This window comes from Alligator mississippiensis, chromosome 1, assembly GCF_030867095.1.
Source record: "Alligator mississippiensis isolate rAllMis1 chromosome 1, rAllMis1, whole genome shotgun sequence".
NCBI lineage: Eukaryota > Metazoa > Chordata > Crocodylia > Alligatoridae > Alligator > Alligator mississippiensis.
The window spans coordinates 184594900-184739078 of NC_081824.1; the positions used below are offsets into that span (position 1 = coordinate 184594900).

The window sequence follows — 144179 nt, forward strand, 5'->3', positions numbered from 1 at the left end:
GTTTCAATGAGCATCTAAGGGCATCCCAGGTAAAAATGAAGAGCAAAGGGGTAGTTTTTAGTTTATGTTAGGCATTGGAGATAGTCAGAAGCCCCAGAAATCTGCTTGTGAGGACAGGACAGAAGTTACTGAAGTTTCCACAGGTGGGAGCTACAGTGCCTATCTAGTGCTTGCTAACATTCCTCTTCAAGCAACCAAGACTTGTACAAGTGCTTCACAATATAAACATGGGATGGTTGTCATGATGTACACTAGGCCTATGCAAAGCAGCTATTATTCACTTTAGATTTGGCCAATTCAGGGGACAGTGATTCGATTCGGTGATTCAAATCACTTTCCCAAATTGATTCAGCCGAATCCGATTCAGAGATTTGGCACTGCCGAATCGGCAGAATCTCCTAAACATACAGGCCCCATCCCCTGCCCACTCTTCCATCCCTGTCAATGGCTGCCCCACCCAGCCCCAGCTCCTGGCTCTTAAAAAAAAAAAAAAGCCCCAAACTTACCAGCGCCTGCCAGGTGTGAGGTGATCCTCGCTGCCCCCCACTGCTCCATGCTGCATGGAGTGCTCAGCCATGAGCCCCCAGAAGCCCCAACGGCTGCTGAAGCAGCCAGTAAGTGAGGGCTTGTTAACATTTTTTTAATGAACTGGGAGCTGGGGCTGGGTGGGGCAGCCATGCGGGGGGTGCTGGTAGAGCAAGCGGGGGATGGGGGCTTGTGACAGAGTCCCTCATGCAGCATGGGACAGTAGAGGGCAGTGGGGATTGCCCCCCTGCCTGGCAGCAGTCAGTGAGTGGGGGCTTTATTCTTAAAGAGCCAGGAGCTGGGGCCAGGCAGGGCGGGGGGCTGGAAGAGCGGGTGGGGGCAGGAGGTGCTCAGAGGGGCTGGGGGAGCAGGCAGGGGATGGTGCCTGGCGGGGGTCCCCCCATGGTCCCATCCCCACTCCTCCAACACCTCCTCCTTCACCAACTACTTACCAGCATGGAGTCCAGATCCAGCTCCCTGCAGCAGCGAGTGGAGACTGCCCAAATCTCCAAAGCTCTCTGAATCTTTTCCAAATTGATTTGGAGAGCTTTGAATCAATTTTGACCTTTTTACTGGTCTCCTGATTCAATTCAGATTCAGAGATTCGGCTGCCGAATTGGGCTGAATCTCCTCCGAATTGAATCAGCATCCAAAGCTTCACACAGCCCTAATGTACGCATGATGAAAATGTCATTTGTATGGTTTAATGTCATCACACATTTCACATGCACCAGTTTTGAGGGTTTTAGATGAGTTTACATCATTGCAAACTAAATTACAACCAGATGTAGGATAGTTTTCAGTGATACATTGCAGCTGTCAGCTCACCCTCCAGCTGTGGGAGAGGTGGGCAGGCTCTGCAGGAAAAAAAGGATTGGGCCCATTGCCGCTTCTGCTTTCAGCAGGAGCCTGCTGAAAGCAGAAGCGGTGAGGGGCTCGGCCCTTTTTTTTCCTGGTGGAGCCTACCCACCTCCTGTAGCTGGGGGGGTGAGTTGCCAGCAGGCTGAGTGGCCCCTGAGTTGCAGGAGGCTCTGGTCCTTCCCTCCATGGTGGTGGTGCCCCCCAGGGCCATCTAGGCAGGCTGCTAGCAGGCCAGTTGTTGCCCCAGCTCAGAGGCAGCACCCAGCCCTATCCAACTGTTTGATGCCCTGCAACCTCTGCTGCTGCTTGGAGGGTTACCTGTAGCAGTGCTACATGTCCCTTCCCCCCCACTGCTAAGGAGGACATTGCTGCCAGCATCAACACTTTCCTTGGCATGTGAGAGGCCCTTGCCCACCCAGCTGTGGGGCCATGGGTTGCTCAATAAATTTTGAACTGTGTCCTGCCTGTCTGCATGCTGGGGTGGGGGGGGAGGGAGGAACCTGGGTCCAGGGGAGTGTGGGCAAGCCAGACAGGGAGCAGGGACAGGGTTTAGGGCCAGGGGCAGGGGTGAAGACTGGGAGGAGGAGGCATCCTCTACCAGTGTGGGACTTACCACGTGTGTGGGGCTAGTGAGGCTGGCAGCTTGGTGCAGTCCTCCCTGTCATTGAGGGTGACTGGCTGCAGCCGGTGTCCATAGCCTGTGGTGCATGGCAGGCTGGTGCCTGGCCAGGGCCCCCTCCCCAACTGGGGAGGTGGCACTGCTAGTGGAAGGCAGTGGCATGGCCGTCTGCTCCTGGTGCCAGGATCTGGGCTGCACCAAGGGCAAGGCAGCCACTGGACAGGGCTCCCTGACCTGCCAGTGGATGCAGCAACCAGGGAGGAGTGTGGGGTGGGGCACTGCAGGCCTGAGGGCCCCTCCTCCGGTGATATGTCGTCGGGGGTGTCAGGGCAGGGCAGGGGCTCAGGCAGACCACTCCTACTGATGGCACTGGCAGGGGTGGGGCCTGGCTCCCAAGGCTCAAAAATGCGTGTCAGCTCCCACATAAAGGTCATGGACTTTTGGGCATGACCGGACTGATAATTGAAGTTAGTCATGGCCATCCCCTGTCCCCGCAAGGCCTCAACCTTTATGCGGCACTGCTGTTCTGACCAAGAGTGCCCTCGCTCTGGTGCTGACAGGGCCTCATAAATGTAGGCATTCAAGTGCCCACCCCATGCAAACTGCCTCTACATATCAGCACTGTCCCAGAGTGCCATGAGGTTGCATACCTCCTACTGGGTCTAGCTGGAAGCCAGGGCAGTTGGCACGGGTGTGCACATGCAGGTGGGGCCGGGGTCGACAGGAAGGAGGACAACGACATTCTTGTCCTGTGCTGGCTCTCTGGGCTCCTGCACAGCTGCCCCTGCGTGGCTGGCCCTGGACGGCTGCCAGCAGTGCCCAGCACAAGGACACAGCCAGGGACTGAGAGCCGCACAGCAGAGGCATTTCACCACAGGGCCTGCAAGCACAGGCATGAGCAGTAGCAAGGACCAGGTGCTGGCCCTGCTGCCAGAGACACCAGCCAGCAGCCCGGGGCGGGGATCTAAGGGCTGGGGAAGGGGTGCAGGAAGTTGTAGCCTTCTGCAATACTCACCTGTGGCCGAACAGCAGCTCTGGAGGGGGACAGACCAGACAGAGACAGTCTGTGGCCTCTGCAGGAAGCACATGGGGCCTGCTGGGTTCCTGCACAGAAGAACAGTTTTGTCCAAGCTACTGGTATGTGTGCTCCAGGGCACAAAATGGCTTTCATAGCCTGCAGTGAGGCACTTCCAGAAAGCAGCCCAGCCAGGGGGGAGGAGAGGCAGTCAGCCAGGAGCCCGGGGGCTGGGCTCAGGCTGGCTCCCTAGTGGCTGGCCAGACCCAGCACTAAATTTAGTGCTGAGACATGTCTACATGTGTGTTACTGCACATAAACTAATTGCAACTAAATTTGATACCTGAATTTGCAGGCATCAAATTTAGGCACAATTAGCCTAAGTTAATGCGCAGTAAGGGCATGCACATGTAGACGCGCACTTGTAATGCACATTGACTTAGGCTAATAAGCATTAACACGTCTCATGTAGATGTGCCGAATGTGTGCCAGACTTCTGTTCTGTTGTGGGCATAGACTGGTTTACGATCACTCATACCATAAAAGTGTAATGTCTGAACCTGGCTTTTAACTATAGCAGTATAGTTAATGCAGTACAAATAGTGTGTGGCTAGACGAGAGAGATGCATGGGGTGGGAAACCTGCATTGTTTTTACTAGCAAGTAGTCTATGTGTAACTAGGAGGCTTTATTGTCCAATGCCCTCGGTCTAACAATTCCCACAAGCATTACATGTACTTTAATTGAACTCCCTCACCAAGCAAAACTCAGTAGCACACATGATGATTCCAGTCTGATTCATAACCTGGTGCCTTCCATACTGACTGGTACCAAAGTGAGCAGTACCCTATCATATTACTAGGAAGCCATCTGGGTCTTGGCTCCTTGGCAGAATCAGTAGCTGAAGTCTTCATCATTTATCTAATTGTAGATTAGCATGCATATGGTATTTAAAAAAAATGTTTTTCCTACTACCACAAACTGAGCAATCTAGCTGTCATATAAAAGTGGAACTGTGCAAGATCCCCTATCTGCTATGCAAGTTGACCCCAGCTGAATGCAAAAATCAATCTTATTTGTCATTCTCTGTTTATTTACCCAGGGGGCCTAAAATATCATATAGCCAGATTTTGGCAAATCTGAGCATTTGTACTTTTTAGTCTCCCACGACATAAAACTATAACAAATGCATTGGGTCTGCAGTGACCTTTCCTAGCTCTCCTGTTAGAATTGTTTTTTGGTCAATTTATCCTTGGGTTGATGGGAACTGATATGCTAGACAATGGATGCTATCGTGCAATTTTGTAACTGCACTTGTAAATCTGTTTTAAAAACAGGAATCCTTAGCAAATGCATAAGCTTATTTCTTTTGTTGCTCTATTTTAATTCAGAATAATGCTGACTCTACTACTGACTGTCAGAACAAGCAGACCGTAATTTAACAGAAGTGAGATTATTATATGCTTATTTCCTGAAACAATGAGTTAGAAATATTTTTCCTTTGCCACACTAAATAGTCATAGAAATACTGTAAGACACAATAGCAAGTCTAAGTAATGGATTTGAAAGAGAAGGTGTAATTGCAAGATTAAACTGTGCAGGGTTAGAACAAACTCTGTATTATCAACTATTATTCCAGGGGTAAGACAAATTTATTTTGTTTCTGCAGTATCAAAAATATTTCAGAAAACTAGCTAATTTCTGCTACCTAGCCAGCACAGAGGTCCACACAAGTTTTCTTGAGGTTGAGGCTTGAGGTTCAGAAAATGATTGAGTCAAGGGCAGAAATATAACACTAAGTACCTTTTCAATAAGAGCAGAAAAGTGATTTATTTTCATATAGTAATCAGGAAATATTCAGCACCAGGTGTTGATCCTATGAACTGTCACAAGAAAATTTGAAACATTAGGTGGCTGGTCCATCCATGTCCCACAGCTAAGCTCCTCTGACACGGCAAGCATTCCTTTGTCCTCCCTTCTTATTCCTTTATTTTTTGTCCTTAGGTAACTCACATCATGACCAAGAATCTTCCATATGTGCCTTTGTACCTATTGCCTTCTGTCTTCATCTTTGTGGCATCTCATCCTGGATTTCCTACCACCCACTTACATTCAGTAGGATTTAAAAAAGCAAACATTCCTCATCTTTGCTTCTAATGCCTTCCTTTACCCCTAAAGCACTATCAGTAATTCTGCAATATTCTCCATCAAGCAGATGTGTAAAATCTATACCAGAACAGACTTCTTTTTCCTACATCTAGAGTTCTGCCAAATTCTGACAATATATTTAAAACCTGTTCCTTTCTGTTTATCTTTATTGCTATAAACTTAGTTCATGTCTCAGTTCTCTTTCGCTTTGACTAATGTCAGCTCCTTCTATGCCTGCTTTTATGACTTCATTCCTATTATTAATGTTAATTACTTGAATTATAATAATTCCCACAGCACCTGTTGTGCTAGATGTTCACAGATAATGAAAAGTCAACCCCTACCCCAAGGATCATACACGTACAGTCCATGATTAGGGCAGCAGACATCAGACAGGGACACAAAACAGGTGGGAAAGAGCATGAGGTAACAGTAGGATGATTAGATTCTGCTTAACATGTAAGAAGCAATGTTCAAAGCACACAACTACTGAGCTAAAGCTGAATGAAACAAAGTACTTCTTAGAAGGCATCTGCTACTGTGTAGTATCAGCATGACTTTAGTAGTAAATGTAATAACAGGTACATTCTGCTACAGAAATAAAATCCTTATTCCAAAGATCTTTTGACCAAAAAAGCACCTGGGAGGTGAAAACCATGGTACTATACCAATCCCTGGAGAGATCCAGTCTCTCCCACACACATCTTACACTGTCAACAGATATCCAAGAAGTACACATCACAGAGGCACCACCCTTTTATATATTTCTTTTTGCTGCCTGGGGAGAAACTGATACCACAATGAGGTCCCCCCCATCATGAATGAAAGGTATTGAAATGGCCCCACTTCCAAAACACATACACTGGCAGTTCCACATGACATCACAGGATAGATTCAAGATGGATTTCAAGTTAATGTGAACCACTGGTTAATTTCAGTGGTGGAGGTATCTAGCAACTCTAAGGCCTTGCCTCCTGGACATTAAAAATGTTTACCTTTTCAGGCAATTACTTAACTTTCTCAACAGAAAAAATGACCTCATTGTAGGCAGTAATGTGTATTAGGTGATCTATATGTAGGTTACAAAAATATAGTTAAAAAGGTAGAAGCATGGCAGGATTGAAATGTTTGCCATGTGGCCATGACCAAGATGTAGCATTATTAATGTTACCTTTGAAAAAGCATTTCATCCAAGGAACTGCCAGTGTCTTGACAACCAAGTAACTGTGCCTCACTCACAACACCTTGGTGGAGTGAGCACAATAGTACCCAAAGTTACAGAGAAATCAGTGTAATGGAGCAATCAAGAAACTTGATCAAAGGTCCAAACAGAATGAGTGAGAAAAGGAAACCAAGAGACCTGACAAGTTTTTTGCTGTTCTCCTTAAGGCATGCTCTTTCTACCCTTATCAAGCACCCAGACAAATACCTAGGTACTAGGGCTGTGCAAAGCTTCAGGTGGTGATTTGATTCGGAGGAGATTTGGCCCAATTCGGTGGCTGAATATCCAAATCCAAATGGAATAAGGGGACCAATAAAAGGTTCAAATTGATTCAAAGCTCTCCAAATCTTCGGAAAAGATTTGGAGAGCTTCAATGATTTGGACAGTCCCTGGTGACTGCAGCAGGGAGCTGCAGCCGGTCTCAGAGCCAGTAAGCAGGGGCTGGGGGAGCGGGGGGATGGAGGAGGGGAGAGGGGACCTGCCCACTCCCCCAGCCCCACCCCGCCATGGCTGCCCCATCCACCCCAGTTCCCAGTGCTTTAAAAAAAAGCCCCACTCACTGGGTGCTGCCGGGCGGGTGGGCGATTCCCACTGCACCTCACTGCCCCAATCTGCATGGGGGGCTCTACCATGAGCCCCCCAACCTCTCCCCTCACCCCCCCAGGCCCCCCATGTCTGCCTCGCCCACCCCAGCTCCGGCTCCTTAAGAAAAAAAACTCCAAAAAATCCCAGTACTCACTGCTCCTACAGTGGCCTTGGGGCTTCAGAGGGCTCACGCACAGCTCCCCACATGGCATGGAGCAGTGGGGGCAGTGGGGATCGCCCCCCCCCACTGGGCAAGAACAGTGAGTGCAGGGTTTTTGTTTTTCTTAAAGGGCCACACCTTGGCTGGGCAGGACAGCCATGGGGGGCCTGGGAGAGTGGAGGGGGGTTGAGGGTCTTGTGCAGAGCCCCCTACACAGCGTGGGGCAGTGAGGATCGCCCCCCACCAGCCCGGCAGCACCCGGTGAGGCAGGGCTTTTTTTTTCAAAGTGCTGGGAGCTGAGGTGGGCAGGGCAGCCATTGCCAGGCTGGGAGAGTGAGTAGGGGATACGCCTGGCTGATTTGGCCGAATCTATTTGGGATAGTGATTTGAATCACCGGATTGAACCACTGTCCCCTGAATTGGTCGAATCTGAAAAGAATACTAGCTGCTTTGCACAGGGCTAGTAGGTACTGCCTGCCCACTACTTACACCTCTGGTCCATATTGTCTCTCCAACTCCCCCAACTATTTCATGGTGATGTTAAATCATGTGGAAGATGTGGCCTTGTGAAATCAACATATAAGTGATGTGACTGTGAAGGAAAAAATGTCCACACTGAACCTTTTAGACTTTGTCTGAGGGGTAGGACCTGAGGCTTTAAGCATTTCAACTCATCCCTGCAACTTCTTGTAAGTAGTATTTGTTTATGAACTGCATTAAAATCTAGCAAGATGAGTGCAGGTGTAATCACCTTTTTGTCTCTGGCCAGGGAGTGCTCATCCAGCAGGGCAACAAGTTCTGTCCCACAGTGGGCTAATGGGGTCCTGGATTTGCAGGAGGCAAGAGTCAGTTTGCAGGACATTATCTTTGGCCAACAGCGGAGGATAATTACTACTTCTAAATTATCCTTTTTGTGTTGCATGAAGCAAAATGCACAGAACAGGAACCTGTGAGGACTCAGAACCAGAGGCTCATTGTGAGCTCAGAGTGGTGGAATAAGCCTCTCCCATGGGGTGATTTGACTTCTGCTTCTTCTTGTCCATTCCACAACAAGCCACCTTCCTCTGTTATCTTTATTGAAATCTCAGATTGTGCAGGTGGGAAAAAAAATGCAAACTTTTGAAGGTAACTAGTCATGCTAGCTATACATATATCTAGATTTTGGGTGGGGCTGAAAAGATACAGTAAATGCCAGAGTGAATGAAATTACATACACAACTCTTGTGTCCCCCTTCCCTGCCTACTAGAATTACACCCTATAACTTATCTCCTTAAAATATTAAAACAACAAAGAAAATGGAAATGAGATCTTCAAGGGAACACCAAGTTCAGCTTTCTGAAAGAATGTGCTCAGTTGTCCTTATAAATCATTAATACATTTGCAGCAAATTCATAAACCAGTGTGTTTAAGGCACTGAAATAACGGACACTACTGTTTTGGCCCAAGTTACCAGTTTTACATCAGGGACTTATTTTCTAGTTTTTTCCTCTAAATTGCCATAATCAGGTGCTGCAACAGAATCTAAAATGAATGGCATGCACAATAAATGTGCTCCCTCACTGAGATCATGCAAGCACTATAAAATGTAAAAGAAAACAGTGGAAGGCATTGAAGTGGTTCAGAGTGCAACCTTTCATAAACCAAGAAGAGAAGAACAACTGAAAAATGAAACTTGTTGGTTGTATCAGCTCTCTGCTAGCTAAGTAACAGGGCATATGCATGGGTATCTTAGGATGACATATGTGGAATTTGAGAAGACCTACTTGAGATGAAATAAATTCGCTTAACCATCTTGGATGTTCCAGTCTTAATATTTTCAGTTTTCTGCATCCAGAAGATTGATGCTTATGCAAGAAGAACTGTAGAAGTAAGTGGATACTGGACACTGATCCATGTCATATGGCCAGGGATAGGAAATACATTTCTGCATCTTCCCAGCACTTCTGTATGGGTTTTCTAAAATGCAGAACCTAGAAATTTTTAAAATAAAAAGCGGTGTGTGCACTTTTGCTAGAGGAAAACTTCTAGAAAGATAACAGTGGGATTCTATATCAATTATTGGCTCTCACCATTCTCTGTTGGATGCAGATAGTTCCCTGCTAGAAACTGATCTTTTAAAGTGTCACTGCCAAGGTCTGAATATTGCCAGACATCAAAATTCTATAATCAGAGTTTAGCTGATGCATTTTGATGGTGACCAGCAAAGTACAAGACAATTCCAAGCTGATTCCTGAAGCTGGATTGATGATATCAGTGGTATTTATTTATTTTGGTCCTTGAAGTAAGAGGAGGAAGCAAATAAGCTGTAAAGGTAGGGAAAAAAATCTAAGGCACAGAGACCCTGGGAGACCTGGCTTTGGTTCTAACTAATCTTCATGTGTGGCCTTGGGCATAGCATGGAATCTTTCTGTGTCTTAGCCAGGGATAATACTTCTCTCTCTCTTTTTTTTTGTCTTATCTATTTAGCTTGTAAACATTTCAGGGCAGGAGGTGTCTCTTATATGTGCTTGTCCCATGCCAACACAATGAAACCACATTTTGGTTGCAGCTTCTAGGCATTCATACAATACAAATAATAAATAATAGTAAAAGCCAATTTTGCATATTCCTTTTTTTTTACAGTTGCACTCTAGCTGAAGTAAATAGAGAAATAGCCAAAACATAAAAAGAATGTTTAAAGTACTCTTTTACTTTCATTTTTTCCCCCTGTAATCCAGTACATAAATACATTTTGAAGCATGGAATTTTTTTGATCCATCTCACAGACACTTAATTCAGAGCATTTGATTTTGAAATGCAATGTTATATACACCGAGTAACTGAAAACTTAGGAAACATGAAGTAATACCTCTTTGATTTGGAAAATGTGACTAACTTTGAAACCTTAGATGCACATGAAGAAATACTTGAGTCATGTTCTCTTTGCTTTGCTATGAAAATATAACTTACAATGTTACCCTTCTTATGCTTTTGAAGAAAAATGTATTTTATTTTAGATTGCTAAACTTTTGCATTACCTGCATATGTGTGTGTTTGCACATGTGTGAGTGAGTTCCCGCCATTTATATTTCTCAGAGGATTACTTTGCAAATGAACCAGACACAGTAGAAATTTCTATTGCTCTTTCCCTTATTACAGAGGAGACTTGCCATTAAAATAAGCTTGGACCCCCTTTCTCTTAGTCGGTCATTTTCTTTCTTCTGCAACCTAAAAGGTGCAATGTGTCTCTTGCATCTTTTTTTAAAATGTTACGTCAACTATAATCCTAGTTAAATAAGCTCATTGTGGTCCAGTGGTTTCACACTAATCTTGGACTTGGTAGACCTAGTTGTCATTCCCGTCTCTACCACAGACTTTCGGTATATGATTTCAGGCAAGCTATTTGGGTTATGTGTCTACAAGGCAGAGTTTTCCCAGATTCTTACCTTGGCTTTAATCTTTAACCTGTTTTATTGTTTATACAGAAGATGACAGCCACTGTAGAGTAGATATGCATTAGGCCTGACCTAGCTTATGGGACTGAGAGGAGTGTGAGTTAAGAGCCAGGGTTCAGCTTTAACCTGGGCCAGAACCTAGACAAGAACACAAGCAAAATTACTTGAATGCTAACAGTCTGCCAGCATACTCCCATGTCTTTCTTGCTGTTTCCACAAAGGATAGAAAAGTTAGTCTGCAATTGACACAATTAAATAAGAAAGACGCTTAAAGCATCTCAGCTCTAAGAACCACATTATACGTCCCTCTCCCTCACACAAAGTAAAATCCAAAGACAGTGTGGACATGGTAATATGGGCAAGGCTTGCAGTAGAGACTTTCATAACTGGATGACTAAACCAATGTTCAACCATGGGGTTCAGTCATGGGTTAGCTGTGCAGTCTACACATTGACTTTGTTTTTCTGTGTCTCAGTTTCCTATCTCCCTTATATCACAGGGTTATTTTGAAGATAAATACATTTTAGAATGGTAATGAAGAAATCATACCTAGTCCCAACATTTTCTATTGTATACCAAGAAATTCATAAAGCATAGAACTGGAAGGATGACATTTTCAGGAGGCTGCAAAAATTGCAAGTTCAAGTATAAAAGATGAAATTCACCATAGTGTAGAGGACCAGGCTTAAGCAACTCTAAGACCAAGTACAGACACTACACATAAACTCATGTAAGTGAACAGAAAGTTGTCTATAGCCATAACAGAACAGAAGGTTGAGGCACACAGACTGGTTTAAAAATGGCTGAACTCAGTCTAAGATAGACCTAGATCAATGAGGTATCAGACTTAATCAGTTTAGGTTAGACTGGTCTATCCAACTTCTGTACCAGATCCGCTATTGATGTTAGGTTGGTGTCTGCTGGCATCTCAGGCACCTTTGTGGTCTCCCTGCTAGCCCTCGGCTCACAGGGAAAAACACCAGTTCTCACTAAGTACTTGGCTGCTTTAGGCTATCATAGATCAGAGCCAGCACAGATGCAGGCAGGCACTGGCAGTGGGGGAGGGGGAGGGAGGCTCACACCAGGCAGTGGGGTCAAGGGCACTTTGCAGAAGGACAGATCAGGACCCTTCAGGCTTGGCACCAGCAACAGCCAAGGGGCCCAATCCTTCCTTCTACGAAGTGCCCAGGCCACCCCTGATTACCTGCTGGGCACATGCCCCCAACCCCATGTTGTCACCATAGACCCTTCTCTGCGACTAGCTCAAGGTTTCCAGGAGAGGTCCAGAGCCAATCACCATGGTACATCCAGCAGCCCGGTTGGGGGTGGCAGCGGGCAACACGTGCAATGGTGAACCACTCTGGGGCTTTCCTGGAAGCCTAGGGCTGGGCACATGGTGACAGCAGGTCATTGGGACTGTGTGCCTGGCAGCCAGTCATAGCTGGCCCCCAGTCAGCTGCACTCAGCTGCCCTCGGCAGTCTCTGGCATGCTGGGAGACATGTGGGTGCTCCCCCAACCTGCTAGTCTGGCCAGTGCAGGTAGCCTGATTGCCCCCCGCCATCCAAGAGCAAATGTATTATTTTATTGAGTAACTGCCCAATGAAATACCAGGCATTCTAATAAAGGTGACTCCGTGTCTGTCTGTCACCCTCTAATCGCTATTATCAGCAACTTATTCTGCAATTAGCTCTGGTGACTTCAGTAAGGTAGGAGTAGAGTAAATATTTATTCAGTAAGATATAGGTGGGAGAATCTGCTAAGTCTGAAATTTCACCAGTGAGGAAAAAGACAAAGCCATTGTCTTCTGTTATGAAAACTAGGACACAACTTAGATATATGTGGCTGTAATAATAATAAAAGCTTTGCATCTTCAGAGGAATTTACATGCTAGGAACTAACACAGAGAAGCAAAGCAATTTAAGCCTAGAGGAAGCTAGTGTCAGGGTTCAGATGAGCAGCCAAGGTGACCCTGACTCTGAAGGCAGGATCACTAGACCACAATCTATTTTGTTATGCCCCTGAATCCCTTGAGTACCCGTGAGTACTTAGATGTACAACATTATGAAACAGTTAAGACTGAGTGGTATTGCATCTTTGCCCTAAGGAGCAAAGTAGCTAAACAGATCATTTACAATGAAGTCATTTACAGAATGGCTATAAATAAACCACATGTTGATCTTTGTCTTCCTGCATCCTGTGCCAGTACGAAAAATGACTCCAGGAATGCTTCCAGAACAAGCCCTGTCCACTTGCTGACTTCTAGCGGCCTTTGCTTTAACATCCATTTCAAGTCAAAATTACTACTGGGTGGAATCTTGCAGCCTATTGCACAAAATGAACAACTGTATTGATGTTCTGTTTCTCATGACTTGGGAAAAGAAGAAAAGGGTTACAGAGATTATGTTCTCTCTTTAGTTAATACCTTTGCCACCTCTTAAGAAAGTGTCCCTGCCTCCTCTCTGTTAGTTGGCATGGGTAGAGTTTGGAAGAATGCTTAAACTGTGGAGTACAAAGCAATGGAATCCCTCACCATTTTATGGGTTTCACAAGTGCCATAATGGAGTGAGCTCCAGGCTCATTTGCTGTAAATTTCTCCCATATTTAGTAATGCTATAACCTCTCCTAGGCCAGCATTACATTTCCATCTCCCAACTCCTCCGACTAATGCTTTGTCTGAGTGTCGCCTTTGGTAAATCTATTGATTGAACAAGACTAGTCAATAGGAAAAAGTCCAATGGCAACACAGGAAGTCAGGAAACACTGAGCGGATCCAGCAAAAATTACTGGAGGGAAAATTAAATGCCTGTAAGGAAAGTGTTGTAATTTAGTTTTATTCCAGGTCTAAAAGTGGAAAAACTTAAAGCTTCATTCTGTATTACAGCGGCGCCGTTCAGGGTCTGCCAATGTTTCCATTATGAACAGCAATTTCAGGGGTTTATAATGCAGCCATAAAAATTTGCTTTGGGATGAAACTTGAAATAAAAGCTCTCCGCCCAAAATCTAATATCCCTCTCCCTTTCCTTTTCTGGCAGATGGGGGGACTGACTTTATTTATTTATAAGCCAAGAGAGTGAAAAACATAAATACCAAGTGTTCGTTTTGTGCACAAACACAAAAGGGAGGATTTGGGGGTTACAGTCGTTCACAAACTAAATACGAGTCAACAAGTTGCCATTGCAGAAAGGCAAATCACGTTCTGGAATATATTAATAGGAGTGTCTTATGTAAGACTTGGGAGGTAATTATTCTAGGCACTGGAAAAGTCCGGTTTTGGGCACCACACTTTAAGGAGGATGCTGACAAACTGGAGAGAGTCCAGAGGGAAAGCGAGAAAGTTTATAAGAACTGTATAGAAGAGGGCAACAGCAGGAGGGTATGGAGCCATCACTGGAGATTTTTAAGAATGGATTAAACAAGCATCTGTCTGGGATAATCCATTTACATTTGATCCTGCGTCAGAGCACAGGGATGAACTAAATGATCTCCCAGGGTCTCTTTTAGCTCTAAGATTTCTAAGGTTCTGTGAATTAATCACTCAATTAATTAATTAGTTTTATAGATTTTATAGATTTCATAGACATTTGGGCTGGAAGGGACCCCAGAGGATCATCGAGTCCAGCCCCCTGCCCAGGGGCAGGAAGTCAGCAGGGATTATAGGATCCCAGCAAGATAAACATCCAAATGTCTCTTGAAGGTGTTCACAGTGGGTGCTTGAACCACCTCTGGCAGCAGTCTATTCCAAACCTTGGGGGCTCGGACAGTAAAGAAGTTCTTCCTTATGTCCAGCCTGAAACGGTCGCAGAGCAGTTTGTGACCGTTTGACCTTGTCGTCCCTTGGGGCGCTCTGGTGAACAGATGTTCCCCCAGGTCCTGGTGAACACCCCTGATAAACTTATAGGTGGTCACCAGATCGCCTTTGAACCTGTGCTTTTCCAGGCCGAAGAGTCCCATAGCGCTCAGCCTCTCGTCATAAGGTCTATTTTCCTGCCCTCTGATCATGTGCGTGGCTCTCCTCTGCACTCTCTCAAGCTTCTCCACATCCTTTTTGAATTATGGAGCCCAAAACTGGACACTACTCTAGCTGCTGCCTCACAAAGGCTGAGTACAACAGGAGAATGACGTCCTGGGATTTGCTTGAGAAGCATCTATGGATGCAAGCCAGTGTTTTGCTTGCTTTTCCAGCTGCAGCATCACAATGAAGGCTCATGTTCATCTTGTGGTCAATCATAACCCCCAAATCCCTATTATCCGTGGTGCTACCCAGCGTAGCACTGCCAAGCCTATAAGCATGCTGCAGGTTTTTCCTCCCAAAGTGGAGAACCTTGCATTTTTCGGTGTTAAACACCATCAGGTTCTCGTCTGCCCATTTCATGAGCCTGTCAAGATCTGCCTGGATCAGCCTCCTGTCTTCAGGTGTGGATGCTGTGCAAAAGTTTGATGTCATCGGCAAGCTTGGCCAGCCCATTTCTGATACCAATGTCCACATCATTAATGAAGATATTAAAAAGTAAAGGCCTTAGGACAGAGCCCTGAGGGACCCCACTGGTCACAGGGCACCACAATGATTGACTTCTGTCAACCACCACCTTCTGGATCCTGCTGTGGAGCCAATTCCCCAGCCAGCGGATTGTGGTGAGTTTGAGGCCACAGTTAGCCAGTTCTGCCAAGAGGTGATCATAGGATACCAGATCGAAGTCTTTTTTAAAGTCAAGATATATGACATCAATCTCTTCTCCCTTGTCCAGGTGATAGGTCACCTGGTCGTAAAAGGAAATGAGATTGGTCAAGCAAGACCTACCTGAAACAAACCCGTGCTGGGTATCCCTCAGGATATTGCCATCAGCTAGCCTATATAGGATGGCCTCTTTGATAATCTTTTCCAAGACCTTCCCCAGGATAGAGGTCAGGCTGATGGGTCTGTAGTTTGCTGGATCCACTTTCCTCCCTTTCTTGAAGATAGAAATCATCGGGCACTTTGCCAGAGCGCCAGGAGTTCTCAAAGATCCATGCCAGGGGCTGAGCTATGATGCCTGCCAGCTCTTTAAGTACCCTTGGGTGTAAACCATCAGGGCCAGCTGACTTGAAGGTATCCAGACTGTCAAGGTGTTCCTTCACAAGGTCAGCTTTGATGGACGGTAAGGAATCTCCCTCACCTGGGCATCCCTGTCCCGTAGCGGGCAGGGGCGTCCCATGGGACTGGTGAAAAACTGACACAAAGTACCCATTTAGCAAGTTTGTTTTTTCCTGGGCATCAGTTGTCAGTTGTCTCATCTGGTTTAGCAGGGGTCCAATGTTGCTCTTGCTTTTTCTCCAGCTCCCCACATATCTAAAAAAGAACTTTTTATTGTCCTTGATATTTGTAGCTAGCTGGAGTTCCATCACAGCCTTGGCTTTCCTGGTTTGCTCTCTGCAGGTCCAGACCAGAGCAGAGTATTGCTTCTTGGTGGTGAATCCCGTCCTCCATCCTTTGTAGGTCTTCCTTGTAAGACGCAGGAGGTCTGCCACTTCCCTGGAGAGCCAAGGGGGCTGCTGTGCCCTTTTGCTACCTTTCCTACCTTTCCTCTGAGACGGGATGGACTTTGCTTGTGCATCCAGGATTTCTCCCTCAAGGAGCAACCACTCGTCCTGAATTCCCCTCCCCTTTGGATTGTGGCCCTTTAGGGCCTCACCAACAAGCCTCCTGAGCTTGTCAAAGTCCGCTTTCCTGAAGTTGAGGACTACTGTATTGCTGACTGACTTGCCAGCTTTATGGCAGATGATGAAGGTGATCAGCTCATGGTCACTGTCACCCACTTCCCTTCAATCATTAGGTCACTGATTAGGTTGTCCCCGGTTGCTAGAACCAGGTCGAGCAGCGCTTTACCTCTTGTCGGTCCGTAGACTTCCTGTGTCAGATAGAGGTCATCCACGCACAAAAGAAAGCTTTGCGCCCACTGAGATAACTTAATTAACTATGATGCTTAACATTGATTGTAGTTATTTTTAAAAGCAAACATTACATCAGATTGACTGTGTCCAATGATCTATTACATTTAATACCCTATTTAAGAGCCTGCTTCTCTTTCACCTGCCTAATATACTATCAGAGCTGTGGTCAGTGAAAGTGTCAATGCTGGACTCCAGCCTTGATAATATAGCAGGCAGAGGTGTGAGTGGTGAGGCATTCTCCCTGTAAAGTCTTCAGGATCCTAAAATGCTGTCCTGCCCTTCAGCCAAAATAGCTGGGATCAGCTAATTTTCTAGGTATTATGCAGAGGGCCCATTTGTTTTACGGGGCTTTTGAATTGCAGTGTAGGAAAGGAAAGATAATCCTATGTGTGCCTGTACATCAGGAAAGAAGGGTTAATACTTGATTATTAGCTTCTTGGTAGAAGGGTGAGCTTTTTGGTAATCTTGAATAAGCATGGAGCCATGACTGTGTATAGGTATCTTTCATTATTTTAAATCCAAAGAAAATATTAAAAATTAGGAGAACCAGAACCTTGTCTTACTGTTAAACTTCCTTTGCTATGCACCACTCTGACAATACAAAAGGGATATAACTGGCTTTTTAATAACCAGAGCTCACAGCAGTTTTATATAACCAAAGCAGAACAATGGAACTGGAATTGACTTTAAGTTGGACCCCAAAATATTTTCCTGCTTCTTGTAAAATAATTTCTATATTCTATCCTTTCACCTTTATTCCTACAGTTAATATCTTCACCAGTGCCACTGGTGAGCTCTTGCTTTGATTCCCTCAAGCTGTTTTCAAACTAATTCTCAAACATGTTCAAAATGCTGCTCTAAATACAGCAGCCATCCTCTTTGGCTTGGATGATGATACATTTGTAATCAAATTCCTTAACAACTTCTATTACCTTTCTAAATACAGATTAGAATATTTGGCCCAAACTGTTTCTAGAGACTCTCTTATCCATAAAGCATCAACAGCTTACTTAGCATGATTTCTGATTGCTCATGACTACATTACTTGGTGACAGGCATCTTTATGTTGGATAATCAATTTGCAGTTTGTGATGAAAGGCAAAATTCCAATTTAATTAAATTATGCTGGCAACCTCAATATGAAAACATAAAAAAGAAATACTGCTGGACCTAAGCTACCAGGAGTTGGACAGATTCTGATACCATTGTTTGGGGTCTGAAAACACCATTGATCCACATGAAATTCCCATAGGTCAATAGAAATGCTGCAGAGTACAGCACTCCTCAACATGAATCAGATCATCAGAATTCAACCAACTGGTGGATTGTTGAAAATTAGAAAAACTTTCAACAATCTAGTTTGTGCTTCTGGTATTGTCAACTGATCGTTCAAAAATCCTGATTTAGACTCCGCACAGATCAAGAGTGTCTTAATCTCATGGGTTTTTTTTTGTTTGCTTTAAGAATACATTTTTTGCCTTTCTATTTGCTTTGTAGCTTCTGTGTCTGTAGGGGCTGTTTTCTCAGACTCTTTTCGCACTTAATAAACAAAGGGAATGGATTCAATGTTGCTGTGGGAGGGTTCAAAACAGAGATGCTGACTTTTTTTTTCCTCTGCAGGTTGCTTTGTGGCCATGGTGTGTGAGAGGGGTCAGGGTGGTGTTAATATGGACCCTTTTAGGAAACTGGGTTTATGTTAATACAAAAGCATAGATATATATAGAGAGAGAACCATTCCAGTCCTAGATTTTTTTTAGGTTGGGGGTCCTTACATCACTGCCTAATTTTCACATAGCTTATTCCAGAATAGAACGAGGTTAATCGCCTGGCAGGCATTACAGTTAAAATGCAATTAACCTGTTAATCACACCATAAATAGTAAACCTGTCACATGTTCAAAAAATTGATGGCACAACAAAATGTGAAACCAGCCACAAAGTTTTCCATGAAAAATGTGTTAAGATTTTTGTGGCTAGTTTCCATTGTACCTTCAATTAAACGTGGCAGTGTAACCACAGACAGCTCAAGACTCTGGTGAAGTCTGGGAGCTGGGAGTGACAATCAGGTCTGGGACTGCACAGGAGTCTGGAATTGGCCCCAGTGTGATCCCAGGGCTGGGACCTACAATTGTCAGTCCCAGCTCTGGAAACATGCAGGAGTCTGGGACTAGCTCTGGTGTGTTCCTGGAGCTGGGACTAAAAAACCCAGCTAATTGCTGGTTGTGGCCCCAGGACTGATTAGGTTCAGCAGGGCTGCAGGCACCCAGTTTTCAACTTGCCACTGGCAAGTAATAATGGTGCCACTGGGATCTAGTCCCTGATTCCAAAACCATGTGTCCTGATGTACATGTGGACCACTTGCCAAGGGTTATAGGGTTGGAAGGAATCTCAAGTGTCTTCTAGTCCAACTCCTCTCAATGAAATTATTACTTGAATGTGTAAGAGGAAATGATATTGGATTTTTCACAAGTTGTTTTGCTGCATACCTGTCTGCATGATTTGCTTTGTAGAGTCTAAACTCTTTAAGACAAGGACTGTCTTCTATTCGATATTTATTCAATGAATAGCACATGGGAGTCCTATGCTTGGCTCAGGCCTTTCTGTGATACTGAACTATAGTAAATAAATTGTAACAGCTAAGTGTTGTAACCTTTAGATTCTCAGAGGAAGGGGGCTTGAAGAAAAAAAGTTGATACATACCATATTTACTAGCATACTATATACAACTTTCCCCCAAAAATCAACCCTCCAAAATTGGGGTGCACATCTTAAGCAGGGAAGCTGATTTATGTGCTGAAATTGAAACATACTGACACGGTGATATTGCTCTATAAGGAACTGCAATGGCTGTCCTACGTGTCCTTTTCTCCATGGCATTGAGGGAGAGGGGGAGTACAGTCTTCATTTCACAGTTAACTTAAATCCTCTCGTAGCCACTGCTTAACTGGTAGTAGCTTTTTGCTGGTAAGTATTGTCTATGCAGTCAGAATCCCCTGTGATTAGTTCTTTTTCTTCTTTCTGCCTTTCCAAAACAAAAGAAGCATCTTATCTGGGGGCATGTAGTATATGAGAAAATAACAGGGGTTGTCTGAATGTGTATATTTCTATATACTAGCTATATGCATGTGTGTATATATATACATATACACATATAACGCTCATAAAAAAATTGTTGTTTTCATGGCAACATTTAAATGATGCAATGATAAAAGAAAAAAGTATTTTTATAGTAGGTGAGTTTTTTGGACATTTTTGACTGAATTATTTTAACCTTCTGCTAAAATGGTTACAAAAAAAATGCATCTCCAATTTTAGAGATGACATTTTGAGTTAGTTTTACATTTCTGTGCGGCTCTTTCATGGGATACCAGGAGAGACAAAAAACATTATGCTATTTCTTACGTGCATCTTTAGAACTTAAAAATTTGATTGGTGGACTTACGGAAACTAATGTTATTTCTTTTCATTACTTTTTTTTTTTTTTTTTTAGAATTACTTTGTTTAAAATTAACTTTCAATTTCACATTATTCTCTTAAATATTGAGATTCATATTAAAATAATTCTAAATGATTAACTTAAAATTAATCTTCCATGAGAAGAATATAAAATGTATGTGATGTCTTTAAAATAAAATATAATAGATTTCCTTCCTCAAGTCAAACCAATGTCTTCATGTGGACAATGAGAACAATACTTATGGTCCCTGTTGAAGGCTTATGCTTTTCCAAGTTTCCTTTTGCCCTTCTAAATCATTTTGCCTCCCTATTTCTAAGCTATAGATCTCTGGATTTTGCCTCTAACTTGATATTTACAGTCTTCAAGTGTTCTAGTTAATCATCCTCATGGTACTATAGAGAGGCATAACTTGAAATTTTGGCACTCTGGGCAGCATGGGTGGCAGGAAGGAAGCAAGCATTTACCTCCCCATACAGGGACTGCCACAATTTTGCCAGCAGTGCAGGCTGCTGTTAAGTGCCTGAAAATGGGCTGTGGTAGCAATGGTGGCAGAATGGGCAAGTTCACCTCTCCTTGCCTCTTGCCCTTACTCCCCTCCCCCAAGATTATGCTACTGGTTCTGTATCACTTTTGTCCCTGAAAATCCTATTTCACAAGCACTGATTATTTCCTTGGGCATCTATCATCTGGCTCATGATTTTCTTTGTTAAAAATGTTTCTCTAAAAAAGTATCATGAGGCAATAGTGTACCTAAGGTGGAACAACTGAGGAGCAAGCCCTGGCTGTGGACTCTCAGGGTGGAAGGTGCAAAAATAGATGTTGCGCTGCCACCACCCTAGACACAGAACTGCCCAATTATAACTTTTCCATAGGGTCTCTAATGGTTAGGACACAGGACCCCACATTTATATTTCATCCAAAAGGCTAGCATTTCCCCCAGGCCCTTAGCATTAAGTTGAGACCCTGACTTAGTGGTGCCTCACACTGAAATACCAGATCCATATCACCTCAAACTTCGGAGAAGCTCAGTTCCAGATCTAGTCTTTGTAATTCTAGTGCAGCACTGCTCAATACTGACTCAGAAGATAAGATTATAACCTACTGAACAACCAACGCTAGGTGTTCCTGGGAAGTTCCACATTCATGGGGAGACATAGCTGCTTTGCATCCAATATTGTATCCAGGGTTGGAGAACCTTTGCAGCTACTGCAATCCCCTCAAAGGGTGTCTGTTGGCTTGTTGCTCTGCTCCGCTCTGTCCTTACCTCTGCATTGACTTCATACAATATAAATTCTCCAACTTTGTGCACTGCTGTGGAAGATGCTCAGCACAATACACCTGAACATATAGGACAGGTAAGCCTTGTAAATACTGTCCCAAGATCACTGCAGAAGTACATCAGGCTCAAGTGCTCAGAGGAACATTGGGGATTTCCCTAACGAAGATGAATATCCTTGTACATGAGAGACTAGTTTGGCTGCATAAGAGGAAAATATTTATTTTCCAGTGAGAAAAGAGGTACAGCATTTCAGTTTCAGAACATATTCTACTTTTAGCTAACTGATTATCAAGAGAAATAACAAATGGAAGCAGTAGTATTATAATACCACTCAAACTGCTAATAAATCAGGAGGCCAATAATGTAATAATTTTAATTAGACAAGGAGCACAATAACACCCTTGAAATGCGCAACCTGAAACATCTTACTGCTGTTATGAAATGTAATGGGTACAAAGAAAACAAGGACTTAGACCTCTGTATTTAAAGAAATGGGCATTGTAACATCAACAGCAAGTCAGAAGGCTGCTGTTGTGTCAAACAGCCTAAAACGACTACCTAATTTTGATTATATCTGATTATGACCCAGTGAAGAATATTGCTGAGCTAATTCATTGGGAATTGTATTAACTGTAACGTGCAGTAACCTCTTCCTGGCGGTCACCCACTCATAATTAGGGACCTACCTAATTCACAGAGACTGCCTCCATATTTCAGTCCCAGCGCAGCATCCAGTGCCATTTTCATGGGGAAGCATGATGAGTCCTCCATGCCTCTGATTGGCTGAGAGGCCCCAAAAGTCCTGTCCCTCTCCGGAGGTTGGCAGATGGCCACCTGTCATTGTCTGAGGAGGGGCAAGACTTCCAGGACCCCTCAGTCAATCACAAGCATGGAGGGACCCTCCTGCCCCACCCTGGCGATTGACAGATGGTCACCTGTCAATCTCCAGGGAGTGGTGGGACTTCTGAGACCCCTCAGCCAATCAAAGGCTTGTGTGGGGGGGGGCTGCTGCACTCCACCACAAAAATCCCCCCCCCCCCCCCCCCCCCCGGTCCCCCTCTCCCTTCCCCCATGCTTCAGGATGCCAGGGCTTTCTGCCTCTGTTTGCAGCTTCTTTCTGCAAGAAGAAAAAAATCAAGATTTTTATTTTCTTGATGAGCAATATAGAAGGCAACTTTAGAGCAAAGTTTTTCAGCTAAACAAATTTTCCCAATCTAGTCTCTTGATCTGCTTGCCAAATTAATTTTGAGTATGCGGTTTGGGGTTCACATTTAGTGCCTCACTATCAGACAATATGATGAGATTTGCTCAGGCATTACCTACTTACGCTATTCTGAGTATTTTGGTGTGTAGAAATGTAGGCATTCAATTTGGATATATGATTTGGCACATAGGTTTAGGGGATACTTTTTGAGAAGTAGCCTAGGAAGTAAAAAATGCAATGACAACAATTTACATAAAAAGGAACGAACACTTGAAGATGTGATTTAAATCTTTGTAAGTCTATATTGGCCCACTGGCTTCCAGGAAGCAGGGGTATCGGGAGGAGGTTATAAAGGAATGTGATGCTTGATGTTACAGTATCCTATTAAATATGTTTAGTTAAATATATAACTGTTGGAAGTTACTGTCCCCACATTCTAACCGCATGAAAGAAGTATGCAACTTGTCAGACCTGCTTGAAAAATGGGAAGCATTTTATGGAAAAAAAAAAAGAAAAATTTAAAAAGAATGATTTGTGTATTTCTTTCACATTGGGAAAAGGAAAAACATTTTCTGTTTCTGACCCCACCATCCTCTCCTTTCCCCTTCTTCTTTTTGCTTATTTTCATGAGAAAAATGGAAAGAAAAAAGGTATAGTATGTTTTTAGAGAAGGCAGAAGATGGGAGAGTACCAAAATCTTTTTCATTTTTGGATGAAAACTGTTGAGAAAATAAAAAAGCTCATTTGCAAATTTCTTTAACTAGCTAGAAATTTTTCCATCAAGTGTTTTGATGTGAAGTTCTCAAGCAACTCTATTTGTCCTGTTTCAAAACCTTAAACAATAAGGGCAGCCAGCCTAAAAGTGTGGTATGGAATTTAATCCATGCTGGGGGATGATTTCAACAAAGCCACAAGGGGAAAGTATTTAAAGATGCATATATTTGTTTGGCATGAAACCGAGTTCTATTATATGACACTGTTATTCAGCCACACAACAAATTTACTTACTGTGCTTTCACAAGAGGACTAATTTCTTTGATAGGAATATTGCTGATGTTTGTATTGGTTTCCTGTAACGAAAACTGTGTTTTCTGAACCATGAACAAAAGCATAGTGGTAGCTTTGCAGTGACTTAACCAAGAGAGCATGGGCAGTACTTCAGAATGGGAATTTACATGACATACATGTTGCTTGCTCAATATCGTGTTTGTCCAATGTAGGAAGGAGCTGCAGTTAGAAAAGTATATGACCTGTTATATAGGCAGGGCAAAACCTATTATACATATTGACAAAGGATAGTGTTCTTGGGGCCAATGAAACTTCCAACAGCTCTATCCTTTAAGAAAGCTAAGGAAGTTGTGCATAATAGAGTATGATGTGTGCCCTTTTCAGTTCTTGTGACACTGCAAAAAGCACTATAGTCAGTCACTTAATGTTCTGACTGAGCTACAAAGCACCACATTTAAAATACGATAGAGAAGGACCTTTATATAACAGACAAAAAAAGTCACATGCCACAGCCTATCTGGCCAAGAAAGCTGCCAAAATACTTTCACGCCTACAAATAAACTGGTGACCAAATTGGACTATAAAAAAAAAAGAGCAGATCTTGAGGATTTCACTTAATTCTATGTGGTCTGGCATTAATCAATCAGTAAAATATACTTCCTTGATGGAGAAAGTGCTATTGTTCCAAGAAAGTCACCTTCAATGTTTCAAATGTTTACATTTTTGCTTAGAGAAGCATCTTTTTTAAAAACACATTTGAGAAAGAGCCAAGGATGATTTAATGATGCACTTACTGAAACCTCTGCAAATTGTCTTTTTTTGTCAGCCTTCTGTATACAAAATGTGTTTTGGCATTTGTAATCTTGTTACCAGCACAGTCTTTTCTTTTCATCAAGACAGTTTTGACTTCTGGTTGTGAGTCATGCTAAATTATACGGACAAACGGAAGCAGAGACTGCATTATTTCCAAAAAATATGCCAACAGTATTAAAAGAACTGACAGCCCATTCCTCTTCTGTTGGTCAGGTTCATTGCCACTAGAATTATTTCAAATAAATGGGTAGTATGGCCATCCATACCGTTATTGTATGCATACAGATATTCTATACTTCTGGACACAAAGACCCTCAACCAGTACAGCAAAATCACTGGAGTTTCTAAAAGTAGGTGGGATGGATTGGACTTCAGAAAGCCATGTATAGCAGAGAGATGACCTATGGCATGTAAAGTGTGGGTTCATAAAGTTACCCAACATGGCTATGCAAGAGGGGCTTTTTAATAGTAGCTACTTCTGTGTGAGACTGGGCATATCTACGGGAGATGTTACTACACAGTAGTTGTATAAGCAAGCACTAAATAAATGTGCAGTAACCAGAGTTATTGCATAGTAGCGCCAGTGAATGCCTTTTGAGTGACGGTGCTGCACGGGAGCGTCACACTGTTAGTGCTGTGCTATTATTCAGTTACTGCATGCAATCTCATATAGATGCGCCCACTGTTTCCTGTTTCCTCACCCAGAAATGCAGGGAACCATCTCAGAGAAGCATCTCCAGCCCATGGGATACAATAATGGATGTAGAATGCTCTGGTCCCTTTGGGTGAGAAAGGTGGTTTCTTCCTTCAATCACAGAGAGTCCCCAGTATTTACCATATTTAGGTCTTGATCCCTGTGTCTATTGAATTAAATGGAAAACTCGCATTAATTTCACTGGTGCAAAATTAAAGTCCTACAGAGGCTAGGTACAGTGGGCAGCATTTGAAGTAGTAGAAGCCTGATTGACATGGCTATAAATCAGGTACGATTCTACTGAAGTAACAATATGAGTATAAAATCCAAGTGAGGCTCACGATCAGCCTCAGACAATACACCTTTTTAGATTGTTTTTGTATTTACTTCATAAAGGGAAGAAAAGTTCTTAGAAAGTGATCAAGCTATCCGACCATACTTTTTGCAACTATTAACCCATTTGACTAAGGCCCTACCTACATAAGAAACTTTACCAGAAATCACCAAGGCAGCTACCCCAGTCAGTCAGTGGGACTCTTGATCTTGACTGAAGCCACTGGGGGCTTTCCTCTTGTTGAAGTTCAAAACATGCTTAAGCACTTGACTGAAAATGTCCCTTGCATGAATTCACAATCAGACCTAGGTTTACTGCAATGTCAGCTGAGTAGTAGGTTTCAACTCAGTGGGCTGGTTTATCTATGTCATGAATTCATGTGTAGCAGAATCAGTGGGAATCTTTTAACATGCAACTTCCAACTGTTCACATGGCTTATACCAGAAGAGAAATATGCAAGGCTCATGCGGATGTATTAAACTTATGTTGTGACAATTATGTCTTTTTATTGCTAGTCCATTCAAATGATAAACTAATATGCAGTAGACTAGTAGACTACCAGTACACACTTCACTAAAGAATAAACTAAGGTATACCAGTAGTCAAGTAATTGCCCTATGGCCATTGATCGTTAGATTATTATGCCACACTCTTGCATTACCTTTCAAATAATACTGTATTTACTTGAATCCAAGGAAAACGTTTTTCCCCCCCAGTCAGAATGGGGGTGGGCAGGGAGTTGGGGGTGGGCTGCAGGAGGGAGCAGGCATGGGGGGCAAGAGGTAGGGGGGATGGGCTGCAGGAGGGAACAGGGGATGGGGGAGGCAGGGAGTGATAGAGCAGGCACAGGCACAGAGGGGCAAGTGGCAGGGGGGCAAATGGCAGGCATGAGGGGACAGGCACAAACATGGGGGGGACAACAGCAGGGGAGCAAAGGGTAGGGGTCTGGCCCCTGGCTTCCTACAACTGTTCTCTATACCACAGCAGTTTAAGACAACCTTCAACTAATTAGATTCTATGCATGGACAATTATAATACATTTATCATTTTCCAGGTATAGAATCTAATTATGGGAAATTATCTTAAATTAGAAGTCATTTTGTATTTGGGTAAATTACAGTAAACACTTTTAAGAGTATACAATTTATCCTCCTATCACAAAATATAATCTATACTAAAGTAGTAGAAAAATCACAATCATACATCTTTACTCTATGTTGACTCTCGTCACTGAATTTTTATTTCATCTCATTTTACCTGAGCTCTTTTGCTCTGCAGTCCCATTCCTGTTTCCAGAATCCAGCTTCTAGAACCTAGAACACTATAAATGTATAGCCTCAAACCAAGAACACCATAAATTTATAGCCCTAATTTATGTTTATTTCTCACTAATCGGTCTTCTCACAAATTAAGGTGCTTATAACAAATAGCAACCAATTTAGGATTTTCAAAGAACCCTATAATGCACAAAGGCTACATCCACAAAGGGATTTGTGTATCTCATTCTCTTAGAAAATGGTTCTCACACATTTTCCTAGCAGGACTCATTTGTAAAGATCAATGGCCAGTCCTGACCCACTGCCCCCAGCCCCCTTGCGTGTGGGGGGCAGTGTGTGGAGTATGGGGTTGGGGGTGCCAAGCAGCCCCTTGCAGGCTGGAACTCTGCCAGCCTGCAAGGGAAAGGACACGGTTTCCCACATTTCTCTCCTTTAAAGGAGAATCTGTTTTTAAAGTCTGGTCGCAACCGTTTGATATATTTTTGTGACCCACTTTTGAGTCATGATCCATGGGTTGAGAAAAACTGCTCTTACATACCTAGACTCTCTAACACAAAAGAAGATTTAGGCATCTCACTCTTTTTTGGAACTTCTTTGGAGTGCCTCTATCCATGCAGGGGCCTCAGTGGGATTACCATCATATTCTTCTCTAGTAGTTCAATGGTTAGAGCACTCCTCCGGAATCAATAACCCCCTTATCCAGAAGTTATTGAAACCCAAATCTCCCTCCTTAAAGGAGAGAGTCCTATTCACCAGGTTTATATACTATTATGAAGTGGGGAGCCCTTAATCCTTCTTTCTGAAGAGAACATTGCTTCACAGACTAATGGTCAGGGAAGTGACTAGGTAGAAGAAAGACAAACGGTGTGTCCCAGAAATGGGAATGTGCATTCCCTAAGGACAACTAGCAGCAGCACATATTTGTGCTGCTAGTTGCCCTGCTGCTAGTTGTCCCCAGGGAACGCCTCTGCATGCACACTCTGGTGTGTGGCAAGTTGGCCTGGGTGGGGTAGGAGAGCCTGGAGCCAGCACCTGGGCTTGTCCTTGGGGGACTCCCAGGGCTCCAGCAGCAACAATCCAAGAGCATGGAGCCTGGCCAGCAGCTGGAGCTTGGCTCTGGCTGGCCAGGCTCTGGTTTCGGGCAGCACACATTGCCATCAGGTAGGCCACCCCCCCTTTTTTCTGGTGTGGGTTTTTTTAACACTGGGATCTCCATTTGTCCAAAAAAACCCCACCACACTGCTAATTAGCTACATGTACAGCTACTGTGCAGTTTGCACCACCAGCATGTACAGCATGTTCACTTTGAAGCACTGCAAACTCCACGTGCTCACTCATGGGGACATGCCCAAAGAGTCCAGTCCCTACTCTAATGCTTACTTTTTAATAAATTATTTACAGTCACTGGGATGGGGACTGGAGTGAGATCTCTCCCTTCCAGGTTGAAGAGGGAATGGACCCTAGATCTCCCACATCATGGTTTCTAAGAGTTTAGTTATTGTGAACTACTGCATAAGTCCTAAGGGACTGCCTTCTCCAGTGGTAATGTGTAGGGGGTGCACGGAGATCAGCCATGGGGAGACAACCCCCTGGCTGGTGAGATTGGCTGTGGGGGAACCCCCCCCCTCGGTCAGTGAGATCAGCCATGGGGGGACCCCCTCCCCTGGTTGCTGACTGGTTGCTGTGGGGGCACATGCCACCCCCTGAGTAAGGTGGCACCAGTCATCCCTGGCCTTCTCCCTCATGCCACATCATGATCCCCAAGGTCAGCCAAGAGCAACCTCATTCAAGTACCATTAGTGCACCAAGACCGCTTGGTAAAATCTTGTGAGAGGTTGTTCTCAGCAGTTGCTCCTTAGCTCTGGAGCTCCATCTGAGGTTTACCAGAGCCTGAACCCAGACACCTTTAAGAAATTCAATAAAATCTTTCGATTTGGGCATGTAAACAAAAGTAGGCAGGGATGTTATGGGGTTTTCATTTTCATGCTGATACTCTAGCTTTTTACACTGTTTTGCTCTCCTGTTCCTGTTTTGTAATTTATTCTGTTCTCTTCTGCCCTGGGCCTTTGTGGGGAGGGTCAGCATAGAAATCAAATGAGTGTGGGGCACCATCATCACCAGTCTTTTTGACAAAAATGGTGGCTGTCTCCAGTTCTTGTGCAGGGCCTAATCCTACTGCTGTACATTACACATGCTTTGCAGATGCTTTATTCAATCAAGCCTCTTGGGGAGATAAGTGGAGGAATTCCCAGTTTCTGGATCCTGTTTGAATGTAGACATGAACTAAAAGCCAAAATACTCAGCTGTGTCAAGACTTAAGTGTTTCTGGGCATGTGCACAAGTGGAAATTTAGGCATCTGGGAAACTTTAAGATAAAAAACTGAGGTGCCTTATGGATTTTAGGTACCTTGAGTGTTAGGCAGCAGCTGAGAGTGGGTTTCTAAGAATATAGCAAATCCCACGTTTGGCTCATAGGTCTATATTTTGGATATAGTCCTTGGTGACAAAGTCCTGTTTTTCACCACTGGGCTTTGCTGCATCACCAACTTCTCCCTGCCCTCCATTAACTACTACAATGTGCTGACATGCCCTGTGCCACTGATAAATGTAACTCGTGTGTGTAATGGTTCTTAGGTAGGGAGCTGTCTCAAACAGAGACATTGTCATGCAGTCACTTCATGCACTCCAGAGTCTCAATCCCTTGACCTGTCAGAAAAGCCCAGCACCTCAGGACAACATGCAATTATCTGGCATTGATTTCCAAACTGTAAGTAAGAGGAAGTCACTGGATGCATAGTTGCTATAGAAAATGTCTGTGGATGGACAGCTGGCAGTGGGACCCATGTCCCACTTTGGTATCCAGATGACTGTAGCCCTAACCAAAGAGCAGGTCTCTTCTGTTCTTGTTGATCCATCTCTTAATAGTTTTGCTTCTAACATATTCCACATTCATCCTTTACCATCTGGATTTCATTTTTGTTTATGCAAGTTATATATATATATTCACCCACTTGGCTCCCTTCATCTGTAGAGACTTGTTAAATGGTTTTAAAGATGAATTAATAGAAAAATCTTGGGTGTTACTATTTAACAGTGGGAAAAATTAATTGAAGTACAGGATTTGTCATTTGAATATTCAAACTATGTTATCAATCATTTTTGGCTTGCCAATTTGAGCAGATAATTTCAGCCTTGTTTATGTTTGTTCTCTGGCACTGCATGTGCAGGAATGTCAATGTTTCAGAAAGTGCTGCAGTTCATGGTACTAATTTACTCACAAATTCCACACCTCTTTCAAAATACAAATTTTAAATGGACGAGATTAAAAGCAAAGCAAAAAGCACAAAACACTAGTGCCTTGTTTCCAAGTAGCACAGAAACACATTTATTGAGTCCAGGAGAATTCAAGACTAATTTCAACTAATTTTCTTTTTCTCAGTAAATTATGTTCATGACCAAAATAAGACCAAACTCCATTGGGTATTATGAATTAGAACAGGTCACTCTCTTCCATTTTTTTATTTATATTTTTCAAATAGTTTTAAAGTTCAGGAGTTAAGTGACGACCTCTAGGACTGCAGAGAACCTATATTACCTACTGTTTAAGTGCATCTTGTCCGCTTCAGTGACTGACCAATACAGAGGATAACATTTTACTACTGTTTACCAGCTAACCATGTTACAGCTCTAGCTCAGGTGATAAAGGCCTGTGACTGGAACGGAAGGGTCAGCATTTTCTCCACTGCATTTTACCCATGGTGCTGGGTCTTTAAATAATACTCTCTCCCTCTGCTCCTGCAGGAGGAAATACTTGAAATAAAAATTATGTATAAGCAAGTCTGTGTAAAGCAATAAAATCTCAAGCTTCTAATTAACAGGGCTGTGAGAAGCTTCGGGTGGTGATTCAATTTGGAGGAGATTCAGTCTGATGCGGTGTCCAAATCTCTGAATCTGAATCGAATCAGGGGACCAATTAAAAGGTCTGAATCAATTCAACGCTTTCCGAATCTTCAGAAGATTCAGAGAGCTTTGATGATTTGGGTAGTCTCCAGTGGCTGCAGCAGGGAGCTGCAGCCAACTCTGAGCTGGTAAGTACTAGGGACTGGCCTGGGCTGGGCACACATGGGGGGTAGGGGGAGCGAAGGGGGGAGTCAGGGGGGCTCATGTAGAGCCCACCACACAGCATGGGGCAGTGGGGATCACCCCCCATCCATGGCACATGGCAGCAGCAGAATGTGGAGTTAATAAACCTGAGCACCATCCAAAAGGGCCAACCTCCCAGCCACAGCAGATGATATAAAGCTACCAGGGTTATTGCTGCAAATATGGTTGCCAAACAGCAGCTGGAAATCCAAGATAACCCTCATATTTCAAATGCTAGTAACTAAAGACAGCTGTGGGACCTCCATCAAGGGAAGTAATTCTACCTCTGTGATCTTCTCTGGCTGCTTCCTACAACCAACCATCAGCACCTCAGTCTTGGCCGTGCTGAGAATCAGCCACTTGGTGTCACACAGGCTGAGCCATCCTCTCTTAAGTTGGTGGCCTTGAACACATCACTTGTACTCTCTATACTTCAAGTCTAATCAGCTACAAACTGAAACATTTTTACATTCTATAGAGATTTTTCTCAATTTTTTTAATGTTCACATTTTCAAAATCAGTGGATAGACTTTTAGGCTAAGTACAGACAGTCAAAAAGCCCAAGGCTGAATTGGTCCAGTCTTTGCAGGTTAGTCTAAGCTGTAGAAATTAAACTGAGAAACAACTGGACAGACATTCAGTTTTGATTCAGGAAATGCAGCCACATGCCTGCAGTGACTCAGACTGGAAGTTGGGGGGCACTAGAGCCTGGCTTTATGGCACGTAGCCAGCATGGGTTGTCTGTTCTCTTCCTCTTCCTGCTGCTCTCGAGGTTTCTGGGATTTTCAGTCCAGAATTACAGCAGCAGGGTTGCTCATTACTTCCTCTTTCTGTTTCCAGGTGCCTCTGGGATTTGTAGTCCACAGTCACAGCCAGCAGTAAGTTTAGCAGGGCAGATGGGCAGCTACGTCCTTGGGGGAAGGGAAGGGAAGTTTAACCCCACTCCCTGGCCCCTGACCCCAGCTGGAGTTTGCCTGGGGGTGGGCAGTTCCTGTCTCCCCCACAACCCTTCTGTGCTGGAGCAAACAGCCCAGCCCAGCCCAGGGCTGCAAAGCATGTTCGGGTGCTGGGGACTATGAATTAACTTGAACAAGGAAGAGGTCTGGGACAGAAGTTTCATAAACCAGTTTGACCCAAGTCAGTTAAGTCCAATACTACATTCAACCAGATTTATCTTCAACCAGTTTCAGACATTTTGAAGCTGGTTTATGTACACTGAGTTTCTGTTTTGTTACAGGTTTAAACCAGTTTCTGATTACTTAAACTGGTTTATGTATAACTTCTGCCCCTGGCCTTAGGGTATATATTGTGATTATCAGAGCAACATGTACACGTGGTATAACTTACATGTATTTCAAGAGTTGGAAAAATATTTGCTTACTTCACAGCTGTGAGGAAGATTAAAGAGTAGAGATGATCACATATCCTGTATCCAGGCTACATCTATAATAAGATGAAATTCAGATCTGATCTGACCTTCACATCTGGTCCTTGACTCTTCAAAGGGGACCAAATAGAACTCCAGATCCATTATGTTTTTACAGAGAGATCCAAAGGATTCTGTTGAGATTATGAAGCATGGTTTCAATTCCTTTCTGATCTCATTACAAAGCCATAATGCCAGCATAGTCTGCAATCTTTCCCTGTCTCGTGGCACCTGTTGCCAGAATGAGTTACCACCAAATGCTTGTGCTTAACGTACTCCCATGCTAGAAACTTTAATAAGAGCAGAAAATGGTACACAAACAAAACATGATGACCATTATTACAATGTTAAGACTTTACTTGTCACAGGTTGTAATTATGGTTCCACTAAGGCAATGTTAGCTCAGCTGCTTCAGAGCACACCTGTTTCAATTTAATTTGTGATAATTAGAAAGCCTTGGGCGGCAGGGAGAACGTTTTTCAGTTCCTATTTCAAACAGCAGTTTTCATGTGCCATTTAAAGTCCTGTTTTTCAGAACAGACTGCTGACTTGCTAATGCTAGTGAAATGAAATAAAGTAAAATATTTTTAGCAGCAGGAAGTTGTTACTTGCTACTGCCAATTACATGCCTTGTAGCTGAACAGCAACACTTTTGCTCCCCTTCCACTTACTCTTCAGGGTAGGTAAAAGTCGGCTTACAGCTCAGTGCACAAGAGTAGGAAGAAAACTCTCGGCCCTATGTAGCTGGCTGATATTACTGAAGTCATAGCCAATACTGGCAACATTTTGCTCCATGACAGAATGAACAGCAGTGTCCTATATCTGCTCTTCAGCAAAGAGGGAAGAAGAGATTAAGCAAGAGACTTGGATGTATTGACTTTGGCAACATATGAATACTTTATCATGTCAGTAAAATAACTGAATTTGGGGAGGGAAAAGTGGGTCAGAGGACAAGGAAAGCAAAAAAACTGACAGAAATAGAGACATTTATACTATAAGTTAATTTATCAAATGGACACAGCATTGAATCATCCACCATAAAGTAATGGGGACATGAGATTTCTTTAAATCAGAGTCATCATTTACAACTCTTTTAAATGTACACAGAGGAGTCAAGTGTCCTTATCTTCTAGTTTAAAATACTATCCTTCAGGCTCCAAAATAAAACTCTTGGCAAAAATAAGCCTCTACAGGCACTCTGCTCAAAGAATGATATCCTCAAAAACAGGATATCTTACAATCATCATGAAACCTTTAACATTATTCTATACACTAAAGATCACATATGGTTTTAGCAGCTCATTCCGAGCTAGACCCTGAAATATCATCATAACAACAGTACATAACAACAAGCATGAAAGTGCTGAGGCCAAAGCACCTAATTATAACTTTTTAAATATAAAAAATTAAACACCATCAATATTTAATTTTGTGGGGGTGACACACAATGTGGTTTGCACACATATTCAGTTCTACACAGGAAGAGTCCTGCTGTCAGTGCATGAAATTAAAAAGTGTTTAAATCTTGGCAGGAATAGGGACACATTTTTTACCTAAAATGTAAGTTGCCATATTGCATACTGCTACATTTATACCCCATACTGCTATTTTTATACATTAAAAAAAATCCTTTTATAGATTTTTCCATCTTAGGAAAATAGGGCTAGGTGGAATCTCATGAGGTCATGTAGTCCAGCCTCCTGCTCAAGGCAAGGATCATCCCTAGCTAACCTATCGCTGACATTTTCCAGGGATGAGGTTCCATATGTCTAGGAAGGCTGTCCCAAAGCTTACCCACTCTCAGAGTGAGAGAATTCTTCTGATTTCTAACCTAAATTTCCTCTGCTGCATTTTGAAACCATTGTACCTAGTCCTGTCCTCTCCAGCCATAGAGAAACATTTAGCCTCTCTATAATCGCCCTTCAGGTATTTGAAGAGTCTTATCAAATCCTCCCATCAATACTCTTTTCTTCAGACTAAACAATCCTAGTTCTTTCAGACTTTTCTCGTAAGCCTTGTGTGATAGGGGCAAGCTTGGGGCCGAGTCTCAAGTTGGCCCGCCCGCCTGTCTACATAGAGCAGTCTGCCCAGTTTCTCCTGCCACAACTTTACTATTACAATAAACTGGTGGTAAATGTGGGAGGCTGCCCATTACATGCCTGGATGCCAGGGGCACTGTCTACAGCTCCATACCTTCCCTACACCATGGCCCATATGTCACAGATAGCATCCAAGATGTTCTCATACTGCCAGCCTCAAGTCAGACCAAACCTAGTCCTCCGCCAGACCCTACACACACACACTCATACCACCTCCCTCTCACTGGAGCCTCTTGCACTTCGCGCCCCCTTCACAGGGTCTCTTGCTCGCTGCACCATACTGCGCCCCCTCCACTCTGCCTTGCTTACTCCTGGAGTGACCCTTCTGGCCATCAGGCTTATCTGAATCACACCTTGGCTGGCAACATGCCGTCTTTTGGGCCTTTCCCACAACCCTCACCTGGGTAGTGCCAGCCAATTCACCAAATGGAGGGCCAAATTTGCCCTAGCCCTTCACTGGACTTCTTATACACAACACTGTGATCTTGTGGGGGTTGGCCTGTGTGCTGCCCTTCTGGCAGTCCTTCAGTCATACTTAGCATACCCCCTGGGGCTGCCCTTCAGACCATCCCTTCAGACCTACTCAACCCTGTATTATGCCCAGTTGTTCAGGTTGTGAAGATGCACCCTACTCTGGGTGGGCCCACCTACACCCCTGCTCTCTCAGGGCCACACAACTACCCCCTCTCTGAGGCCACACAACTGCCTAATCTCTGGGGCATCCAGGGTCTTGCGACCCCTGCAGGCTCAGGTGGTTGCACCCATGCCTACCCCCACTCCTCCCTCTTAGTAACCCACTCGAGGGTTGGGGCTGGGGTTTAGGTGCCCTGACCCACCTTACACCAGGGAGGTTCACGGTCCTGGTATGGAAGTGGGGCTGCCATGCCACTGGCTGTCCCACCAGGCCTCTCTATCCTGGCAGGGTACAGTTTCAGGTCACATCCAGGACCAGTGAGGCCTCCTCTGTACCCATAGCTTCACCTTACCTCCAAGGTGTTCCATGACACAAGGGAGCTGGATGTTGCTGCTCCCTTGGCTGCAAGCAGCTAACTGCTGACTCTGCCTGGCTGGCCTTTGTTTGACAATGACTGCCCTCATCAGGCACCTGCTGGCTGCCTGCCTCAGTCCTTAAAGTGGCAGGCACCAAAGGTACACTGCCACACCTTGCTTCCCAGGCCCCTAATCATTGTCGTCTCTGTCTTCCAGGCTCTTTCCAAGCACCAGGCCAGATACAATGGCTCTATAGGCCAGATCTGGCTATGAGCTGTAGGTTCAGTACCACTGGTCCAAACCATTAATGAAGATGTTAAACAATACTGGAACCAAGACAGACCCCTGGGGAACCTCATTTGATGACTACTCATCCAACGGGATGATCTAACCAGTGGTGTATCCATCTTACAGAAATTCCAGCTAGTTTGCTTTTTCTCAGCTTATTAATGAGAATGTTGTGAGAGACCATGTCAAAAGCCTTTCTCAAGTCAAGGTATATCACATCTGCTGCTTCCACTCCCCTTTCACCCACATCCACCCAGAGCCTGTTACCTTATCATAGAAGAACAGGCTGGCCAGGCATGACTTGCTCTTGATGAATCCATGCTGGCTGTTCCTGATCACCAGGGATCCAAGTTTTCTGTTTGCCATGGGAAAATGCAGAAAAACATAGATTTTCACTTTTAAAGGAAAAAAATGCAGAATTTCTCCTTTAAGGGAGAAAAACATAGGAAAATGCAAGTTTCCTCTTGCAGGCCAGCAGAGTTTTAGCCTGCTATGGGCTGAAGGGAGCAGGAGGCTGATCAGGCAGGGGGCACCATGTGTATATGTGCACACACATTCACGTGGCAGCCAGGCAGCCTGGACAGCAGCTCTGACAGCTCCCTGCAGGTAAGTCTGGGGGGATGGAAGAATTGAGGCCCCCATAGTAAGGGAGGGAAGGATTGGTAGGGCTGGGGTTGGGAGTGCTACCCAGCTGGGGTGGTGCCTGGGTCTGGGGCAGGAATGTGCAGCTGTAGGGCCCAGGAAGGGAGTGGGGTGGAGCCACAGGCAGTGCATCTGGGGGGTGGCAGTGGGGCAGGCTCCCCACTACAGTGCACAATCCTTGGGGGGCAGATCATATGGGGCATATGCCCCCCAGACTTGTGCACAGGGAGGGGGCAGATAGGGGCTGGCGGCTGCAGGCTTAGGTCTCCCCACCCAGCTGCCCTTTACCCCAGGGCCTTTGTGGCCCAGTGGTGGGAGGACCTGGTGCAGCAAGACAGAGCAGGGTGGGGAGAATTGGTGCTGCTTCCAGGAGCTCCATGCTGCCATGACAAGGCCTCCCCTGCTCTCCTGGCAGCAGCATGTGTGTTGGCACAGAACTGTGCCTCCCCTTGGTGCTGGGCTGGCAGGGGACTCCTGGCAGTAGCACCAAGCCTCCCCTCCCTGCCCTGCTTTGCTCTCCTGCACTGGGTCTCTCCCGTTAGGCTGCGGAGGTCCTCAGGGGGAGGACAGCATGGTAGGGAGTCCAAAGCCCACAGTTGCCAGCTTGCATCTGCCCACACCACAGGCTCCACTCCAACCATGCCACCTGCAGGGGTTGAGGGAGCTGGGCTGTGCTTCACATTGGTTGCAGCAGCTTCTGCCTTCCAAAGGTGGCAGCTGGGGATCAAGTGCTGCTGGAGGCAGCAGGGGGCTGTTGAAATGGGTCCCTGGCCCTGTATCCTTGGTAGCTGGAATTTCCCTCTGGCAGGGCTAGAGGGGGCAGGGGGCTGTGGGTGGGGAATGAGGGGGCACTAACAGGGCCAGGGAGCTGCAGGTCAGGAGGGGCACCAGCAGGGCTGGGGTGGCTGGGGGTCAGGAGTGAGGAACACAAGAGCCAGGGGGATGTGGGTTGGGAGTGAGGGGCACCAGCAGGGCCAGGTGGCAGTGGGTCAGGAGTGAAGGGCACTGGCAGGGGGCTGTGGGCTTGGAGTGAAGGGTACCAGCAGAGCCAGGGGGCTGTGGCTTGGGAGTGAGGGGCAATGGCATGGGCAGGGCACCAGCATGATCAGGGCTGCTCAGCACCACAGAGCAGGAAGGGGTGGGGGGGAGCCACAGCTGGACCTGAATCCTGGTGAGCAAAGGGGCAGAGGGAGCTCTGATTTTCCATGATAAAAAAACAAAATCAAACACCAAAATATATAAGTATTTAGAATTTATTTTATTATAATGATTGAGGCACTGGTAGGCTTCCAAATTGTTTTAAAATTGTAAATATATCAATAAAATATTGTGTTCAACTGATACCTATATATATATAGTGGTGCTTCATGTCAACCATGGAAAAATGCAGACTTTAGGGGTTTTAATCAGAGAATTTGCCATTTTTATCAGAGAATGTGCAATTTTTAAACAGAGAAAACCAGGATCCTTGCTGATCACTTTGCTCACCTCCAGGTGCTTTGCAATATTCCACAGGTTCTTTTTTAGGTGCTTCAAAATAGTTTTCTTGAGGCCCTGCTCCATTTTTCCAGATGTCAAGGTCAGACTTGCAGGTCTGCAATTCCTCAGATCCTCCTTCTTCCCTTTCTTAAAGATAGGTACTATATTTGGCCCTTTTCCAATCATCCACAACCTCAGCAGATTTCCAGTTCTAAGAAAATATAGCCAATGGCACTGAAATTAGTTCAGCTAATTCCTTCACTACCCTAGGGCAGCGGTTCCTAATCTCTGGTAAGCGTACCACTAGTGGTACACAGACAACTGTCAGTGGTGCGCATTAACAGCTTTATTATAATTACTTTATATGACAAATATTTGCTGGTGGTACTTAAGGTTGAACTGAAAAGTTTTCTGGTAGCACTTAAGGTTGTATTGTTTTGAATTGGTGGTGCGCAATCTGTCAGAGTTTGGGAACTGCTGTCCTAGGGTATATCCCAACCGATCGTGCATACTTGAAAGCATCTAGCTACACTAAGCAACTTCTATCCACCAACTCAGGCTGTTGGTCTCCTTTCCTAAAATATAAGAACACAGAACCAAAAAGGATCAAGTATATTTAAGGGATACATATTAACATGATGAAGATGGGATATTTCAAAAATTATTTCAATACAGTTAACATTTTCCACATAATATTGTCTTCCATATTTTTAGTATTGATAATATATACAAGATTAATAATTTAACATCAAGCTGCTCAGGATGTATGGACCCTGGGAATATACCAGGGTTCATATACAGCTGTATTTATAACTAGGAAATATGAGTTGGTCCGACTGAATGTAGCCTTAAAAAGAAAAAAGAAAAAAAAGATGATGCAAAGTGTATCTTCATTTATTTGTTTTCATTATCTCCTCAGGCAATTTTTTTAAGATCCAAGTTCTCAGTTCTTCCAGCTCATCTTTCTTTAATTCATGATAAAGATTTGGAAAACTGAGAAATGAGGCTGTTACTCCCAATGATTTTAATGTTTTGTTGGTCTCTTCACCCCACGAGTAGAGCACTAATTCATCAACAGTTCCATGGCACTGAAATAACTCAGGAAGAATACTTTCATTTTTGCATAAAGCCTGGAGAAGGAAGCAAAAGATACAGATTTTTAGAACAAGCAAACAATTAGCAGAACAATTGCACATGAAATGCCAATGTACTAAAATGATAAATAGCAAAGTTTACATACAAGGCCTGGTCCTGCTTCAAGTAACATCAAAAGTCATGCTGACTCAAGTGACAGCAGGATAGAGTCTATGACTATTATAATTTACCAGGTATTTTTAAAAAAGGTCTGTCATAAGGTTTGTCCTCCAGGCCCTTAATCATGCTGGTGGCCTTTCTCTGGACCCTTTCAAGATTCTCCACACCTTTTTTGAAGTGCAGCACCCAGACCAGATACAGTACTCCAGCTGGGGTCTCACCAGCACCAAGTAGAGAGGAAGTATCACTTTCTCACCTGTGCCTGTGACACATTGGCTAATGAATTCCAGTATGCTATTAGCTCTATTGACTACACCGTTGCACTAAAGCTGTGAGAGCACCCTGGGATGTCTCAGAAGTGCACCCAGGCCATGTCTAAGGTAAGGGCATTTCACACCTTTATTCCCTGAGATTTTGCTTATTAATGTTCTCAAATCAGGGCATATCCTGTGAATTAGGGACCCACTAGTGCTAATTCCACCCAGTCAGGAATATTCTGTGCTTTGTTATGCCATAATTACTGGACCTTTTTTTTTTTAAGATGGAATTTATAGTCAGTCTAAAAAGTATTTGGGGGCGGGGGAGGGGAACAGCCAGAGGAAAGCATGCCACACACTCACCTGGTAAACAAGAGATGTCTTATTGAGAAAACTGGAAAGAGCAAAGACTCCAGCCACATCTTGATGGTACCTATAGGCTAGATGCATTGCCATGCAACCCCCCATTGAAAAACCACCTAGAACACGAGCAAAAAAAGGGTTGCATTTAGCTGCATTTTGCTAATCTAGCGTGTGGTTTGATTTTTGGCTTTAGCTTTTTAAAAGATATTTGCATTATCATTGTGTGTGTAACAAGAATAAAATGCGAACACATACATACATACACTACGCACACACACCAATTACATCCCTAAAGCAAAGTGAGGTTCTATTCAAGAATCTGGACAGTTTGAAAACCGCTTACAATTCATTTTTGGGAGAAGATGGGAAATAAAACCACAACTCTACTATTTTATTCAACAGTTTGACAGCTGTTCGGACACTGTAACTGCACGCCCTCCAGATAATGTCAAGAATTCCATGATGGGGATAAGTCAGCAGTAGTCTCTGGTGATTTGTTTTCTACTTTAGAACAATCAAGCACCTAACATATGCAGCCAAGCAATACTCCCTGATCACTACATCATGCACCCGATCTCCTGACTTTGCACAGGTATAAGAGAGGTGTAAAAGAGGCAAGCTGCTTTACTGATGTACCACATCCCTGTTGTAACGACATCCCTACCTCTGAAGAGTGAGAGAACCAAATGTTTTCTGTGCCCACTTAATCCTTAGTCTGTCTTTTGAGAAGGATAAATAGGTCTCATTTTTATTTTTTAAAATTTGATGAATATGCTGCCTTACCCAATGAAATCTCATGGCTGCTTACAGTAAGAGAACAGAATAGCTTATAAAAAGCCTCCTGCACCCCAGTCCAGAAACACCCTTTGCCATCCACCCCAGCACTTGTCCCCCTAAATCCCCTACCATCCCTTCCCTTCTGTCCCCTAATTTCCCCTCTTGTGCACTGTCCCCATCCCCTCCCCACAGTAGCATGTACTAAGGGGAAGGGATGGGAGTTTCTTTCTGTCACTTGGTGCAGGGCATGCCTGAAGCCCTTTTTACACTGTGGACAGTGCTATGACCCCCTCCCTGTGTTGCTGCACTTGTGCCAGGCCAGGAGAGAGGGGTGGCCAAAGCTCTTCCTACATTTGGGGCAGCCGTGCAGCTTTTCCCTGCATTCGCCTGATGGAAAGGAATGAGTCTTTGGAGCCTTCCTCTGCTAAGGAGTCCTGGGTGTCCTCCACATCAAAGGAATCCCTGTCACTCCTGCTACTAAGCAGTTCTAAGCTAAGGGTGAGGGGAACTGTCACAATTCTTTTGGGGACAGCCCTTCAGACCATGAGCTTTCTCTAGGGTCATCACCACAGACCTAGACCTCTACCTCCTCTTCCTGGATGCAGCAGATCAACCCTGGTGTGGGACCCGAGTTAAAAAAAAAGTTGTGTGTGGCAACCTGTAAGTGAGCTACACTTGTTGGTTAGGAACAGGATTTTAGACTAGTGGTGTACAACCTTCTGGCCCCATGGGCCAGATAAATAACACAAGGCTGATCTGTGGGTTCAATCCTATGGGCAGGTTTGATCTGTGGGCCTGATCCAGGATGGGGCTGGCATGCAGGATGAGTCCACAAGTGCAATTTGGTGGGTTGGCCTGGCCCCACATGGAAGCCATGGCAATTAACACTACTATGACTCCCTTTACCACCAACTTTCTGGATCTGTGGGGAGCTCCATGGCCTGGATTCAGCCTGCAAGCCAGGTTCCTATTCATTGTCCTCCTTTGCATCCACCAATATTCATTTAGAGATGCCAGAGGAAACATTCAACTATTCTGTTCAACAATACAGCTATCCATTAATTTGTCTACTCTGTTTGAACCTGTATATGCTACCTGCTTCTACCATTTCCTGTGGCAATGAATCCCACAAGTTAACTAGATATAGGATAAAGTACTTTCTCTGTTAGGTTTAAAACTGCCTCCTACTAATTGCAGTGGGTGCCCTCTAGTTCTGGTATTCTGGGGATCTGGGGTTCACTAGCTCCCTGCCCATGTGGTCCACACCCTTTATGATTTTTTAGAACTCTATCATGTGTTCCTCCCACCCTTCTCCTCTTCCAACTGTAGAGTCCCAGCCTTTTGAGCCCCTCCTGTTCTATGCCTCTTATCATTTTGGTTGTCCTTCCTAGAAATCTCATCCAGGGCAGGTGGAAGCTGACAGATGGTGGTTAGAACTACCGATGTTTAATTAGATTAGTATTAGCATGCACTCAGGGTATTGTTACATTACAGTTAGGACATGCTAAACTTAGGTGGCATTCAAGTTAGAACATTGTCCAAGCAGTTGCATGTTAAGGGTTAATACCCCCTCTGATCTGTACTGCTCAGACTTGCCAATGGAGGGCTGGAAGCAGGGATGTGGCTAGAAGCCACCAAGCTCATAGTTCTCCAGTAGCACCCTCCATCCCCTGGCACTCAACCTCACTGTTCCCTCCTCCCCCGCCTCTTGGGATCACCCTCAGCTTCTTATTTGAAGGCTGGCCTCAGCCCAGCAAGTGACTTCAGAGGTTGGTGGCATTCCCCCTCCCTGTCTACTCCCCTTGGAGCAGGATCAGAGGTTGGCTCGCCCCTGAGACAGCACCAGCACCCACAGATCAGCTGGGAACTGAGAGTGAGCCCCAAGGCCTGGGAGTGAGAGGGGAGTCCTGGGGGCAGGGATGAGCCCAGAATGGGAGCAGAAGTGAAGGGGATGCGACTCTGAGCACACAGATGGTAAGGGGGGAAAGTCGTACCATTAGGACTCTCCTGGCTGCTGGCTCTCCTACTGTCATTCCAGACCAGGAAGGCATCCAGGACTGCTCCAAACTCATATTGGCCCCTTGGAGCAGTCTAATGTTACTGCAACATGACTTGCCCAAGTCAAGATAGAGAGAATCCTCACTGTAAGAGGGTTCTCTCTTAAGAACTCTCTTAGAACCCATCTTTTCCTATCTTAATGTATGAACACTCCCATCTTAAGAGCCCTGACTTGGGAAAGGTAACATGTAACAACACTCTTAGCAGAAATGCCCTTGGCTTGCACTGAGCAGTTAACTGATGCTAAGTAAGACGTTCTCACACTAAGGAGAGGGAAGGAAAGAGGGACAGAGGAAATACAGTACCATTTAATTTTGGCACAGTATTGTGTTTGATTTCATTTCCAATGACTTTGGAGACTTAAAAGTTGGAATGGCTGTTTAGTCAGGACTGTATGCTGTTTACTGAACCGATCCATTACCACTCCACTAGAAGGAGAAAGCATAGGTAGGCAAAGCATGAGGATTTTAACAGGAATCCACAGAATCTGTGCTACCTCAGAAAAGTCAGATGCTGGCAAGAAGAAAGAAATGGCTAATACACCATAAATGAACAAATATGGGGAAGCTTTAGCTTCAGTTTAAAAATGCACTAAGATCTCATCCCACCTGAGACCCGTGAGCATAATGTCAATGCAGATACTGTTTTGTCCTTTCCCAGTACCAAGTTTCCCTTGATGCATATATCTGTGTATCAAACACAATGATATAATGCAGGGACCAAACCTATAGTTCACAGAGGTGGGGCTTTGGCAACATTCAGAAATGGGGAGCTTCAATCACATTTAACAGTGGGGGAGGCAGAGGGCAGGGAGGTTTTTGTGCTGAAAGTGGTGACTCCCAGTGCATGCCCACCTCTGATCTGAGCTTAGTCATTGCAGCCTGCAGCCTGAAAAGGTTGCCAACCACTGATATAGTGCAAAGGCATTACAGAAAATTCACAAGAAGATTAAAGAGAATCCCACGATTTTAAAATACAGCTTCACAGTAGGAGACGGGGGGGAGGGGGGGAAAGAGTCCCCCCTGGGAATTCACTATAATGTTACAATTACGTAAAATTTGCACAGGAAGATGCCTTTGGTCAAAATATGCTTTATTCTCAATAACGAGATACAACCTCTCTTTCATTCCTCCTGACAATTGTGAATGATACTATTACCAAGTCATAAAAAGTGTTTTATTTTCCAAGAGATTATTTTATGTTTACACACACACAGGTATAAATACTCACGTCATACACATGCATACATATTGCCTATATATAATGTTAAGCACATTTTTCTGCGTTTTAAACATTTTTAAATAGGTGTGCATTGAAAACTCATTACTAGTTTGTAAATGATTTAATCTAACATGTTGCACCTGGCTAGTCACAATCTGGCAATGTTATCTGCAATTACTCACAAGCAGTCTTTGACAATGTAGTCACTTTCTGTGTATAAGAAAATTAGGTAATGGTACTTTCATGTGGCTCATACTACTATGAGAAAATGTAATACAAACAGCTAGTTCCCTGAACTGGGTTTTCAGGAGAAAACCTGCAATTTATCATTTGATACCACAATAGCTTCTGGATAAATTCTGTATAGAAAATGCTGCACAAGCTGTGATTTAAATGAGTATTTATAGCTGGAGGCAAAGTAGTATGATTACAAAAAGACAGTATTTCAATCTAAATTTGACATAATACAAAAGACATGTTCAATGAAGGAATTTTTAAAAGGGCTCAAAATATTAAAATGAAGCAAAGACAAAATGTACACAGTAACATTACAAAAAGAAAACTCTATTGCATAAAACATATACAAAATGCATAGGATAAGTACACACTAGCTTACTTACCAATGAACTCAATATAAGGAATAACAGTATGGAATATGTAATACTTCTGGCAATAACTACCATATTCTGTTTTGATATTCATCAAGATGAGGTTTAAAGGGATGCTTTAATTTTAGATATATGGAAAGTAAAGAGACTTTACTCAAGACTGCTGATGCCCCTAACCTCTATCCCCTCATATACCCACTAATTATAATGGCTACCATTGAAAAAAATAGCACTTACCAGTAGATTCCACAAAGTAATCTGAAAGTACTACCATTTTTTCTTTACACTTTCAACTAGAGGTATCTGCAGTTAATGCTTAAGAGCTAGTAAATGTTTGCCTTCTAATGGCTTCTGCTGTATGTCAAGAACATTGATCAAACAGCACTATACTCCCCTGTGCCCCTGATAAAGCTAAGTACTTAACCATATGCCCTAACTTTAAGCATGCTGGTAATCCCACTAAATCAGTAGGATACTCACAAGCTTAAATCCAGGTGTATGGGCCCCAAATCAGCTCGGCTTTTTTCTTCAAAGTTAGTATCAGACTGGCGCTAAGACACAGTTGACAGCCCAGAGGTTGCAAGCTCGAGGCCATAGCAGAAGGGCTCATGGCATGGACTGTGAGATTCCAATGAATCTGAATTCTGCTAAATACTTTGTCTCACAAGGACATGAAAAATGAAAGCACTGGACTATCACTTTAATGGAGCTAAAACCTGTTTCTGTGATAGTTCTGTCATTCATGTGCATCGTCACTGAAGATTAGCAGCTGGCAGTGAAAAAGAATATCAGGCTATGACAATAATATGAACTTGCAGGACTCAATGGCATAAATTGCTCATCATCAACATAGTCAGATGAGACTTCAACTGGCTTCAGTTAGAACATTTAACATCCTCACTGTCAAAATAAAGAATCTGAACTTAGGTTGATCTTGACATGTGTGGCAACCACATTAAAAGCATGAGATTTAACCCAGGCTGAGGTACATATAAGGTAACTCCCTACCATGGGGTGCACTCTTCACAAATATTTTATTCCCTCCTGATGAAGATAAGCATTCTGAAAACAGCTGCCATGTTTCTGTGGCAGGTAAAGAAATTCCTGCATGTACAGTTTATAGAGGGCTTTCAGGTTCTTCATAATAAAATGTTTATATAAAAGTAAGATCCAGGCTTAATTCCACTTAAACCTATTGATTTCAACAATGTTACTCCCAATTTAAATGCCTGTGAAATGTGAACTGGGTGCATTATGTGTAGCAAAATCTGTCACTTCAGCTGTACATTCATATCCAAGAATCTATACATTTGCTTACTATCATGTTTCAGCTGTATTAATTTATTTGCATTATTCATAACCTACTATTTTTCACTCAAACAATGTTTGGTCTCAGAAAGAATGGTTAGTTTTGTTATTCGGAACAAAGGACTCTTTATCTAACACTTCTCTTAGAGGTGCCTTGAACACAGGCCAGAATGCTGGCAACCCCTATTGTATTTGATCTCCCGCTCCTCACTTTGAAATGTTCAGTTTTCTGGGTTTTACTACATGCAGGTGTAAATACCTCTTTCTCCAACATGCAGACTACACAATGGAAGACCCCAAATTTTCTCTCTCTGATGCTTTTCTGCTTTACAGAATCAGAGACTGAAAAATGTTCTACTAAATCACTGATTTACAGTAGAGTGGAGCTGAAATCATCATTTTAAGGAAGTGAGGTGAATTTGTAAGACCGTTACATATTACACACACACACAATAAACATACACACACACTAACCAGGAATATAAATAATAACCAGGAATATTGACAACTTGGTGGGAACTCATGGAAGACAGACTGACTACTGAGGAATGATTTTAAATCTGAATATATACTGAACATATTTACACTCTCTCTAGATATAATGCATACTAAATAATTAGGGTCTTATATAGATATATAAGTAAGAATATTTTATACACACACACACACACAAGACCCTTAATCATTTAGCATACATTTGAGAGAGAGAGAGAGAGAGAGAGAGAGAGAGAAATATGTTCAGTATATATTCAGATTTAAAATCATTCCTCAGTGGTCAGTCTGTCTTCCATGAATTCCCACCAATTTGTATATATATAGAAAGACTATTAATCATTTAGTGTACATTTTATATATACACACACACACACACACACACACACACACAATGATTAAGGGTCTTACTTACTTATAGATATCCATATCCAATTTGTCAATATTCCTGGTTATGAAGTGACCAGAAATTAACATAAAATTCTGCATGTAGTCACACTAGCATAAAATGACAAGAAAAGTACCTCTGGGTTCCAAAATACGTTTCAACACACACAGTCATAAACTGTTTCCCCATTTTACACTTGTAATGAATTATATACTTGGATCTAATTTACTGTTTGTTTTTCCATAGTTAATCTCCTTTTAAAAAGGTCTGTCCATCTTTCTGCCCTCTCATAGGACCCATATGATTTCTGTTTGTTAAATGGCACTGTAAGACCAACATTTCCAAATACATGATCTTCAAAGAGATTTAATATGTTCTTTATTTCCTTCTTTCAAATTAATAGAAATAAAATATTAAATATTTCAGTGCATAAATTTTAATACTAAAGAAGATTGATATTAATGGAATAACACCTATTTATATTAAATTCTCCTTATATAAAAAACTCCTTGCTTGTTATGCCTCCTTTTGAAATATTTACCTTTTTTTTAAATTTGAGCGAGTCACCCAGGGCATATATCTGCCTTATCTTTTGTAAAGCAGAATTACATACTACCACTGCACAGGAGAACACAGAAATGTACCATTTTTATACACTACAGTTCCTTTTACTCAGTTTGCTGTTCAGTAATTTCTTAATATCTTTACAAGAATAAAGGCAACTTCCTTTTAGTAACCAGCCACTTTCTCTTCTTACAAATCTGGAACATGAATAAATTTGCTGTCCAGGTTTCTCTCCAGATAAAGCATTCAGGCTATATGACATCTATTCAGGAATGGCTAAGAAGTATAAGTTTTGAATTTTTATTTTAAAAGTGATGGGTTTTGTCATTGTATTATTTCACAGGGGAACTCAGAAGTTTTGCCACATTTTCCCTTGATAGTAAAAAATTTTTGTAAAGTAGTATCATTTTTAAAAGACCCTGGCAGGAAAGCAGATTAACTGAATCAAGCCAGAAACATCAATCCAGCTATTACCTAGACATCATCCTTATAAGTTAGGATTTAACCTGTTTTTGTAAGCATTTTTGAGGATGAGAGTCCTGCTCTGAGGTAATTCAGTGATCTGTCAGATACCTGAAAAATATAGGTGACCATTCCTGTAAGACAGTCACAGACCTCTGTATCTATTTACTTCAGTGAGGCTCCATAGCAGGGTAAGGATCTGCTTTCACTGATCAGCTGTCCACACTTGTAAATTTGGTTAAACTGAATATAAGGACTAGCCTACACTAAGACAAGTTTGCTGGCATTAGCTAGTCCAGGGATGGGCAATTATTTCTGGCGGAGGGACGCTTACCCAGTTTTCGCAGGCTATCGAGGGCTGCATGGGTAGCGCCCCCCCCCCCCCCCCGACAGGTGCCCCGTCCCCTGGTCACCATCTTGGGACCCGTGCTCCCGCTGGCTCCCCGGCCACTCACACCCAGTGCCCCCCAGTCCTGCGGTACAGGCGGGGGGCAGTGCACAGACCTGACCCCCTGCTTGCTGGCAGGGAGAAGCTGGTGTTGAGCCTGGGGAAAAGTGGCCCCTTGCCTGCCCCATGGCTGGCGCTCCCTGCTGCAGGCACTCGCAGCCCACACGGGGCTGTCTGGAGGAGGCACAGGCAGCCCCACGTGGGCTGCAAGCGGCTACAGTGCAGGGTACCGGCCACAGGGAGGGGGAAGGGTTGCTTTTCCACACGCTCAGCACCAGCTCGTAACCCACCCCGCTGCAAGCCTGGGCCCTGTGCCGGCTCCAGGTTTGCCCATCAGCAGCTGCGGCCCCCCCCACTTGCCACGCCGGGCAGTGTTGGCTAGTGCTGCCTGCCCGGATCGTGTGCTGGGCAGCCCAGAGGCGGTGGTTGCAAACACTGCCCAGCACAGCAAGCAGTGGGGGGTCGCAGCTGCTGTCACCATGCGCAGCCCCAACAGGAGAGGCTGGAGCCGGCGCAGGGCCCAGGCTGGCAGTGGGGCCGGGTTACAAGGTGGTGCTGGGTGTGTATGTGTGGGGGGGAAGCGGCCCCTCCCCACCCCATGCCCCGGGCTGCAGCCGCTTGCAACCCGCCTGGGGCTGCCTGTGCCTGCTTCTGACAGCCTCGTGTGGGCTGTGAGCAGTTGCAGCAGGGAGAGCCGGCCACGAGGCAGGGGAGGGGCCGCTTTCCTCCGCGCCGGGAAGGAGCAGGGAAGGAGCCCAGGGAGAAGCAGCTCCTCCCCCGCCCCGTGGCCGATGCTTCCTGCTGCAGCTGCTTGCAGCCCACACAGGGCTGCGACCGGCTGCAGCATGGGGTGCTGGCCACAGGGTGGGCGAGGGGCCACTTTCCCCCCCCATGCTCCTTCCCTGCCCGGGGTCTCCCCCTGCCCTTCTCCCTCCCCCCGCCCCTTACCTGCAGTTCTGGCGTGGGGCAGCCACATGGTCCCAGGCCAGAAGTCCCGGCTGGGGCATCCAGTTGGGGGGGCAGGGGCCCTGCTGTTGTGGGAGCCTGCCAGGCTTCCCGTGGGTCCTACTGCCCTTGGTTCCTGTCGCATAATTAGGGGGCAGCAGGGCAGGCCCTATAAGGAGAGGCTAGGGACCTGAACCTGTTTAGCCTCCACAAGAGAAGGCTGAGAGGGGATCAAGTGGCATTCTATAAACTTACCAGGGGGGACCAGAGGGGATTGCGTGAGACCCTGTTCCCCCGAGCACCTCTCGGAGTAAGAAGGAACAATGGCCACAAGTTGATTGAGAATAGATTCAGGGTAGACATCAGGAGGCACTACTTCACAGTCAGGGCGGCCAGGGTCTGGAACCAGCTTCCAAGGAAAGTGGTGCTGACTCCTACCTTAGGGGTCTTTAAAAGGAGGCTTGATAACTACCTAGCTGGGGTCATTTGAGCTTAACCTTAGTAGGCGTCATGAGAGCCCTGTATTCATTCCTGCCCAAGGCAGGGGGTCGGACTAGATGATCTGCTCAGGTCCCCTCCGACCCTACTTCTACGAATCTATGAATCAATGAGGAACCAAGGGCAGATAAATATTAATTTTTTACATTTTTAGGGGCCCCATGGGCCAGATGGAATGGCCTTGCAGGCCAGATGCGGCCTGTGGGCCGTATTTTCCCCACCTCTGAGCTAAACTGATACATTTCTTAGGGTACAGGTAGCTCATGTGAACAAAAAACAGATCCTTTTTATTGTAGTTTGCCTGTTGCTCAAAGAACACAAACTATGCCAGCACAAATAGTTTATAACCGCATCAGTGCTAAGGCTTTGGGAAGGAGAAAAATAAAATCACCTTCAAATCCACATTACTTGGACAGGCTATCAGCATAGGCCTGGCATAACACACAGCAACTGCCTGAGAACACCCAAGATTTTTCTCATGGCAATGTTGAATAACCAAACAATTTTCCCAAGGCAAGCTTTTTGAGAGAGCAGATTTAAAAATATATCTCTCTGATAAAATTTATTTTCACCTCTCTTCCATGTGGGGGAACCAAGGTCTTTCATAAAAGCTACAAATAGTAGAGATTATCTTCACCTAAATCTATAATCCCTTGATAACATTAAAATAAAAGTAAATAATTGTAAGCGTTTATTGAAATAACTACAATTTTTAAATCAGAAGAAATAGGAAATAAACCAACTGTATGCAATTCTTTCTGCTTGTTTAAAAGCTAATACTTTTAACAACAAAAGATAAGTATACAAATAATGTTGCATGGCAATTTAAGGAGGACCAAAATGACCTTTTCCAATCCTAAAGTGAACAAGTGTATGAGTTTCTCTTCAAATAGAAATTAGCAGCCATTTCCACTCCCTGTTGGATGATTTATGAATGCAGCAGGTAAATCCAGTTGGAAGGAGGAAAAATTGAATGGGTAGGAGAATTTACTCATGTAAATGCACAAAAACCTCCCTTGCCCTAAAGTGAAAGTAAAAGAATTATTTAAATAAAACTGGGTTGAAAAGCCTCGAAACCTAAATCAACATTTCATTGCAACTGTGGGAAAAATCTAATGGAACTGATGTAAGGCACACATTCTCATGAATAATCTGAATAAACCATGATGCCACATGATGGGTGCTCCACAAAGAAAGATCTTGTGCAGCAACTTAAAACCCTGAATTTATCCCTTGAGAGTTCAGTAGTAAATCTCCTTCTGTAAAAAAAAAAAATAATTTTCACCATTCTAACACATACAGAAGATTCAAGATTAGAGAAAGGACAGCAAAATCTTGGAGGCCAGAGGCAAAATACCATGGCTGTAGGTGAAACAATTTGTCCAGCATGTTTAAATTATTTATTGTTGATTTTTCATCTTCCAGTATTTGTAATACCTTCCTTTTCTGGAAGGTCAAATGCCAAGATATTTCCTCCTCATTCTATCTCCACACATACTGAGAGAGATGAATATGCCAATAAGCAAAAGAAATGCAGTGCTTTCATGTTACTTCCACCATGGTTCGGTAGCTATGTAAGAAGACTAGCAATAAACAAAAGTGGTTGTGTGCCTTGTGTTATTGTTATAGTACAAGGGGTCAGGAATCATGTGTGTGGTTTTTGGCACATGGTCAAGTCTACAGGGCTGTTATTGAAAGTTTATTTTCACTGGCTGCTTATACAAGTGACTACAGGTGGCAAAGACCAACATGCTTGGATCAGCATTTCTCTGGTGTACAAAAAGTGACCTGTAAAACTATGAAAGAAGCAGTAAATCTGAAAGGGAAAAAAAAGCCAGCCTTTATTAAAATATCCAAAACAACAAACGTGAACATTAGAGAAAGCTTTAAAAAATAGTATTTCCATTAGGATCTTCTGAAATCCAAGGCTTAAAAATGTTGATCTTAAACATGTTTGGAGATTCTCATATAACTAGGGCTATTTCACAGTTATACTACACTAGCAAATTGCCTATCAAGAACAGTGGCAGAGACAGAGTGCCGCCATGACGGCAGGGATGGGGGGGGGGGAGGTAGGGGGGCAGTGAGGGCAGTGCCGTGACGCCACCACCCTGCGCCGTGGCCACCTCCAAGGAGCAGGGCTGGGGGGAGGTGGGGAGCTGGCCTTGGCCCCCCACTCCGTCCCTGTTGCCATGGTGGCATTCCATCCCCACCATCATTATCCCCCTCCCCCCGGCTCTATTTCCTCTGTCCCTGCCATCATGGCCCCACTGTCATTCTTGACAGGCAATTTGCTCTGCACACAGCACTAACTGGAGCCACGCCCTACTGGGAGCTATGCCCCCCCAACAGCGTTATGGACAGACAGACACACAGACAGACGGACTAAGCCCTTTATATATATAGATTCTAAATATTCTAAGATTTGAACAGTCTTTGAATATACTAAGAAATACTGAATTTCTCTATTGTTATAAGCATCCAAATGTACTGCCAAAATATACTGACTTTTAATCATGTGGTACTGAGGCACGCAGTACCAAAATTTGAATTGCATGATCATCCTTTTTTATCCCTAAATATCAGTAGAGTCTTCTGACAGGAATTATTTTAAACAATTTTTTTAGCTTGTAAGACCAATAAGAAAGCAAGCCAACAAGAACATCTGGCAAGAAAATGACTTATTTTTTTTCCAGTTCTAGGTGGTATTTTTTTTTTTTTTTTACACAATAATTGATTAATTTCTCTTTTTTGATTATGAAAGTATTACTTTATGATACTCTTTTGAACTAGAAAAAGCTTATTAAAAGCTCATTAACTTATAAGGCTCCTCTACATGCCTAGGGAACAACTTTTTTTTTTTTTTTAATTAAGCCATAAGGATGGGTATTGGGAATGCTTACTGCCATCTATATGTTCACAGAATTCCCAAAGAAGTAGTAGTGATGGATTGAGGTGTATCAAGCAGAAATGTAACATGCTTTTGAAAACAGATAACATCAAGGAGGCTAATATTCTGATTTATGGTAAAGTGTGATAGGTAAGGAGTGGGAGTATGTAATCCTCTAACCACAGAGAAGCTGGATGCTTTTTCTAAAGTGATCAGCAATAAAATGGTTAACAACAGTGACCTTCGAACAGCCATCATTAGATAGGTATGATGTTGAAATGAGTAGTGCACAATGCAATTCTTTTGGAATAACTGATGCCCCTGTACTCACAAATCCCAAGCCCGTGGAAATAAGGAAAGTTAACTGCTAGAAAGCCCTGGTGGAGTCTGCATTCTTAGAGAGCCTGCTCTTACTTCTGCTAGCTTCCCACTCATCCTCCTTTGGGCACTGCTCCAAGAGACTGTTCTCCTTCCCATTCCAAGCACCTGTTAGCAAACACCCACCTTCCTGCCCAACATGTAGCCAACCCTCTCCTAACCATCTCTAGCCTTTGTCATTTTGAAATTTCCACCTGACAGTCCACCTGATCTCCCAGCCTTCCATCCCATCACCCTAATTTACCCTTCACAACAAATCAACTCCCAGACAAAAATGGACGCTCCCTCAACCCTGTCTTCAAAAACAAAATGTTTCTCTGATCCCTTGACATCTGAGTTCCAACAATCTGAATTTCACCGCATCTTCAATTAATACTTGTCCATCCATCCAGTTTGTCTGATACTTTCAGTTTATCAAAATCTGGGGCGTTTATTAGATTTATATGCCACCCTATCCAAAATGCTCATATCTGCTTCACTGCATCTTTCATAATCCTTCACCACTTTAGTTATCTAATCCCTACATTCCACTCAATTCTTTCTTCATAGGCAAATGCTCCAATGTATTGTTACTCTGGCTCACTGTGACCTTTCAATTTTCTGCAACTGCATTGCTTACAGGAAATCTGGGGAAGACTATATTCCACACCTGTTACTGTGACTGTGCTTTTTTCAAATCCCTTTTCAAAAAGCAACCTCCACAGCCCTTCTTGTAGCCTAAAACTCACAAATTCACTGCCAATTCACCACCTGATTCCCTCCTGATGCAGGGAGAGCAGTGGATGTGATATACCTTGACTGAAGCAAGCCTTTTGATACCGTCTCCCACATTCTGGCAAGCAAGCTAAGAAAGTCTGGGTTGGATGAATGGACTGTAAGGTGGATAGAAAACTGACAGGATTGTTGGGTTCAAAGAGTAGTAACCAATGGCCTGATGTCTAGTTGGCAGCTGATCTCAAGTGGAGTGCCCCAAGTGTCAGTCCTGGGGCTGGTTTTGTTCAATATGTTCATTAACAACCTGGAAGATGAGATAGAGTGCACCCTCAGCAAGTTTGCAGATGACACCAAACTAGGGGGAGTAGTAGATTTGTTGGAGGGTAGTGCTAGGATTCAGAGAGGTATTGGCAAATTGGAGGACTGGACCAAAAAATCTTTCATGAGGTTCAATAAGGAGAAGTGCAGTCCTGCACTTGGGATGGAACAATCCCATGCAAGCTAGGGGAAGAGAGACAGGCTGGGGACTGACTGGCTAAGCAGCAGCTCTGCAGCAAAGGACTTAAGGGTTACAGTTGTCAATAAACTGAATATGAGCCAAAAGTGTGCACTTGTTGTGAATAAGACTAATGGCACACTGGGCTCCATTAATAGGAGCGCTGCCAGCAGATCAAAGGAAGTGCCACATCTGGAGTACTGTATCGTTTTGGGCACCTCACTACAAAAATGATGTGAACAAACTGGAGAGAGCCCAGTGGAGTGCAACGAAAATGGTGAGGGGGTTGGGACACATAACTTATGAGGAGAGGCTGAGGAAATTGGGCTATTTAGTCTAGAAAAGAAAAGACTAAGAGGGGACTTAATAACAGCCTTCAACTACCTGAAGGGGGGTTCAAAAGAAGATGGAGCTACACTGTTCTCAGTGGTGGCAGATGACGGAACAAAGAGCAGTGGTCACAAGTTGCAGCAAGGGAAGTGTAGGTCAGATATGAAGGAAAACTCTCTCGCTGGTGGGGGGTAGTAAAGCACTGGAATAGGTTACCCAAAGTAGTTGTGGAATCTCCATCGTTGGAGGTTTTTAAGACCAGGCTAGACAAAAGCCTTGCCTCGGATGATCTAATTGGGGATGGTCCTGCTTTGAGAAGGGGGCTAGACTAGATGACCTCCTGAGGTCTTTTCCAACCCTAATTTTCTATGTTTCTATGATACTTGGATCCCACATATAATGATTAAATACAAAAGCTGCAGTAACTTCGAGAGAACTCAAGTTTTCTATTTCAAAGCCATATATAAAGTGGCCAGATACAAATAGCCAAGCAAATATGGGTTAATCATTGCTGAGTGGGTTTTGAGCCAATTATAATGAACGATTCTAAGCAATAACAATAATAGAAAAGGCTTTTAGGCTACATTTACTGTGTATACAGGAAGTCAAATTCTGCATATGTTTATACCCACTCAACCTCCCTCTATTCAAGGCAGCTTTAAGGGTGTAAGGGGAGAATTGGGGGCAGTATGGATAAGGCACTGCAAGATACTAAGTCCTTGCAACAAACAATGAAGATCAGCAAGAGTAGGGGCAACTCAGCAGCTGCAAGAACTGTGAAACAACTTGCAAGATTCGGTGCATGAACCCCAAGTGAGATGATCTCTTACGTTTTTGAGTTTTAAGATTTACAAACACTTACCTAAGAGTATCCTATCCTTTTGGATGCCGTTTTTAATCTCCTCATTAATCAACTCAGTAAGCAATTTGCACATTGAGTCAATGGTTTCAATGTGCTCTGGACAATCATTTGAGATCTTATATCTGTCAAACCACACAGTGGAGAGGGCCCCTTTCATAGGTGTATATGGTCTGGAAGGAGAAAAGGGGTTGAATTAAACACATAACAAATGCATTCAATACAACCATGGTAAACAACAGACATTTTTGTGCAATTGAAAGAGTAGAGAGGGAAGTAATTTATTTCCTTTCCATTCTTAATCTGAGTAATTGAAGCATAGTTCTAGTTGTGCATAACCTCCCTGTGTGTGGCAACAAATAATTTTAAGGGGCATGGAGGCAATTTCTGAAACTGTTTAAAACACAAATGTAAGCTCCAATTAGTCCAGTGAATTGGCCTGATGTTGCTAATAGATCTGCAATATTTATTCCTAAGTAGAGTTCCTGTTGAAAAATAGTAAGGGAAAAGGTTGGTACACACGGATGTTTTCAGATGTGTGCCCGTATCTTGCAAGATCTTCACATCAGCTATCTGCATGGCTTGTGCAGTACTGTACTTAAATAAGCATTAATGAAGGATAAGATTTTTCAAAGCATCTATAGGACACACAGTACAGTTCCCATTGACAGTGAGGTCATTGGATATTTAAATCTTGTAGGGATCTATGGAAATTTCAAAATTTGTGAGGTTTTTTTTTTAAAACAAACAGAGAGAAACCCATCTTAATAAGCCAGGTAACACTGTAAGGTTGAAACAAATACTGCTGTACTTGTCTGCTCAGTGCAGGATAAATGAGACAGGTAATTACACTTTTCTTTGTCAGACCATATTGTTAGAGCAGCATCACAGTTACATACCTTAAAACTCAAATAATTAAGAAAGCTGCAGTTCAAGAGAAAAGTTTTTTGGAGGGAGGGTGAAGGAGAAACTGGAGGAGAAGGAGTCCTAAAAATCCTTAGAAAAAATTATCTAATTGTCTTGTAATGGTTCCACAATTCAATACTAAACATACTGCTTTGAGGTCAGCGCTCCATCTCAAGTGGGTCAAAACCAAGCCCCCTAAAATCCTTGATTGCTATATTTAATCAGGGGGCACATTTTTCACTCTAAACTTAAGCTCAGAAGAGCTAGGATCAGATTACAATAGTTGCCTACAAACAGACAGCCTTTGATAAATTTGTCTGGATGGGAACCCACTGAAAATGAAAATGTAACCTCCTGTGCTCTATCTGGATATTTTCACTACTAGGATTAAATAAAATGCGACCAAATGAGAACAAGAAAGCCACTAAATACTCTAATTATTCTAAATGAAGGAACCAATGAGGCTGCACATATGTGGAATAGAAGGATCTATTTCTAAACCTGAAAGAACATACAACAGGCAATACATTATTATTATTATTATTTTACTGCAGTACATATGAGCCAGTCATTGACAGAGGCCCCATCAGGCTATATACCATATAAACACAAAAAAAGAAAGAAAGGGAATATATGTATGCAAGCTAGATCTGGGCACTGATTCAGGATAGCACATGTTTAAATCCAGCTTTATTCAGGAGGGAACATAAGCACATATTCAATTTGAAGCACATGTTTGGAGTTCTACCGCCTTTGAATTGTTTAAATGAAAATAAAGGGTGCACTGAAAACCTGTAACTATTAGCGATCCTTTTCTTATCAAATGAAGAAATTGTGATTGTTTAAAAACTGAAGGAAATTCAGCAGAAATACAGAATATATTTGAGAATAAAGAATGTATCCTTTATTTATTCAACTGTTAATAGTAATAGAACCTCTACCTACCTTACTAAGTTAAAAAAGTAAATTAATAAAATCTATGGATATAAAAATGCTCTACCCTAAAGCAGAGTTTTGAAACATGAATAAAGAGAAGTACCAGAAACTTCACCAAGTTCACTAGAGACATTGAAAACATTCTCAGACACTATACAATGATGGACAAAAGTAAAAAGTCCTGAGATCGACAATATTCAAGTACCGGGTTTTAACCCTTTCTGAAATACCTTGGCAGTGAAGCTTAAGATAAGCACTGCTGCTAGCAATGGAATGACCACAAAAAGAATTCAGTCCTTAGTACTAATGGATTCCTCTATACAAGTAATTTAAATTGACTATCAGAATACATGTTAAAGTGTCCTCCTGTAACTTGCCCAATATTTACACGGAACAGTATAGAATATGCATTTCATTAATATACACATACAATTTAGAAGCATGAGAGATCTTCATAAATGCAAAAGAAACTAACAGATATGAAAAATGCCTCGGCTTTGAATCACCCTTTTTTCTACACTGTTTATAAACATAACAGTTCTTCCCAAATTGAAATGTTTCCCCTTTGGTTTTGTAACGCAGTGGTTCTAAACGTTTTTTAGACACTCCTCAGAAAATTCCAGCTCTTAATTTTTACTCATTTTTTGACTACAGAAAAGCAACAAAGGATTTTTTTTGCTGCAAAGAACTCAAAAAGACTACAATAGGTCAGAATGTTAACAGTACAAATATGCATTTGAAATCTCTAGGTTTATCTGGTGAATCATGTCTGTACACCTCACAGTGCTAACACTGCATGACACATGGTGACACCCTTGAAAGGATCTCAAGGCATACCCTCTTCTGGTGCCCTCACTGAGAATCACTGTTGTACCCCCTTGCTTGCCAATTACATTCTGAAACTAACTAGAAATGATGGCCTTGTGTATAGGTAGCAGGAGAATGGGATTCTATACTCCCAGTTTTGCTTCAGAGTATCTTGATGACCAAAGCAATTCATAAGACCTTTCTATTCCTTGACTACCCAATCTCTAGAGTCAAGATAATACTATTTACTGATCTCACTGAGCAAGTTACATTAGCAGATGTTTAAAATAATGCATTGTGGTCCTGTAATAGAATATGCTAGAGAGATGCAAAGGACCAGATCCTATTCCCTATTAGGCACCTGACTGACACACAGCCTTGTCCCATGTTATACTTAGGACGTTTTATTTAGATCGTTGTAAGCATCACTATGAGTTAGACAGATTTCTGAGAAGTTGCACAGTAATACTCACTATGATCTAAATAAAATGCATCCTAAGCCCTGGAGCCCTTGAAAACTAATGCTGAACTGCAATGTTGTGGGAGCTGGGACCAGCAATCAGCTGCTTGTTAGTCTCAGCCTCTGCACACACTGGAGTCTCCTGATTGTATTACCTCCATGGAACAGTTGGGCGTTAGCTCAGCATGTTAGGTAATAAGATTTGGAGATGCTCCTCACCAGGCCAGTCTTAACTTTGCTGTTACAACAGCACTTAGCATGCTTTTTACTGATTGAATGCTTGGAAGCTAGCATTTTAAGTGCAGATAACATGTGCTTAGTATATCATGTGACAAGGCCCTACAGCACCTCAATACAATCTTATCCCACCTTATTCAAGTACCTGAAAAAATATTCATGATTTGGGTTCTCCTCCTCTGGAATGCTGTTTGTGACTTAAGTCTTAAGGGTAAAATTATGGTATGTTACAAGAGTAGACCCAAAAATTGTCAAGGACTCAAGCAAAGTGGAATAGGATCACACTTAGATTGAATAGGATAGGATTCAAAATATGTATTATATTCCTTGAGATGCTTCCCTGTGTCAGAGTACCAATTTATATTATGTCATCAACAGAAATGTTAACAACTGTGGGAAACCAGTTATGTATATGTAAACTATTCTATTCCCTTCCTCCCCCACGCTTGATACAGTGGAAAACTAATTGTTAAGTAATGTGACAAGTATACAGCCAGATTTTGTGATGTGAATTTAGATGTTAAAACCTTATTACACTGATTTACTATGACTGAATGAGCAACTTAAAAATAAAAGATTTAGAGAGAAGACAACATTCATGATAATATAAGAATTATTAACGGGGGAATAAAGGCTGTATGTTAAGGCCCTTACAAATCTGCACTGAAACGGAGGAGAGATTTACTGTGTTTGAAGAGTACAGAACAGGCTCATAGGCTGAGTTGTCACAAAAATATCCTCACAACTAAATTTAATTTCTCAGAAATACATTAAAAATAACTTTTACAGAATGCTGAAAACTAAGATTCCTTTTAACAGTTCACCCAACTGGCACATCTGTTTTAGTCATTCACCTTGTTCCTTAAATAAATCCCTTTATTAGCTGGTATAATACAAGTCAGACATTACCATGGTAAACAAATATGTCTGGCATGGAACCATCTGTACAGTTCCAAGAATATAGCACAAAATTTGTTCATACAATTAAACCACAAAGAAAATGGCTCCCTATGATACAGTGACATGAGGGGTTTGACTAAACCCTACAAAAGCAAGGAAATACAGAGCTGACTGAAAATTCATTCTGACACATGGTCTGGTCTGTGCCTGACACCACAGCTCTGAGACTGAAGTAAAGCAGGTCCAAGTTGACAAGCTCCGAGTGGTCAGTTAAGGACAGTATCAAGAGTCCATTGTCTGCTCTGACTTTGTATTTTCTTCCTTTTGTAAGTTTAAATGAGACTCTTAGCATTATCCCCAGCTGATTTGTGGATGTGTGTTTTTTAAAAATGCCATTAAAAAAAGGCCCCAGTTCCTTATAATTTGTGCTTTTGAAACTCTGAATGTAGACCTTGGGTCTAACACAGAACTGTGTTTTAAAACCAATATATTTGTTACCTTGATTTTTTAAAATTTAAGATACATTAATTACTTCACTGCTCACTAGAGATTCAGAACCATAGGACAAAAAACACCCTACTCCAGATAATCCAAGCTAGAAACTAGTTTGGTAAAAAAAAAACTAGTTATCCTAACCTCCTTTTCTCCTTACTCCTCCGAAAAAAAACAAACCCTTGGCATTTGGAGCGTGATGATATAAAAGCTGAATTAGCTGTAAAGACTTAAAGAAATCAAATAGTGCTCAGCTTATGCTAGGCACTGTGACAGCGCACCTTAGGTGCCTGTCACTTTAAGGGCCAGAGCAGGCAGCAAGACATCCTAATGAGGGGGGGTCACACGACCACAGGAGAGGCAGGTGATTGGAAGAGAGGGCTAAGCAGACTCCATTTTAGCTCAGGCCCTCAGGGATGAGCCAACAGTCTGCTGCTGGCAGCTGGAAAGGCACCATCCAGCTGAGCGGCTGCTCAGGAACATCTTAGAGGCAAGGGCAGGAGCTATAGGGATGGCAGGAGGCTCCCTGTCCTGCATATGACTTGAAACTGCACCCTGCAAGGGAAGAATGGCCTGGTAGAGCTGCCTGTAGCAGGGTAGCTCCCAAGAAATGCCAGACTAGTTGCCTCCCCAGTGAAAGGTAGGTAGGGGTGCCTTATAACCCCAGATCCACTATCCAGTGGTCATAGAACACACAGTGGGGCCAGCATGCCTAGAGAGAGGCACCTGAGCCCCTGGGGGTGTAAGACCACAAACCCCAGGAAGGGGACATAGAGGTGGCACTAGTAAGGGAGTAGAGAGTGGCTCCAAGAAGTGGGGCAGGAATAAGTAGAGAGGTCTGCACAGAGTAGGGTTTGCTTAGGTGAGCCAGAAGCACTTTGTTTAATGGGTGTAGGGTAGGGCTTGCAAAACTGCACTGGGACATGCAGGTGGACCTGAAGGGCTGCACATGGGCCAGCCCCAAAAGAGCCAACTGCCTGGAGAGAGGTAATGGCTAAAGTCAACCTAGTGTTAGGCATAAAGACCACTGCCACATAGAGTAGGGTGCACGTGGCACCTGAACAGCTGTGTGGGATCACCTGGAGTATAAGTAGGCAAGCCTAGTGGCCCAAATAAGGCCGCTCATAGAGCAGGGCAGAGTGTATGAGGCCCTGGGAGAGAGGGTGGAATGTACGAGTAGACTGTGAGAAGTCCAGCAAGGGGCAGTCTGGCACGGCCTCTGGCCACAGCTATTACAACTTTGGATGCCATCTGAGAGCCATAGGACACAGTAAGAAGGCTGGTGCCATGTGTATACTCCCTGGTATTGGGGCATTAAATGGGCGGCCTCCCACTTATTACATCAGATTTATCCCAACAAGTCATGGCAAGCAAGACTGGGCAAACTGTCCTAGACAGAGGGGTGGGCCAGCATGGTGACCGCCCATGTGATCTTCCCTGTTGCAGACACCCATAAATCTTTAAAATACTTAAAAAAAACCCCTGGTATCTTCCCTACTTCTCTTTAAGAACATTACTGATTAAAACTTATATAAAAATAAACTTTATATTTGTTATTGGTCTGTAATGGCTTGATGAGGTGACTACTTATTTAAGGACTCTATATCAATTTCAAAATAGGTATGCTCAACAGAACAGATGAAACTAGGAATCTTAGGTTATACAAAGAAACTCATTGTGGAAACCTGTCTGACCACTAGTTGCTCATCATTTTTAGTTAAATACAGAAATCATTTTAGTGACAGGTTAAGGGTCTAATTCAGATGTAAGGAACATAAAAAGTGCAAGGTAGAAACCCTTTCCTTAATTTAGGAATGCCATAGCAAATGCATGACTCCACATTGGTGGGATGTATATAACAACACAGAAAGTGTAAGTGAAAGTAAGGGAGTAACTCTCAGGCTTTTTCTACACCCCCCCAGAAGTATGAATCATAACAGGAAAGACTCCTTTACATGTGGGACCCTTTCTTCCCTAGTATCATAGTACTTAGAGTCAGAAGGGACCTAAACAGATCATCAGGTCCGATTCCCTGCTCCAGGCAGGAACGCGTGCCGAGATCACATCCCAACCAAATACCTGTCCAGCCTCCTCTTGAAGACTCCCAAGGTAGGAGGGAGCACCACCTCACTTGCGAGCCCATTCCAGAGCCTGGCAGCCCTAGCTGTAAAGTAATATCTCCTGATGTCCAGCCTGAACTTTCTCTTTAACAATTTGTGGCTGTTATTCCTAGCAACCCCAGGTGGTGCCTGGGGGAACAGAGCCTCCCCCCAGTTCCCGCTGGTCCCCCCCTGATGAGTTTGTAAACGGCCACCAGATCCCACCTCAGCCTTCTCTTGTGGAGGCTGAATAAGTTCAGGCCCTTTAGCCTCTCTTCATAGGGCCTGTCCTGCAGCCCCTTGACCATGCAAGTGGCCCTGCTCTGGACCCTCTCAATCCCTCTTGAAGTGCAGCGCCCAGAACTGGTTGCAGTACTCCAACTGTGGCCTGACCAATGCCGCATAGAGTGGAAAGATCACCTCCTTGGACCTGCTTGTGATGCATCTGTACATGCACGACAAGGTGTGGTTAGCCTTACTCACCGCTTCCTCACATAGACAGCTCATGTTCATCCTGGAGTCAACAATGACTCCAAGATCCCTTTCTGCCACCGTGGTGACAAGAAGGGTGTTCCCCAGCCTATACATGTGTTGCTGGTTCCTTCTCCCTAGATGCAGTACCTTGCACTTGTCTGTGTTGAATTCCATCCTATTCTCATCCGCCCACTTCTGTAATTTGTCTAGATCTAGCTGGATTCTGTCCCTCTCCTCCAGTGTGCCCACATTGCCCCACAACTTGGTGTTGTCAGCAAATTTGGACAGCGTGCATTACACACCCACATCCAGATTGCTGATATACATGTTGAACAGTACAGGCCCCTGTGGGACTCCATTGCCCACATCCCTCCAGGTCGAAAATGACCCATCCACTACCACTCTCTGGCTGAGACCATCTAGCCAATTTTCCATCCATCTGACTGTGTAGGCATCACTGCAGCAGTCACCAAGTTTTTTAAAGAGAATGTGGTGGGAAACCATGTCAAAGGCCTTCTTAAAGTCCAGGAAGATGACTTTTACCCCGACACCCTCATCCAGGGACTTTGTGACCTGATCATAAAAAAGAAACCAAGTTAGGAAGGACCGGCCCTCAATGAACCTATGTTGGTTGCCCGTGAGCATTACCTCCCCTGCTGGGCCCTTGCAGATGTGCTCCATGATAATTTTCTCAAAGGTCTTCCCAAGGACCGAGGTAAAACTGACTGGCTTATAATTGCTGGGGTCTTCTTTTCTCCCCTTCTTGTAAACGGGGGCCACACTGGCCCTTTTCCAGTCCTCTGGTACCTGGCCAGTGCCCCACGAGTGCTCATAGAGCCATGCCATAGGCCATACGCAACCTGTGGAGCAGGTGCTACACTTGTTAAACTTTTTAAACTATCTATGCCAAATCCTGTGAATTCTTAGTTCTCAAATAAAAAGGCTCATGTTTATAAAGCTTTACAATATCAGGCTCTTAGCTTGTACACTGTCTAATAACTAAAGAAACACAGAGACAAGCTGATTACCATTTTAATCCAATACACTATCCTCTTATGTCAAGAGCAGAATGTCAATTTTTAGTTCAGGATATATTTTATGCCAAACTTATAAACCCCTCATAAGTGGGGCTTTTCTTAGAAATGTTGATACAGATGGACTGTTGTCATTAACAACACAGTCTTATGGTATAATAATACTGCACCACTAGTTACTGCATTAGATATGCAGCAGGAGAAGTTCAAGTAAACTGCACTAAAAGATATACTTAAACAAGAAGCGGGGAACGGACACCCTATATACTTATCCAAGTTTCAAACACTTCTGAATGATGGCCCTGTCCATTAGCTTTCAGTCAAGCAACCTGTTCTGTAGAACTCAATGGGGCATGTTCTTTCACACCAATGTAGATCCAAAATATCTGTCCTGGGCTGGTCAGAATGTATACACTTAAGTGAGAACTGAAACGACCAAAAGAAGTAGTCACATGACTTTCGTGGGGGGTAGAGGTGGCAGGTCAGGGTGGGAAGTGAAGGGAACTTTATTATTCTATGAACAAATCCAAAGCTTGCACAGGACAAAAGAAAGGAGAAAAAAGCTGCAACTCTCACTTTTATATTCTTTTGCTGTTAATGACTGGAAGATCTACTACAAATTAATTAGAATAACTGATTCATAGATTGTTAGGGGCTGGAAGGGACCTTGTAGATCAAACTAGGCAGGAAAGGACAACTGGGGTCAAGTGACCCCAGTGAGGTGACTGTCCAGGCTCCTTTTCAAAAAAGGAAGGTTGTATTATAAAACTACAGGGTTCATTTAGTCTAAGAAGAATTGTTTAGTTATCAGTACATGTGAGAAGACTTCTTAACATACCAATATTCTGCAAGAGTACTAAACTGTTAGTAATTAGTTTTCATTGAGACATTATGGGCCAAGGTGTAGTCAGTTAAGGACAGTATCAAGAGTACATTATAGTCTGCTCCAACTTCGTATTTTCTTCCTTTTGTAAGTTTCAATAAGACTCTTCGCATTACTCCCAGCTGATTTGCGGATGTGTCATCCACAACCATCATCCCACTGAAGTCAGAAATTAAACCAATCTACCTATCAAGCCTTATTCTTAGGTTTGTCTGATGCATAGATCTCATACAGGCCCTCAGCAAATGATTCATATTTTTATCACTTTGGGCATTTGGAATTTTTGACAAAAATCATGTGGTCTGTGGAGAGAGGCAAGGAGAGCTAGTGGGCCAACATCTATTCTCGGTGTCAGCAGTTTTAATTCCTAATTACTCCATTGTGTCCTTTGACAGATTAGGAGGAAAAACAGAGTAAATTAACTTTTGAAGAGGATATAACCAGTAGATCCTTGCTGATCTGAACCCTTTGGGACCATACCCTGTTCATACAGATAAAATGTTCAGATATAGGAGATATCACTAACAGAAAATACCACAACAGAGAGAGGAATTTAAAAATAAAATTGATATGCAATAGTTCAGAAACAGGATATCATTGCAAAAAAATCTGTGCATATGCAGGTATTCCCCTCCCCCTCTTTTTGCCTTGACAGTATCAGATTGGGAGCTGGTACAATCCACATGTTCATATACATGGGGTCTGGATCAATGAGTATCTACTGTATATTACTGCAATTGACAGAACTGTCCTAGTCAGCTTTATTTTTGTGTGTTATTTTTGCTGTATTAGTTTCAAGGGAAGGGGGAAAGAAATATCAGAGTGTACAAAATAACCAACTTCAAAAATGTTACCCAACTGTGGTATTAGTTACCAGGTGTATGAAGGCCTTGTTACACCTTGTGCTGTAAACTGAACAAATGTTAACAGGCTTAGTGTTGTTCGGCTTAGTGGAGCAGTCACACCTTAAGGCAAAGTCATCCCTGACTGTCCTTTACTTGCACAACTGTCACTTTTCACTAGAGGTTTGCTGAGCAGGGGCAGGACTAGGAGCTAGGGGCAGGACCAGCTCACTGTTAGAGCTCTGAGGGCCCCAGTCCTTTTTTCTCTGGAGCCTGCCCCCTCAGTATTGCCCCCCCCCCCCCCCAATCCTGGGCTGGCTGGGCACTCTGAGCTCTGAAAAGGATTGCTCCGCTCGGAGCTCAGGCAGCAACTGGCCAGCCAGCAGCCTGGCCAGCAGTGGTGCACAGGGGATGAGCTCTGAAGAAAAAAAAACAAAGAAAACAGATTGGGTCCCCAGGACTTGGATACATGGCCTGGCAGGGCTGGGCAGCTGGACCAGGGCTGAGCTTGGCAGCTTCAGCACGGCAGCAGACAGGGAGCCTAAACCTCTCTCAGCTGCCTTCCAAGCCCTGCAGGGGTATGAAGTCCTGTCCCTGTACTCATCCCTCAAGACCTGCTGCTCCCACCGGGCACAGCCAGCACCTCATCCCTGGAGCTCGCTTGCTCTGCTCAGGCCCAGCAGTCTGGGAACATGCCTAGGGGGTGGGGAGGGGTACAGGGACAGGACTTCCCGGCCCACTGGGCTTGGGAGGCAGCTGTGAGCAGTGCAGCCACCCCAGCCCCAGCCTGGACAGACAGAACGGAGCCCTGCCTTCCGTGCATGGGGCCACCCAGCTGCTGGGGAGCAGGCCCGGGGGGGGGGGGGGTCCAGATGTCCAGTAGGAACTTGCCTCAGGCTGCCACCCCTCTCCTCTTGCCATGGTCCTGGAAAGCTAAGCAAGCTCCAGGGCTGTGGTGCTGGGTCTGCATAGTAGGGCAGAGGCAGCTGTTGTTCCTGCTCACCCTGACTTAGGAAGGACCACTGCACCCTGTGATGCTGGAAGACTTCAATTTAGGTGGAAGAGCCGTCTAGACTGGCCACATCTTAATGGAACAGAAGAAAAATTAGGCAGATTAGAAATCATCCTGCCTTGGAGTAGCGTAACTTTAAGATAAATAAGGAGTTCTTTAAACGACTTTAAAGGTGTTAACATGCAGCCAGTCCAGGGGTTAAGAGTTCCAGAAGCCGCCTAAAATTACTGTGTAGCAAGGCCCTAAATGGCCTTTTCTCAGGCTGCCTCCTCCCAAGTGTCCTGTTATTGGCTGTCACTGGCACACCAAGTCTTTGCTGGATGAACACAGGCTCAGTGGAACTACAGCTCTTAAAGGCACTTCCAAGCTATGCTCTAACATGCAGCATGACAGTTTTGTAAAAACGGTAGCAAACTGGGTAACAGGGAAATGCTGGATTCACTGGGGAAATCACAAAGAGAAAACTCGCATACGTACATGAGATAGAATAAAAAAAAAAAAATAAAAAAAAAATGAAGGCTTTAAAATAAAAGGGGGGGGGGGACAAAAACATTACGTAACTTGCAACCCTCTAACTTGCTATCTGTGAGGCAACACAAACACCACAATGCTGGGACAGCAGAATTCCTAGACATGCCTAAGGGGGAGATTAACAGGGTTCCTCTACTTCGGGAGAATACCGAGCCAGAAAAGGGGGAGGAAAGAGGCTGACAGCTGGGACATGGCCAAAGGACTGAGAAGCACAAGTGTACCATTACTACAATCCCCTTTTTTATTTTTAAGAACAGTGTTGATACCTTTATTGTATGCATGGTATTCAGTATGGGTAAGTTATTCTTACATGAGCACTGTACATTTGATTCCAGCTCATCCAATGCACCAGGTACATAACAAAATACATTAATTTTTTTCAAACATGCTTTCACCATGCTACGGTATTAGGTAAAGTGTCAACTGCAATATGCTGTCCATTTACAAGGTCACAATAAAGAGAAATAGTGCGACAATATCAGAAAGCCTCCAAGTCCTTCAAAATACAACTTCTAAATAGGCTGTTTTGTTTTAAATTTATGAATGAGGGTTGGGCTCACAAAAGTGAGGTATTAATAACATTTGCTTGAGCCAGGCATAGTACGGCTAGGCACAGCACAAGCTCTCCCACACAGCTCTGCCAATCCATCTCAGTACTGACCTGCAATGCCCCAGCTGCTTTTCCAATCTTAGGCTTCTCATGAACAAAGACTGCCAATACAGCTAATCGGTGCCAAACTATCTGGTGGTTTTGTGATATGGCCAAATGGGGACTATGTTGAGATGAAATGCACCTCCACTTGTGAGCACAACAGAGATCTGAACCCAGGTGAAATACCTGGAATACCAGACCTCAGTGTTGAACTGTCGCTAGCAGCTACATGCTTATAACAAGGAAAGCTTAGATTATTTTGAAAAAAAACCTATGCAGATAGATCTACTGACTATTTGCATATCTTTCCATAGATGCCCAAAAGATCCACAAAATAACTCAAATTATATTTATAGCTTACTTTCTGACTTTCAATGGGAAACATTGTCAGAGGAAGTGCCATACAACACACAGGATCTCTGACCTAGATTTTTCCAAGAAGACTATAAAAGGAAGGTATACTTATTAAAACAAGTGGAGACTAAACAGGTTTAATGTTACCATGTTAGCTGCTGCAGTGCTAATTTAAACTATTGCTTTCTGTTAAAGAGGGGGGCTAAACTGGCTGATATTTAGTTCTCCTGATTTAGATACTCAAAAGAAACCAAATGTTTAAGTTTAAAGTGGTAGCAGCTGAAACAGTATTTAAAGCTGCAGCTGTGCTTTAATGAAGAAGGGTGTGAAAAAGGAAATCCTTTCCCTTTAAAACTGTTGGTGCAGACGTGGCTTTAAGGATTGCATCAGCTACTAGGGCAACAATTTAAACTTGGGTTTCTTTTTGGGGCACATGCATCAACATTATTTGGGAGAAAAGTTTTAGTTCAACTGTATGTGACAATTAAAATCTGGCTACTATGGCTTCAATTGTAAAGATAGAGCTAAAAAATTAAACAAGCCCTAAAAAAAACCCCACAACTTAAAATTCTGAAAAACATCTATATGTTAAAGAAATGAAGCACGCTATTCCTAGCACGAAAAGCCTAAAAGCACAGGATTGAAAAATGAGTATTTGGCAAATTCACCTCAGTTACATCTTTCTTTTCTTCCATAATCTTCCCATTTTCTACAGCCGCCATAAACATTGTGCATTCTTTATTTTACAAAATTAAATTTTTCAAATGTATGCATGTCCTTCACATTAATAAACAGAAGTGTGCTGTATCATAGCATATATGCATTAAATCATATATTGTTAGATCTGCATACAAAACCACTGATAGTGATGGTTCTGACCTTTTATCATTTGATAGTATTTTTTCTCTTCCACAGGAAAGCCCTAGAATATCTGTATACTTTTGTGCCAAGAGAAAGGCTTTTCTCCCAGAAAAAATAGAAGGTTTGTAAACTAAAAAAGTAGTAGTACTATAGACCTACTCAAAGGATGGGTAAGCTAGGTCTTTCAAGCTGTACTAAACTTACATTTTTAGGGCAAATACATTACAGAAGAGCATGATAACAAAAACAAAACACATAAATCTTTTTTTCCTACAGGATTCTCTAGACAATTTGTCCCCCCTCTTACAGCCTAGTTTAAAAAAAAAAAAAAAGTCTATAAAACTGATATAATTTCTTTATCAGCCATACTATTTTGCTCTAGATGTTTGCCTTGTATTGTTCTTCAGTGACCTTATATTTTAAAAGTTAAGCAGAATAAGAACTCTTCTGAAGTGGGATCTCTAGTTGCTCCAAAGTAATTGCGTCAGGGACAGCATTAAGACCAGACAGTTCTTCCAGTAGATAGAAATACAACTCATTTGTTTCAGTATCTGGCATAAAAATACACCCCCTCCCCCCAACTTTACAAACTCTAACCAACATAGCAATGTCAGTCAGTAGTGCAAAGAGGTATTATCCTTAATTAATATGGTACAACTTATTTCATTCAGGGCAGGAGTATACAATGTAACTTATACTGGCAAAAGCACAGAAGCTGTATTCTTGTCAAAAGCAAACTGCTGGGACAATATGCCTGCAAAGCGCTCCTTGTATATACCAGGCTTGTTTTACTTCTTAAGTTTTTCCTTGCTTTTAATCCCTAGAGTCAAAAGCTACAGCCAGGGCTGGTGTATTGCTGCACCTCCTTGGAACTGCAGCGATGTTACTGGAGTTCCAGGCAAACACAGAAATCCAAATGCATCCTATCAACTGGAGGACTGGGGTCATGGTGACCATATTTAAGGTACCCAATTTCTTATTTTTAGAGGTGCCAAGCACCTGAACTGGTGCTAGTGTTCACTACTTCAAAAAAAAAAAAAAAAATCAGGCCAGGTCCTTAGGTGCCTTATACTGATGGAGTAATCTAACAGTCGTCACTCCAATTTGGAAGTGTTCGGCTCTGAGTTTTTTTCTTTGGAAATAGGAGAGAGAAACCATTACTAATCAAAGTGTATAACATGCTTCAGGATTTAAACACCAAACTACCTTTGACTGAGTCAGCAAAGGCTTTTTGTTATTTATATTTCAATCAATAAAACATATCTTTACAAACTTAGTTTGTATATTGCTCCAAATGGAGGCAAGCATTACTGTACTTAAGTGCATCTGTTTTATTTCATTGTGTCAGTTAATGGTGCTTATCAGGAACAGAGGACTGTAAAGCAATATTCCATAATGTACTTCCAACTTGCTAGACAGAGACAAATGCAGCACAGGTATTTTGCTTTCAGAAAGGGTAGGGGGAAAAGCACTACAGAAAATCTTGCTAAATGGAGAAGAGTTAAATCAAATCATGCATGATCTCAATTTGCTTTAGAAGAGAATAAACTCGTATTATAAAGTACCAACTATTGATTCAGATTTTTAAATTCCAATGTAGTATGTTTCACTGCATGCTGTACTTTTGTGTTTCCTACAGCATACTTGGCTAGGGACAGAAATTACACATAAACCAGTGTAAATGATCAGAAACTGGTTTAAACCTGTAACAGAACAGTGGTTTATGTGCACTGAACATATCTGAAAATGGCTGAAACCAGTTTAAGATAAACCTGGTTAAGTGTAGTATCAGACTTAACTGATTTGGGTCAAACTGGTTTATTCAATGTTTGTCTCAGACCCCTTGCTGGTTTAAGCTAAATCAGACTCCCCCAGCATCCCAGCATGCTCTCTGGGCTGGGTGGGGCTCTCTGCTCCACAGCAAGGCTGGTCCCTTCCCCACTGCTCCCCATCACCACTCCCTGCTAAGCAGGAATTCCCCCCTCCCCTCTGCCTTGTGGAGAGATGTCTGTATATTAGCTAGCAGACCACATGCTGGCTACAGTCCCTGCTGAATCAACAGGAAGAATCAACAGGTAACTCATAATGTCCCTCTGTTGTTTTCTTAATGGGGTAATAAACACCGAGTTAGGGGGTGATAAACACTTATCAACTCCCTGCTGGTCTAATCATAGCATCCTGCCTGGGCCTGGCCATACCCACCTCAGCTCAGTACTGTACAAGGGAAGGGAGGGATGCTATGGCGCCTCCGAGCTTCTAGCCTGAGACACTGCAGGCATGTACTGGCATTTCTGGGATGTCTGTACAGTTACAAAGTGATTCAGCCTAGCCAGGCTCAGGCTTTTTGAATGTCTCTCCCTAGCCTTCATGATTTAATCACTGTACATTGCATGCAAGTGGGGTAATCTTAAATGTTAAGGTAATTATGTGAGACTGTGACTTGGACACTTGAAGTGAGACGTGAAACTCCAGCAGGCAAGCAGATGTGGCCAGAGGCATTTTGGTGGCTAGAATATAGGCAGGAAGAATGGCTGTAAGGGAAAAGCATGGGGAAAATTATTGATGACCTTTACTTCACTCCTCCAACATCTAATACTGGTAGTCAAGAGACTACTGCCAAGGGATAGGACATGGAGTCCTATGGATAGACACGCTTGCTATTTACAATATATATACATTAATGTAGCTATAGGGGTGTAGGTTGTAGCTGTGTTGGTCTAAGGACATAGGCAGACAAGGTTCCTTGGGCGAATTTGATATCTTTTATTAGACCAACCCAAATAGTTGGAGAATAGTTATTAAGCAAGCTTTCCAGTTCAAAAACCCTTTGTCAGGCTAAGGAAGTTTCAGCAGTTGGTGTGTGCTCTCATTTATATTGGTTGAGTACAAAATTCTGGGGTATTTTTAGTGAAAATAGGGTATCAGGCCTTGGCTCAGGAACCAATCCCCCATTTGTAACATTGTTTCTTATGAGAAAACTGGTTCTGAGTTACAATGTTTCAACTTAAGATGCGGTTTTCAGGAACCAATTGTGTTGCAAGTCCAAGGACTGCCAGTACTAGGGTTGGGTATTTGACCACGCAAATAAAAATTGGTCAATTGACCAGTCAATTATCAGTCAAAAATTGTAAAAAATTGCCAATAGGTGCAAACTACACAGAAAAATTTTCCCATTAGGATTTGTGTTAAAAACAATTAAAAATCATATTTCTGTCAAGAAAAAAAACCAAAAAAAAAAACCACACACACCAAAAAATGTATTTTTGTAAAATTGCTATAATCTCTGACTGGTCAAAAATGCTGTCAATTGACCAGTCAAATTACAATATTTGACCATTCAATTGATCAACTTGCCATACCTCTGAATAGCTAAAGATGGGATCTCTAAGTCAAGGGATCTCTAAGATTGATCTCTAAGTCAATGATTTTCAACCACTGTGTTGTAGGATTTTTGATGTGGAAACACTTATGCTATTCACAAGATAAACCCAGAGATATCAAATAGGAATCAGTACCAAAAATATTTCTGACCTATTGTATTCTTCATGAGTTATTTAAAACAGAAGAATTGCTCCATTATTTTTCTCTTATCAATAAGTGAGTGAAAGCTAGGAGCTGGCATTTTCCAAAAGGTGCCTCAAGTCTAAAAAGCTTGAGAATCATTGTTTTAAATAATCAAGTCTGAAAACATTAGACCTAGCTTGTAAACAGCCTGGGTCCACTATTTCCTGTATAGCACAAAGCACACTGTGGCACCTTACTAAATCAATAACAATAATGGGACATGCCCCAGAAGACTTCTATGAGAATGAAGTTGGACTCCATTTTTTGATTCTGGTCCAACTATTCTAAGACTTTAAAACAAAAGCAAACTTGTGATTGATATTTTTTAATTTCTAGGCCTGTTTCTAATAGTAGAAGATCATCTTTAATTTGTTTCTAATTATGTGTTTATTTTATAAATAACACTCCTACCAGAAGCATTAAAAACAGAACCAAATTTTGATAGTACAGAAAACAAAATATTTAATAAAGTCTGGTAACAGATTTATGAAACCACTGTAGGTACAGAGGTGGCCTGCTGTATGAATTCATACCACTGTTAAAAAGCGCACCCCAGAGGATATTTTTTTTTTTTTATCTGTAGTAATTAGATAAAGAAATCAATGCAAAATGGTTTAAATACAAATTGGAGGAGAGCAGTTTACATAAGATCTCATGCATTTAATTACAAGGTAAGGTTCTAGCACTGAGCATAGTTGAGCTCCAATTATTACAAGAAAAATAAACAAAAAGAACAGTGTCAGGAAAACAGAAGGAAAGACTCTGCATTATCTGTACTCAGAGTTATGAGTGCATTTTCAGAACCATGAATCTGTCAAAGGAATAAAGGAATTTAGTCCTAGGTTTAAAATAAGTAGGACAATACCTGGCAGGAGCTGTGGGATAAATGACTTTTATATGTTGGAAAGCCAGATCCTGACTTAAAACTTGCTTCATCCATGCTCTTACTCCTTGGCCAGTATCACCTGTGCAAGATATAAACATAAAATAAGTGATATTATATGTATTTATATAGGGTGCCATACAACGTCAAAAATACTGATGTTAGAAATTCACAACAATTACAAACCACAGACTCAATCCTGCCAGTTAGTGATCAACTTCTGGAAATACTCAGCACCTTCACTTCCCCTTTTACATAAGGAGATACTCAATACCATCCAGGATCGCATTCTTAAAGGGGCTATCTAATAACACTTTCAACTGCCACTGACTTCCCACTGACCCCCAAAACCTTGCACCAATTATAAAGTAGATCATTAGCCATTGATAATGGCACGACAGAACAAACAATGACTGTAAATGTGTTTTTTCCCCCCCACAGTGGAAAAAACCCCAAACAAAAATCCTTCATTGTCTTTGAAAATTGGATTTTTTTCACAGAATCATCAAAATTCATAAACAAGACTGAAGTGTCCATGTTTCATAAGGTTGGAGGGGACCTCAGGAGGTCATCTAGTCTAACCCTCTGCTCAAAGCAGGACCATCCCCCAACTAGATCATCCCTGCCAAGGCTTTGTCTAGCCGGGTCTTAAAAACCTCCAAGGATGCAGATTCTCCAACCTGTCTGGGTAACCTATTCCAATGTTTTACTACCCTTATAGTGAGAAGGTTCTCTCAAATACATAACCTAAACTTCCCCTGCTGGAACGTGAGATCATTGCTCCTTGTTCTATTATCTCCCTTTTTAATTACATTAACATACCTCCAAATTTACTTGAGATTCATAAAAAACTCACTCCATTTCATTAGCTGTTAAGAACAGAAACAGGTTTCAGCCAAACATCAGATCCAAATACCCGTGAATTTCTAATAAGCCAGACATCAAATTGTGTATAGATCCAAGCATTAATGCCTAGAGTTAGCACACTGTTCAAAATCCTAAATCCCAGTCCAATGTATAAGAACTGACTGAGATGTGGATCTGAAACCTACATCCAATAGCAACCTGAAGCTGGATTCATGCGATCCTGTGTGCACACTTTACAAACACGAGCTCGCATCCCTTTCTGAGCTTCTCTTCACTGTACTCAAAAGTATAACTTAACTGCTAACCATGCACAAAAATCTCCAGGTCATATTAAGTGGTTCTTTAAACTTGTGCTCACCTTAGATTTGAGTGTGAGTTATGCTCAAACTGGTAATACAGCAGGGACTACAGTTAACTAATCTACTGCTACTCCAATCACTCTATAGGGCGCTGGTGCTGTTTTAATCCCAGGTTCTTCCAGATGCTTGAACTTGAAATGCCAACCCAAGTTAATACCCAAGCAACCTTGTCTTTATTGCTGTTTTAGCCTTGGCTAGCCAACCTGAGTTAAAAATGCAAACACACCTAGAATGCATCACTGTCACTCAAGCTAGCCTAAAATGAACGCAGTCACTTGCGCATACCAACCCAAGATAACTGCTGCAGTGAATACAAGCTCTTAGAAAAGGTTTTCTATTGCTTTAGTTTCCAAAGGAAATCCTGAAATATTATTTACAAAATAAAATGCATGCAAGTCCAAGCTACAAATACTCTCTCATATGCTTTGCTTTACTAGCATCAACAGCCTTATTCACAGGTGTCAAGTTGAGTACGCTTATAAATGTTTGCAGGACTGTGACCCACACTAGGTGTTTAACAGGCATTCTCTGAAATCCAGGAAACATCATCAGGAACACATACAGCTCAGGAAGCTAGTTTTTCAGCGAACAGCTTACAGAAGACTCATTTTAGCCAAGAAGAAATATGACTGACTCTTGCAAATAGATTGCCATCATGGTTCTGGCTTCATTACCAAAGCTGATATTGGAAGGCAATTACAGTTACTTACATACACACACACACACACACAATGTCCCAAAAAAGCAAATATGCATAAAAAAAAAAAAAATCTAAAATGCAAGCCTTTTCTATTCAAGTTTAGCACTACTCATAAGGAAAAAGGAATGCTCAGGAGCATGACTAAAACATGGATAATTCAGTCTTGTTTATGTATTTCAAAATCAGTACCGAAACGAACTGTGTCAATGTCCGCTACCTGGGCTTTTTTTGTTTGATTTGTTTTGTTTTGGTGGGGGGGGGGGGGTAGGTTCCCCTTCAGTTCGAACTAGAGTTTTAATTTCACTTTCAACCATGGAAGACTAAATTTCTGCCATCTATGTACAAACATACAGAGATGAGGACCTGAGCCTCCAAAATTATTAGTGAGGACCTGATTTAAGGCCACTGCTTTTTCTTGTTGAACTCCCACAATTGCTTAGTACTTTACTTAAGTACTGGAAGTCTTTTACTGGGACTTCCTCATTATTTCCCATTCCATGGGGGGCAGGGGCGGAGGTGGTGTTCAGGCTCTTCTTGCTGCAGTTAACCTGTGACAATCATTAAGAGGAAAATCAATTCACAGAACTGCCACTTTACTGCTGCTCTATGTCATAACTGCTGAACAGAGGGCAACAGTGCAGCCTACAGTGCCAGCCCACATTAAGAGACCTGTGGCTACCCCTACATAAAAACATAGCCTACAGACTTGTTAAACAAAAGCAGATAAAAAGAGCACTCTGACTTTCTCTCATAGCTGCACGGCAAATATTATGAAGTTACATTAAAAATGAAAAATTGTAGAGTACTTGTGGAAAATTGTAGTGTATACTTGTGGATTCAACCTCTGACCATGATCTACTTCCTACAAAATCAGAGTTATTTCCTCAAATACTAAAGTATTAGCATTAACAACAGATGCTGAACACACCTCTTCAACTCTGCTTTATTTTAATCTTTTGAACTCAAAACAATGTTGACAATCCTGGTTTAAGAAAAACAAATGTAAATGGCATTGCAAAAATAAAAATGCAATGAAATTAATAGGAAACCTGTTAATGTTTTTTGTCAACTCAAACAAAATTCAGGATTGAAAATATATACAGCAAGAATAATATCAATATTGTAGGGTCTAAGTTGAATGCTGATATGTACTTGTGGGCAGAACAAAATGGATGCCTACTGGTTTGTTCCAGCAAACACACATGTGGACAGACACCCTTAGCTAAAATTAAAAGAGGAGAGTCAAGGTAAAGATAACATCAGAAGAGTTTGTTTTTTTTTAACCCATCATTGTTACAAGTAACATAAAGATGAATATGATCTTTAATGGAGAAAAAAAGTGTTTCTCAATTTGGTCACCTAGTGAAAATAATTACCTGCAAGTTAGGTAACGGCCAGTTTCAGTTTTACTTACATACTCAGTGAAGACACAGAGATGGGATTTTCAAAGGTACCCAAGTGATACAGCAGCACAAGTCCTATGACTTTGGCACTGTCAATAAAGCCAAGACCCTTCAAGCTGTGGCGCACGCAAGGCACTCATGAAAGCAGTCCCTGCATGACTACAGTTGTCCCTGTGCCCAGGACCTTGTCTAGGCTAGAATAAAAGTGGCAACCTTAGCATACAATAGCTTTCAGGTGCTAACACCTTTGAAAAGCCCAGAGTGGACAAAAAACGCTGCTTTAAATGGATGCTAAACTAGGCAGAGCCTCCACTCCTCCAAAAATTCCTGCCCAGGCACTTGCATCAAAGGGCTGGGTGGCCCTCGTGCATACACCGTGATCCAGGATGATCAGCTGTTGCTGCAAACTGGGCAGAGAAAAGCTGAGAAGGATCCTAAACTTTAACTCAGCGGTCCTCAAACTTAGACTCAAGGCACCCCTGGTTAGACTTAAAACGGCCCTCCAAAAACTCCTGCTCATAGCTTTTGCTTGATTTTTTGAGTGCAGAAAAATAACCCGGCCCCATTTCCACTGCAAAGAACCCAGTGAGACTTCAACAGGGCACAAGGCCTTCAGCACTACAGCTTCCTATTTGAAACCCTGGGGTTTACCTTGCCACTCGCCTTTGTGCCCCTGGCAGGGCTAATACTCCGCGACACCCCGGAAAGGAGCTTGGGGCCTGGTCAGAAGTCCCAGCCACACCTCTACCAGCTGGTTTGAAGGGGCTAGCCTGGGTCAGGATTCACACGGGGCAACTGGGCAGGGGGCACAAAGCTGGCATCGGAGGCGCTGCTCCAGATGCACCCCAGGGAGGGGGGGGGAGGGCACCTGGCTGCCCCACAGCGCTGCAGCACATGGCTTTCCCCCAAACCACAGCGCCCCACCCCTGCAAATGCAATGCAACACAACGCAGTCCCCCGCCCCCGCAGCAAGCCCGGGGGAAGCATGCACCTGAGCCGTGCAGGAAGATCACGGAGGCCGTGTGCCGGCCCGCGGGGGACGCCACGCTCCGCCGCAGCGAGCCGCACGCCGCCATGCCCACCCCGCGCCCGCCCTATCCTGTCCCGCGTGCCCCTGCGCGCTGAGGGGTGGGAGTCAGCCGAGCCTGCGCTCAGCCCTGCGGCGCATGCGCCGGGTCCGCAAGAAGCCGCCCCCTTCCTCTTCCCGCACTGCTGCAGCCACGTGTTTCGTCAGCCTCTGTCCGCTGCTGACCTAGTCTCGTCAGGCAGGGGGGTTATCCCCCTCTCCGCGACCTCGTGACTTCCCTTCTCCGCTTAACGAGCACCTGACTCCCGCCCCCCAAGTTGTCCCTCAGCATCGTTTTCCCTTTCCAAAAAACAATGCAGAACTTGAGGCAGGACAAGGCGTGTGGCTTTTGTAAACTGCGTTTCATTGTATTTGGGAAATAACAGTCCCGGGTTTCCTTTGGGAGTGCAAGTCATAATAGGCAGCCAAGAGCTTGTGTTCACCACGCTTGTTATCTTGCATTCATTTTGGGCTAGCTTGAGTCCTTCAGCTGAATAGCAAATAATTGGGGTGGTCTCCTCTTCCCCACCCCAACCTCCGCCGCCAGCCAGGAGATAAAAGAGCCCTTTAACATAAATAGTAATAAATAATATCTAAATAATTATAACATGGATAAAATAAATAATATAATAATATATCAATACTAAGAAGAACACACAATAAAATAATAATGAAATAAATCCTAAAACGCCAGCAGTTTTCCAAACTGTGGGTTGCACCATCAAATGTGGTCGCAACATCAGTGGGTAGGGGGCTCTGGGCTGGGAGGGAAGGGGCGTGCTGAGGAGATGGGGCTATAAATGGGGTCAGGCTGAGGAAAAGTTTGGGAAGTGCTGTACTAGGCCATGGAAACCAATGTAGGCCCCCAATTTAGGCCAGAGAGGAGAGAGGAAAGGAAGACCGCTGAGTGGCTTCAAGTGACACATACTGTCATTAGCATCATGGCTCCGTTTTCTACAGTCCCTTTGAATCCTCTCTTCATGTTTTCCCATGTGCTGTGTTCGGTGTCCCCCCGGCCCGCTCGTTTTGAACCTGTGGCCTTCAAACCCATCACTGTTTTATTTTCTTGTTGCCCCAAGCAATCCATGATATCCCCCTCATCACCAACTTATACCTCTACTTGGTGGGCTTTCACCCATGTCACAGAATGGCATATCAAAAGGTTTCTCTTCATGTTTTCACAGTCACTTCATGATGATCTAGCCCATTTACATGGCAAGGGAAGCCCTTCCAGGATGAGATACTCAGAGCAACACGGCCATGCATCCCCTTTATTCCTTTCTGTAATATCTCCTTGTTCACTTTCACCAGGCTGGGGACTCAGCTACGTCATGGTGTCAGCCTTGGAGGTATAAACCTTCCTATGTATTAAATGCAAATTATTATTATTATTATTATTGCTTTTATTACTGGTTGTTATCCCATCTAACTTCCTTGTGTGTTAAGGTCAGAATTTAGTTTATAAATAATTCTGTATTTGTAACCAGAACAAACCAAAGGCTTAATACTTTTGCTGTTTGTGATGGGCTGAAACACTCTCACTGATGTTTCCATTACTCTGGCATTGTAATCTATTTATAGAATAATCTGTAGGTCTTCAGTTCCTATATTTAGAAACACCATGTGGTAGGGAAACTATGGAGCAAGTAATAAAAGAGGATTGTCCCATTCATTTAGCTACACGTTTGGAAGTGTAGTTAAGTTTCAGTGTGACCAGGTGCGGCTTTTTTTTTAAGGGTAAAGGCCCAGTTGGCAATAGAACTGAGGAAAGTAAATGGTACAGACTTTGATGAGGAGTCCTTCAGGGCATCACACAAAATGAGGGAACCAGATGGGCCAAAGATATTGAAACTCCAGTACACACTTGACAAGCTTGCCCACCTTTGATTATTTTCAGTGTAATTGTGTTTTTGTTTTTGAGGGGTTCATTTGATGTTTTGGTGGCTCCTACCATTTTGCAGGTCCTGGAACCTAAGGAGAAAAAGCACAAGGTTTCTCATGCATATATACTTTCATAAAAGCTGTAAGACTATTGTTGATGCATAGATTAACTACCTGCCGTGGCAGCTTGTGGTCCACAGAATTTGAATAAGGAGGACCAAATGTAAACCCCATCGCTACCATTTAAATGTGATCCAGGGAGTGAATAGCAAGTTTATGGATTAGTTTTGCAATTCAACTTGAACTGTTTGGCAAGCTATAGGGGCACACCTGTTAGTCTTTAGATATGCAATGAAACCTTAGCTTCTTGAGGTAGCATGTTATTACCTTAAGAATAGCCCTGGGTTAGGTAGCTGAAACATGAAGAGCATGTTAGGCTTGAATTTCAGTTTGAATTCAAATCTTAGGGCATCAAGTGTAACTTACAGTGATGCACAAACATGGTATGATGCATAACCAAGAATTCCTCTCAATGTTATACTTCAAGAAATTCAGAATTATTTTTCACAATATGTTCCAACTACCTCATAAAGAAGATTAAAAAAAATCTGAATGTAATGAAAATCGAGTGAATTGTACTTTACTGAGAGATAGAACAGTTCAGCTATTCTCAAACTTTATAAGATTACGATTTCCAGTGCAAAAATATAGAACACTGGTAAAATAGCTTCCCCTATGAAGAGGAGACAAACACTTATTGCCAACAGTCATCTTTTGCCAACAGTTATCTGGGATACAAATTATTTTCTATTTTAAATATAGAGAAATAATTGACAACTCAATATCATTGCCAAATGGTGACTTTTAAATGACTCTATTAGGTCAGCTGCCTCCCACGGGCTTGCATCCGAGATATAGCAGAGAGGATCCCCAGGCTTGTCTCGCCCTCCGACGACTACCCCATGCTCTTCATCCATGTGGGAACGAATGACACGGCCAGAAGTAATCCAGACCAGATCATGAGCCATTATGGGGCTCTGGGGAATGGGCTCAAGAGATTGGGAGCCCAGGTAGTCTTTTCTTCTGTGCTCCCTGGTGCAGGCCATGGTCCCAGAAGGGAAGGATGCATCGAGGAAGTGAAGTGGCAACTCCAACGCTGGTGCCACCAAGAAGGCTTCGGATTCCTTGACCACGGTGCACACTTCAGGGTGAAAAGACTCCTCGGAAGGGACAGCATCCACCTCACGAGGAAAGGTAAGTCCCTGTTTGCGGCCAGGATGGCCGATCTTTTGGACAGGGCTTTAAACTAAGATTGCTGGGGGATGGGGATACACAAATTCAAACGTGTCCAGGGACCAACATACAACTAAGCCCAGTAGATAGGGACACTGGGAGAGTCACTCTTGTGGGAGCTAAGGGAATAGTTCTCCATCAGCAAGACGGGAAGACGGTCTTAGTAGGAGGACTCAGGTGCCTATATACTAATGCCAGGAGCATGGGGAACAAGCAGAAGGAGCTAGCACTCCTACTCTCCAATGTGCATTATGATCTAGTAGGGATTAGAGAGACCTGGTGGGACTCCTCACATGACTGGAGTGTAACTATAGAGGGCTACACCCTGCATAGAAGGGACCAGGTAGGGAAAAAAGGTAGAGGTGTTGCTCTCTATGTGAAAGAGCAGTACACCTCCTTGGAGGCCAACTTCAGCTCAAAAAATGGACAGCTTGAAACCCTGTGGGTCAAGTTGCAGGGGTGGGGGGTGGGGGGAGGACACGGTGAGAGAAACCTAACTGTAGGTGTATACAACAGACCACCAAACCAGGGAGAGGAACTCAATCTGGAGTTCACCTGAGAATAGACTGAGGCCGCACGTGCATGTGACATGGTTGTCATGGGCAATTTTAATTATCCAGACATCTCTTGGGAGGAACACTCAGCCAAGTTGAAACGGTCATGATCCTTCCTGACCCATGTTGAGGAGCTCTTCCTGACTCAGGAGGTGCATGGGCCATCCAGAGGTGATGCCCTGCTAGACTTGGTCCTGGCCAAAAGAGATGACCTGGTGACCGACTTAAATATAGAGGGAAGTCTGGGCGACAGCAATCATGAAACCATTATGTTCACTGTCCAATGTAAGGCAGACAAATTGGATAGCAGGATTGAAGTCTTGGACTTCAAAAATGAAAATTTAAACAAGCTTAGGTCACTAGTAGGGCAAGTGCCGTGAGACCAGGGACCGAAGGCGAAGGGTGTGTATGAAGAGTGGTTGTTCCTTAAGAACACGATCCTTGAAGCACAAAGAAAGTTCATTCCCATGCAGAAAAAAGGTAACAGAAGGGCTGGGAAGTCCTCTTGGCTAAACAGGGAAATCATGGTCCTCTTAAGAAAGAAGAAAGAGGCTTATAAACAATGGAAGCTTAGGGCGGGCCCCAAGGAGGACTATTCCACAATGGCCTGCATTTGCAGGGAACAAATAAGACAGGCTAAAGTAGCAACCGAACTTAGATTAATAACAGGAATCAAGGACAACAAGAAGTCCTTCTTTAAGTACATAGGGAACAGGAGGAAAACAAATGGGAGTGTGGGGCCATTGCTCAACAACTCAGGAGAGCTAGTTACCAGTACCCAGGAGAAAGCTGTGGGGCCATTGCTCAGCAAATCAAGAGAGCTGGTTACCGGCACCCAGGAAAAAGCTGAACTCCTGAAAGACTACTTCGCCTCGGTCTTTCACCAGATGAAGGGAAAAACCTCACCAGGTACAGTACAGGATGAGCAATAATCACCATCCTACTATTGCCATAGAGTTGGTGTATGACCAATTAATAAAATTAGATGTATACAAGTCAGCAGGACCAGATGATCGTCATCTGAGGGTGCTGAAGGAGCTGGCCGCAGTCATTGCAGAACCCCTGACAGAACTCTTCCACAACTCATGGCACTCTGGAGAAGTCCCTGAGGACTGGAAGAGGGCCAATGTTGTGCCTATCCACAAGAAGGGCAGGAGGGAGGACCCAGGTAACTATAGGCCAATCAGCCTAACTTCCATCCTAGGGAAAATCTTAGAAAAGTTCATCAAGGAGTCTATTCTGAATGGCAGCCAGCATGGCTTTGTCATGGGCAGCTCTTGCATTACCAACCTCATCTCCTTCTATGACCAGGTAACTTGCCACCTGGACACATGAGAGCAGGTTGACATTGTATACCTAGACTTCCAAAAGGTCTTTGATCTAGTATCTCACAATGTCCTTGTGAGAATATTGGAAAATTGTGGGTTTAACTCCAAGACAATCAGGTGGGTGAGGAACTGGCTGTAGGATAGGTTCCAGAGAGTCATAGTGAACGTATGTGTCACCCTGGCGAGAAGTGGGCAGCAGTGTCCCGCAGGGTCAGTGCTCGGTTCAGTACTTTTCAACATCTTTATTAATGATTTGGATGTGGGGGATGAAGAGTTCACTGGCCAAGTTTACGGACGACACCAAGTTGAGGGGAAGCACAGTCAGGCTTGAAGATAGGTTACAGTTACAGCCAGACCTAGACAGGCTAGTAAGTTAGGTGGATCGGAACCTGATGAAGCTCAACGTCAAGAAATGTAAAGTGCTCCACCTCGGGACGAGCAACCCTCAACATGCCTACAGGCTTGGCGGCACCAAACTGACTAGCACCACAAATGAAAGGGACCCAAGGGTAAGAATAGACCACATTATGAATATGAGCTGGCAGTGCAATGCTGTAGCCAGTAGGGCAAATAATACTCTAGCATACATCAATTGATGCATCTCCAGCAAAGCCAAGGAGGTGATTCTTCTGCTCTACTCAGCACTGGTGAGACTGCAGCTGGAGTACTGCATCCAGGTCTGGGCACCATACTTTAACAAGGACATGGACAAGCTTGAGAGAGTCTGAAGAAGAGCCACCTGTATGATCAGAGTCTTAAAAGGCAAGCCATACAAGGAAAGGCTGAGGGATCTGGGACTCTTCAGCCTGAAGAAAAGAAGGCTGAGAGGGGACCTGGTAGCAGCTTACCACTACAGTAGGGGAGTACATCAAGGGCTTGGCAAGCAACTGTTCACCAGGCCACCTGAGGGAAAAACCAGGAGTAATGGCCTGGAAGATCAATTCAGGCTCAAAAGTCCTGGAAGATCAATTCAGGCTCAACATTAGGAAAAACTTCTTCACTGTCACGGTGTCCAGACTGTGGAATAAGTTCCTTCCAGAAGTGGTAGTCGCCTACCTTGGAAATCTTTAAGAGGAGACTAGACAGTCACTTTGCTGAGGTCACTTGCGTCCCAGTTATCTTTCCTGCTTGGTGCATGGGGCTGGACCTGATGATCTTCTGAGGTCCCCTCCGGCCTTGCAATCTATGAATCTATAACTAAACAACCTTTTACTTTTAAATTATATTTATTATTAGCTATACTTCCCAATAATGGCTATTTTATAATTCTATGTATGGATAAATTCTGTTGTTTATAAAAGTGGGTTATCCTGAGGAAAGGTAATATAGTGTTGCCTGACTTTAGACAAAGTTTTCTGTGCTTTCATGATAATACACCATAATACAGATTCTATGTGTGTATGCTTGCCACTCCCTGCTGTTATTTAGTGTTGTGGTAATTTCAAAGAATGCTAATTCTAAATACATTTTTTCTGAAGATATGTTTATGAATACAACCACATAATGATACAGTCACGTAATGATACCAAACCACGTCGTCCTCATCGGCAGTCCCTCAAAGTCGAGGATGACATCCATCAGGCTTGATGGGTCCTCAGGTGACTGAGGAGCCTGATTCTGGATACACACATTCTTTGGCATTGGAGGCATGTTGTTCCTTTGGGGAGCAACCAAAACATACACACACACGGATAGAGAGAGAGCAAGAGAGAGAGATGATAAATCCGTGTGTGTGTGTGTTTGATATCATAATGTGGAGAGACAATGTGCCTGTGTGTGTGTGTGTGTATATATAATGGGTATGTATAAAAATAACAATCTAACACAACAAAAACACATTTTGGAGTACAAGCTGTGATTATTTTTTTGAGGACAAGGTCTGTGAAGTCAGAGATGGAGTGGTTGTTCTTTGAAAAGTATTCTATTGGGCTTCATCATTTTCTGTGAGATTTCCTTTTGGAGCATAATGGTTGCTTAGTTTCATCTACATAGTATCCATTAGGGCATTTGGTGGATTGGATAAGGTAGATGTATTGGCAGGTTTTCCTCCCAAGGAAGTCCAATTGGAAATCCCAGCCCACAGACATAACAAAATGAAAGTGTATTCTGTGTTCATGCAGTGCGTATCATAATGTGCTTCTGGCTCAGAATAGGGGCTCTGAGGTATATTACTATAAATAAACCTACAAACAATGACCCCTTTGACCTAAGTTCATTGAGGCCTTATAAGTTAGTTCTTTTAGGAGAAAAAAACCACGAATGGCAATAAATTATTGAGATATACACAATTGTTCCTTCATAAGTGCAGTTCTTTACATTTGCCCTTATTGAATTTTATCCAATTTATTTCAGACCACTTTTCCAATTTATCATACACAGCAGAATCTGTAAAGAAACTGCTTCAATGCCAGGGAACCAGAAAAAATCATTGGCACAAAAAAATCCAGTATTCATGATTTTTAATGTCCTCATTTTGGCTGCACTCTCAAATATTCTGCAAGTTCTAATCTTTCTTTAAAAAAATAATTCTTTTCCAACATAAAATGAAAATCCATCACAGTGTAAAACAACATGCTCCTCCTTGTTAGTTCAGCCAAAAAAAGTAAGTTTCCCTAAAACAATACAGCAGCAAAGAAGGAACTTACCTTTCCGTTGCTCGTTTCCCTTAAGGAGATGTGAATATTAACCCTAAATGTTAAATAATGTTAGCATTATTGAGCACAGGAAAGTTCTGAGGTTCTCTCTCTCTCTCTCTGCCCTCCTCCCTCCTTTACCTCTCTTCCCCACGTGTATTAATTAATGAAATTAACTACAGTCACCCATATATCCACCCATATATCTACAGTCATTCCATATATCATCTTCACTAGATCAATGTAGTGACACTCATGTACACGTGCTGCTCCAGTTCAAAGCAAAAGTTTCACACTGACTAGACACATTGACATATAGTGGCTGCACCCATGGAAAAGAGACCCCTGTAGTACCTGGGATCACTGGAATGTTGCAGCATGCTGGTTGTACCCGCTTCCCTTTGACATGTGCCATATGCCAGCAACTGGGAGAGAAAAGGTGCAGTACTAGGAAAGCCTATATGGCTACCTTGCGCTCGTTTTAAGAAAGCAGACTTGGCAGGTGCCAGACTATGGTCTACAGGGCCTGATTTAAAATCCTTTGGTAAATTTCTCACTGAAACTTTTAGTTCATGAGAGTTTTGACTGTATATGAGGCTTTCAGCACTGGAAATAAAATATCATTTAAATATTTCCATTTAGTTAAAAGTCATACATTTGATTCCAAGGATCCTTGAACCTGGTCCCACTAGGTTTTAGCACAAGTCTTTGACTTTATTTTGTGCCTTGTCATGTTTGGCATTTTTCCTAAAGACCCAAGTCCTGGAATTTTGTTATTAGATGAGAAACTCAGTTTTATTTAGAAGAAGGTAAGTATCTACATGCTTGGTTGGGCATGTCTACATGTGCCCCTATGGTGCCGTTGTTACTGCACTGTCATTTAGTGCTTCCTTTTGGTTGTAACCATGCAGTGCATAATTATTTTTAGCCGCTACACTGCCATAGCAACACACTATACTGAGGAGGCATGTTGCTAGAGTGACGTAGCTGCGGCATCAAGGTTTTTGCCTGCCAATGCTACGTTGCCATAGTACACTGCTACGCCAACGTAGCATCTTGTGCAGACATGCCCATTATGGAGAAAAGTTTGAAAATGTGAACTCTAATGACTCAAAACCAGGAGCAAATAAAATAATCCACAATTTATTATTTTCAAGTCTCGTGGGTATTTTTTGGCCAATCTCAGGATTTATTGAGGCCGGATTCATAATTTGCGAGTGCTTTTGGTTGACTATGCTAATTCAGTAAGAACATAGTGCTATGTGATATTCAGAAGTTCTTAAGTTACTTAGCTGGGTTTACACTACAGACTTTTGCTGGTGTTGATATTTTTTACCTATCTAACTGACGTAACGATATTGACAAAACCAAGTGTAGACACCACTTATAGCTTTAAAAAAAAAAAAAAAAAGCACCTTTGTTGATCTAGCTTGTCTGTTTTGGGGACCTACATAATGAGATTGTAGTTAAAAAATTATAGAAATTAGGCTGAAACTTCCCAAGTAATATCCAGATTTAGCATAATTTTGAACAGTATTCTGTTCAATTTGCCAAACTGGGAACCCAACAAATAAATTGTTCTGCAAATTTATATTAGCTTAGGGAATATATGTAAAATAAATGACTCCTTGAAAGATCCTTCTTATTGTCCTGCCTCCCACTTTTATACTACTGGGACTTCATTCTTAAGGCTTCTACATTTTGGCATTTATTTGTCAAAAGTGGGGCGTAGGTGTAAGTATTTTTTGCCAATTTTTGTGATGCCATAAAGCAGCATTTTTCATTTTTCAACACTTATTAGCTCAGCTACCCAGCTGTGTAGCACCACACCCTGGTGTGAAACTTATAGAAGCATAATTCTGACAGGTTTATACTTGCCTAAATTTATAGTATTTCATTTGGGAAACTGAATATCTCATTCACATCCAGTATAATTTTGTGATTATTTGACAAGATCAACTTACAAAACCTTTGAAACATTGAAAAATGTAGCATATACTAAGCTAATTGATACAAAGCTCAGTTTGCATACAGTAAGCAAAAGGAAACAAACAGTTATTAGAACAAAATATGTAGTATCCTAATGTAAATATTTTATGTTTTTTTTTTAACTCCAGAAAAAGCAAATTCCTTCAGCAGAGAAAGTGTTCAATATATATTTATGTTCGTGAAACATTTGATTGCAATCTAAACATTCAAGACAAGGAAAATACACTATGGTTTATTTTTGTCATGATATGCCCCTAAGAAGGGGAGACAGTCTTTAAAAAAATAAAAAAATAAATAACATTTGCATTTAAGGCCAGTGTTCTGAGTACAATGTTCTGTACAAATTCCTTAAGCAATGTTATATTTATTTTGTGTAATAGGCTTAAATCCCATGACTGCTAGTTTTACATTCTGTCATAAACAAGATCTGGGTGTACCGTGCAAAATATAAGCAGGTTCTCTGAAGTGCTATGTTTAAGGCAGATTGGTAAAATGGCTTGTTCGCTATTAATTTTATTTGTTGTCAGGAACTACAAGTCACTGCCATAGTATTAGTTGTGAGACTGTCTCAGAGGCCACATCCAAATGAGCATGGATGTGTGGTATATAGCACTACAGACCTGTTACAGCACCACACACCGCACATGCAGGCGCTTTCCACGCTGCTGCCTTGCAGTGTGGGTGGGAGGGAGGGGTTGACTCTGGGAGATCCTGGGGTCAAAATACCCACACTGAAAAAAGGGGGGTGGCACACAATGCAACAGCACGCGCCGCTCAAAACCAGAGCCTGGCTGGCTGGAGCCACACTCTGGCTACTGGCCAGGCTTCCTGCCATGGCTACAGCCCTGGGAGGCCCCAGGAACCCCAGTAAGGCTGCTGGGGCCAGCACAGTTACCCACCCAGGGTAATTGGCCATGGGCCAGAGTGCACACTGCATGGGTGTTCCCCAGGGACAAGTAGCAGCGGTACAAGGTGTGCTGCTGCTACTTGTACCCAGGGAAACAAACATCCGTGCTTATCTGGACAAGCCCATAGGTTTCACTCAATCTCAGTCCACACTGCTACTACCTTACATTTATTGTCCGACTGATGTCTAATGCCAATATGGATAATGCATTGTCATTATCAGTTTTCTTACTCCTGGACATTTGGCCACACAAAATGAGTCAGTGGGCATGTCTATGCATGTGAGTAATGCACACAAGTAAACTCTGGAGCTTATTGCTTATTGCTCCAGAGTTTATTTGTGCACAGCTCATGGAGCCTGGTTGGAGAATTTCAGGCTAGCAAGGGACCTGGAGGGTCAGCTTTCCAGCCCAATACTGCTCTGACCAGCCTCCATGCACTGCAGAGGGGCTGCTGAGGTACAAGGATGTAGGCTAGCTGCACACTGAAGCACCTTGTTAGCCCGAACAGTGTCTGCATGGGAGCTGCTGTGTGTGGAAAGACTCCACAGCAGGGTAGTACTTGTATTTTACAAATATGACCCTGCTGCAGAGTTAATTAGTTCTGTGTGCCCTAATAGGGGTGCATATGTAGATGCCAAATGTATACTGTGCAGTTAATTAGTCAACTGCACAGTAAACATCTCATGTAGATGAACCCAGTACTATCACAACTGGCAACAATAAGAACCCTTCTTGTCACCTGCAGCAAAGAGGTCAAAGTACACTGGGGAACATTATCAGGTCCCTACAGAGAACACTTGTTGGCGCTATGTTGTGCCTTTTATGAGGGATGTATCTGAGTCCAGTTATGCAGTTCCTACTTGTATATTCATATAAGTGCTCATGCCTGTGACAACTGCATAATCCAGGTATCTATAGATAGCTAAGAGACTGCATTGTGGGGCAAACCATCAACCTTTTATTGGAATTATGATTACTTCAAGGTTTTCTAAGGATAAACAATTTGGGACACAATCGAGCAGGTTAACTCAGACCACACTGATGTGAAACCAGGGTCGGGTTTTCAAACAATGTGAGAAATCCCAGTGACATCAGTGTAAATTCAGCGTTAAGTTCTCCGAAGCCAAATTTACATTGGCACAACTGGGAGCATAATTTGCCCCCTTAGCGCCTTAAGAAATAGTTTTAAAAAAATGTGCACATATGGTATATCTATAAATCCTGTAAGAAGCGCATCTATATTTTGTAGGCACAAATTATGAACGTGTGTCAGAAAATGTGGCATTTATTAGAGACCTAATAATTATGCTAGAGACTAACGATTTGTGAAGATGAATATCCCTGTAAAAGAACTGACTGGACCAACTTATTGAATGTTTTGGATAGGAAGGGATCTTGTTTGGATTTGTATGCTTTTTATTTCCCAACAGTTAGCCAATATTTTCAAAATGACTTGCACATTCCCTCTTATTCAAAGGGCATTACTTAAACTCCTCTACAGAGTGATCCTGGTACTAACGAAAGGCAGTATTGCATGAGAGCAATTATTCTTCTACTGTCCCCAGTGCAATGCATCTGCCTTTGGGAAGTTCTGAAAGTATGAATATGCTAATTACTCCTTCCTTTGCACTGTGGTAGATACTGTTTAACGATAGAAATTGGCTCTGGGGTCTGCATGTTTTTGTGATGTGCTAGTTGCCATCTGCTTTGGAGATATTCCCATGCACTTTTGTTGATGCAACAGCTATAGTGTTTTCAAATGTTGATACTATGAAAATGTAATGTGATTGGACTTGGACAGGTGCCTTAAACAGACCACCCATCATATTTATTTTGCTGCCAATCAGGTCAGACAAACTTATGGGTAGAATGCTGAAGTACTTTGAACTATCTACATAGTGAATAATTTACATTTCATTTTAAAAGACCTTCTTAGCTGTCCTAAAAAAATACTGCTTAAGCAACTAAAAGTCAGTATTATGATCCTACTTTTTCAAAGCTTCTTATTGTTTACTTAGATTTTATTTTTAAACTTGGTGATTATTTTCTTGAAATGAGTTTAGCTGAGAAAGCTTATTTTTATAGTGGAATTTGGGAGAAAGGATTTTTTGTTGAAGTTTAAAACAACACTGTACAGTTAAGTACTTGTTTCTGCCATATGTGAAGTATAGGGTAACAGATATATTGGATTCAGCTTATAAAAGGCCTGGATTTGGCACAGATGATCCATGAAAGATACACTATCTATACACATAGTGAAGAGTTCAGTGAGGACTCGCTCACTTATGAATCTCTCATACTTCTGTCACAAATACAGCTTTGGGAACAGCTAATTAATATATCCAGAGATTGTTCTATCCCTGCCAACTATGGAGGGATACAGAAATTGGGGGACAAGTCAATAATGGGACACATTACTATGTTATTAACATGTCTGACTCTTCTTGTAGTATATTAAGAACTATGTTAGAAATTAAGACCATTTCACATCATAGGGACAAAGGCTGTTGCATTTGAGTGCATCCAGACGAGCATGGACATGCAGTATGCAGGACATGAAGCACATGCAGGTGTTCTCTGTGCTGCTACTTTGCAATGCAACGAGTTTTTTGACTCTGGGAAATCCCAGGGTCAAAAAACACACACCAAAAAAAAGCAGGGCAGCACACATGGCAGCAGTGCATGACGCCTAAAACTGGAGCCTGGCTGGTCAAAGCCATACTCTGACTGCCGGCCAGGCTTCCTGCCATGGCTACAGCACCCAGAGCCCCCAGGACCCCAGGTAAGGCTGCTGGGCCAGCACAGTTGATGGCCCCAGCCTTCCCTACTCCACCCAGGGTAACGTGCTGTGCGCCAGAGCACATGTGGCATGGGTATTCATTCCCCAGGGACAAGTAGCAGCAGCACAAGGTGTGCCACTGCTAATTGTCCTTGGGGAAACAAACATTCCCACTCATCTGGATGAACATGTCAGATTCCTAACTATGAACCTATTCTGTCAGAGGGAAAAGTAGATCAAAATGCAAGTGACATCATCTGCATAGGTGGTCCTAATGTTGGGTCTTTAAGACACATGGGATTGCATCTAAGAAATGTTATTTCAGTACAAAACAAGTTTATTATGGCAATATATATCAGAGTTATGAAAAGTGTTTACAAAAAAGAGGAAAAAGGAAAGAGTGAAAAATTATAAAGTACAATGGTAAGTCTCTCTTTCATAGATTCATAGATGTTAGGGTCGGAAGGGACCTCAACAGATCATCGAGTCCGACCCCCCGCGTAGGCAGGAAAGAGTGCTGGGTTTAGATGACCCCAGCTAGATGCCTATCTAACCTCCTCTTGAAGACCCCCAGGATAGGGGAGAGCACCACCTCCCTTGGGAGGTGTACCTTGTACACTAGGTGTTAAATAAAAGTAATTCCATTTAAATCAGTGGAGTTAAACTGGTAGAAAACTGCGGTAAGTTAAAAGAGAATCTTGCTTGAAGAGTACAGCTAAATTGTGCAAGGCCTGGTAGGTAGAGGCATATATCTTAATTGTGATGTAGCCCAAGGGAACAAGATCCTATTTTCATGCAAATAATCCTAGTAACAGTTCCTATAAAAATATGTGCTTTAGAAGCAGAATCGTTTCAGAGGTTTTTCATGAGGCATCAATGAATCTTTAAGGATCTCCATAACTGTAAGCCACAAGAAAAATTTACATTTGAAAGGGGTTGGAGACATGCCAGGGAGAGAGGAAGAGAAGCATGAGGTGTGGCCAGTTATTTTTGAAAAAGAGATAGTGTTGACAATTATTAATAGGAAAAAAGAAGCCCCAGGAGAGGATGGCCTAATGGCAGAGCTATTAGCCAGAGTCCAGAAGGATGGGCTCACATCCTTGCTGAAATGTTCAAATTACATGAGAACACAGTGTATTTTCCCAGATGGGTGAAAGGAACGTAATAATCTCTGCCTTTAAAAATGATGACAGAAATGGCTGAGAAAATTATACCTCAATTATCTTAATAAATCTCACCATAAACTCTACACATACTCTATCTGCTTTCGCTAGCACAGAGGACAGGCTGAAAAATGTGCCTTTTCTTTTAAAGGGGAGCAACAGGGGGTTGTGAGTGGATTTGTTTCCTATCAGTTTATTTATTAAGTAGAGATCAGTTGAAACCAAGGTGGCTAAAATCCAAGCCTCTATTTAATTTGCACCAAGATTTCTGTCATATTTCTGTCATAGCCCATCTCTATCATGGGTTTAACTAGGCTAAATTTGGTTTGAAATATCAGGGTTGGTTCAATTCCAGTTTCCCTTTTATCAGGACCACCAATGTCCCAATGTTTTATTTTCAAGGTTTCATTTTGAAGTAGTTGAAACCAGGCTGCAGACATATATAACCCTAAACCATTTTCAAAGGAGTAGGCATTGGGAACTCACTCCACCCCTATACCGTCATAGTGCAACTAAACTTCTGTAACTTTAAACCTGAATGAAACAGTTTTAAAGATACAGCAGTTTAGCTTTCACTTAGAGCAGAAAAAAGCTCTTAGACAAAACTGCTACAACAATGGATCAGCCTTAAAGTGCTATAATTTTAAAACATGGTAGCTCATCATCTGTTTACACCCCAGGTGTGCATATGGTTGCCATGCTTTGGTAAGCTCATTTGGTGTAAACGTGTACTTAGAATCTCACTAGCCACTTATATGTATGAGTAATGAATGAATTTGTATAACCAGTCACAGTAACTCCAGATGTGCAGTTGCTTCTTCTCCTTTTTTGTGTAGGCAATGGAGGTCTCAAGTCTTGAAAATTTGCCTTTTTCTGCACTGACATGGTGTGTCTTTTCCCTCACACTATTTGGTAGAACTTTTTAGAGAATAGTGCAGCAAAGGAATTTGAAGACACAAGAGTCTTAGACAAAAAATAGTAGTTAGGGAAAGAAGACATTTAAGACTCCAAAAATTAGATGTGATATTGCAGGGGTAAGGATTGCTCCTGCAGCATTTACCTGCATAAGAACTCCTGAGAATATTCATTTAAACAGAATGGGTCTTCAAACTATAAGAAGGATAGTTTTTGTCCCTATGTTGAAGGATAATTTCTTGTGGTTCAGAAAGCTAAATTAGGAATGGCTAGTACTAGAAGGACAATACTGAGCAGATATGATTAACCTTCTTGTTAACATTTTTTGTGTAAGTCATGAATTTAGGAGAGAGGATGACAGACAGAGAAATTGGGCTTCATAGCTGGGGTAAAAAGGAGATTAAGTTAAAAATAGCTTTATTTGGAAACGTGTTATCACATTCTCTTTTTTTGTTCCGGGAACAGGAAATAAACTTGATTATGATAAAAAACCACAGAAACTTTAGGTTTGAAAAGAATCTCACTTTTTTTTTTAATGAAGGGAATGGATTCATAGAGATTCTCTGAAAAACATTTAAAAATAAATATATGGATTCAGTTTATTCTGATTAGGGAATTTACATCGTGTCCTCTCCAAATGCAACTGAGAGACATACACAGTTGGAGTCTCAAAGGCACCTTATTAACAGGCATCCTGCCTTACAGTCAGCATCCAAGATTCAGGAATGCAAAGTAGATTTCTTTTTAATTAGAACAACAAATTTAATCCATTTGTGTAGCGCCTTGGGGGTGAAATTCACCTTCCTGCAGGGGGCCACTAAGTTCTACTTATTCCCTGTTGTGAAATCTTTATCTGGAGTGATACAAGGGTCTTGTATTAGTCCTTAGCACTATGTTAGTTTTTACTTTTAATTCTGAGATCATTTTAAGGAAGGCTTAAGGCTTTAAAAATGATCATCCGGACAGTGCCCCTTATGATACTGATAAGGTATCTTTAAAAGACTTGTTGGTGCTGGCTCTGTGCCTCTTCTAGGAGCACTGCTAAGAAGCACGTGCTACCCACTCACTCCTGCCTTCACATGCTAAATCTTGGGAAATGGAAGCATACGCTCAGCATTCTTCTTAAGGTCTTGGGCACAAACAGAAGTGACAATTTTTGCCTGACCTGGCCACAGAAAGCAGTTTATAGCTGTGACCAAACACAAGTCCAGAGCTGCAGACAGTTTAAAAAATGGCTGATCAGGTGAAAATCTGACCCCTCATTGCATGAGGTATCAGATGAAGCTGTTTCAAAATGTGATGTCTTCTGTAACTTGTGTCTGCAAAGCTCCCAGCCTGTTGCTGTTTTCAGAATGGGAGAGGAGAAAGGGAGTGGCGGGAGTTCAGTTTGAGGGGTTTTTCACTCGAGAGTGCAATGGCTGTATTAAAGCCCCCTCAAGGTGGTGGGGCTCCCATTCACCCACTGCAACTTCAGCACTGACTGGGGAGCCCCAAGAATGAGCTCCCTGTGCTGTCTTCCCCCCCCCCCCCCCCGTCCCTCCCATTCTGAAAACAGTGAGCATTGGCAGAGAGCATGGCCATTGCTATGGGAACCTAGTTGCAGGCTCCCAGCCCACAGCCAGATTCCCCTCTCCAACAGCGAGCCAACAGTGACCTTCTGCATGGTCTGGGGTAACATAACTCAGAACACTTTGCAGAAAATGTTCTGAATTACAGCTGGGAGCTGCAGTTCTGTCTATACCCTTTGTCTCAAGCACACCTATAGCTGGTTAAGTAGGGATCTACTTAATTTACAGGTTTGGCTCAAAGTGTGAAAACTGGCAGTATCCATAATTGCTGCGATATTCATTAGCCATGATTTCCTGCAAAATCAACCCCCACCCCAGCGTATTATTTATATAATACACTGTTTTAGAATCTCCCAATCCTTACCATGATACAAACTGTGGCAGTCCTGGCAGCCACTCTCACGTGATTGAGACTTACTGACTGTTTGTGGCAATGGCTGGGCCTCAGCTAATCTGTGGCAATGGCTGGGCCTCTCAGCCAATCTACAGTGATGGTGGGGCCTCTCAGTCAATCAGCATTGAGGGTTGGGGCTGCCAGAAAATGCCCACAAAATCAGCCCTTCATGCCACAAGCAAGCTGTGAAAATAGCTTAGTCTCTCCATGAGTTAAGTAGGTCACTACCTATTAGTACACACTCAGGGCCACTTTAAACTAGGCTGTTGCCTTATTTCCAACATTTGATGTGTGTAGAGTGGGATTGACTGTGCAGAGCATGCTTCTTGGTTGTGTTGTGGGACTTGGCAAAGAAACAACTTAGATATACCCTCTGTAATAATGGGGTAAAATACTGACTCATCTATAGACCTGGTTCTGTGAATTGTTAAGTATCCTTTTCTTTTTTCAGTTTACAAAGATGGGGCTTATTCACCATATTGTACTAACTGGCCAGTATTGTCCTGTTTCATTCAGGGAGAGGCAAGAAAACAGAGTGCAAGCACCTCTGATTTTAGGAGGGCCAAATTGTTCAACTCAAACTCATGTATTCCTTTGAGTAAGCACTACTTATTGGGCGTGTCTACACATGAAATTAATTAGACTGAATAAACTCTGATGCAGTTCACCAGTTCATGCCAGAGTTTATTGCTTCTGAGCTCCACATCTACACATAAGTCTGGGACTGTAGCAAACTGAGCCAGGTTGAAGTAGCCCCAGCTGGCAGGGAGCCCAGGGGGTCAGCCTCCCAGCCTGGGGCTGCTCTGACCAGGCTCAGCGTGCTGCAGAGGGGCTGGCTGGGGCATGAGGGTACTTTAGTGTGGGGCTAGCCCCAGCCAGCCCCATCAGCATCTACATGTGCGTTTTGGCATACTGAATAACTCCACTGCAGGATAGTACTGGTGTTGACAACTACTAACCTACAGCAGCATTTATTAGTTTCCTGCAGCCTAATAGAGCCACACATGTAGATACTGAGACTTTACTGCAGAACTCATTAGGTAATTCCTTAGTAAACATCTTGTGTAGATGCACCCAATTGTGAGTCAGAGTTACAGAGTCATATCCTAATTTTAAGAAGCATGCAGGAATGTCTATAACAGCTCTAAGTGCGGGGGGTTTGGTGATGACTTAGAAAGAAACACTTATCTAGGCTTCTAATTTTAAAGTCGAATCAGTCAGTACAATGAACAATGGGATACCTGGTATTTTAGCTGAACAGGAAACCTGTATTTTGCACATGCCATCCATGTGTCAGAACTTTTGATAATACTGCAAAAGGATCTGCTTTACCAAGCTGTTTCTGATATACAAAAGCTAGGAGTTCAAATTATTTCCCCCTTTTAAAATTCCGAGTGATAATTTTGCTCAACACAATAACAGAGTTGTTATATTTATTTCCTAAGGGTATCCAGGTGTTTTCACTGGAATAATGCAATTTTGCTACATTTTTTCCCCCCATGCCAAATCCATTGAACTAGTCATTTTGTATGCTAATGTGCTCCAGTGCTTTACAGGGTTTGATAATGTAATACAGCTTTTAGGTGACTGGTTTAAAAATCAGCTGAGGACAAGAATGGTTGATTCTTATCTCTATCTTTTATCTGTTCAACTATATGCAATAAATTGTTAATTTGAAGCCCGCTCCAATGCATATATTCAGTATGTCACAAAAACTAGACAGTGGAGAGCGCTCCTTCTCAATTCTCCATGTAGTCCAGTGGTCACCAACCAGTGGGTCTCGATCCATCAATAGATCTCAGAGCCTCTTGGAGTCAATCCAAAGCTGGGGTGGGAGGCTGAGTGCCTGCATGCATGCACATGTGCTCCCCAGCCCAGCAGGTCAGTCCGTGCGGGAGGGAAGGGGTGGGAGCTAGATCGAGGCCCCCATGGTGAGAGACAGTACTGCAGAGGCAGGAGCAGGGGTAAGTCGAGTGGGGCCCTGGCCAGTGGGACTTACCTGCTGGGGAGGCACGCCCCCAAATAATTTTTTCTCCCTCTACCTCAATCTGCTCTCCCCCCCTCCCCACACACACACACTTACCTGCCGGGTAGAGGGGAGGTGCGGATGGTGGCAATGCACGATAGATCTTGGGTTGCTTTTAAATGCCAAAGGTCCTCTCCTACTTAAAAAAGTTGGAGACCACTGATGCAGTCTTTCAAGAACAACATCGAGGCTTGTTGTTAGATAGCAAAAGAGAAGCTTGTTCTATGTTTCAACAGAGCAGGAATAGTTTTTCCAGTGGTGTTTATCCAGCAGAATGCATGGACACATGGGAAATAAAATGATAAATTCCCATTTTAAGTAGTAAAGTATGCTATCATATCACTATCTCTATTCCTTTTTTCGAACATGACTTTTAGATAACTGTCTAACACTATTTTTAAAGGATTGCTGTAGAATATAATGTTTACAAAGAGCTACTACATCCAGAAAAGGTTTTTTAACCCAAACATTAGGTAAGCAAATACCTCTCTAACTCATCTTTATGGACCTAGGAACAGAGGGCCAGATCCTCAGTAGATGCAATTAGTGTAGTGCCATCAAAGTCAATTTCCAGGGAGAGGGCTGAGCAATGTAGTTGAGGGACAGATTTAAACTTTATCAAAATCTAAGTTGGGGTTTGGGTTTAGGTCTAACTTTAAAAAAAAAGCAAAACTATTCCAGAGATTTAAAAAGATTCTCCTAGTCAAAAACGATAGTCAAAATCCTATTTTACCTCTAAGACATCTAGGTTGTACTTAGGCACCTAAGATTGATCCTATTCCATTCTGCTCAAGTCCCTGAAAACTGTTAATGCAAAAGGCAAGTGGATTCTCCTCCTCCCTGTTGCTTTTTTGTGTATTAGTCTTAAGGCTAAGGTGGAGGCATGTTACCAAATGTAACCTGCTAACAGTTTTTCAGGGACTTGAGCAGGCTTGAATAGGGTTGCACGTAGTCACTTTCCTACCATTTGGATGCCTTAGAGGTGCAATAAGATTTGGGCTGAAGTTCTTAATAATGGATATAATCCTACAGGATGTTGAGAACTTTTCACTTTCTATGTTTAGGGCCAATATTTCCAGTAATAAGACTTCTATTGGTAATGGGAGAAAAAGGAAATTTAGCATCATTCTTGTAGGTCTTGTAATCACACCTGTCCTGATCATTTCAGGCCCTCTCTACATGTGCATGTAAAGGTATGGTGGGACCTAATGCATGATCCACACAATCTTGCCTCCTGCCAAGGCACATGTGTATGGCAGGAGGCATGGTTATGGGATTGAGCATTAGAAGCTTGATCCTCTGATCCTGGGTTCCCCCTGCACCAGCAAGAAGCAGGCTCCCACAACTGGAAGCCCCTCCTGGTGACCCTTGCAGTTGGGAGCCTGCAGCAGTCTCCCAGTTGCAGGAGCATTCCACATACCCCTGTGGCTGGGAGACCACACCTGCTACGATCTACCAGTCACAGGGTGCCCCATGCACCTCTGGGGCTGGGAGATCACAGTAGCTCCCCCAGATGCTACGACCTAGTATCCATAGCTATCAGGCACTGCCAGAACCAAGAGTCCCGCATGTGTGGGAGCTCTCAGTCCCAGCTGTGTTAGGGATGCAGCCAGAGCTGAATGTCTTGTCAGCTGAGGAACTCAGACCCAACTGCATGTGGGGTGCAGCCTGGGCCAAGAGACCATCAGCTGTGCAGTTCTCAGTCCCAGCAGCTATGGGATGCTACTGCAATCTCCCAGCCCTGGGGGTGCATGGAGTGCTCCATGGGTGGGAGATTGCAGCAGCTGCATGGGGGCATCACCTATACATGCAGCTTAAAGCTGGATAGAAACCAGCTATAAAATTATTACACATTTTTGAGCAAGAACTTTATAGCTGGTTGGACCTTTTTAAACTGCTATAGTTAATTTGCACATGTAGCCAATCTAAAGTTATTGCATGTTTAACCAGGTAGTTGCTTAATAGATATAACATGTAGAGGGGGCCTTATTGTGAGCATCCAGCACACTTTAAGTTCTTCATATGTAAGTAAATACAATACAGTAATAAACCAAAACCTACTAATAATGGTTCATTTCACTGTTTTATACTAATCCATCTATTTCATGTGCAGCCTACATGCTAATCAAGTATTCTTGGAACAGAAAATGGATCTTGTTGTATTTATAGAGGATGTCTTTACATATGTAGACATTGTCCTTATATGGTATATTGTGTACTTTAACGTAATTACTTCAAATGTGTGTGTGTGTATATATATATATATATATATATATATATATATGTATATATATATATGTGTGTGTGTGTGTGTGTGTGTGTGTGTGTGTATACACACACATTTGAAATACTATTCTTGATGTCTTTTTTACTTCTGTTTTCTATTTATTGGCAGATTGCATAAGCAAATCAGAAAAAAACCCCCAATGTGATACCAGATGTGTCTGGACATTCCACCATAAGGAGAATCGCCAAATGGCATCAGGCTATCATAACAACTTTAGGCCACCCCAACTCTCAGCCCTTGGCATAGGGCCATACTGGGCATGTGACCAGAGAACAGCTGCGCTCCAGTGATTATGGCTGTCAGAACAGGCCCTTCAGGATCATCGCAGCCAAGTACAGTTTATAACAGCCCTGTGGCTGCTCTGAATTGCATCTGAAACAGAACTAATCCCAAAATGGGACTTGAGAAAGGTCTCTCTTCTCTATCTTTCTCCACTTTGTGCAACTGAGGATCAGTCCCTATGACAGGTCAGCGACATGTCATATTTTCTTGCATATAACACATTCCGGAATCTAATATGCAACTTGTTTGTGAAAGGCAGAACAAAACAAACTACTTATTACTTCTTTGTAGTAAGTAACTGAGTACCAGCACCTAAGGAGCAGAGCTTGTTCATTGTTCTGCTCCCTGTGAGTAGCATTCAGATTTTACTTTTACCCCTAATTAGCATAAACTCTTCTTACCATATTTTTCATAGGTAATATGCAGTTTCCAGCAGCTGGAGAAAAATGAATGTGGTATATGAGAAAAATAGGGTATTTAAATTCATGAACAACTAGGCTGTAAATCAGGTACTGTAGTATAATCTTTGGTTTCCTCCCTCCATTCTATGCTACTATTAGTACTATTTCTTTTGCTCCTTTTTCTCACTGTTTTTGCTTGTACAAGTCTTCTATTACATTTTTCTTGTTCTTTAATTTGAATATAACTAAAGAGTCCATTGTTGTCATATGAAATATTTATGTAGTTTCACATTCAGTAATTCCATTTGTTCTTTTAATTTGATCCTTTTACTTACTTCTGCTTATTTTTACATAGGGTATCTCCAAATCCTCTGCACCAGATTTGTTTATATATTTTTAAAAAGCTTTCAGCTTACTGCTTGTAAAACTCTTTGCATCTCATTCCTTACCTAACCACAATGGCCTATGTTGCACTTTTTCCTGTTTAGATTGAACTGGGAAGAATTTCAATTGCACTCTCTCCAAGAGTTGCTTAAACATTTCCCATTTTCCTCTAGTAGCTTTCCCACAGTTAGTAGAAATTCAATCAAAAGTACTTTCCACTTTCTCTCAAAGTCAGCTACTTTATTTCTGTTGTTCCTTCCAGCAGTACTCTGCATTCACCCTTGAAATTATTCAACCATTTTAGTATTTTCAAGGCAGATTTAAAAAAATATTTAGCCTTTTCGCCCTCTTTCCTTTAGGTTTTGGAATCTGTTATCCTTACATATCAAGCTCATTTTCTTTCTTTAAACCACTAGTCAGAGATTTTCCCAGAGAAACAAAAACACCAGTAGGAGGGGCAGGCATTAGAGAGTAGGTACAGGTTCGATGCTAGGGGAAACCGTGACTACACGTGCAGCATTGTTTTGAGGTCTGGAAATGGACCCAACATCTTCACTTTTGAGGGGGGAGGCAGACAGAGATGAGGGAGATGCAAAAAAGGAGCAATTTTACATTGTAAAGAGAGATTAAAACAGGAAAAAACATATTCAGCTACTGAACATTTTCATTTCTAAACTGGTATGTCCAGCAGCTCAGCTGTATTTTTAAATAGGAGGATCAAAGCATTTTATTTGTGCCACTGGATACAGGATATAAACTAATGGATATATTGCCTTGAAAAATAGTTAATCCATTACTTACCCTGCTGCTCTCTTAAAATATTGGGAGCCCCAAAAATTCTGAGATTCTGAAAATTTAGCTAAATCTTCCAAAATAGTAATAACACATTTGTGTTTTTTTACCTTCAAGGTAGCTACATTAGCCAATCAATCATTACCCTTGCAAAAGATATAGAATAGGCCTAATCTTTAATACTGGTGTTAAGTTTAGTGTTTTCACCACCATGAAAAAGGAAGACAAAAAGAACTAGGCCCTGCCAGTATTGTTTATTATACTCATTTTTACAGCAGATGAAATTGGAATAGTGGGGTAAATGACTCCCCTCAAGATTTTTTGATTCCTGCTAATCTGCCCACTCTTCAGTTTAAGGACACGTTCTCCTAAAATATGCTGAGCACCTTCAAAAACAAAAGTACAGGGTCAGCCCTTCAGCTGGCTTAAATTGGCAGAGCTCCTGTGAAGTCAGGCTTTAACTAATGGAGCCAGGCCAGCTTACATCAGCTGAGGGATCTGGTTACTGGTTGCTATCCCAACTTCATTTGAAGTTTGTTTATTTTCGATCCCTTTCCTACTCCCAGATAGTGCCCCAGCACAATTTTATTCCCACACATCCTTTCTAAAAACCAATCACCTGTGATCCTGTTTATCCACACCCCAATGCTTTGTTTTTCATTTAATTCTAAAATGTTGAGAGAATAGCTTGCTGGGTCGCACAAGTGACCTCCGAACATCACATCGAGACCATCAACATATGTGCAGGCTGTCAAGCATGTTGCCTTGACTGACCAGAATGGAATGTTTCATTAAAAAGCAAAATGGGGAAAGAAGAGGACAAAATAAAAGCAAATGCCAACAATAAATAAATCCTACCCCCAAACAATCAAAACGCACTGGTCTAACGTATATATTAAATGAGAACAGCAGTAACCCAGTGACTGTTATTTAGCCACATGTCAGCACAAAAAGGTGGTACATGCTATTTGTTTTCTTAATAAAGAAAATGGAAAGCAGTAAACATGAGGTGGCAAACTACTGCAATTAAGATGTGTGTTGAAGGTCAAAGTGCATGTACTTACTTGCCAATGCCTTCTGCCAGAGAGAACTAGCATGCTCAGCGGTGTTTTGTAGGTCTTATATTACTGCTACCTGAAAGAGTTGTATCTGCTGGACTTGAAGCAGGAGGAGGTTTGAAAGTTGTATTCTGAAGTACAATAACAGATGTGAAATCCTAACTGTCATTTTACAGTATTATTGATATTTAAGCCCCTAAATGATTTGTTATGACATTGCATACTTTTATTTTTCAGTTGTTCAGGAGTAACACTGCAAAACAATCTACTGTTTGCGTAAGGACAATAGTGTCAACAGAAGACGGGAAGGCTCTCGCCTGAGGAACGTCTGTTCTACAAAGCCACTTCAAAAATAACTTCTCAGTGGCATGAAAAGAAAACATCTGTGAAGCATGCAGCAGCAAGAGGAGGAGAGAGAAGACAAGGGATATTGGAAGAGGATTAGTAACAGACAACTTATTGAGTGCCAGTGGCATAACCTCTATTATCCCTTTCAGATTACACCCACATATAAAAGTCAAGGTTTGTGTTTTGAAGTAGGGGAGACTAGATGGGTGTGGAAAAGACAAGCTGCAAGTTACTCTTAAAGGAATGGTCAAAGGAAAAACAAAACAGAACACAAAACATCTTATGCTTTGCACATTATATACAAAGCCTTCTGGTCCCATCATGCAGCCAAGAAGCAAGGGTTGGAGGGAGGGTAGCTCATTGCTAGTGAAGCATGAGGACTACATTTGAGCAGTTTACATAAGTAGAACTTGGTATGTGTGTGTATATGGACTTACTCATTATTTTCCTTTGTTGTATTTTACATGTTGGATGCATCACACAAGATTTTATTAGAAAAGCATTGTTTTTATTAAAATGATATATAAACAAGCCATCTGCCTTCACACATGTATCTGCAGATTTTTTAACACAGTTTGAATCAAGAAAGTTATGGAACGGCTCTTTTCTGGGTATGGGGTGTGTGACACATGGCACTGTCTTACACATTTAGCATAAAATTGATTTCAATTGATGTGTGTATTACTCTCCCGTTTTAAAAGTGAGATACTCAGCAGTTAGTCAGTTATACCAATACAGTGCCTCAGCAACTCTTAACCAAGAACACATATTATTGAAACATTTCCCACAACATCATGTGGCCTCAGAATCCTGTTGGTTAGCTATAGAATAAACAGTCAGAAATTCCTGGAAATTAAAAAACAAAAACCACATGTACAGTAGGAGAAAATTAAATTAGTGACCTTAGGTAGAAAAGAGTAAGATTTTTCAAGCATCTATTCTGTCTCCAATTTTATTTATTCCTTTTCTGGTATTAATCAACCATTTTTATTTATTTTTGGATCTGAATTTTTCCATTACAAATTAAAAAATATTGTAGAATAACAATCCTTATCTGATATAGATTATGTATACCATATATCCATATAATGCATTCATACATTAATTATTTATAAAGATAGGGTGTGTGTGTGTGTGTGTGTGTGTGTGTGTACATGCATGTACACACATGTGTATGTGAAATTGGGTTTTCATTTTAAAATGTGTGTAGGTGTGAAATTAGGTATTCAGCCCCTATGGCACTGTTGTTATTGCACCCTCATTTAGTACTTGTTTTAGGATGTACTAAATGACTGTGCAGTAACAGCCATTACTGCGTCATGCTGGTGGTACATCGTTATTTTTAGCCACTACATCACTGTAACAATGTGCTATGTCGAGGGAGTACATCACTACAGCAACATAGCTGCAGTGTCACAGTTTGTGCCCACCAACACTACGTCAACATAGCATGTAGACGCGCCCAGTATAAAATGCTCAGTAGGGGGAAAAAAACCCTTGATATTTTCAATAAAAGTTATAAAACAATCAATTATTTATTAGATATCAACCATTTTTTTCTTGCTACTATTCTTCCTACTATTACTATTATTACTATTAGCCCTTACTTTGTATTATAGATCTATAAGGGACCTATCTAGTTTGTGGCAGCTACCTCCAATTTTACTGTCCAAGCATACTGTCCATCATTTTCACAACAAAACACAATGGTCCCCCCACCTATGCCTCTGATTGGTCAAGGGCCCCCAGAAGTCCTGCCCCTTCCCAGAGATCGACAGATGGCAACCTGTCAATTTCTAGGGAGGGTCAGGACTTCCAGGCCCCCTTGGACAATCAGAGGTATTGGGGGAGAGGGGGTGAATGTCTGCTGCACTTCACCATGAAAATCTCCCCACTTTCCATCTCCCTCCTCCCAGTTCTTCAGGATGCCAAAGCTTCCTGCCTTTGTTTTCAGCTCCCTTTCCCCCTTCCTCCCGTCACTTGCTGGCTGTTGTCCAGCTTTTTCACAGGCACTGCATTTTTTGCAAGGACCAGGTTTTTTCACAGGGGACTTACCAAATTTGCAGTTTCCACAAAAATCACAAAATCGCAAATTTGGTAGGTCCCTATATATCAAGTAATGAAAATGGAAGAGCACTGTGAGTAAGACATGGGTGTAAGAATTATGAAGTCCTGATTCTATATGTGACTCTGCCAGTGACTTTCTGTAGGATCCTGAACAAGTCACCATTGCTCTGATATAAAATGGATGCAACAATACCTGCTTACAACAGATTCTAGAAGCCTGTTTATTCCAGGTTTCTCTGAACCATAAGACTCTCTGCTGGGAAAACACATAAGCATTTTAGAACCTGATTAATTTTACGTATAAGTTCAAGTTATACAGGAGTCCTAGACTCATAGCATATGTACAGGCATACCATTTAGACTGATGTAACTGACCTGTTTAGATCAACTTGTTTAGATTAACACTTAGATTGACCTCCCAACCTGTTCAGGGAGGTTAAATCAGGCAAAAAAATGGCTGGCCCAATCTAAGTCACTTCACCTGAGAAGGACAGCCCAGCCATTCACCCCAGCCCTGGGGCTGCACTTTACCTACCCCACAACCCTAACCAGGATATTGTTAGCCTCCTGACTCCCCTGTCCCCAGACCTGCCAACCCCCCCTGCAGACTTACTAGTCCCCACAATCCTGCCTGCTCCCCCAAGTTACATACTCCGGTTTCCCTGCCTTACTCCTCGGACCAGTGAGTGACTGTACATATCACTCTTGTCTATGTTTATGCAACTTAAAGTGAGTTGTGTGAACATAGACTGGGTGTGGGGAATGACTGTACACACCCATTGAAAAGTAGGTCTGGAAGTAACTTCTGGAGGTCACCTTGTCCAATCCTCCTATTAAGGCAGAATCATCCATTTCTAAACAATCCCCATCAAGTGTTTGCCTATGTAGCTCTTAACATTTCCCAGTGATGGAAATGTTAGACCACCTCTAGAGACCTCTCTAATCATTTCCAATGTTTAACCACGCTTAAAGTTAAAAAGTTCTTCCCAATATTCAACCTAAATGTCCCTTGTTGCAATTTAAGGCTGTTATTTCTTTTACTGTCCCCTACAGTTACAGAGGATAGCCTATAACCATCCTCTTAAAAAGAACCCACTATGTATCTAACCTTTTTTCATATATTATTTTTTCTAGACCTCTAATAATTTTTGTCTTTCTCTTCTGGACTCTTTCCAGTTGCTCCACATCTTTCTTGAAGTGTAGTGCCCTAAACTGGATATAGTGCACCAGGTGAGTCCCCACCAGTGCCAAATAGTGAAATTCCAGTGACTTCCATGTAACTCTCTTGATAATACATCCCAAAATTCTATTTTTGAGGGGTTTTTAGCAACAGTAGTACACTTTTTAACTCATATTTCAGCTTGCTCCTAGCTCCTTTTTTCTGCATTACTACAGCCTTGCCAGCCATTCCCCACTTTGTGTTTGATTGTTCTGTCATAAGTGTAGTATTTCCAATTGTTCTTCCTGAATTTCATCCAATTTATTTCAGACCATGTCTCCAATTCCTCAAAGTGGTTTTAAATCTTATTCCTATCCTCCAAAATGTTTGCTACCACCCCCAGCTTAGTGTCATCTGCAAATTTGCTAAGTATGAACATAAGTGCATCCTTCAAGTCATTAATGAAGATATTGAACACTACTGGACCCAGGACAGACCCCTGGGAAACTCCAATTGATACCTCCTCCCAGTCAGACATTGAGCCATTGATAACTACTCCTTGAAGACAATGATCCAACCAGTTACACATCCACCTTACAGCAATTTAATCTAAACTGTATTTCCTTAGCTTACTAATGAAAATGTAATAAGAGTGTTGAAAGCCTTGCTAAACTTGAAAGCCTCTGAAAGCCTCAATTTGCTTCCCATCCACAAAATCCATCAACTCATCATAGAAGGGAATCAGGTTTGTTAAGCATGATTTACTCTTGACAGATCTGCATTGGCTGTTCCTGATCACACTGTTATCCTCTAGGTTCTTAGAAATAAATTCCTTGATGACGCTCTCCCAGATCTTTCTCTGTATTGAGAGCAAACTGACCAGTTTGTAATTCCCTGGATTCTGTGAACATGAGGGGGGGGGGTTTCTTATTTCAGCCCTGGCTACCACTAAAATAACTAAATATGAAGTGATGATAGAGAATGAAAAATTTTGGAAACACTTTCTTGTGGTAGTTCAGCCCTGGCTAAAAGTTTGGTAGAACAGGTAGCAGGGAACTGAAAAACATCTAAGTTTATCAGACCTTCAAAAGTCTGAGGAATGCTCAGGGTTATGATCAGCACATATCTGCACCTTATTGCCCATCCCCTGTAGAAGAAAAAAAGTCTCTTTGCCACCTGCAACGTCCCTTATAACTTTCAATTATAGAGAAGGTAGAGAAAACCATTCTAAAGCTAATAAACATTCAAAACCATTTATTTCAATAGCTAGTAATCACTGCATAACGATTTACAAAAATTGCACATCCTCTGTTTAACTAAGGTTTCTCCTGTGATCATCATAATCAGTTCTGCCTGTTTGAAGAAACGCATGCTTGCACAGCTTGAAACATTTAAAACCTTTCAAGCTGAGCTTTGGCACTTCTGATGGTATGTACCATGCTTATGACAGTTAATCATGTGAACTGAATTTTTTTTCCTTTTCACTTTAAAGTTGGTAGATTTAAGATTATCTTTTTTCACATTATTTCTTCAAAGTTAAATTTCCAGTTCATGAAACTACCTGACCTGAAAAATAAATATACCACCACATACAGCATTGTCCTATAATGATGGGATGGCAAAAGAAATCCAACATGTGTAACTAGAAAAGAAGCCTGTCAACTTAATACAATGAGGGTCAGATTTTCTGAAGAGCTTTGGGACCCATTTTAGGGCACCAAAATGGAGTGGGCAGGTTTTCAAAATCGCTCAGTGCTCAACAAATCCCACTAAGGACAATGGATGGAGTGTGACAGTCATGAAAATGACTTTGAAAAATGGCCTGTCTTTCATTTCCTAAAAGTAATGGGGATTTTATATGCACCAGGGACTTCAAGGTATGTGGAAGAAGCTTGGCACCTTTGAAAGCCAGGTCAGCTTCTCTGCTGATATATGTTGACATAGCTCTCTTGACTGCACTGGAATTATATCCATTTATACCAGCTAAGGGCCTGGCCCATTATGTTAATAGTTAACTGTGGTTAACATACATCTCAATAAGAGAAAACTTTTAGGTTATGTAAACAATTTATGAACAGAAAAATTAATATCTGGAAAAGTATAAACCGTATTAATCTATGGTTTATTAATTTGCCCTGATAGGCCCAGGTGCTTCTTTCTCTACCTGATTATTAATTACTCCCTTTCAACCAGTTAGTCTCTAAGGAGCCACTCTTCCCTTCCTTCCACCTGACTTCAGACTAACATGGCTAACCGCTAGCGCTGTGCAAAATGACTATATTGCATTTCAGTTTCAGATTCAGCCATTTCAGATGCCAGTGGTTTGTTTTGGTGTTTTGGATAACTTCCATTTCGATTCAGCCAAATCTGTTTCAGAGTTTTAATGCTGTTTTGGGGCTGATTCAGAGATTCGGATTGGCCGGGGAGAGGCAGGTACAGCCAGGCAGCTGCAGGTTCTCCCATGACTTCTCTGGCTGTGCCTGCCTCTGCCCTGGTGGGGAGAGCTGCGGGAGAAGCCCCCATGTCTTCCCTGCCCGGCCTCATCCCCCATTCAGCCCCAGCCTCCCGGCACTTAAAAAAAAAAAAGAGCCCCACCCACACTCACCAGCTTTAACAGCGGGGATTAGGGCCTCTGAGGGCTTGTGGCAGAGCCCCCCCCACACAGTGCAATGGGGATCATTCCCCCACCTAGCACCCACACAGCAGCTGCCCCATGGCGTGGGTGCAGTGCAGTTCGGCAGGGCGCTGTGTGCTGTCTGGGAGCTCAGGCTGCTCAAGGTGAGTGGTGCTGGGCTCTGGCTGACAGATGGAACAAGCTGCCCCAGCTCCCAGACAGCACGCAGCACCCTGCTGAGCCGTGCTGCACCTGCATGATATGACAGCTCCTCATTTTGTTTCAGAGATGGCTTGGAGCCTTCCGTTTCATTTCAGATTCAGTGTTTTGGGTACCAAAATGGGCCGAAACACCTCTGAAATGAAGCGGCTGCCAAAATTTTGCACAGCCCTACTAAGCACCTCTTCCTTCTCTATGCTTTTCTGGAATTATAATTATGAATTACTTTGGTTTATGGGGCTAATAAAATGTTCTCCCTATTGTGCTTTCTATTCTAAGACATTATTTTTTAGTAATTTTTGGTGGGAGGGGATACTGATCTGCAGTCCTGAAGAGATATGTTCTACACAGCAGGCTAAGTGTGATGTGTGGAGCCAGTGGAGATACTTTATGATGGATCACAAGGAGAATCATTCAAATGAAAGGGCAATAAATTCTGTCCAAACATTCAAAATTCCTAAGTAAGGCCCTGAAAATAATGAGACTGACCTTGAACATTAACAACAAATTATTAGGTCCTTTTTTCATATGCCTTATGCTTTTTGGACCTTAAAGATATATTTGAACTCTTTTCCACAATCAGGTGGGTCATAGACTTACTTTAAAAAAAAACCCCAAAAATTAAAAAATAGGAAAGCTGAGGCTCTTGTGAAATTACATGATGCAATGATCTTAATCTTCATGACTAAGTACAGACAGTCAAAAAGCCCAAGGCTGAATTGATTCACTCATTGCAGATTAGTCTAAACTGCAGAGATTAAACTGAGAAGCAAGTGAACAAATATTCACTTTTGATTCAAGAAATGCAGCCGCATGCCTGCAGTGGCTCAGACCAGAAGCCAGTGGGGTAGCCATACTCCAGCTCCAGGCCAGTATGCTGGGAGAGTGGGGAAAGAGGGGTTTAAACCCCTTCTCAGGCCTGCTCAGGACACCAGACAGGCATGGGAGCTGCCTCTGCCAGGCTTCTGCTGCCCTGCTCAAGGTGGAGAGGGCAGCCTCTGCCAGGATTTTGCCCCTCCACATCCTCCTGGACGGGACAGCATAGCCATGCCCTGGCCTGGGGTCAAATACTGGAGAGTGGGGATTTAAATCCCTTCCCTGGCCCACATGAGACTCCAGCCCAGGTCTGCCTGGGTGTGGGGTACTGCCAGTCAGGCTTTTGCCCTCCCCTCCACTCCCTGCTTGATCAGAGAGGGGGAGACAGGGGCCTGGCAGGGGCTGCCCTCTCCCCAGCGCTGGCAGGAGAAAATATTATTTGAGGAGCTGGGGGTGTGGGGGTAGTGCAGGGCAGTGTCGAGTCACCCTCCCTCACTGTTGTGGGGGTAGCATGCAGTAGGGGTGCTGGGTGCAGCACTGCTGTGATGGGCCATAGTGGTGGTGCTGGAGCAGTGGAGCCATGTTTTGCAGGGGAATAAGCCCCGTTAGCCTTGGCCTTCCACTCTCTATGCCTCTCTCCCCACTTGAGCAAGGAGTGGGGGGGCTGGGGAGACACAGAAGCATGGTGGGGGCTTCACTCCTTCCCCCGAGACCCAGGCTGGGGTCTGGGGCCAGGGAGAGGGTTTAAACTCCTCTGCCCCACAGCAGTCTGCTGGCCATGCTCCTTGCTCTCTGCTCAAGTGGAGAGTGGGGGGAAGAAGCTGGGCAGTCCCCCCCACAAAGACCCTAGTTGGGGTCCCATGGGCCATGTAAGGGGTTTAAATCCTCCTCGCTCCACTCTTCCTGAGATTGCGAGCCCAAGGCCCTGCCACCTCCACTCCAGTGAGGAAAAGTCTGGGAGGGGCTGCTCCATCCCCAGCAGGCAGACCTGGCTGCAGTCCCCAGCTGGGTTTTCCATCCCCACCCCCTTGTCACCCAGCCCTCAATGCTCCAGCTAGGCAGCAGAGGGGTGGGGCCAGCCATACTCTGCTGGAGCCCAGCCCAGCCCAGCCCACCCCAGGGCTAAAAAGCATCCTGGGATGCTAGGGGATGCTAGGGGGCTGTAATTTAACTTCAACCAGTCAGTTAAGTCTGACTACATTCAACCAAGTTTATATTAAGCCAGGTTTGGCCATTTTGAAACTGGTTCATATTCAATGAACTTCTGTTCTGTTACAAGTTTAAACCAGTTTCTGGTCACTTACGCCGGTTTATGTCTAACTTCTGTCCCTCACCCATGGGAAGCACCTAATATTAGGGATATGCGAAATTTCACTGGGTGTTTCATTTCAAAGCTGTTTTGATGTGTTATGAGCTTGAAACAGTGAAATTGAAACAAAACAAAAGGCTTCAAAATAGCTTTGAAATGAAACAAGGGCACTCAAAACATTTCCAAAGTTTCAAAACATTTTGAGTTTTGAAGCTAGGCTTGCTTGACTTCAGTGCCGGTTCCAATGGCAGTGGCAGCCTAGTGTTATCCCATGCACAGATCTGGGGGCCTGTGCCCCCCAGGAGGTATCTGGCACAGCCCTGAGGCCCTTCCAGGTGGCATGGTCCCCGGATCTGCACGCGGGATGACAGCATGCTGCTGTTGCCTGGTCCCATCCCCTGGCTGCTCCCCCAGTCTCCCTGAGTGCCCCCTGCCTGCTCTCCCAGCCACATCAATGGCTGCCCCACCCAGCCCCATCTCTCAGTTCTTTAGAAAAAAAAGCCCCCACTCCCCAGCTACTGCCAGGTGGGGGGACAATCCCCACTGCTCCCTCTACTGCCCTGTGCTATGTAGAGGGCTCTGTCATGAGCCCCCATCCCCTACCCATTTTTCCAGCCCCCCCCCCATGGCTGCCCCACCCAGCCCCAGCTCCCAATTTTTAAGAAAAAAATAAAACCCTGAACTCACCAGCTGCTGCAGCGGCCATCGGGGCTTCTTGGGGGCTCGTGGCAGAGGCCCCCATGCAGCATGGGGTAATGGGGGGCAGTGGGGATTGCCCCCCCCCCACCTAGCAGAAGCTGGTGAGTGCAGGGATTTATTTTTTTAAAGAGATGGGACACTCGGGCCAGGTGGGGCAGTCACTGACAGGGCTGGGAGAGTGGATGGGGGATGGGGCCTGTGTGATTCGGAGATTCATCCTATCTGGCAGCGGCCAACTGAATCAGATTTGTCCGAATAGATTTGGGACAGTGATTCGAATCACTGAATCAAATCACTGTCCCCTGAATAAGCTGAGTCCATAACTGAAGTGAATATTAGCTGCTTTGCACAGGCCTACCACTCAGTAGCATGTCACATCACAGACAGTGCTAATTCACTACCATGCAGGAGCATCACCTAAAAGACGTTTGCCAGTGCTACCATGCAGTAACTCCAATGTGCATTTAGTTAGTATTTGCTAATACAACTACTAAATAAATGTACACTAACAACTGTGCTGTAGTGGCTTGTGTAGATGTACCCTCTACTTCTATAATAAATAGCCCTCTGGTCACTGCAGCTAGATATATATTATATTGGGCAAGTCTCATCTGGGACAGGATGAGAGCTTCATAAAGCTGCAGCAGAATCAGAGGAGTGGAGTGAAGAGGTAGTTTAAGCCATTTCATACTTTTTAGTAGAGATGGTACTTGATGCTCTTCAGATCAGCTGAAAAAGGGAGGTTCTAGTAGCACAGTAATTTATACTGCCAGGGAACTGGAGTGGGGGAACAGGGGGAACAGGCATTGCAACTCTGTCCTTTACCAGGGGGCAGAGAAAGTATGGAAGCACAGGGTCTCTGCACACTGAGACCTTGGGCTACTCTGGATCTCTGAACACTTGCATGAATCCCTGAGAATAAACCAACTTTGAGGCAGTCCCACAGCCTTCTCAGGGAAACATCTCCCTGACCAACAGAAAAGCATAGAGAAATCTCCATGTGAGGGAGGAGGTAAATCTAAGCCAATATAGTACTTGGGTACAGAAATAGGAGTAAGGGATGCAGAATCATGCCCCTGAACAGTAGTGACTGTCAGTCAAGACCCACTTGGACTAGACTTGACCTCAAGAGTAAAGTTTCTATGTGCTGTGGACAATATAGTCCCTGTCAGTTCTTCTGAAGTTAAGAATTCAAGCATGAAATAGTGATTGCACACATCAAGGCACTGTAAAGACAACTGCCTAGTCTTAGAAACATAATGATTCTCTAACATGAAAGGAAGCTATAGGGTAAAGGAGCAGATAAAGAATAGTAACTAGACACTTTCAGGATGGTTGGAAGACTATAATGCAAATGCATATAGACTTCAAAAATTCTTTGTATGCATAGCTACACAGAGTAGTTAACTCATGCAAGAATGAACTGGTGAGCTAAGAATAAGATTAATTTATCAAATGCTTATGAAGCCAGCTCTCTTCTCCTTATTGTTTTAAACTGTGACCTGCTGTTCCAATTCCAACTGTAACTTTGAAAGAATTTATCAATAAACCTAGTTCAGGACACGGTATCAACAAATCAATGTAGTGGAATAAGCAAAGCATTGTTTAACTTTCTATTAAAAGGTAAACAACCCAAGGAAATAGATAGATGAGTTTTCATCTATCCCATAGATTTCATAGATTTCATAGACCTTAGGGCTGGAAGGGACCTCAGAAGATCATCGAGTCCAGCCCCCTGCCCCAGGGGCAGGAAGTCAGCAGGGATCATAGGATACCAGCAAGATAAACATCCAGTTGTCTTTTGAAGGCATCCAGAGTAGGTGCTTGACCCACCTCTGGTGGCAATCTATTCCAAATCTTGGGGGCTCAGACAATAAAGAAGTTCTTCCTTATGTCCAGCCTGAAACGGTCATGGAGGAGTTTGTAACCTTTTGACCTTATCATCCCTTGGGGTGCTCTGGTGAACAGATGTTCCCCCAGATCCTGGTAAGCACCCCTGATGAAGTTATAGGTGGCTAGCAGATTACCCCTGAACCTGCGCTTTTCCAAGCTGAAGAGCCCCATGACTCTCAGCCTCTCTTCATAAGGTCTGCTTTCCTGACCTCTGATCATGCGCATGGCTCTCCTCTGCACTCTCTCAAGCTTCTCCACATCCTTTTTGAATTGTGGAGCCTAAAACTGGATGTAGTACTCCAGCTGCGGCCTCACCAAGGCTGAGTACAATGGGAGGGTGATGTCCTGGGATTTACTTGAGAAGCATCTGTGGATGCAAGCAAGCATTTTGCTTGCTTTACTAGCAGCAGTATCACATTGCAGGCTCATATTCATCTTGTAGTCAATCATGACCCCCAAGTCCCTCTTGTCCATAGTGCTAGCCAGCGTAGCACTGCCAAGCCTATTAGGATGCTGCAGGTTTTTCTTCCCAAGGTGGATAACCTTGCATTTTTCAGTGTTAAAAACCATCAGGTTCTCATCCGCCCATTTCCTGAGCCTGTCAAGGTCTGCCTGGATTACCCTGCTGTCTTCAGGTGTGGACGCTTTACCCCAGAGTTTGGTGTCATCAGCAAACTTGGCCAGTCTGCTTCTGATACCAATGTCCACACCATTAATGAAGATATTAAATAGTATAGGCCCAAGGACAGAGTCCTGGGGGACCCCACTGGTCACAGGGCACCACAACAATTGACTTCCATCAACCACCACCCTCTGGGTCTGACTACAGAGCCAATTACCCAGCCAGCGGATCGTGGTGTGACTGAGGCTGCAGTTAGCCAGTTTTACTAAGAGGTGATCATGGGATACCAGATCAAAGACTTTTTTAAAGTCAAGATATACGACATCAATCTCTTCTCCTTTGTCCAGATGATAGGTCACCTAGTCATAGAAGGAAATGAGACTGGTTAAGCAAAACCTACCTGCAACAAACCCGTGCTGGCTATTCCTTCGGATGTTGCCATCAGCCAGCCTGTTAAGACTGGCCTCTTTGATAATCTTTTCTAAGACCTTCCCTGGGATAGAGGTCAGGCTGATGGGCCTATAGTTTGCTGGATCCACTTTCTTCCCTTTCTTGAAGATAGGCACGGCATTGGCCTTCTTCCAATCATCAGGCACTTCACCAGAACATCTATTAATCTATTGCATCTATTCATTTATTTAATGCTCATCATTGGAGCATCCAAGCACTGGGCAGAATCAGAAAAACCCAGCAAAGGGCAAAAAGACATTCAGAACCTTTAGCTCTACATATACTTCATTCACTTATGAAAAAATATTCTTACTACTGTTTCTCTAAGATTTTCTGTCTGATGGTTATACCCTAGGTGCACATCATCTTAATTAGATTACAGACACTTGGAGCTGTAATCCCCCTGCCATCCACCTTTCTATGAAGTCTTAAAATTGGGTCCTGTCCTTGATAGGAACCAATAGATACTAACTAAACATACAGTCTACCATGTCCTTATAATAAAGTATTAGTTTATACATTTAAAAAATATTTAATGACATTTTCACCAGAAAACTCATGCTAAGATTAGCCAGGAGCCTGGTGTTCAGTAAAAAGGTTCTCTCAAGCCGGCTATACTGCCAAGACAGTCACCATAGTTAGATCAAAATATTTTCCATTTATTTTGTTCTCAAATGTTCCCAGCATTTGCAAAACAGCATCAAAAGGCAAAAGAGCTCTGGATTGATCTGAACCTTCAATAAAGTGATGCCTAGTCTCATGCAGAGCTGAAGTTACTATTCTATTTGCAGTTGAAAGGAAATTTGTAATCACTACATTTTGACAAGGTGCATAGGATTTTTTCACTTTATTTTGGAGCAGTAAAAGGGATCATCTGTTGATGAATATGAGAAAATTCCACAATTGTGTTTCTTTCAGTGCATTGAAGTATACAACTCATTTGGCTCCACAGATCCTTTTAAGGGTGCCATAGGGTGCCCTGCAATATTAACACTGTTGTATATGGAACCACCTATACCTGGTCACAAGATCAACTCAAAGATTGAAAATAGGAATCCCATAGTGTTAAAAACATTATGACCTATTATGGTCTTTCTCAGTTCCTTTGCAGCAGAAGAATCAGTCCACTATTGTTATGTAGTTAAAAAAAGCTGGCATTTTCTTAGGGGGGGAGGGGGGGGGCAGCCGCCTTGAGTCTAAAATGATTGAAAAAAACGAATCTAACAATTTTTCTCTCCAATAGTTTTGTCTATCTGTTTTGTTTTGTTTTTTATTTTATTTAAAATGCCTGGTTCATTACATGGCAGTAATCTAGAACCGTGATGGCCAACACGTGTGCCATAGGTAGCGCAGGCAGCCTTTGTGTGTGGCACATAGCAGACCTGGGTGGGGACAGGCAGCACAGAGAAAGATAAGGAAGGAAACATAAAACAAAGCAGCAGATCAGACACCGGAAAGGGTTTGGATTGGCACTCAGAGAGGGTGTAGGGCTAATCTGTGGCATGCCTGCCAAAAAGCTCCCTCCCTACCCCCTGCACTGATCTAAAAGAACGGATATTCTTTCTATTCTGGGTATCTATTTATACAATTATAGACACCATGGACACTTTTACACATGCTCCAGGGATGAGGGGAGCAGCATGTATCAGCACCCCTGTGCTTAAAAATGGCAGTGGGGCACTTGAACTAAAACGTGTTCAATGAGCTTTACTTCAAGTGCCCCCGCTGCCATTTTTAAGCACAGGAACACTGATACATGAGACGCAGGAGGCTGCTGGAGCGTGGTAATTTCCATGCTCCAGCAGACTCAATTAATCGAATCTGATTAATTGAGTCTGCTCCAACGTGCTGGAATGTCAGTGTGTTGGAGCAGCCTCCAAGCTCGTGTATAGGCACCCCTTTTCACTTATCAGACAGTATAATTTCCAATATGCTTACTTCTGATGGCTCTTTCATCCCTACTGTTAGAATATAGGATGCAATCTAGCACAGAGTAATTGAGAGTGGCCTGCACTTCTGTAGGTTTTAGTGGTGTATAATACAATTACAGTAGTGACAATCCAGTAAAGTTTACAGGATGGTATGAATAAAAGGTCACATTGCAACAGATTGTTGACATGTTCATGTGACCAAACTGCTAATAGTATATTAATTACAAGCAGATTTTTTTTATCCTCTACTGATGGTGAGCCATGTTTCCAGCTGCTCAGAACAATGTTCTTGGCAACCAAGATCAAGTGCCTGCAAAGTTCCTTACAAGCAGTTCATCAGTGGAATTATTGTAAAGTAGACCTGTCACTTTGGATGAAATTTATTTTAGATTCTCCAAAAATGAAAAAAAGGGGGAGTCGTAACCAGGAAAAATAACAGCATGGATTACTTTACAATGACATGTCATCAGGGGTGAATATTTGTAAGGGTACTGTAGGTGCAGTAGTATGACATTTCTTAGAAAATAATTACTTTTTTCCCCAGTTTGTGCTTGTCTTGCCTTATACATTATGGCACATCTAGAACTGTCTGAAATTGTCAAGCTAAATTCATGTGATTAGCTATATATTTTTAAGTCTTTTGTAGATGAAAAATATAACTTCTAAGTTAAGAATTATTCATAGGCCTGATCTTGTCTATTTTGGACCGCATATATACCATCTCTTGATTTTTTTTTCTTGCTCTCTGTATTGATAAATAGGTAACCAGTCTAACAGGTAACCAGTCTCTAAGCCCCATTCTGCAACAGACAGAACATTAACAACCCTTTTTCAAGTCTTGTGGTGGTGTTTGATATAAAATGAAGAACATACCACCAGATTGTTAACTGGAACCCTGAAACTTTTGTCTCATAGCAACTCTACCTTGTTTAAACATTTATTTCTCAGCTCACTTTCTCATAAACAGAAATCTGCATGATCTAATTGTCACATTTTTGGGGGTACAATAGGGGTCACTATTGCTTAATGGAAGCTAATGGTAGAGCTAACTTGCTGACTTAATCTCTCGGACCTAAAAGGGTGGTTTCTGCATTTTAGGCACCACATGTTCTCCTGCAGGTTTGTTTACAGTCTATGTTGTTCACACGCATTAAGTAACTTCTAGCAACTTTGGCTGAAATTCTAGTTAAGAGAGTGAATTCATGTGGTCAGCATTTCTTCATCACATAGACATGCACTACTCATAATGTATGACAGTTGACTCAGTCACCTAATTATTTTTTCAAGCGTGTGTATTTAACTCATCATAAACAAGAAAGGTGTTTGTTGTCTGTTTACAACTAAACAAGGCTTTAGGACCCTTGCACAGCCTACTGAGTTAGCTTACATCACAACCAGAAGTCTTTACGTTACGGTCAAAGTTTTCTAAAATCCTTCTAAGAGCTCTCTTGTGCTGCAAAAGTCACATACCTAGAAGTAGTTTTTGTGTGAGAGTAAAAGGGACTGTACCACCATTCGTTTTTGGAACCTTCCCTTGACACCCTGTTTCTTCCATGAGGGTAGAATTTGTCTACCATGAAGCATATACACACACACGCATGTGCGCACAAACAGGAACGACAACCATTTGTAAAGTATGTTCACCTTCTAGACATCCAACTAGTTCAGAAAAGTGTAGGCCAATCCCACATACTTTGAGGGGATCAAGCATCATTCGTGACACAATGACTCTTAAATGTCATCAGCTGAAGAACAAGCCCCAAATCTTAAGGCTGTTCTCCCTGCACAGATACACAAAGCTCTACTCAGCAGCTTCTCCCCAGAAGGCTCCCACTGCAGAGCCTTTAGTTTGCCAATTAATCTTTCTTCTTGCAGTTTACTCTGCAGAATCATCCTGGTAATGGATTCCTTTCCTGGTGAATGACCTCTATCTTTTTGTCAAGTAAAGGTCTGTGGCATTCTGTTCCTATGAGTGCACATTCTACCTGAAAAATATTTAAGCTATGAAACATTTTTCAACCTTCCACTTCTGGTTAAATGTGTTATTAATCCACATTTTGGCTTCACATCAGCCATAGTTGGCTGTTGTCAGCGATTTCTTGGCTGCTGTTGTTGCTTGAATGCTTTAAAGCAATCACTGAAAGGAGAAAATGTCCATACCCAAAGAAATGCACTTAGTATGTATTTGCTGCATTTATGTCAGTATTTTCATGGATCAGGAAAGATATTTGTATGTGAATAGGTTTTATCCCTGTCAGCCTGGCATCCCTGAATCCTATAGTAGAGCTACAGGGCCAAGTTCTGAGGTGATGGACAAGGCATAGTGCCATAGGTTACATAACAGCAAGTCAATGCGTATTAAGTAGATGTAAATCTGAAGCCACGTCATTGACTTTTACTTAAATTGATTTTAACTGAGATCATAATCTGCTATACTGAGGCTGAAGGACTCAAATCCATGACCTGTGGGTATGTAAATTACTCCATCTGTTTTGAACCAATTCTTTTTCATTGCCTAATATTTTGACAAAAAGTGGTTCTACAACAGGCTTTATAATTACCATATCAGCGTTCAATCTGAAGCCCTCCCCCTGTCCTCATCAAATAACTGCTGAGCTCTCAGGGCTAGTTCCTTTTTTTGGCAGAAAGGGGATCTCTGTCATATACCTAGGGCCTGATAAAGTCTTTGTTGATAACTCTGACAAATGATTTGGCTTGTTTGCCTGCAGTTACAGTGTGTTTCCCTGTTGTAAACAATTACTCAAGACTGGGTGCAGTGGGAAAAAACATCATATCTGTAAAATGCCCAAAATCCGTGGATGAAAGGTACTTTAATAATGTAAAGTATTACTATTACAAATATTTTGGATAGTTCTATACTCTTAAAATATTTCTATTACTTGATTTGTTATATCATAGTTATTAGAGGAAGAGAGGAACCTCTGTGCAACACTATACTATTTGTAATTTTTGCACGTTCCTCTCATCAGTCTTACACCATGAAATGTCTAGATTAGATATAGGCCTGAATCACTACCTTGGATCCATGAATTCTCCAAATTTGAGAGACATTTACATCCAAACCCAGACTTTTCAGTTTGTACATTTCAAAACCTATAAGAGGCAAATGACTGATTTATAAGAACCTGTGTTCATTCATTTCCATCATCTGACAGTTACAGAAGCAAATGAAATCTGTTTTGTTAAAAATGCTATCAGGATGAGATAATAAATCCTTGTTTCTCTAGCCAAGAAAACTGCAAATTAAAACTGAAGAAGCTGGGCTTTATTTGAATGGTTTTGATCTTGGAACCACTCTAATGACTCCTGGAGCACACATGGAAATGTCCACAGCTGCTGCTATTTTTGTGTCCCTGTGAACTCAGGTTGGCACCTGGGGTTGGTGTCCCAATCACCCTCCATTTGTTACACTACAGGGAGCTTGGCACACTGGAATCCTGGTCAACAAATAGGATTTGGAAGTGTTCCAGTTGCAAGAAGATGAAGAAAAAAATGGCATTAATTCATTTCTGAGCCATGGTGTTAATTAAAGTAGGGACACTGGACAAGAAGAAGGTTAGAAGCACAGGCTGGTACCTAGTGTTATATATGAGATTTTTTTATTCCTTCATCATTTTGTTCTCCTGTACCTGTTTTAATCTGTTACTGATATTCCTTTCTATATTTCTTCTTTTTCAATCTTTTAAACAATTCAGAAGTAAGCTGCAACCATGATTTAAAAAAAAAATAGAAATGCAATAAAATATTGTGTGAATGCAACTACTAATTCAAAGGAAAACAATATTTAAAATTGGTTGCCTGTGTTTATTCCATCCGAAAATATCCTGTGTTCCAATATGCCATGTTGTCTAATCATGTTACAGTTGAGATTTGTGTAAAGGTCACCATTTAGATTTCTGTTTCTTTTCATGATGGCAGACTTGATGGATGGACCAAGAGCCTTGAGATCCTCAGATGAAAAATGCTTCAGAAGTTCAAGCTCATGACAAGCTCATTTTTTTTAGTTTTTCATGAATGATACTATCATTATCCAATTAAAGCCTCTATTCTCCCCAGTGTGGTAAACACACAAAGGGAAAGGAAGTAAAACAGACCAGCCTCTCAGCATTCTGCTCCTAGAGCGATATTCAAACCCTCCTCATTTTACTGCAGTAGGAATCAAAATCTGTATAGGATAACTAACACTAGTTCAGGATGAACAGCATTCATGTAACTTACCTCTTCTACAAATCCCACTGGTAAACTGAGGGAAATGAGGGACCTAGATGTTTTGTATAATTAATTTCCATTTTTCAATATATTTTACTGCCTCTGTTCAAACTAAAGGCCCTACCAGAACCTAAATCTTCAGTTTTCTTGCAATGCCAGATTGAAGATTGGCGCCTAGCACCCATCTATTGTTTTACCTCCTATAGTACAAAATGTATTGGCTATATTGCTCAGGACAAACTGGACTAGTAACACATGATCATCTCAAAGCTGACCTCTCAGCAATGATTTGTCATCACTTTTATACCTACAGCTTTTCCATAAATGCCCTAGCGGTACCTTCATTCAAATCCTACTCATGGTTGCAGAAGTATATTTAAGAATAAATATTTGGCATAAGATACTCACAAAAGCACTTTATGTGACAGCTAATTGGAGAGCTCTCTTCTCGAGTAGTGTCTTGCAATGATTTCCAAGTTGCAATCATACATTGTGTCAGTTGTTTTCTGTTTAGAAATACAGTACTTCATTATTGCCATAGGGGGAACTGTTGGCTTAATTTTGCTTTTGACTCACTGCTGCTGAAATTATTAAGTTAATGATTTATGCTTCTAAGATACAACAATCTCTTGTGTTTAAATTCGTTACTATGTTTTGTTTACTGTTTATAACTACCACAGTTGTTTTAAATGCCACTAAAATTGCTTGCCAGCTTGTATAGTTTATTCATCCCCCTGGATTTGTACAAACCACTGATTGATATAGAAAAAAAACCTATAATGATTTATGTTTTTGAAAAAAATCCCATGAGCTATGAATTAACCACTGTTCTGCTATATAGAAAAATAACACTCTAGTGACACAGAACAATGGATCTCAAAACCTACTTATGTTAATGTTAGCTTCTGGTTTTATCATAGTGGAAAGTTTGAGTGAGTTTCTGTGGAGCACTATGACTGCATCGATTTTGGACTATGAACTAACTAGATTTTCCCATGGGATCTTCCTCATCATGCCATGTTAAGTACTCAATTCACTAAAAAAGACTTATGTTTGCAGAAATGGAAAAAATCCCAGAGTTCATTGCTTGGCAAAGAGTTAGCTCATTTTAGTTTCTACTGCACAAGGAAAATTTAGGAGCCTAATTTACAATTTCAGGGAAATTATCTGAGAACACAGAGGTTGAAATTCATTGCTAATGTAGCTTCAGCCCTTTTAAGAAAGTAACCCCTAATTCTTGTCACAGAACAAAATACAGTTTAGTTAGAACTAGTAGAATTACATCTCACTGGAGAATGCAGAACTATAATTAGAGTAAGGACCTAAAGATAATTTGTGCATTTTCCTTTGATGCTACTACACAGAAATGCTTCAGAATATCAATGACAGTAAATCATTAAGAACTTTTTTGTTCAATGTTCAAAATGCTCTTGCCCTAATCTTCTGTAATTCCAGTACCCTTTACGCATGAATAGATAAAATCTGATTCTCAGTGTGGCTACAGCCAGTTGCATAATTCTGATGCAAAGTGACAACAGACTAAGTAATTCCACCATTCTATTGTGTTGGGGAATGGTTCTCTGGTATAAGTTTGCTGTGATGGTTTTATACCCTCTCCCAGTCAACCCCAGCATACTCTGTCATGGTGGGAATGTCCTGCCCCTTACTAGTCTTTGGGTAACTGAACAAGTTGGAGTTTGATTTGATCATAGGGATTAAGCCAATAGGTTGACAGTCCAAGACTAAGAGCTATATTGGCCACTTTGCTAAAACATGGGGCATACTACTGAGCAGGAAAAAAAAATCTAGGTTATAATTTACTGCTATTCCATGTAAAAGCAAGATAGCATAATTAGTAACATGAACCAGGTAGGCATTACCCTTTACAAAATCATCTTACAGGTTTGCTGAAAAACAATCTGTTAGCAGGTATCCAACCCTAGGACCTCAATTAATAGGGCAAGGTGATCCCTAAATTGAACTTAGACTTAAATTAAATTTCAGCTGTTCCTGCACTGCACATTTGCCATAATTCTTCTCTGCACCTCACCCATCCTTCACAACAAAATATTGCTGACAATATGAAAGAATTTAATGCAATATGGGAGGAATTCTCAGATATAAAGGAAAACACAGATGTGTGAGTGAGAAGCACATGAGGTCCCTGGGGAGATATTAGGGAGAGTGGTGTAGCTGTCCAGGATTTAGCTTTTATAAAGTGTTTGGGCCCAGTTCTGCAAGCTGTTCCTCACATGGACTGTGAGAAGGTACAAAGGCAGGCTGCATAAAGAGCAGAATAGATGGTATACATTTATTTCTTTAGGGTGAAGAGGAAAGTTGCTGTAGCACTAGGAACATCATTGATGGTTAAGTCACTGGAAACCTGAAAGCCATGGAGGCCAGTTTTACACCCCTGGAACAAATGTTAAAAATAAGTTTTTAGAAATTAACTATAATTTCCCAATGCGTTTTAATGCATCGCTGTTACTCAGCTGGAAGAGAACTGTATAAAAGAGTCTCCAGTGAAGCATGAGGTGTTTCACTGCCTTTTACCAAGCAATAAAATTACTTAGTAAGAGGGCAATATAAAACTGTACTTTTTTTTATAATTCAAGCATATTTTTTAGAAGTATATTTTATTCCTGGATGTAAAATTTGCCACATTAGATGAATGAATTTATATTATGCTTCTAGTTTTAACTACAAAATAGGGAACAGTGCTCTGCTTTATTGTGGAATATACATAATAGCTTTGAAAATATGATTTTAAATCATTTTTAGTGAAATAAAATCATAACATTTAACCTGGAAATAGGAATAACATTTCCAGTCTCTTCCTTTTAACTCCAGAAATGCCCTTTCCTGTTAGGTTTGCTCCTTTGTATAGCCATGCTCTGTATCTAAAACCATATTTCTTGGGAGACCAGAAAGTGCAGGTAATTGATAACTTTATTTATTTCACATGCCAAAACCCAGCTCAGAGTTCCCACCTTCCAGTTGCTGAGCCCATTCCAGTTGCACTGGAGTTGGTGGGAATTGAAGACACATTGCAAGCTCTAGCCCCAGTAGCAACTGAAATTGTTACCATCTGATGGCTGTGAAATGGCCTACATGAAATGCGTTCCATGGTTTCAGTCCGTTCCCTTGTGAAGAGGCCATGGCAAAAAACCAACACAGCTGGCACTAATTGTCATCAGTGTCAGACTCTCAGGAGTGAAGCTAAGGAGTAAATGGGAATGGAGTTGGCACTATTCTTTTTTGCACTGCTTGACAAAGTCCCACATGTTTGGTCTGAGACACTCTGTTAAAACTGGGAAGCCCACAGTCCATTCTGTACCTGTTTTGTATCACCAGAAATGTATTCTCCAGGGTGCCCAATTGGTATATTATCTGGCCATTAAAGTCTAGGGGTGTGATCTTCCATTGTGCAGACAACAAAATTCCTCTTAAAGACAGACACCGCACCCAATGATAATAGAGTCCCAGAAGCAAATCCCATCAGTGGTTGCCATTGATTAAACCTGGGAACCACAACATATATTTCATCTAGGCAACTTCTATTTAGGTTTGATCTCTTATTTTGGAGCTAAGATGAGGGGCTGGGCCATTACTTTGGTGAGGAGTGGAAGAATATTTTTTTTATTTTATATTCAGTCTTATTTACTTAACTGAAATGTCTTTGCCTCTTATAAGATCAGAAATTTGCGCATTTTTTCTCTGTACTGGTTCTCTCTTCCTTCCATGCACCCCATCCGCCTCCCCCTTCTCTGGCTGGCTGGATTTCTGTTTCTTTGTGCTTCTCATCCTCATTCACTGTGTGTCATCAGCAAATGTAGCTTTTGAAGTTGCACTCTCACACTCCTCAAGGCCATTCATAAACATGGTAAAACCAAACCGGATTTCAATATTGACCTTTCCAGCACACCACTCACTACCTCTCCCTACTCTGAACTCTTCACTTTTGCTAACGCCTTCTGTTTCCTGTCTGCAAGCCAATTTTTAAATCTACAATATTTATACAGTCTTTTCTCTTTTTTTACAAAGGGTGTTTCAGGGCCAGTTTATACCAGGCCCACATGGATTTACAGGAGTGTGGACAGAGGCCAGAAGAAGCACACCCCTCCTGTCTTTTTCCACTCAGATTGTGCACAACTGCAATCCCTGAGCTTGTGTGCTTGGGACCATTCATGTGCTTTTCCCTTTGTGTCTGAACCAAAGTTCATTCAAGTCAAAGAAAAGACTCCTTCCCTCACTCTACAACTAAGAAGCTGTTCTACAGAAAAGGTGAAAGCAGGTTGCCATTTGACCATCATTTCTTCTGGCCAGAAGACAGAGGACCAGTGCTGCTCCAAAGAACCCCCTGAGTTAGTGGGACTCTGTGCTTTGCTGCTACTCAGAGCTGTGGCTAAGGGCCACATCTAAATCTGGCTTCGGAAAGTGTGCATGTATAAGGCATCTGGTAGTAAAATACAAAGAAAGAGTTATTTTAAAACTCTTTCTTAAGAAATAAAATATAAAGGATTCTTCAACAAATACTGTGACAGCTGTCAGTAGACAGTTAAAACTTCATTGCTGAAGAAACTTGGTTACATCAAGTTACCAAATGCTTTCTATAACATTATATTCCTCTCCTGTGCACAATTAGAAAGTTTGTTCTGTACTGGAGGACTGGTGTTGACAGCACAAAGCAAAGGACATTTTTAGGAAAATGTCATTCCCTTCCTCCTGAGATCAAATAAAGATTTTATGTGTTGAATTTCACTTTTTTTTCACTTCCATTGTGATGTTAAAGACAGAGCAAGATTTATTGTCTATATGCATGGATATGTAACTATAAGTAAGTACTTTTATTTTCAATGAAAGTGTATAACTACTATTTTCTACTAGCCACTTGTAGTACTGTATTTGCTCACACACAATGCACCCTCAAATAAAGCATGCACCTTGTTTTTTCTATCATCTGCCTTGCTTTTGGAAGGCAGATGATAGAAAAAAAGATTTTTCCAGAGTCATGGCTGACTGTAACACAAAATAACTTCTCCTGGGAACATAGCATTTCTAGGAAGTATGGCACTAGGAGGTTCCTGGTGTCATGGGTCTCACCCAGACTGTTTGCAAGAACACCACACTTCCTGAACACTATAGCTGCTTGCAGACATTAAAAAAACCCCAAATAGCTCTTTATTTTAAATTTGGTGTGCTCCTGCACTTAGCCTAGCACATACCCAGAAGAGGCAGTGCATCATTAGATGGACCCAGCTGGCCCAATGTCTGTATAGATGGGGTGCTTCAGTGAGGCTTTTTTGATTGAATCAGCTTTAGATAAAAGCACCAAAAAGCCTTGCTGAAGCGTCCAATCTATACAGATGCTACAGAGCTGGGTCCAAGTAACTTGCTGCTTCTCTTGGTAAAGCACATAGGTTTTTTGTTTGTTTGAGTTTGTTTGTTGTTTTTTGGGGGGTGGGGGTTGTGGGGGGGAAGGGGTTAACATCTGCAAGCAGCCTATATTTCCAGAAAGACTTACACAATACTTCCATGTCAGACAAAGTTAGGCCCTAGACCCTTGCAAGACTTAGTTTTTTACTGTAAGTAGTTTTTTATATAGCTGCCTTTAAATTAGTTGCTGTTTCCATATTACAAGCCTCAGCAAGATACTACTAGCAACTCTGTGTTTCAGCTAGAAGCTACAATGTTCAGCCAATAGCCATGGCTATGAGAGGGGTAAGAGGACTCTGCCATCTTGCAAGTCATCGTGACAAGTGCATGGCATGTACACTGTCTCCAGCCTTGCTTCCTTTACAGTGAAAAAAACAGCTTCCCTACTTAAAACATGCACTCCCATTTTGAGGGACTGATTTGGGGAAAAGAGGTGTATGTCATGTGTGAAAAAAGATGCACCAAGTGGTTTTCATAACAGAGCACTAAACACAGTTGTGTGGTATAAAAGCTCTTTCCTAGTTTTAAACAAGCACCACACCTCGCAACCTCATCACCAGAAGCAAACTTCATATGGCTGACAGGACACCAAATGGATCCAGACCATGTCAGGACAAGAAATGTAAAACCTGCCAACACATCTGCCACAATAACTACACTTCTGTCTTGGAGCGAATCTCAATTGTCCTTAGTCAATACAGCCCCTTCCCACTTCCCAGGGGGTGGTGAGGCATAAGACAGCCCGTCCTCTCTCTCTCTCTCCTCTCTCTCACAGGCTCTTCTAGGTAAAGAAGTCTCCCTTTGTTTACCTGCAGCCTTCTTTCCAGATCCAAAAAGGGGACTGGGTCTGGCTCCAGTTGTCCCCTTTCTCTATAAGTCCCATCTCACATCCACTTCCATCTTCTTTCTAATACAGTTGCCCCTCATGGCTTGACCACTGTTAGCTGGCCCATGTGAAAACTCACACACTAATCCTTCTCCTGTCTTCAGGTGCTCCTCCACGGTATGGGCTTTTGGAGTCCTTAGTTCCTCTCTGTGCCCCTGCACAGATCTTGCAGCATCCCTGTACTGCTCTGACTCCTTCTCCCCCTCTCTGGAAGATCTGTATCCCAGGCAGCTTTCCTAACCCAGCCTTCTGGCATTCAGCCAATCAACATTGGCTCCCAGGATGAGGCTCTCTGTGGGCTGGGGAAACCCATCCTATTTCCCAGTGACATCTCCACTGCCACCTAGTAGGAGTGGAGCTAGCCGACTCAGTGTCCCAGTAAGTACCTTTCCTTTCTTTTCCTTCTTATCCTTCCTTTGGAACAGAGGCCATAGACAGTCCTACGCACACCCCTAGGTGCACCCCACAGTCCTATACACCCCGCTCTCTAGATTCTGTGCCAAATCCTTATTATCCCCATTTCCCTTCACCTCACATGATGTTGCCATCTCACCTGCAGAACTGATCCCTCGTGATTCTGTCTCACTTCCTGCACCACACCATGATAGGAAATCTTCTGTCACATTCTGCTTACCAGTATGGTGGGCAGTAACAAAAATAGAATGGTTGAAGAGCCAAGGCCCATCACATTATCCTCACATCATTGTTGTTTGTAGATTGCAACCACTTCAAAGGCATGTGATCTGTGATTAAAATAATTTTTCTTCCCAACAGGTAATAATGAAAGAGTTCAACACTCCATTTAATTGCTAAACATTCCCTCTCAATAGAGGGAATAGCCAAATAGCAAGTCTCAGGACTTAACAATTTTTGGCTTGCATATGCTATCTGTTGTTCTTCTCCCTCTACTCTTTGAGATAATACTTCACCCAGGGCTACTCTAGAAGCATCAGTCCATTAGAAAAAGGTCTTATCAAAGTATGGATTCGATAACACCAGACTCTGACATAGGGTTTGTTTCACCTGCTCGAAAGCCAACAAGGCTGCCTGAAACCATCGTAGGTTTGTAGCAAAACCCCTGTTTTTCTTTTTTCTTTTTTTAAATGCATTTCCTCCCCTTCCCTAAGCATTTCTAACTTTCTTTCTGACTTCTGTATCCCATATAAGTCATTATTAGTAGTATTAAGTAAGCTAACTTCTTATATGACAAGCCCCCTTTTTTTATATTATAAATAGTGTTTTGTTAGGTTTGTATTGATTTCTACTATTGTATATTGTATTATTACCATTTTTGTATTGATTTTTATTGTTTCATATGGATATTGTATGGTTTAGGCCTGTGTTTGTAAGTTAACCAAGGTAATGTCAAGTTTCCATTTTGTGTGTTCTCTGCCTGGGCATCCCCTGTGTTGTAACTGTGACTCATGTCTACCCCTCCCATGTAAATTGGTTCCTGGATGAATGGGAGCGATTGGGAATGACTGAAATACAATGGTAGCAGGCCTCTACTGAATGGCCTGTAATGACCAGGCTGTCACCTCGCATTGATTCATCCAGGAACCACGGACCTCACCCAGGAACAGAGACAAGAACCCAGCATTTGAAAGACAAAAGACCTTGCAGAACCAACAACTCTACCATTGTACCCCACCATTACAGACACCCGAAACTGCACATCCCTGCATGAAGCACACATGCTCAGCACACCAGGGGCTGACCCTTGCCTGGGCATGCCTCCTGTCACTAGGGTCACACAAGGTCTGCCCCTATAAAAAGGGGCAGTGAAGATAGACCCAGTGGGAATGCCATTTCTATCTAAACCAGACCAGCTCCATGTCACACTGCCTGTCCACCCCAGAGGCCCTGCTGGAATCAATAAGATATTATGTCACCATCTCCCCTGTTCAATAAAACCACTGTCATTTGTAACCCTGAGTTGGGTTGTATTTTACTGAGCCCCGGTCCCTTCCCCATCTTAAATTCTGGTCTCTGTCTCTCTCTCTCAGCTTCCCCTCGCCTTTTCCTGCCACCTCTCAGCTCCTCTCTGTCCTTTCTCTGTTCCCCTGCTGCTTGGCCCTGTTGCTTTCTGCCATCTCTCAGTCCCATTCCTGCCATCCATCGCCTTTTTCCCCGCATCTTTCCACAGCCCTTCCCACCATTTCTGTCACTTCTAGCCTCCTGGCCCCATTTCTGCTGTCCACTGCCTCCTTCCCATGTCTCTCTGCAGCTCTTCCTGCCACTTTTAACCTCTCAGCCCCGCTCATTTCTGCCCCCCGCTGCCTCTCCCTATCTCTCTCTCTCTCCGCCTTCTGTTCCCAACCTTTCCTGCCCCCTGCCCTTCATTCTGTGTTCTCCAGCTCTCCCCCACACCCTCTCTAACCACCCCTTCTCCCCCCACAGTCCTCTGGCCTGCCACCAACTTCCCCGCAGCTCCTTCAGGCTGCCTCACAGGTTTCCTAGCAGCCAGAGCCTTTCTCCAGCTCCCGGCACCAGCAGCCCCTCCTCCTGTAGCTTCCTGAGCTCCCTGGCAGTCCCTATCCAGCACCTCTGGTTCCTGGAGCCAGCCCCCAGTTTTCTCCACACCCTCTCTAGCTGCCCTGCACCCTCTGTCCCAGTTTCCCTCTCCCCACTTACTTTTGGCTCCCTCATAGCTCTGGCTTCGGTCCTAGCCTCTGTGCAGGCTTCTCTCCAGCATTACTCTCCTGTTCTGCAGGCTTTGGGCATTGTCCTTTAATCAATTAAGGTCAATTAACCTAAAGTAACCCCCAAGCCTCAGTTCTTCAACCCAGCTCTCCCTAGTTTACCAGTTCTAATCCTGGTCCTGGCAACTTTCACTCCCTACACTTCCACTTTCTTACCTTAATCTTTCCCCAGATATCCCAAGTACACCAAGCACATACATACATACATATCACAACACCCAAGTTAGGAACTCACCTGTGTGTACATGTAGGTGAGTGGTATGTATGTGAACTGATATACATATATGTCACTGTGTTCATGATATATGAATTAGTGATCTGTGTATGTGTATTGGGTATGCAGGTATTGATAATTGATTCTGGTCTAATTTTTGGTCTGTATAGTGTATGTAGGTGTTTGAACTGGTGACAGGTGTGCATATGCCAAGGCTGGTAATTGACTATGTGTCTGTATGCACCTAATTGATTTATGAGTTTGTGTATGTGCAATTGCACACTGTGCCCTCCTGTCTAGCAGTGCAATTTTGAGAACCTGGGAGTTGGCCTGACCCCACAGGGCAACAGGCTGTTCCCCTGCCTCCCCTTCATCATTTCTGTTAGGGGTGTCATTAACTCCAAAACCCATGGAATGAATTTCCAATAGTAGTTGACAAAATCTAAAAAGGATCTCAACTGTTTCAGTTTAGTAGGGAGCTTATACACCTTTATATCTTCCACCTTATCTGCCAGGAGTTTGATACGGCTTTGTCCTACCTGAAACCCCACATACTGGGTCTCTTTTTATCCCAAGGAACACTTGGATGCATGCCCTAATCATCCCTTTTAATGTACAGTGAAACCATTCATCTAAGCCATCTATCTGAGGATGGTACACTGATGCTCTCAGCTGTTGTATCTTGAGGCTGGAACACACCCCTTTTAACATCCTGGACATAAAATTGATTCCTTGGTCTGTCAGGATCACCTAAGGTGTACCACTTGATCAATTCCTCTGCCACTTTGGCAGTAGTGACTGATCTCACTGGGATAGCATCTGGAAACCTTGTTGCATAACCCAAAGTAACCAAAACAAATTGGTAACTCACACTACTCTTAGAGAACAGGCCTGCAATGTCCATAGCTATCCTATCAAATGTGTCTCAACTATGGGCATGAGAACTAATAGAACATGGGGAGGCCACATGTCAGAGACTCTCTGACACTCAGGACAAATCAGACAATAGTTCTTGAGTTGTTTATATATGCCAGGCAAGAATACTCACTGCTTCAATCTTGCTTCAGTTTTGACTCTTCCTAACTGTCCATCCATCCATCCATCCCCTCCCCCACTCCACACCCGCGCATCCCCGACATTGGGAGAGAATGAGCAATTTGGAGGAGAGCCCGCCAATATCCTATATTAAATACTGTCTCATACCTCAAAATGAGGATATGAGTTGGCCAGTCCTGGGTTCAGCACTTCCTCCTCCCTTTTAGCCAGGCCTTCCTCATATACATGGTGAAAGACAGGTTCCTGAGCCCGTTCATCTTGGAACTGCCCTTCCCCAATAACATCCCTCAAGTCCAGGGCCTCAACTGGTGTTTCTTCTCCAGATACTGGGTCAGTCTCTTCTCTGGTTAGCACCTCCATCTGGATATCTACCATATCTCCTTTCAGGCCTTGCTCTGGCCTCTTTTCCAGAGCTTGATCTAATACTTCCCGGAGGTATAGCTAATCTTGGCACAGAAGCATAGGGCACAGCAACATCTGAGCCAACCGCACTGATAATTCTTTCATCTTCCCCATTATAATAGGTATAAGAAACACCATGCATGCAGAGCATGCTGACCAGCATGTCTTTTCCCCTATATATGGGGACACTAAAACAGTCTTCATCATAGTTTGGGCACATCCTGTATCGAATACTGTTGGTACTATCAAATCTCCCAGTTTCACATCTGTCATTGGCTTAGGTATACGGGACAGTTCTTTCTCTGGAACAGGGGCCATAGGCTGTCCCCTGTTAAAGAATCCATAGTATTAAAACCACTGACCTGTTGTGATCTTTTGGAGTTATTTTCAACAGAAAAATTACTCTTATTTTTCCATAGTCAAAAATAAGTTAAAACTAAGGGCTGGCATTTTCTGAGGGGTGCCTTGAATCTAAAAAAGGTTGAGAGCCAGTGGTGTATGCAATAATAGTAACTTTACTAGTAAAACCTAAGCCCCTCTTAGGCACCAAATTAGTAAAACATTTTTGTGTGTGTGGGGAGCACTTTCTTGGGCTTATGTGACTAAATTATTCCTAAGGTGCCCTTAACTCAGCTTAATTTTTCTGGAGCTGGTCTGAAGACAGCACAATGTGTGATTACTCCCTCTCACCATGCCTCTCTGCCCCTGGCATGACCCAGAATTTTTATCTTCACTGCCAAATACTTTCAGCACTGGGAACTGTGTGGAGAGAGATCACCACCTCAGTGCCCCCACCCTGAGTGAATTCTCAGTTGGAGACTGTTGGTGCTTCTTGTTCTTTTTCCCTCAGGCTTCTTGCATGTCTGACTGCAAGAATCTGAAAAGGAGGGGGTGATATTTATTAGGGTAAGTTAACTTCAAAAATCACTCCATTTTAGAATTTGGTCTTGGTGGTGCCTGCTCTTGCAAGGTACCAAGGATGTTTCTCCCATAGAAACTTTGAACATGTCTACACTGCCTCAGACTGAGTTAGGAAGAGCTGCCATGAAGCACAGAATGCCTCCTCTGTGTGCACTAAACTAGGAAATGAATATAATGCTTTAGAGTTGGACTGGGTGTGCGCCAAGAAAAAAAACCAAGACAGAGAGCTTACTGGTACAAAGCCAACACTCTTGTGAGGTGTCTACATTGTATCCATTCCCAGATTTAGGGTACATGGAGTGGGTGTTCCCTGATTCACTGCAGCCCTCCTGATCAAAAGCCTATGCCCTCATGCCAAAAAAAGCCTTGATTCCAGAGCTCCTAGTAATTTATTTACATGCACAAATCATGTCTTTCCTCTGATAACAGCAGCACTCTTGGAGAATTACACAGAGAGAAGTGAGTCCAGAGGTAGACTGGTCCTAGGAAAGACCAGGCTTAGGGGAATTGGGAGCTATTAACAAATAAGGAGCCAATGGAGAATGTAAAGCAGGTACAACGTCCTCTCACAACAGAAAAGGTAGGTAACTGTTTGCGGTACAAGTTGAAGTTTGAATAGCAATTGCAATAATCCAGCGCTGAATATAGGACATTAAATTAAAGTAATTTAAAAGTATCCCACAAATGACTCATGAGAGGAATAGACTGTTTGGCACTAGTATATGAGAAGTGGTCAAGGTGTTAGATACTTGTTCTGATCATTACCCTTTTACCACAGTTTCACTGGATTGAGCACTGTTATCCTAGGGCAGTGGCATACAGCCTGTCATATAACTAAGGTGTAGTAATACATTAATCCCTGATGTATATAGGACAGGGGTACATTGGACTCTAAAGTGAACAATATACACCATAGTGAGGGGGAACAGATAGATACATACATACATAGGTGCACAGTGCCATAGAATTCTGTGGAGCCATTATTGCACTTGAAGTACACATGCCAGGTCCTGTTTTGCTCCCCCCTCCCCCATAATATACACAGCAAAGGATAGCCACAACTCAGAAGACAGGATTAAGTGTTTCATTTAGCAGTTCCCAAATGAGGGGTCACAACCCCTAATGCAGTTGTGGCATTTACAAGGAAGAAAACGGACCTCACAGAACTTCAATTACTGCAGATAGGCTTGGACCAGAAGTGGGGTCATAAGTGTTCATAAGCTGAATGGAGGCTGGGTTGAGTGCCTGGAAGTGGGGTCATAGTCCAGAAAGATTGTGAACTGCTGCTTTAGCATGTAAACTGAGAAATCAATAGCAAAGTGTATCAAAGAGTTTTATAAACTCTTGCAGTGTCATTTTCTGTCCAGTTTTCTTATCCAACACTTTAGATATTTCTCATTCCTCAATATCTTGTGTCATCCAAATTTATATCCATTTTTCAGCTATGGATTTGTAGAGGGAAAAATGCCAGAAGCCTGTAGCATGGTTTTGATTGGGAAAACCACCCAAGAGCTTGGATGTTTATCTGATGGTGATCCAAATTATCTGAGCCTCTTGGGTCAACTTCACCCCTTGTAGAACTTCACTGAAGTTAATGGGCCTGATTCTTGTCTCACTTCCAGTGGTAAAAATCAAGGGTAATTCCACTAAAGTTAGGGAAATTGGATCAATGTGAGAGCAGAATCAAGTCTAACGGAGGTATCCTTAATAAGAACTTAACCTCTGGAGTCTACAAATCAAAACTCTGTGAGAGAGAGACTTCTGGCATACACATTCTGATTATATCAGTAATACTGAAGGAGTAGCCATCCTTGTACTATTCCAATATTCACAGTTGTGGTGCTGAACAGAAAAATAAAATCCTGATAAAAATAAAAGCTTAGTCTTTAAAAAGTAGATTTGGTTTGATTTTGATTAAGAAATACATTAACCACTTGAAGAGAGTGCTCTAATTTTCCCAACCCTGTCTTCCCAAATCTGTTGAATAAATATATGTACCAAAAATATGAACATATCTAAGTTCTAAAATTTCCACTGTTAATCAGGAATACTCCTTTCTGACAACAACATAGCAAAGATCAAAATCTGGTGCCTATTTCTTTCTCTGTCAGACAAAGCATTAGGGAGGTTAATTTAACCCATCTTGTCACGTAACAGAGGTTTCAATTCACAACTAGTACACAAGTTTCTCACAAAGCAAATAACTTTCACCATGCTACAGCCTGTGAGATATTTAGCAGGGTCTGCCAAAATTTGAATCTCTGTATACAATGTGTTGAAGCGAAATATGAAAACGTTGCTTCTGTCTTAGTCATCCAGTCATGTGCACTATATTAACCTGGGACATTAAGAAAATATACTAGTAATGAGGGGAGAATTGCAGCCAACATTTTGCTTAGGATTTTGTTTAAATCTGTGCTGTGGAGTTGGGAGAATACTACATCAAGCATGAGATTTGATTAATATAAAAGTCACTTTGTTTACAGAGTAAAAAATAAGAAGTGTATTTCAGTGTAAAAGTAGTGCAGCTAATGGAAGGCAATTAAGTACAATGTGTCCCAGAAGTACTGCCTTCAATATAGGAACAAATACTTGTTTGCAAAATAGCTTGAACAATGTCAATCTGTCCCAGGACTAAATGTTTTTCTTATAATCACGATCCTCTGAGTAATGCTTTCTGAATCTGAAATGAATCCATCATAACACAGGTAATGTTTTTCCTTCCTCTTTTCAGCATTCTGGAATGTCAGTGTCTATATTGTTGTGCTCTGGTAAAATAACTGCCGACACATAGATGTTATTGCTTGTTCCTAAACGAGTTAAGAGAAGCTAAATGCAGAAAGCTGGATATTTCTTCTCTTTATCCTGTTTTTTACACCCTCTATCTCCCATTGATACTTATTGCCCCCTGTTATACATATATACATGTATGAATGAGACAGAATGTCCCCTCAGGTTCATTACTCATTTGCTTCTCCCAGAACTACCCCCATTCCCTTACTGCCCTGTCTTTTGTATTCAAATAACTCTATTTGATACACTACTCTGTGCATATCCTTTCACAGCATCTGATGAACTGAGCTTGGGATCACGAAAGCTCATGCTATACATCTTAAATTTAGATAGTCTGTAAGGTGCAAAATCGACCCTGCTTTCCGAATGAGAGAGACAGAGAGAGATACAGAACTGAGGCCATGTACAGACATTATACTTTTACTGGTCTAAGCAATCAGAAAGTGCCCTAAACTCCTAACAGAACAGAAGTTTGTTGTAAATAGACTGGTTTAAAACAGGCAGAAGCCGGTTTAAGATAGATCAATGGATCAATGTGCACTGAAACATAATTTGTGTCAATTAGACTGGAGCATTGAACTTCAGTAGCAGTTCCCCTAACAATTCATTTAGGTCATTGTCTACCAGCAACCCAGGCACCTTTGCAGACCCCTGCTAGGCCCCCCTTACAGGGAAGTATGCTAGCAGTCTGCCTGTGTTTAGCTGCTCTGGCCGAGTGCCCAGCAGGTCCTGTCCCCAGTTTTCTCAGACCCAAGCCAGCACAGCCTCTTTCCCCAGCCCTGCTTCCTGCCTCTGGTTATTTGTCAGTTGCCACCAGACAGCTGGTAGGGGGGAATGGAGGTTTCTGTGTCCCCTGCATGGGCCCTGGGACTGGGCACCTGTGTTACCAGGTCATGCTCCCCCACCCTGTCATGAACCATTCCACGGTGTACATACACACCTTACACTGAGCCCAGGACAACCCCTGCAAGAGGGTGCAGCTTCTTGGACCTTGACTGGGATGCTGGGCCCAGGTCAGCATTCCCCCGTCCTCCCACAGTGTCATCTGTTAGCCACAGGAATCATATCAGTGCTAGAGCTGAGTGAACTTGTGTTGCACAATCCTGAGGGAGGGTGGCTATGGTGTTATCACACTGCACCATAGACAAGGAGTACATGGGGGCCCAAGGGCCCTGGCCCGCTTTGGGAAGAGAGTAGGGTGACTACCCATCTCTAATTGGGCAGGACAGGCCTGAAATGGGAACATCAAGTCCCGGTTGCAGCCTCCATGACTCTGGAACAGCATTTGCACAGGATTCCCAGTACAGTTCAGGGATCCTGGTTTTCCATTCACCATGGAAAAACACAGGAAATGGTGGATTTCCCCTTGCAGGCTGGCAGAGTTCCAGCCTGAAAGGGCTTGCGGGGAGCAGAATATAGAGGGATGCCACTGCATGTTTCAGCGTACAAATATGCACGTGGCCAGGAATACAGCTCCAGGCAGCAGCAGAGAGCAGTTCCCCAGCTGCCTGCAGGCAAGTCTATGGGAGGCAGCTTAGATCGAGGCAGTTTAGATTGAGGCCCCCACGGAGAGGGAGGGAGTGGGTCAGGGGCTGAGACTGTGGGTGCTGGCCATCCAGGGTAGTGCTTGGGACCTGGGGCCAGGCTAGGGAGTGAGACACAGACATGGGCAGCTTGTCCAGGGCCCGGGGGTGGGGGGCAATTACCTGCCACTGTAGGCATTCCTGAAAAGGGAGACATGGGGGAGCACATGCCCCCAGTTTTGTGCATGGGGTGGGGGTGGATGCAGGCTGACCGCTGTGGGCTTGGGGTTCCTCAGCCTCCTGCCATCCCCCTAGAAGCCCCATGCCAGCCATACCACCATTGTGAGGTGCCCCCTGCTCACCTAATAGCAGTGGGGGCAGCAGCACAGAGTTGTGCTCTTTGCTGCTGCCAGACAGGCAGAAAGTGCCTCACCATGGCAGCATGGCTGGCTCAGGGTTCCTGGGAGGAGGGCAGCAAGGACCGGGAGCCCCAAGCCTGCAGCCTGCAGCCTGCATCCTGCCTCACCCCCTGCCAAGGCTCCGCTCAGGTCTGCTCCAGCTGTGTTGCTGTAGGGGGGTGACTATCCTCTTAGTCCCCACCCGCCACCCCCCAGAAAAAATAAAAGTTGGTGCCTATGCCCTGCCCTTTTGCTGTCTATGTGCTTGTAGCAAACAATTCTTCCTTATCTAATCACTGTGAGAGTCCTACTCTGAGTAGGGGAGCAAAGGAGCCTTACTCCCCTGTTTGACCAAATAAGGACTGTGAAAATCTAACCTGCTATTAGTATTACTATTAAAACTGATGCTATACACTCCACATGATTGTCTAAAAGGTCATAGAAGATCACCAGCCACCTGGAGATTTGCATGATATGTAGGAACGTGATTAGACATGGGAGTGAACTTATAGAGAAGTTGCTTTATTTTACACATGCAAACATATTCATGTATGCATGTAAACCTACACATGAGTGTGTGTGCTGGGCAGGGGAGATCCTAGTGGAAATGGGATTACATTTCTCCATGTATCTCCAGGCTTTGCATGGTACAAAGACTAATTTTCAACTTTGGCTGAAAAAGCCTTCCTCAAGGGATGTTTGTGATAACGATGCCAGAAACCTGCAGAAATTTATCCATGTTAAATCCCTTCCCAGGAGACTGTCCCTAGGAGGAGAGAACTTAGCTCATAATTAGGCAGTTGTTTTGCAGTGTTTTCTGAATGGAATTCTTCCATGAGCAGAAGGCCAGTGTGAGAGTTATACAACACTTAGGCCCAATTTTGAGGCTTTAGCTGATGTAGAGATTTGATGTTGGCCAACTATGTGGGAGCAAAGGTTGTGTAATGTCCAAGGCAGATAAGACCAGTTCCCTCACACCTTTTTTTTTGTCTATGTTATAATTACTTTTCTTCAAATGCTATAGAAAGCATCAGGATTTTTTGTTTTGAAAAAAATATCTGTTTTGATTGGGCACTCCTCAAACATTAATTTCTCATCTGGTTTTATTTTTGTTGTTGCTGAAAATACCTAACTTGATTCAGCAATCTTGTGTGGTTTAAATATTTGCCAGTGTTCTTTTTTTTTCCTAAATGAATTTGATTTTTGATTTATGAGTGTGAAAATAAACTTCTAAATAACTTCATTTTATTTTTTTAATATGTAATTTTGTAAGTGAATGTGCTTCCTGGTTCTGAGTTTCTATGCCAAGTTTCAGCTTGATATAAATATTTGTATGCCTCAGCTATCAATCCCCCAGCAACATGTAGTGACAGTGCTGCTAATAATAATGACTTATGTTTTATAATAAAGTCATATACAAAATTGCACAGCAAAAGCAGAGTTGAAGGCCAAGTGAAAGATGTAAATACATTTCAGTTAATTTAAAACAAATGTTTAGAACATAGTTATTAAAAGAAACAAATGTTTATAAGGCAAATAAGTCAGAATTAAAGTTCTATTCTGCTCTGAAGAGCAGTGTATAAATGGCTGAGCTGCTTATGGCTCCTGGTACAGAGCATCTTATCACAGAAATGTTACAAGCTCTAACAAACAGCTTCTTTCTCATAGCTCTGCAGGCTCTGCAGCTGCACATGGGAGAGAGGCCTCAGTTGGCAGCCGAGATGTGGTCTTAGGGTTGCTGCCACCCAGAGCTGGGACCCTGTGGATACGGCAGCTCTGCAAAAGGAGGACCCAGGATCAGACCCTCCTCCTGGACAGGTTAGTGATGGTGGTGATGCACTGCTGGTGACGCACAGATGTGACAGGCAAAGGATGATGCCTGGCAGGACAGATGCTGTGTGGAGGACATGGCCCATAAGGAGGCATGGGACCACATGAAGAAGGAATTCAGGACACAGCTCTTGGCCCTGGAGCACAAGTGTGTGGAGGCCCTTCAGGAGCAGGGTGCAATCATGGCCAGGGCAGTGCAGGCCATGGAGGACCACTGGGTGCTGAACACCATCCTAGCCCTGGCAATCGCCTTTGTTCCACCTGCTGCCTTGCCCCAACCATAGCCCTGCCCACCCCCTGGCAGCCACTTGCTGCCCAGAAGCAGGCTCCTTTGCAGCCCAGGGAGGAGGTCCAGCACTACCTTCAGCAGCCAGGAGCCCCTGCCCTTGCCCCAGGTCCTCCACCACCCAACCCCACTGCCTGGGCCCAGCACCAGCACTTGCTCTGGCTCAGCACTGGTGTGGAGCCGGAGCTGCCTCCAGTGGAGCCAGGGCTGCACACTGGGTCACCAGCTACTGGAGGAGGAGCCACCCATGCTGAGGGAGTAGCAGCTGCCACTGCCTCCCATGTACTGGCCTTGCTGCTGCATACACACCCACAGGGGAATGACCAGAGGCCAGGGTTCTTGCCACCTATCCCCAGGATCTGCCTTCTAGGTGTTCCCAGCCCACAGCTGCCCACTCCAGGAGGCAAACACACAAACCACATTGTAAATAGTTTGCATGGGGAAAAGGGTGTTTTATTGTTGGTGATTGTGGTGGGTGGTGGTGGGGGGACTTTGTTGTGGGGGAGGGAGGGGAGACAGGTTCTGTTGTGGGGGAGGCAAGGGTCTGTTTATTTTGAGGGCAATAAATGTTTTTCTGAGAACTGTCTACAGTGACTGTGGTGCTGGGAGTGGGCGGTGAGGTGAGGGATCCATGGGTGGTTGTCCAGGCAGACTACAGAGGGGAATGCAGGAGGAGGTAGTCAGCACGAGCTAGGGGAGGAGCAGGTAGTCAGGGTCCCTGATGAGGAGGGGCAGGACCACCATGGTGCCCAGCTGGAGGTCCAGCACCCCTGGTGCAAAGTGCCTACTCTGCACCAGGGCTGGCAGGGCAGAGTTATGGAAGATATGGGTGTCAAAGGCACTGGCCACTCAGCTGGCAGCTGATGGGGCTGTATCCCATTCATGGCTCTGATACACTGGGGGGAATCCCAGGGCACAAAACCCTTCCACCACCTCCAGGGCATTCTGCACATGAAGTACAGTGTGTCTATCATGTCCTGGGGGGTGCTACACACTTCCAGGCCAGCCTCCCCATGGTTGCTTCACGAATGCCAAAGAGGTGGCCCATGTAGTGGAGGCTGGCAGGCATGGCCAGCTTGAGCAGAGCAACAGCCAGCAAGGTGTCCACAGGGAAGGGCTACCACATGGTGGTGTGCTCCTGATCTATGTGAGGGCAGAGCTGCTCCAGGAGGTCCAGAAAGATGGCTCAGGCCATGTGGAAGGCCTAAAGCCTCTGCTTATTGTCCCAGGTGTGCTAGATGACATGCAGCCACCAGTCCTGGCTGGCCCAGTGAATCCAGAGGTGGCAGGACCGGAGGCCCAGGAGGGCATGGGCAGCCTTGGCAGTGGCATCCAGAAACACAGCATCAATATCTCTGCCAGGGTCCGGGCAGCAGAACAGGGTCTGGGCAGCAGCTGCATGGCAGCAGGGGGCCTGGGATGGTGTTGTAATACTGGGCAGCTGGTCGCTCAATGTGGGGGAGTCAGCAAGGCCCAGATGGCCATGGCCCAGCCAGTGGTTGGCATGGTGGGCCAGCAGGGCCAGCACAGTGGTCAGCAGGACCCTGGGGTGCTGGGCATCATTGCCAGGGCCAGAGGCTGGAGCAGCCATGCTGCAGGGAAGCAGAGGCTATGGGAAGGCAGCTGCCATTTGCTACCTCCATCCATGAATGACACATGCCCCCAGAGGTTGGCAGGGGGAATGACAACCACCCGCTGGCAGTGGTGATGATGGTGGGGGCATGGCGGCAGTGAGCAGGGAGTTCCCGTAGGCAGCCACAGCCATGGTGGTGGTGGAGGCAGCCTAAATGGGGAGCTCCTGCAGGTGGCTGCAGCAGTGTTGGCAGCAGGGGAGGGAGGTAGCAAGCGCTGACTGGTGGTTGGTGACCACCCACAGATGCTGTTTTCAGTGTAGGCAGTGAGGGGTGGGTAGTGGCAAGCAGCAACCACCTGCAGGCACCACCAGCAGCATCAATGGTGCTTCTTTCAGGGAGTGCACTGCCAATTTCAGGGGTTGCACGTGCACCCGCATGCACCCCCTATGCATCACCAATGCCCCCATCCTCTGCTTGGTGTTTCTGGCTAGAAATGCAGCTGGCCAGGGAGCAGGGCTGCCTTTTCAAAATGGTCTCCAGCTGCAGGCAGGTGCAGCCAGAGCCTCCAGTTCCCCCTGGTGGCAGCAGGGGCCCATTGCAGGGCCACAGGAAGTGAGAGGAGTTTGCTGCTAGGAGAAGCAAATCTGCTCCCATGTCCCTGCATGTGTAGATGCCTGCCCAGAAGTGTTTACTTGTAAGTAGTTTGCTTGCAAGTAAACTGGTCCTGCATCAAATGCATGTGTAGACACACCCACTGGTGAAGAGGAAGGGTTTCAAAAGCCTCCTTTTTCAGCACTCCCTGACTCACAAGCCACCCAAAGAGAGTAAAACCAGACAATCTGACCTCCCACTCGCTGGCTTGTGAAACTGGCCAGGTGCAGAGAGAACTATCTTAAGGGATGGTGCAGTAAGTATGCTCCTGAATAACCCTCAGTCCTTTGTGTGTGGAAGCCACCTTTCTTATACACCCCCAATGGATGTCACACTGGCACACTGGTAAAAGTGACCTTTTTTGGATCAATTAATGCATGGCAGGTAGCTTATCATAACTTAGTCATAGCTGAATTTGCTCATTTATTCAAAACAAAACAAAACAAAATGATTATAGACATTTTATTGAGTTAATATAGAAATGTTATAATTTTTCAAGCTGTATAAAACCATTTGTCAAATGCTTTCAAATGTAAAAGTTAATGTGCTGAGTTCTTATCGTAGTTAAACTGGTCTAAATCTGAGGTAAGTCTATTGACTACAAATCTGGATATTCATTTGTTTATTAGATTTATATTCCATCCTTCCCTGCAGAGATTCAGAATGCCTTAAGAGATGAGAACAAAATAACTTATAAAAAAAGAGAATATGTAAGAGAACAAAATAACATATAAAAGCAAGTAGAGTATTAAAATAAAATATAAAACTATCTCCCCAGCTTAGCCTGGCTTGGTAACTACCCACCCAAATAGGAAGATCTCACAGTGGTTCCCAAATATGCCCAGACTTGGGCTCTGGTGAGCGTCAAGGATTCATGTTCCAGATATGCAAGTTTGTCCCTTGAAGTTGGGGTTATGAAAATCCAGTTCTAATCCAGTATGCTGATCCTCTATTGCCAACAGACAACATTTGTGACAAAGACAAAAACAGTTTACTAGTGCACAGTGATGGTGTGCAAGAATAGGAAGTGAGGAATTCTGGACCAGATTTTACTTTCACACTAGTTTTCTAAATTGACTTATATACAATTATCTCTAATAAATACTGACGAGGATGAAGAATTAGTTCCATTATGTTCCATTGAAGTAAAGGGCAAACTTTTCTTAGGGAAACCATCATTATTTAAAACTGAAATTGTCCTATTCATTAGAATTAACACCATTATTGATGTGAAGTGCCATTGACTATTTCATGATCACAGTGTTCAGGAGCTGGTTTTATAATGATTCCAAAGAGTGATGCTTCTAGTAGTGCAGTATATTCTACACTTTGGTGTAGTTACCAACTCAGAAAGACTGCCAGTTGGCTCCTAAATACAGTTTTAGTACAGGTTATGGACACATGTAACACTTACATCAGTTTGAATACAGTTTAAACCTGCAGCAGACAGATGTACCAGCCTGTCAAAGTGGAGGTGCCTGGAACAATTCAAAAATATATTTGAAAAAACAAGTATTCTGTAGAATTGGTTCACTCTTAACTGTGTCAGTGTTATTTTGGGCAACAAGTATTCCATGGCACAGGTCTTATTGATATTTTGGACACCGCACACTGCATGACTCCTCTGCCCCTCCCATTCCCCCTGACTGCTATAACTGGCTGCTCTGGTATGCAGCCCAAGCTGCCAAAACTACATTGCCCCTTGCTTTATCTATTTGTTGGAACTTTTAATCAGAGTTCCCTTGCCCTGCTTGTTTAATAAAAGCTATCTTTCTAATAACCACCTGCATCCTCACTCCATACTTATCTATAGCTTCTTGTCATGCCCTGTGGCTCCTGGGAACCCAAACACATAGGCCCACACACTCCCCTGCCACACCTCAAGTCAGGCAAGCACATTGCAGAGTTTGGTCAAGTGCAGGATACCAAACCTTATTGAACTCATGTTTAGGAAAGAAGAAAAAGCAAAAGTGAAAATGTCCCTAGCTGTAGGTCACTCACCCCACTTGGACCCCCAAAGCACAGATGCAAGCACCCCCAGTTGCCTACCGAGGCATGCTAGGTTGGGCACACACTCACACCACTTAGTGTCAGAACCGCAGAATGTCAATGCCTAAAAGGTGACTATTCTACCTGAAATGGTAAGGAACTGTGCATTGGGACACCACTGACCTGGGATATTTGAACTAGTTCCCAGTCAGTGACATTTGGGAATGGTGCAGTTGTTAAATGCTTCCACAAATGACTTCTCTAAAGATAATGCACAGGATGTGACCATTTGGTAAAATGGACATAACTCACGAACAGATGTTGGGGGTTGCCTTGATTTGAAATATGATGGTTAGCTAAAAGAACATTTGTTAATACTTATACCATTTCTAAAATATTAGTCTTCTTAGAGTAGTATTTGCTAAAAGCCTTTTCCCCTGTAATGAGGCAATGAGTAGGTGTTTTATTTACTTACCAGAATCAAATAGCAGCATTAAATTTCAATCTGTCCCTAATTCAAAGGCATTCTGGTTGCAAAGGGAATTGATTTGGGTTTTGAAAGAGGTTGTATTTTATTACTAGCACACATCTGTCTACAATGTAGGGAAAGCTGTTATTTTCATCATTAACATATTTACAGTGCAAGAAACACAAATGGTTCTCTAAGAAATAACATATATCAGCTTAAAGAATAGTTAATGTACTCTGCCTTTCTTACAAGACCACTGAGGTTTTTGTACAAATTGAATCATCTATGTTATATTCACTAATGGTTGAGCAGACACCCACCGTACCTGCATAAACACACACATACATGCACACTCCTTTACATATGTGTGCATATAAACACACACACATTGCCATCTTTTCTAATGCACAGGGAATTGCTATGAGTGAGATACCAAGTTTTTTTACCTATGTGTTACTACCAAGGATCTGGGGGTTTTGTTTCCCCTGGAACAAATATGGAAAAACGTGGATTTTCCCCTTTAAAGGAGAAAAATCTGAATTTTCCTCTTTGAATTGGGAAGCTGCAGGTTTCCCCTTGCAAGCTAGCATAGTCCCAGCCTGCAAGGAGCTGCCTGAGGTCAGGGGGAGAGGGGAAGGGTGCTTGGAGGCAGGAGGCACTGTGTGTGCAGACACACAAATGGCCAGCAATACAGCCAGAAAGGGGGTGCACAGGTCACACATAGGAAGGACACAGTGGGGGGCAAACTCTGAGTGGCTGCAACAGCCCTGCTGCTGCAGGGAGTTGGATCTAGCC

The 144179-nt window shown here is 43.0% G+C and overlaps 1 protein-coding gene and 1 long non-coding RNA gene across 6 annotated transcripts; one reads left to right on the forward strand and one right to left on the reverse strand.

Moving 5' to 3' along the window:
• Positions 1–37388: 37388 nt before the first annotated feature.
• Positions 37389–120743, reverse strand: LYPLAL1 (lysophospholipase like 1). Of its 5 annotated transcripts, none has more exons than XM_019483162.2 (5): positions 120663–120743; positions 72850–72949; positions 54944–55113; positions 39505–39620; positions 37389–38760 (listed from the first exon to the last, which is right to left on the reverse strand). In XM_019483162.2, the coding sequence occupies exons 1-5, from the start codon at positions 120739–120741 to the stop codon at positions 38521–38523; spliced, it is 705 nt and encodes a 234-aa protein (XP_019338707.2). In that variant the 5' UTR covers positions 120742–120743; the 3' UTR covers positions 37389–38520. The 5 variants fall into 5 exon arrangements, with proteins under 5 accessions (XP_019338707.2, XP_059573735.1, XP_006274179.1 ...); XM_059717752.1 differs by lacking the exon at positions 120663–120743 and adding an exon at positions 79144–79231; XM_006274117.4 differs by lacking the exon at positions 120663–120743 and adding an exon at positions 77188–77363.
• Positions 80201–103098, forward strand: LOC109282150 (uncharacterized). The gene is made up of 3 exons (XR_009457124.1): positions 80201–80397; positions 99089–99447; positions 102135–103098. It is a non-coding gene; the product is annotated as an uncharacterized LOC109282150 (long non-coding RNA).
• Positions 120744–144179: the final 23436 nt, after the last annotated feature.

Coding starts and splice junctions, on each gene's coding strand:
- LYPLAL1 (XM_059717750.1), bottom strand. CDS start 75,287: ATGGGAAATAATGAGGAAGTCCCAGTAAAAGACTTCCAGTACTTAAGT. Junction 55,114..72,849: donor TATCCCACAGCTCCTGCCAG/GTATTGTCCTAC, acceptor TTCTCCTTCCAG/ACCATATACACCTATGAAAG. Junction 38,761..39,504: donor AGACATCTCTTGTTTACCAG/GTGAGTGTGTGG, acceptor TTCCTTCTCCAG/GCTTTATGCAAAAATGAAAG.